Source organism: Aethalodelphis obliquidens, unplaced genomic scaffold (assembly GCF_003676395.1).
Source record: "Aethalodelphis obliquidens isolate GAN/ISIS:26980383/991018 unplaced genomic scaffold, ASM367639v1 scaffold24, whole genome shotgun sequence".
Taxonomy (NCBI): domain Eukaryota; kingdom Metazoa; phylum Chordata; class Mammalia; order Artiodactyla; family Delphinidae; genus Aethalodelphis; species Aethalodelphis obliquidens.
Genome location: NW_020837968.1, coordinates 13854217 through 13998395, shown reverse-complemented (window position 1 = coordinate 13998395; position 144179 = coordinate 13854217). Strand labels below are relative to the sequence as shown.

Below are 144179 nucleotides of genomic sequence, written 5' to 3'. Positions count from 1 at the left end.
TTGTTGTGGGAAGCAAAAATCAAATGGGCATTTAAATTAAATATGCTCTACAAATTGATATCCAAAATACCTAAGTTGATTACACTATGAAGGACAGAATGAAAAAGTATAATGCTACCACATCTATTCTGAAGAAGTTATGAACAATAAGAATGTTTAAATGGGCACAAGTCCATATTTCTAATACAGTCACACATTTCAGATGGACTTTAACAATAAAGATAAACTTTTGTGACAAGAGACCATAAAAACTTTGCGCAATAACAACCTAGTTATATGACAATATTTAGTTACATATTACTATTTTAATAGTTTGCACAGAACATTTTATCAGTTAAGAAAATATGAATATACTGTAATAGAAAATCTGAATAAACCTAATGCTATTACTCTTAGAACTAAAAAAAAGACAGATACTAGCAAAGTACATTTATACACATATATCATACCAATTATGAAATTTTCACTAAAAAAAGATTCTAAATATGAGTGTCATTTTTATTTTGCCCTTCTTTTTTTTTTTTTTGGCCGCTTCATGCGGCATGTGGGATCTTAGTTCCCTGACCAGGGACTAAACCCATGCCCCCTGCATTGGAAGCTCAGAGTCTTAACCACTGGACTGCCAGGGAAGTCCCCTCATTCTTCCTTTCTATCTTTACAATGTTATCATTAGATTGTAATTTTCGGTAAATAGTAAAATAAAAACAGTGAAGCACCTTTAAATGTGTTGGAAAGAAACAGATAAAAAAATACAAACATAAAGGAAAATCATTCAAATTTCATATTAATTTAGAAAATAAGGTAGAGACGTTAAGAATAATATTATTATTAATCAAAATAAAAGCATTGGGCTTCCCTGGTGGCGCAGTGGTTGAGAGTCCGCCTGCCGATGCAGGGGACACGGGTTCGTGCCCCGGTCCGGGAAGATCCCACATGCCGCGGAGCGGCTGGGCCCGTGAGCCACGGCCACTGAGGCTGCACGTTCGGAGCCTGTGCTCCGCAACGGGAGAGGCCACAACAGTGAGATGCCCGCATACCACAAAAAATAAATAAATAAATAAAAGCATTTATGTGTATACCACAAATTATATACACACATTTATGTGTATAATTTTAAAAGGACTTTATAAGCACTCTCTAATTGGATTCATAAAAAAAATATTTATAGCTAAATTGACAGATAAACTGTTCTGTGCCTTGGGGTTCCTTAAATCATGAGCCTAATAAGCAAGTAACACAACTAAAAGCCAGGCCTCGAAACTGTCTCTCCTAAATCACGGCTTGATTCTGCTTTTACTTCTCCATTCAGCCTTTCTAACTCATTTATGAAGACAAACACTGTATCTGTGAACTCACACTCCCCTTCTCTGGGGTTTGCTAAGCAAAGGCAAAAAGACTCTTATTATCCATGTGTAATGAAAGCGTGAACCAGAGACCAAGTCAGGGCAGCAGGGAGTCTCGGGAGATTAGTGTGCTGACAGAGCAGGCACCAAGTCCAAAGAGCAGAGGCTATCTGCAACTTATTAGATACTGACAGGAATACATCATTTTTTTTTTCTGAGCTTCGGTTTCTATGAACATTCGGAAAAGCTGGGAGAAGAAAGGCTATGTGAAAAATTTTATTCTTAAAAAAGTCCTAACATTGTAGTCAGTAACCTTAACAACTGTAGATGATACTTACATATCTGTTTCACAACGCCTGATTCAACTCTAATGAAACTAAGTTCTTTTTTATATTGCTAAATAGCAGATAAATTCAATGAAGTTTCAGAATTATATTTTAAGTATTACTTAACTATATTCAAGTATCTTAGAGAGTCTGTAACTAAAAATACCCAACAGCAAAGAAAGATTCCAATTTTGCAGCTGGCATGTTATTAAGGCAACTATAAAATCCTACCAAGTTTAGTCAACCAGCTCTAGTCTAACTAAAGTTGAAGTTTTAATTGCTACATTTTCTTATAAAGATATAGGTTGTTCACTTAGATATACAATATAATATTTCAATATGAGAAGAAATTTAATCTTGTATTATATACACCTTATTTGCAAATATACTTTTTAACTCATAAAGGTCTCTTATTTCAGTGAGGAGGAAAGTTTGGTTTTGTTTTTTTTAGTTTACCTAAATAATACTTACTAAAAATGGCATAACCATACAATGTTAACTGCACCAATGAAAATAATCCTGTAGTAGCTTTTAAAAATCTAGTTTCAAAAAGGCTGTCATAAATAAAACTACATACTACTAAAAATATGACTCATTATATTTGTGTCCCTTCTGACATATACAGATGAATTTGGACCCCCAAAAAATGTTTTTTCCAGCGTATCGAAAAGAAATATGAAACATTTTAAAGAGGGGAGAGAAGCAGCTCTGCTTCATTAATAGACCAATTCCTACTAATATTTAGAGCAAGACTTGCTTCCTTTCTTTTTATTGTGAAATATAAAAATATGATGTACTAAATATACTTTAATGGGCATTATCTTCTGTAACTTAATTCTATTTTGAGATCTTAGACAACTATACTACTTAAGTTTTTAAAAAGAGGAAAATAAAGACAACTCAGAGTATAAAAACTGAATAAAATTTATGACAAATAAGAATGCAGATTTCAAAGACAAAAACATTCTCACAATCCAAACAAATCAAAATTTAAGTGCACGGAATTGGTATCACTAAGTGAAAACTTTCTTCTGACTTGTACTCTGGTGGTCTGAATGCTCCTAAAAATATTGTGGCAGAGTTTTAAAAACAAAATTTGCAATAAAAAAACACATATAACCTCCAAACTTGAGGTAACTATAGTAGATTGCAAAATAAAGATAAATTTAACATTCAAACAAAATCTGAAAAGATAATTTCGATAAAATATACAAGTAAATGCTGCACAAGTGCTCAAAAGATACTCATTATAGCACTAGCAAAAACTTAGAAACAGCCAAATGTCAGGATGGGCTACATTTATTTGATTTTCATACACAACCATTAAGAGCTAAGCTACCATTTTTAATGGCTACCTATTCATTCTTCCAGAATTGACTTTAATTATTTCTTCTTTTTCATATAATTACGTTTCTTTATAAACAACTGTATTAGACATCCTTACAGATATATATATATATATACACACACATATATCTTTGTACAAGAGATGTTAGTCCTTTTGTTTCCTTCGGATAAATACTTAGAAGTGTAATTTTTTATTACAAAACTGAGATGGTGATTTAAAAAGTTTTAAGACAATTTTATGGGCATTTCTAGTGATATTAAATATTCTTCCAAAACACACAAGTAGTCAAAATTTGTCTTTTGAAATGTAAGAATTCCCCCCTTTGTTAATTATACCCTATACTTAACACAAACACACAGTTAACTTATAACCTAAAGATCGTATAAATTACTGTTGATAAAAGTGGGTGAAACCACTTATCACTACATAATCTCTATGCTTCCATCTTAATGCTGTATTTCATAAAGCAGTAAGTCCATCATAAAACTTTGTACTTTACGCAACGGCCTTATCTAAACACACGCATTATGTGTCCTTCTTAGGTTTCAATCCATGAAAATCCGCTAGGTAGTACCAGCCACTATAACACCAACCAATCATTCTAAACTTTGCTATCAACTGGGCTGAAGCTTATTTAACGTGTTACCAGAAATTAAACAGCATTAAGATTGCTACGTAATGAACAAACTGTTGCTGTCGTTTCATTTTCCTGTATTTCGTCTTTATAAAAGCCAAAATATTAAGGACTATAATATTCTTTTCTTCTGGAAGTTACTGGAATAAGAATGAGGTAAGAGGCTAACTCTTTCATATTTATTTACTAAGTTTAATTCTAGAACACAATGAAATGTGGGGGAGCTCTATTTTTAATTTAATTCTATACTTATGTTTTGAAGATGACAGGAAACAATTTTGAAGAAATTTTTATTTGATGAACATTATCAAACTTTTTCACCAAAAAGTCATTATTATTAACATGAGCAAAAATTTGAGGTAGCTAAAGCTAACACCCAAACTTGAAAATCCTTGCCTGCTTCTAGTGAATTTCTCACAATTTCCAGAATTTGGGGGCTAAGTTTCCTAAATGCATGTTAACTATTGCATTAATACTCTTAAATTGATTAAATGGTCTGAAATGAAAGCAATTTAACTAACAACCTCTTTTCCTTCCTAGGTGGCAAATGTTTCTACATTTTATCTTTTTTATGCTAAAAAGTATTTGTTTTATTAATTAGTAATAGATTTCCACCTAAATTATAAAGGCATTATATTACAGATTAAGAAAAATGATCAATGATGTTAAAGTCAAAAATGGAATTATTTCTTGAGAAAATACAAAGTGCAAATGAGAACATTAATTCAAATAAAAATTAAACATCAGAGTTTCAAATCTACCCATCTCTCAGCTTATTCAGAACATGAATAAATCAAGATTTTCTTCTGTGAAACTAGTATCCTTAAGAGAGAATTTATAGACTTTCATCAAGAAAAGCAGAAAGGGGCTTCCCTGGTGGCGCAGTGGTTGAGAGTCCGCCTGTCGATGCAGGGGACACAGGTTTGCGCCCCGGTCCAGGAAGATCCCACATGCCGCAGAGCGGCTGGGCCCGTGAGCCATGGCCGCTGAGCCTGCGCGTCCAGAGCCTGTGCTCCACAACGGGAGAGGCCACAACAGTGAGAGGCCAGCGTACCGCGAAAAAAAAAAAAAAGGAAACTTCTGATCTGCTTAATGGGGTCATCAACTGTAACAGCAACTCCATGTGGACTGTGCACCAATTTCCAGTGGAGATGCTGTTACTTTTGATGGCTACCAACTCACTTCAATGTAGAGGCGTATTCAAGAAAGACAAAAAAAATTATGGTCACTTGGGTCTCATTTGATTAAGGAGGAAAAAAAAGACAGCCTTTCATGCCGTCTTTAAAAACTGACAAAGAATTAACATCCATTTTTAAAAATTAACTGTTATGTCACTTAAAGGACCAAAAATGGAAGAGGATTAGAGTCATTATTCAGAAATGGTGTACAGGAAAATGACCTATGAATTGACAGACAGTATGGTTGTTTGTCTGTCATTTCTGTAGGCCAATATTCTGTATATCTCTGCGACTTCAGCATCAGAAATCAACTACACCATGCAAGCAACACAACGGCAGATGCACAGAAAAGAATCTGTTACATACCATGTAAATGTATTGACTGTAAATAAAACATAAATGATACCTAAAGAAAATCTGCTTCTGTTTCTCTGACAAAGCTCACATTTATTTCACCTAGGTCACTGACCAATTGATCTATGTACCATTTTATTGTAGTGATTAAATAATGGTCAAATAAACCAGCTTGCTCTACTTACTAATACGTACATTGGTCCACTTGAATCACTTCAAGGAAACACCCTAAAAATCCTGCTCTCTAAATATGGAAAAGAATGAGGAACAATGGCAGCGTCTTATAAAGGTTTCCTTAAAAGAAAACTCTCCAGTGTGGAATTTTAAGCGATTCTTGTGTAAACTTATCTCAACTTTAATTCTTAGTAGGGGAAATAAGATATTAGTTTTTATGTGATCAAGCTCTAAATTTTAAGAACAACATATGCAACAATATTTAGGCCAAAACAGTCTTAGCTCCAAGTTGTAATAATATTGCAATAGCCTTAAAATCACTTCCTGGTCTCTAACCTCTAGTTTCTTTTCCTAAAACATACCGTGACTCTTCATGCCTACTTAAAAGTTTAAATTCCTTAGCCTGGTATTTAAGACTCACTTCAATTTGCCCCAATCAATCTTTCTTAAGTGTTTATCTTTCTGTTCCCCTCACACAACCTGCAGCCCCATTATGGTTCCTGTAAACATGCTATGTTTTCCCCACTCTGGGTCCTCAGCTCCTAATCCCACTACCTTCCCCCATTTGCCACCTAATCCTCCAGGCCCTACTCAAATGCCATATCCTTTATAACTGAAGCAAATGAGCTGTTTTAGGGTTCAATATTTGTTCAAGGCAGAGCCTTTAGTTCTTCCCTCTGAACCATGTTGCCATAAGGTGTCAGCCATAAGGTGAAGCAGTGATACAAGGAACATTTCAAAGTGAAAAGGAACCTTCACACCAAGGATACTAAGAACTAACTAATACTGGCTAAAGGTAATTTAAAAAAAAAAAAACCAACAGTGTAGTCAACAATTTAAAAAAAACCTAAAATGCATATATTCACAAAAGTACCACCTAAAGAAATACTAATAATGTTGACAATGAAAAGCAGAACCTTTTTACAAAAATGATGATGAACCCCAAGGTAGGACATTCAACTCTGTCATCTCTCCATTACTTAAATTCTCCATTACTTGCTGGCGTCCATGCCTTCAAAACTCTCACTAAATCCTCAACTGATGAAATGTGAAAATACTTACCAAAACACAGTCAAACTCTTTGCTCATGGTCTAGAATAACTTAGTAAAATGTCCAAAACAAAATTACTCCAAAAAAAATGATAACCCAGGATGTATTCGCAAAAGAAATGATTAATATTCCCCTTTCCACATCTGTTAATAACAGCAACAATACTGAGAGCCACCTTAATTTACTAGAAGATAAACTAGCTAGATTATCACCTCATCAAGAGCAGGGACCATGTCAGTCTTGTTTACTGCCTCAAAAAAGGGTCTAGTATATGATTAGGGAAAACAATCTTCTTTTTACTGTATAAGCTTTTCTACTCTGAATTGTTCACTAGGTTCATGTATTATCTTTCCAAATTAAAAAAAAATTAAGGAAAAAAGAAATAACTAGGAATGTAATCATCACTAGAGTTAGTTATGTGCATTCAATTATATTATAGTTTCTTAAATTACCTATACAATTACCTAATGCCATTTCTACTGAGAGGGAGCGTAGACTCGGAGTGAAAGACTGACACTAATTCCTGAAGAAAAATCACATACTGGGCTCCACCACTCAACACTGCTTATCTCTGGGCTCCTGACACCTTATCCCAGCACAGGGCACAGTCAGGGATAATGAATTCTCATAGGAAAATATTCACGGTCTTTGCTTCTACGTATCAATACTGAAAAAATAATCCAGTGTTTGTTAAAATTTCATCCATTTGAAAGGATCTTTCTGAAATTTATATTTTACTCCCCTCAAAAAAGATAGCTATTTTAGAATATTTTATTTAACATATATCAAGAGTTTTCAATAGTCCACTATTTTTCCATTTTTGAAGAAAATACAACTCACTTTAAAATGTTGAAAATTTTAGAAAGAGTTCTACCTGTTGATCAAGAATTCATCTTTTGTCTTATGATGAAACACAGGAATTGGAACACCCCAAACTCTTTGCCTTGATATACACCAATATGGCCGCCTGTCCATCATTTCAACCATGGCATTCAGTGCTGATCCAGGAATAAATTTCACTTTTTTTAACAATTCCTGCAATTGATTCACAAATCAAGTTCAGTGAGAGAAAGCAGAACAAATTTTCTAGAACTGCCATTATTTATCCTAATACAGTTCTTTATTTTAGAGATTTATAGTCATTTACATGCCCCCTTCCCCCACCAAAAAGAAACTAATCTAAAAACACCATAGATTTCAGAGCAAATGAGACAATGTTAAAATAGGACCACAAATGATCTAATAAATAACATCCAGAGCAGACTTCACCTTTGGAGGATGTGACAAGAAATTTTATACTAATTTCCAAGCACCCTAGATCAAAACTGGTAATAACAGGTTTAGTAGAAGTATTATACTTTATTAAACTACAGTTAAAATCAATTCAAACTTGATTTCAATAATTCTTCTTTAAATGCTTAAGAAATAAGCTATTATCTTAGGTGGACAAACAAGGACTGCAATGTAACCTAATTTTACATAGTATGGTTTACAACATAGAAAACACTTTCTCAAAATAAGTTACTTCCTATTTACTGGCTGTCTCTCAAGAACTCTCCTTCCCTCAACCTCCCGCCTCCAAAAGTTGTAAACTACTAGCATTTGCTTTCATTCGTTAATTACCAAGAAAAGAATTGTATAGCAAAAATGTTTAAAAATATCCGTAAGTGAAAATATAACTTCATTTTAAAAAGTCTCAAAGAAAGTCTCTCTACCCATTGATAAAAGCATTTTTACATTTTTAGAGCATGTTTAAACAGTTTCCTCGCTTACCTGAACCACCAGAAATCTCCTGTCCCAAAGCCCTTTGTAGCACCACCCACTGGTAGAAAGGCAACATTCGCAATTTATTTTGATTAAAAATTGAAACGTGATACTGACTTGATATTTGATTTTGTTAAGGAATAACTATTATTTTTTTAAGGTGGTAAAAATGGCATTAAAATTATGTTTTAATTTTAAATGTCAGATATACATGATGAAATATTTATGGAAAACATAATGCCTTTTAAGTTGCTTTAAAATAATCCAATGGGTAGGAAGTGTAGATAATGGGTAGGGATGCAGATAAAAATAAAATTGGCAAAAAGGTGATTATTGTTAAAGTTGGGTGATGGAAACATGGCAGTACATTATTCTCTCTATTTCTGCGAGGAACAACTGAAAATTTTCTATAAAGAAGTTAAAAAAAAATATGGCTTCAGCGTATTGCATCAGCATCAGACTCAGATGTTCTGCAACAAAAATCCGTGCAGAGCTGAAAGTTACAAATTGTAACATTTACAGGTAAGAAAAACAGCCTTCACAGAAATGTAAAAAACAGAAGAAAACAAAGAAACGGTCCATAGCACAGTTATCCACTCTACATGAATGTAGAAAGCATAAATTGCTTGCATAGCTTTGGCATGGACCCCAAATTGCCATGTCAACAAATGAACCAACTAATATTAGCAACGTTACATGCAAGCTGTAAAGCAAAATATCTGTATACTCAGCCTGGTTACCAAATATATATTTGAGTTCTTTCATTTAATAGAATCAAGTTGTTCATGAGATATACACACACACAGATACATAAACGTATTGAATGAAAGAGCTCAAATATATATTAATATTTAAAATGCCAGTTATACAATATTTGTTAACTCAAAAGAAATAGCTTTTCAAATGAACTGCAATTTCAATTTTAAGGAAGCAAAGAGTTTTAAAAGAGTTTTGCTGAATGCCCACTATGTGCCAGACACTGTTCTGGGAACTTTTATTCACTTATCTTGTGAGGTAGGCATTATTATCACTTTTATACAGATGAGGAAACTGAGGTTCTGAGAGGTTAAACAATTTGCTGAACTGAAGTCCTAATTCTATGCTATTTTCACTACACTGGGCAGGAAATTAGAGCAACTTAAACTCTTTAAGCATGTATAATAAAGGGATGGAAACCCAAGGTCCTTCCAGATCTAAAATTCTACAAGTTTATGAAACCAAATAATAATAGCATTAATCCCTTCTACTCCCAAAACCCTACCCCAACCTCACAGGTAAACCTTTCATACTGAGGGAATGATAAACCCAGCCCTTACAGTAGGATGCCTTTTATACCTTGGCTGTAGTCTTAATATCCGTGATATTTACAAACCACTGCTTGCTGGCACGAATAACTACTGGTTTCTTAGTCCTCCAGTCATAGGGATAGCTGTGTACCAATTTTTCCTTTTTCAACAAATTCTTTGCAGCCTGAAGCATCTTTATAACTTAAAAAACAATTAATAACAATTTACATTAGACACAATTAAAAAGCACTATGAAAATCCTAATAACTCTCTAAACTCCCAGGGAGTACTAAATCTGGGCCAACAGGTGACAGTAAGAGTAGCCATCTACCAGGTAGCAAAGGCATAATCTGGGAATCTCCAGGCAATAAAAGCAGAAACTGTAAAACCTTAATCAGACTCCAAATTATGCCATTCCCATGGCTCTTCTTTTCAAAGATGACAGAATACATCTAGAATTCTACATCTCAAATTCAGAGTCACAATCTTTCATACTATGAATCTTAAAATGGTCTCCAGGTAATCCAGAAGAAACCAGGTATACTGAGTTGAATTCTGTCCCCCCAAAAGATAGGTTCAAGTCCTGGCCCCTAGTACTTGTGAATGTGACCTTATTTGGAAATAGGGTCTTTGTAGATGTAATCTGCAATTAAGATGAGGTCACACTGGATTAGAGTGGGCCCTAATTCCAATGCCTGGTGTCCTTCTAAGAAGAAAGGACACACAGAGACACACAGAGCAAAGAAGAACATGTTATAATAGAGGCAGACTGGAGTGATACAGCTATAAACCAAAGAATGCCAAGGATTACCAGGAGCCACCAGAAGCCAGGAAGAGGCAAACATGAATTTTTCCATAGAGCTTTCAGAGGGAGCAGAGCCTGGCCAACACCTTTGATTTCAGACTTCTTGCCTCCAGAACTGTGAGAGAATAAGTTTCTGTTGTTTTAAGCCACCAAATTTATGGTAATTTGTGACAGGAGCCCTAGAAAATTAATATACCAGATCTAATTAGCCTTAGTCTTAGTGTGGGCAAAGAAAGGTTTTCATAGTACCTGGTCCTTGGATCCATATTTATAGAAAGGCAGAAAGAAAACTCAAGACTGGAGGACCCCTAGAATTGTTGATACATCAACTATCCTATATGTATCAGTGATATAAGGGTTACAAACGGAGTGCGAGTGTCTGATTCACAGTCAGCATCTAGTCCCAAGGTTGATTGCATCCTTCCACAAAACTAACACTGCTGATGACTATCTTTATAGTCCTAAAATAACATCACTCTCTGTTGACTGCCTTGATTTGCTTAAACAAGTAGAGCAACTTCAAAGCAAAAGATGAAAAAGTGCCAAACTCCATTTTAAACCATGTGGCAAAATAAAATATAAATAAAATATAATTTTAGCTTTTTGTTGAAAGTACAAAATGAGAGAATTGTCAGCAAAGGTTACTTCTGGCTGCTTTTCAGAAAATACATATTTATGATACCAACATAAACAGTACTCACCCGCATCTGTTCCCTCTTCAAGAACAGCTTTGTTTTGCAGTTCAGGACCTGCAGCATCTGTGAAGACTCCATCTTCATTCACTAAACAATCCTAAAAAGAGTCATTTTGAACAATTAAAATAAAGTATCAAGACATTTCATCTTATGACAATATCTAGCAAAGCAGTATACTATATAAAACATCTCATTACAGTCTAGTCTTTCACTACACTGAAAATTTGGATACTACTTATTCAGTCAATCAGAATTTGTGAATTTACACATTTAAATCACCAAAGGCAAAATGTATTATTAAAACATACACCTAAAGTTTAATTACAAAAAGTAACAAAATATACTAAAAACCTCAATTTACAGATCTATGGCAGTGTACATACATTGTGACGACTTTGAGACTTGCCTTTAGCTAAATGGAAAAACTTGCTAAGTAACTGACGTGTGTCAAATAAATTTAGAGAAGACTGTTTAGTCTGAAAAGAATTTAAAAACCGGCTCTTTTCAACTATTTAGTAAAACCCACTTGCCATTTTTCAGGGATTGAAAGTAATTTGTCTATGTGACTTAATACTTGGAAAAAAAAATGCCCCCATTTACTATGCATTCTTCAATTCTAACTCTGTGACAATTTTGTGCTAATTCTGGGAAATCGTTCTCAATTAGTATGAGTTAATAAGGCTTTGGAGGCTTATTGCACAGAAGCATTTCACAACTTAACTACGATGACAAAAATTATTGTTTATTATCAAAAGTAAAGACATTAGTTAGGGTTTATTGCTTTAATTCTTCAAAAGCAATAATTTAAAAGGAAAAAAGAGGAGCAGTACCATGGACAAGTTGTGTTGAGAAGCTACACTGTAATCTTCCATACCATGAGCTGGGGCTGTGTGAACCAACCCTGTTCCTTTTGTCATGGTCACATGACTGGCAGGTAAAAGAGGAGACACCCTCTCAGAAATGAAAGGATGAGCACAAGTACCATTTTCCAAGTCAACACCTGTGCGGAAAGAAAGCCACAATTAAGAATTATTTTAGGGTTTCCCTGGTGGCGCAGTGGTTGAGAGTCTGCCTGCCGATGCAGAGGACACGGGTTCGTGCCCCGGGCCGGGAAGATCCCACATGCCGCAGAGCGGCTGGGCCCGTGAGCCCATGGCCACTAAGCCTGCGCGTCCGGAGCCTGTGCTCCACAGCGGGAGAGGCCACAACAGTGAGAGGCCCCCATACAGCAAAAAAAAAAAAAAAAAAAGAATTATTTTATATAGCAATTCTTCTACCTCTTTAAGATTAGCAATAGACATCAGCTGAAAAGAGCAGAATCTGGGATAAGACTGGGCTCAAATTCTGGCTTTCCCTTTTATTTGTTCTGTGACCTTCAGGAATCTATAAAATGTGAACAATTACGGTTCCTACCTCAGAGGTCTGCTGTGAACATAAACTGGGTTAATGCACGTTAAGCATTTTGGGTACTTATCACAATACTTGCCACACTGTAGATGCTTTAAAATATTAGCAATTATTATAAAAAATAGATAATCAAATGAATCCAAAATAACTTCTCTAATTTATGTGCAGTTATGTACCTTTTAGAATAGAGGACAAAAAATTCTAGATCAACAGGTCAATGACTAGTACGTTCTAATACTATCTCTGCGGGAACTCGTAGCTTTTCATGTTACCCTAAAAAGGTAAGAGATGATAAATAATACCTGACAGTTACTGGGCACCCACATGTACTAGACTCAACATAAATTCTTACCTCATCTTCATAATACTACAAAGCAGCTAACATTATCCCCAATTTACAAATCAGAAAACAAGAAAATATAGGCCACGAATGAGAAGTATATATATTCCTCTGAAACATGGTGGCTAAAAATGGCAATAATTAATTTTTCACAAAGTAATAATTTGAAACAATAATGCAGTCTAGAAAAATGACCTTTAAATTTAACCTTAATACTTTCAAAAACCCTTTGAGAAGCCACTCAACTTCTGTAACAACATCTAACATGTCAAGGAAGTCTATTAATACCTTTTGCACTTAAAAAAGAGGTGGACTGTGGTTAATAATACTGTGCTGTATATTTGAAAGTTACTAAGGGATTAGATCTTAAAAGTGCTCATCACAACAAAAAAAATTTGCAACTATGTGTGACGATGGATGTTAACTAGACTTATGGTGATCATTTCACAATATATACAAATATTGAATCATTATTTTGAATGCCTGAAACTAATATAATGTTATATATCAATTACATATCAATTTTTTTAAAAAGAAGTGAGAGAGGTGTATGGAGTAAAGAATATACTGGAGCCTCTAAGTTACCTAATGCACCAACAAGGTCCAAAGGGTATTAAATATTAAACATTCTGGAGCTTCTTTCATGCCTTTGGCATTAAAAACCTTTTGATTTTTGTTAAGTTTGTTTAAACCTCTAACTGGTTTATATCTAAAGCAGTGCATTTTGAGGCCTTCCTTACTTTGCTAGACAATCTTTCCATTTTTGAGTATCTACTCTTGTGATTTTTTTTTTCTTTTGTAAGAAACTCAAAGATATATCATCCCTAAGGATCAAAGGTAATTTTAAACTTCCCTAGATTTCCAGTTATATTTTTTTTAACATCTTTATTGGAGTATAATTGCTTTACAATGGTATGTTAGTTTCTGCTTTATAACAAAGTGAATCAGTTATACATATACATATGTTCTCATATCTCTTCCCTCTTGCGTCTCCCTCCCTCCCCCCCTCCCTACCCCACCCCTCTAGGTGGTCACAAAGCACGGAGCTGATCTCCCTGTGCTATGCGGCTGCTTCCCACTAGCTATCTATTTTCCGTTTGGTAGTGTATATATGTCCATGCCACTCTCTCACTTTGTCACAGCTTACCCTTCCCCCTCCCCATATCCTCAAGTCCATTCTCTAGTAGGTCTGTGTCTTTATTCCCGTCTTGCCCCTAGGTTCTTCAGGACCTTTTTTTTTCCCCTGAGACTCCATATATATGTGTTAGCATATGGTATTTGTTTTTCTCTTTCTGACTTGCTTCACTCTGTATGACAGACTCTAGGTCCATCCATCTCATTACAAATAGCTCAATTTCGTTTCTTTTTATGGCTGAGTAATATTCCATTGTATATAGGTGCCACATCTTCTTTATCCATTCATCTGCTGATGTACACTTAGGTTGCTTCCATGTCCTGGCTATTGTACATAGAGCTGCAATGAACATTTTGGTACATGACTCTTTTTGAATTATGGTTTTCTCAGGGTATATGCCCAGTAGTGGGATTGCTGGGTCGTATAGTAGTTCTATTTTGTAGATTTTTAAGGAACCTCCATACTGTTCTCCATAGTGGCTGTATCAATTTATATCCCCACCAACAGTGCAAGAGGGTTCCCTTTTCTCCACACCCTCTCCAACATTTATTGTTTATAGATTTTTTTTGATGATGGCCATTCTGACTGGTATGAGATGATATCTCATTGTAGTTTTGATTTGCATTTCTCTAATGATTAATGATGTTGAGCATTCTTTCATCCATAGTTGTATTTCAAAATCAGCCACTACTTCAGAAGTCCCAAATTATAGCTTACTAAGGATCCTTTTGATAGAAATGCTATCTTGGAAATAACTTTCAGAATTTATTCAACTTCCTTATTAAAATTATATACCCCAAAATAAATGTATTTATTTCCTTCCTTGCTCCCTTCATCAAATCAGATAAAAGTAATTTTCAATAATTTAATTTTGAATAAAATTTTAGAGGGAAATTTGTACATTATATGTTGTACAAAGGGCATCTGTCTAATTTTCCACTGGATATTTGCCAAAAATGTTTTTTTAATCTATTGTGCCTTTGTCAATGTTCACATTTTCTATACTCCTATCATGTTCAATGCATATTCTCCTTCAGTTTAATTAATGTAAAATATATTCTAGAAAGGTAGAGGCCATATCTGTTTTGATTCACAATAAGAAATCTTTAGCAAGGTACTAAACTAAGATCAACCCAATATTTTGATGACTTTGATGGTCAGAATACCTGTAAATCCTTACCAGAAAATGTTGAAATAACCTCAAATGTTGTTTCCAAAGTAGAAGCAACAGATGTTACTTTATCTGCAGCTAAAACGTAGAAGTCTCCAGATTTGGAACACTTCACGACAGCATACCTAAAATAAAATTTTAGGAGTAAATTACTAATAATGAAAAAAGAAAAACCACAGATAACATTTTAAATGTTTTACATTATTTTAGAAAAACTAACTTTAAGATCAAAAAAGTACTATTTTCAAGGGACTTCATTCCTTACATTTCTATTTTCTTTTCCAAAAAAGGTAGAGATAAGGTCTTAAGTAGAATCCTCTAAAGCTTAATAAAATCTATATGAACTGAAACTTATAATCTTTTTTTTTTTTTTTTTTTTTTTTTTGCGGTACGCGGGCCTCTCACTGTTGTGGCCTCTCCCGTTGCGGAGCACAGGCTCCGCACGCGCAGGCTCAGCAGCCGTGGCTCACGGGCCTAGCCGCTCCACGGCATGTGGGATCTTCCTGGACCAGGGCACGAACCCGTGTCCCCTGCAACGGCAGGCGGACTCTCAACCACTGCGCCACCAGGGAAGCCCTATAATCTTTAATCTATATGAACTAAAGCTTAATAAAATCTATATGAACTAAGTTATAATTCACTAATTTTAAAAGGATAATAAGGATTAAATAAGATCAAAATAATGCTAAAAATGGAATTGATCCTATTTGTGAATAAAACAAAAATTGCAATAATATACCTACTTTGATTCTGGCATATAACAAACAGCCTGATTGGCTGGAATTGTCCAAGGCTGGGTGGTCCAGACTAAGAAACTAACAGGAGATGAACCATCTGTGAAAATAAAATTTCAAATATGCTAGCAAATCAAATGTTATAATTCCATAACTTTAATAAACTCAAGCAACAGATAAATCTTACCTATAAGAGATGCCAACTTAGGAGAAGGTTTCAAGAGAGGAAATTTTACATATACTGAGCAACTGACATGCTCTGGATTATATTCAAGTTCTGCTTCAGCCAATGCAGTCCTAAGGTTTAAAAATATTAAACATAAATATTTGGAACCCTCACAAAATTCTCCCCTTGAATACCAAAAAGACATAAATACCTTGATGAGGGAGACCAAAACACAGGTTTATAAGATCGATAAATTAAGCCCTATAAAAGACAAAGAAAAATGAAAGCTGGAATTCTGTAACACATATTTTAACATACTCAAAGAAAAAAAAAACTTTTATTACCTTATCATACATTTCATAGAAAATTCTCAACTGTCTGGCTTCATATCTTCCATCAAATGTATAGTAGCAATTATTCCAATCTGCCATTATTCCCCAACGAATAAATGCCGATTTCTGTTTCTCAATTGCTGCCTTGGCGAATGATCTAGCTAAAAACAATAAAGAAACAAAAAGCTTTTGAAAACAAATTAATTCAAATTCTTAAACGTGGTTTAGCATGTATCTCTCTAAATGCAGGTACTGTACACAATTTAGACTATAAAAATTTTTAATAGGAAAATTATCTGAAAGTTAAAGTGTTCAGAAGATACCTACAACAAATTCTAAAATTAACTAAAATTTCAGAAGTTAAAATTTTGTTACCATCTCCTCTATTATTGAGAGATCATAAAATGGCCTTACTTTTAGAAAAAATAAACTGGAAAAGTTATTCTTCATATTTCTCAGTTTAAGAAAAGGTCAGAGAACAATTCTTATTTCATTATATATACACACACACAAAATTAACCAGTACAACCAATAATACTCTTTCATAAGGAAGTATGAAATCTTCACAATCATATCCAATTATAAAATAGTTTAGGGACTTCCCTGGTTGCACAGTGGTTAAGAATCCCTCTGCCAATGCAGAGGACACGGGTTCGAGCCCTGTTCCAGGAAGATCCCACATGCCATGGAGCAACTAAGCCTGTGCGCCACAACTACTGAGCCTGTGCTCTAGAGACCGCAAGACACAACTACTGAGCCCGAGAGCCACAACTACTGAAGCCCATGTGCCTAGAGCCCGTGCCCTGCAACAAGAGACGCTGCCACAATAAGAAACCCATGCACCACAACGAAGAGTAGCCCCCGCTCATCGCAACTAGAGAAAGCCCGCACACAGCAGTAAAGACCCAAAGCAGCCAAAAGTAAATAAATAAATAAACACTGGGGAGCCCTTAAAAAAAAAAAACAAAAACAGTTTAACATATAAGAACAGAAGGGGGACTTCCCTTGTGACATAGTGGTTAAGAATCCGTCTGCCAATGCAGGGGACATGGGTTCGATCCCTGGTCCAGGAAGACCCCACATGCTGCAAAGCAATTAAGCCCATGCGCCACAACCACTGAGCCTGCGCTCTAGAGCTCATGAGCCACAACTACTGACCCCTGTGTCACAACTACTGAAGCCTGTGCACCTAGAGCCCGTGCTCCACAACAAGAGAAGCCACCGCAATGAGAAAACCGCGCACAACGAAGAGAAGGCCTGGCTCGTCGCAACTAGTGAAAGCCTGTGTGTAGCAACGAAGACCCAATGCAGCCAAAAAAATTAATTAATTAAAAAAAAAAGAAAAAGGATAGAAGAGTCCTCCCTGACACATTCTATGGAAGGAAAGGATCAAAAAAAGAGATCTTTTAAAACAATTTTTAATTTAAAATTTATTTTTGGTTTAGCACCTAAAATAGGTCAAGTCCTAGCCAAGAAAGTAAATAAAAACATTGACCAAAATCATAATTTCAACAAAATGTGAAGACTAAAGAATTGAAAAATGTACTTGGATGTGTTTACAAATCTTTCCTTCATTTCTGAACATAAGTTCTCATAAAAGTCAGTTACACAAAATCTTAATTTTCTTTGACACAAAGTGGTTTCCAACAGATGTCATTATAAGCGAAAAACAATAGCAAAAACCAAAAAACAACAGGTGTCTTTGATAAAGCCCTGACTTTTCCAAGGAAGCAGTGTTTACAAATACCATTTTAAAACAGAAATAGAGATTATTTACCTTTCTCTCTAATTTCCATAGCTGAAAGATTCTGAGCTTTTCCACCAAGTTCTGATAATACTTTTATTTCAATGGGTAAGCCATGACAATCCCAGCCTGGCACAAAATGTATTTTGGAACCTCTCATCATATGGTATCGGTTGGCTATATCTTTCAAAATCTGCAAAGATAAAATGATAATCATCATTCACACATAAAGCATGTGGCCTACAATTTATATTCTCTTCTTAATATTTTAAAACACTAAGAAAACCTAATTTTAGTAAGATTTATATAGAATTATCTATTAAACCTACCAACTCCCTCAAGTTCTACATAAACACAAGAGTAACAAATACCTGATTTTTAAAATGCCATTAACTCCCCCAGAAGGAAGTTGAATTATAAAAGATTCTAAAGTGAAAAACATTACATCCACATTTACTAATTTGTTTGTAAAGTAGGAGTATGCAAATATGCAAACCATACTACCTTTTTAAGAAGTGATTTGAGGGCTTCCCTGGTGGCGCAGTGGTTGAGAATCCACCTGCCAATGCAGGGGACACGGGTTCGAGCCCTGGTCTGGGAAGATCCCACATGCCGCGGAGCAACTAAGCCTGTGTGCCACAACTACTGAAGCCCACGCGCCTAGAGCCCATGCTCTACTACAAGAGAAGCCACTGCAATAAAAAGCCTGCACACCGCAACGCAGAGTAGACCCCACTCACCACAACTAGAGAAAGCCCACGCGCAGCAACGAAGACCCAACGCAGCCATAAATTAATTACTTAATTAATTATTAAAAAAAAAGAAATAATTCGAACTTTCTAAATATCAGAGTACAAATTTGCTTTACTCTTTTGAAAAAAAGTATTAATGTGAATAATCCAATATTATGTATATTTAGTTAATAAATATCATAGAATCAATGCAGAATTTATAATGCACTCAGAGTATGAAATATCACGGTTAACTTTTGTTTTTTTTTTTTTGGCCACACCTCACGCAGCATGTGGAACTTCCCTGATCAGGGATCAAACCTGAACCCGCTGCAGTGGAAGCATGCACGGAATCTTAACCACTGGACCACCAGGGAAGTCCACGGTTAACTCTGTTATTACTAAAACCTTAAATAAAACAATAGACCTCTTCACTTAGTATAGTTCTAGAACTGTTTCTCAGCTCATTTTAGATAGTAGGGGGCAGCAGAGTCTTTTAAAAAATATATTACCACTAAGAAATGGGGGCGGGCTTCCCTGGTGGCGCAGTGGTTGAGAGTCCGCCTGCCGACGCAGGGGGACATGGGTTCGTGCCCCGGTCCAGGAAGATCCCATGTGCCGCGGAGTGGCTGGGCCTGTGAGCCATGGCCGCTGAGCCTGCGCGTCCAGAGCCTGTGCTCCACAACGGGAGAGGCCACAGCAGTGAGAGGCCCATATACCGCAAAAATAAATAAATAAGCAAACAAACAAACAAATAAATAAATAAAAATTAAAAATGGGGGCTCAGGGACTTCCCTGATGGTCCAGTGGTTAGGACTTCCCCATCAATTGCAGGGCGTGCAGGTTTGATCCCTGGTCTGGGAGCTAAGATCCCACATGCCTCTTGGCCAAAAAACCAAAACATAAAACAGAAGCAATATTGTAACAAATTCAATAAAGACTTTAAAATTGGTCCACATCAAAAAAAAAAAATCTTAAAAAAATAAAAAAAAAAAATGGGGGCTCAAAGACAAAGGACAGATTTGGCTCCAAGCTTAACTCCTTCTTCCCAAAACTGAATAGTGCAGTAGTCCAGAAAAATATTTCTTCCTTTCCATGTCTCTCAAAAGTAGAAAAGATAATACACATTCTTCCCACTCACCCCTTCTTCCATGTAAAAGTCTTTCAAACTTCTTACCAAAGGGCAGGGGGGCCTTGTGATCTGGGTGGTAGTCATACTGCATAAACATTCATCTACTGATATATACTTAAGATCTGTACACTTTATGTTATGTATATTACTTAAATCAATCAATATAAATAACATCCTTCCCACTTATCCCTATTCAAAGTTATTTTATTTATTTAATTATCTGTCCCTTTGTGAGAAAATATAAACTCCTGAAACCAGAGATTCCATCTGTCTTCTTCATCCACAAACTCCAAGCATTTAGAATGGTATGTGGAACTATTCTAAAGTGCTTACTGAATAAAGGAATGCATGCATATATGTTCTAGACTGTGATGTCTTATACAGTAGTCACTAGCCACCAGCAGCTAATGAGCATCAAAACTGACTAGTCTAAATTGAGATGTACTGTAAATATAAAACATATACCAGATTTCCAATACTTAATACCCCAAAAAAGAATGTGAAATATTTCCAACAAAATTTACAATGGCTATATGTTAAAATGATGGTTCAGATATGTTGAGCTAAACATAATATTAAGATTAATTTCATCTATTTCTTCTGAAATATTTTTATGTGGCTACTAAAAAATTTAACTTACCTATGTGGCTCACATTTGTAGCTTGCAACATTTCTACTTTACAGTGCTGCTATCCATCATGTTAACAGAAAGGCATCATTTAAGCTACTTTTAATTAACGAAAATTTTAATTTAATCATGAGCTAGTAATTAACAATGTCCTTAATAAGGAAAGACAGAAGCCTTTATTAGAAGCCTCTAGTAAAAGAAACAGCAGGGATGCAACAGGAATATGTTCCTAATTGCTCAGTATCAAACATTACCCTCCTCCTCTCCAAACAAGTTCCTCCATACTTTAAAAGCCAGTTGTCTCTTTTGGTCATGACAGTCCTCTCTGCCCTCATTTCTCCTTTTGTTTTTCATTTTCCTATCACAATACTCGTGTATTCCTTTGTTTAACAGACAAATATTTGAATGCCTGCAATGTGCCAAGCACTGTCCTAGGAACCTAGAGTATGGCAGTAAACTGGAGAAACAAGGTCCTTCTTCAGATGGAGGAAGACAGAAGATAAACATATTCACTCACTATGAAGTTAAAAGCATGGCAAAGGGTTTGAAAGAGGCATGTGGCTGGTGGTGGTGGCACTATTTTACAGGGACATCAGTAAGCCTGAAGAGATGACATTGAACAGAGATATGAAGGAAATGAGGAAGGCAGCCATCTGAACATCCGGGATGTATCCCAAGCAGAGAAAAACAAGCAAAACTATACATGGCACTGTCTGAGGAAGAACAAGAACTGTTCCTCCTCTAGTTCCAAAGTGCCCATGGTCTTGGACAGAGCCTCCAACTAGGCACAGAAGAGACTGTTTTGTGGGGTGCCTCAGTTTTTCAGAGAATTACTCCTCGATCCTTAAGCCATGTGGAACCTACTGCCCTCCATTCCAGCTCTAAGGGTGAACACATGATCCACTGCAGCCATCAACATATTTTATCCTCAAGTCCAAATTGATTACTTCGGGGATAGACTTGTGACCCCAAACAGGCCAAGTACTTGTGTAAGAACTGTTAGAAAAGAAAGGATGGACGAATGTAAGCCTGAAAATGTTGGGAAATGAGGGGTGGAGGTAAAGGTGAGGGTACAGACATCAAAAGGGGGAAAGGCTGCCTAAGAGTGAAAGTGAGAGAAAGCAACCCCTAATATTATCTGAGTCCCTGGGTGCAGCCATGCACGGAGCTAAGACTACCATTAAAACAGTCAATAAATTCCCTTTTTTGATTAATCCACATAGAGTTGGCTTTTCTATTCCTAGGAACCAAAAGAATCTGGAACAGTAGAGTTTTGTTTTGGACTTTTATTATAACATACAGTCTCATTGAGTGTATTAAAAACAAGAGACTAGGCTATCTTTCTCAAATTAATTTAAAGTGTCTTCACTTAACATATGCAGCAGAAAGTTCCAGAAGAAGAATGGAACAGTCAGCCTTAAATAATTTAAAATAGAAGAAATGACTTAAAAGCAACAACTTTAAAGCAAAGATAATACCTATTCAAGCTTCTGTGTGGTAAATAACAATATATTAGACTAAAGATTAGTCCAGACACCTGTTTTGTCTTATTGATCTGAACCACAACCAGATAATACTGCAGGATACTCCTAATGGATAGAGCAATTCAGTCCTCAGTCTTCCTCTAAATTTTCTTGACTATTTAAACTCATTAACTTTCCAGATTTACTTTTTATCCATTAAGAACATTTAAAAATTTTTTCTGTAAGTGACGGCCTTCCTTTGCCAGAGAGGTATCAGTGAAAACTAGCTAAAACAGAAAGTTCTAAATAAGATGCCAAATCTCACAATACAGAAAATGCCAAGGTTTCAACAAAAATTCACTCATACCCAAAACCAGGAAGATCTGAAACTGAATAAAAAAAGACAGTCACTAGATAACCAAGACTGAGACGAGAATAACCTGAAAATGACTTTAAAGTAACCATGATAAAAATGCTTAAATGACCAACTGTGAACATACTTGAAAAACATGAAAAAAGAGAAAGCCTCAGCAAAGAGTCAGTAGATATCCAAGAAAAAGTAAATGGAAAACGTTTTTTCTTATATTTGATAGCTCAATTTTACTGAGCTATCAAATGCAAATTTTAAAAGAGAAAATAAGTGAAATAAAAAGTTCTGTAGGGCTTTCCTGGTGGCGCAGGTGGTTGAGAGTCCGCCTGCCGATGCAGGGGACAAGGGTTCATGCCCCGGTCCGGGGGGATCCCACATGCCGCGAAGCGGCTGGGGCCGTGAGCCATGGCCGCTGAGCCTGCGCGTCCGGAGCCTGTGCTCCGCAACAGGAGAGGCCACAACAGTGAGAGGCCCGCGTATCGCAGAAAGAAAGAAAAAAAAAGTTCTGTAGTTGGGCTCAACTACGGAATGGAGGGGAAAAAGGGAAGAACCACTAACCTTGAAGTCAGAACAATAAACGACCCAATCTAAAAAGAAGAGAGAAAAAGGACAGAAAAAAAATATCATGCAGCTGTGGGACTATAACAAAGATTTAACTTTGGTGCCACTGCTGCCCTGAAAGGAGACTTTTTCAGAGCTGAGAAAGGTACACAAAAAAATAATGGCTGAAATCTCCCCAAACTGCCATGAGACATAAACCTATAAATTCAAGAAGCTTAACAAAATCCAGAGGAAAAATCCAAAGAAATCCATGTCAAGACACATAATCATTAAATTTTTGAAAATAAAAATGTCTTGAAAGCAGCTGGAGAAAAATGACATGTTGTTTATTAGGGGAAAAATAATTTAAAAGACAGCAAAGTTTTCATTAAAAAACATGGAGGCCAGAAAGAAGTGGAACAATATTTTTCAAGTGCTAAGAAAAAACTAACAATCCAGAATGCTATATACACTGAAAGTATACTTCAAGAATGGAAAGAAATCAAGACACTATCAGATGAAGGAAAACTAAAAGGATATGTGACCAGCAGACCTACCCTAAGGAATGGCTAAAAAAAACTGTCTAAACAGAAAAAAAAACAATAAAGCAGAGATGCTGAAACATCAAGAAGGAAGAAAAAGTATGGTAAACAAAAATATGGGTAAATATAATAAACGTTCCATTTCCTCAAGTCATCTAAATTATGTTTCACAGTTGAAAAGATAACTGTCAAACACTGTCTTATATGGACCAAAATACATGCAGAGGAAATATGTAAACCAAGCTAAAAGCAAGGGAAGGAAAAAAGATATAAAGGGACAACATGCTTCTAAATAATCCATGGATCAAAGAACTCTCAAAGGAAATTTTAAAAATACGATAAGATGGGGCTTCCCTGGTGGTGCAGTGGTTGAGGGTCTGCCTGCCGATGCAGAGGACATGGGTTCATGCCCCAGTCCGGGAAGATCCCACATGACGCGGAGCGGCTAGGCCCGTGAGCCATGGCTGCTGAGCCTGCACGTCCGGAGCCTGTGCTCCGCAACAGGAGAGGCCACAACAGTGAGAGGCCTGCGTATCGCAAAAAAAAAAAACAAAACAAAAAAAACGATGAGATGAATAAAAATGGAAATTCAACATGACAAAATTTGTGGGACACAAGCTACAGGAGTGATGACACAGAAATTTATAGCAATAAAATACATACATTAGAAAAGAATAAAAGTCTGATCAATAATATAAAGTCTTATCTCAAAAACTAGAAAAAGAAAAACAAATGAGCCCAATGCAGGCAGAAGCAAGGAAACAATAAAAAAAAAACCAGAAATTGATGAAATTAAGAACAGAAAAATAAAAGAAAATTCAATGCAACAGAATTTGACTTCAGGCATGACAGTGTAAAAAAGCTACATGGATGGGATTGCCAGGAAAACTGGTGAAAATAATTTAAAACCCTAATCATTTAAAGCTTCTGGAGGGACTTCCCTGGTGGCGCAGTGGTTAAGAATCCCCCTGCCAATGCAGGGGACACAGGTTCAAGCCCTGGTCCGGGAAGATCCCACATGTCACGGAGCAACTAAGTCCGTGCGCCACAACTACTGAGCCTGCACTGTACAGCCCGTGAGCCACAACTACTGAAGCCCACGCACCTGCAGCCCGTGCTCTGCAACAAGAAAAGCCATAGCAACGAGAAGCCCGTGCACCCCAACAAAGAGTAGCCCCCACTCGCTGCAACCAAGACCCAACACCCAGCCATAAGTAAGTAAATAAATAAATTTATATTTAAAAATAAATAAAGCTTCTGGAAATGGTCCTAAGGGCATACAGCAAAGGAAGAAATATCTAAACAAGAAAAATGCCATGAAAGTTTGGCAAGAAAAATGAGAACCAAGACCACTCCCTCCCTCCAGCCTGCCAGCTCTGTGAGGCCGACTCCACTCCAGACCGTGCAGCCAAGGACACAGGGATCCTGGGGAGAGCAGGAGGTCGGCATTTATGATCCTGTCCACCTACCTGTTGCTGAGGCTACAAGGTCGAGATTCTCTGCTTCTAAGACCCCACTCATGGAACAGAAACTTTACCGTGTGTGAGAGTCTGCTGGGAATACTGGAGCTCTAATCACCCTTGTTTGGGCTCATGAAATGGTGGTTCCACACCCGGAAAGGCAGTTCAAGAAGATCTCAGGCTACTGACCCTCCCCATGGGTGCTCAGCTCCAAAAGTCGGGGTGTCTCTCACACAGAAGTGTAGTTTCCCCCACTCCCAGTTCCAGAGCCCTGCCTGGCAGGTTCTGCCCGGGGGAAGGAGAAGCGGGCAGTAAAACAAATAGCTCTTACTCTCCTCCCAGCAACAGAGCAAGGAGAGGTTCAGGCCTAAGAGGGCTCTGAACAAGAGTAGAGGCTGTGGTGAAAGGTAATTGGGAAAAGGTTCATAGATTCAAGATGACAGAGCTAAACTCTAGGCCAGCTCATTTGCAGGAGAGAAGACGGCTGGGAGGAGTCCTCCTGAGATCAGAACAAGAATCAAAGACTGACCTCAGGAACCAATACTTCAAAGGACCCCAAATTTGATTGAATTAGTCTACAAAACAGTTTATGCCCAAGGGCACTGTTGAAAACAACAGAGCCAAGAGCTGGAAAATTTCAGAACAAAACAGATGGGTGTTGGCAGGGAAAGAGGATGGGAGCTCTGCCCAAACCACTATCCTCTGAGGGTGACTGAGCATACCCAAAGCTGCTCCTCCCTGGGAAACAACATCAGAGGCTTAACACTAGAGAAACACGGGACAGGGTGGGACCAGACCTCATGAAAATAACCCTGCCAGTCACCAAACATATAAACAAGCAAATTACAATGAAAAGCCAGGGCAGGAAGCAGGCGGTGGCAGAAAGACCAATATACAGACTTATTATATTACTAGAATGCCTAATTTCCAAGAACAAAAAAAATTACAAGACATACAAAGAAACACAAAAGTATGGCATATAAACTGAAAAAAAAAGCAGGCAACATCAACTACCTATGAGGGCAACCAAATGTCAGGTTAACAGAAAAAGAATTCAAGACTGCCATTATAAACATGTATAAAGGGGAATTCCCTGGCAGTTCAGTGGTTAGGACTCGGCACTTTCACTGCTGTGGGCCTGGCTTCGATCCCTGGTTGGGGAACTAAGATCTCACAAGCCACTTGGCATGGCCAAAAAAAAAAACAATGCGTAAAGAACTTAAAAGGAAACTAGGATTAAAGAGATAAAGGGAGGAATGATAATGATATCATATCAATAGAGAATATCAATAAAGAGACAGAAATTGCTATTTTTGTCAAAAAGACCAAAAGGGGAATTCCGGAGTTGAAAATAATAGCTGAAACAAAGAATTCCCTAGAGGGGCTCAACAGTATATATGAACTGGCAAAAGAAATAACTAGTGAATGTGAATACAGAGCAACAGAGATTACATAAAACAAAGAAAAAACAGAAAAAAGAACAGAAAAAAATGATCAGAGCCTCACAGAAATGTGGAACATGCATATTCAGTATACGAACATAATGGAAGGAATGGGAGTTTCAGAAGAAAGGAAAGGAGCTTAAAAATATACAAAAAAAAAGGGGACCTTCAAGATGGCGGAGGAGTAAGACGTGGAGATCACCTTCTTCCCCACAAATACATCACAAATACATCTACACGTGGAACAACTCCTACAGAACAGCTACTGAACGATGGCAGAAGACCTCAGACTTCCCAAAAGGCAAGAAACTCCCCTCGTACCTGGGTAGGGAAAAAGAAAAAAGAATAAACAGAGACAAAACAATAGGGACGGGACCTGCAGCTCCGGGAGGGAGCTGAGACGGACGAAAGTTTCCACACACTAGGAAGCCCCTTCACGGGCGGAGACTGGGGTGGGAGGGGGGGTGACAGGGGCGGGGAGGGGGGAAGCTTCGGAGCCGCGGAGGAGAGCGCAGCATCAGGGGCGCGGAGGACAAAGCGGAGAGATTCCCGCACAGAGGATCGGTGCAGACCAGCACTCACCAGCCCGAGAGGCTTGTCTGCTCACCCGCCGGGGCCGGCGGGGCTGGGAGCTGAGGCTCGGGCTTCTGTCGGGGCGCAGGGAGAGGACTGGGGTTGGCGGCGTGAACACAGCCTGCAGGGGGTTAGTGCACCACGGCTAGCCGGGAGGGAGTCCGATAAAAGTCTGGAGCTGCCGAAGAGACTTTTTCTTGCCTCTTTGCTTCCTGGTGCGCTAGGAGAGGGGATTAAGAGCCCTGCTTAAAGGAGCTCCAGAGACGGGCGCAAGCCGCAGCTATCAGCGCGGACCCCAGAGGCGGGCATGAGACGCTAAGGCTGCTGCCGCCGCCACCAAGAAGACTGTCTGCAAGCACAGGTCACTATCCACACCGCCCCTCCCGGGAGCCTGTGCAGCCCGCCACTGCCAGGGTCCCGTGATCCTGGGACAACTTCCCCGGGAGAACGCACAGCGCGCCTCAGGCTGGTGCAACGTCACGTTGGCCTCTGCTGCGCAGGCTCGCCCGGAATTCCATACCCCTCCCTCCCCGCGACCTGAGTGAGCCAGAGCCCCCGAATCAGCGGCTCCTTTAACCCTGTCCTGTATGAGCGAAGAACAGACGCCCTCAGGAGACCTACACGAAGAGGCGGGGCCGGTCCAAAGCTGAACCTCAGGAGCTGTGCAAACAAAGAAGAGAAAGGGAAATCTCTCCCAGCAGCCTCAGGAGCAGCGGATTAAAGCTCCACAGTCAACTTGATATACCTACCCTGCATCTCTGGAATACCTGAATAGACAACGAATCATCCCAAAATTGAGGCGGTGGACTTTGGGAGCAACTGTAGACCTGGGGTTTGCTTTCTGCATTTAATTTGTTTCTGGTTTTATGTTTATCTTAGTTTAGTATTTAGAGATTATTAACATTGGTAGATTTGTTTACTAATTTGGCTGCTCTCTTCCTTTTTACACACACACACACACACACACACACATATATACATACATATTTTTTTCCCCTTTTTCTGAGTGTGTATGTGTATGCTTCTTTGTGTGATTTGCTGTATAGCTCTGCTTTTACCATCTGTCCCAGGGTTCTACCTGTCCATCTTTTTTTGGTTTTTTTTTAGTATAGTTTTCAGCACTTCTTATCATTCGTGGACTGTTTTTTTTTGGTTTGGTTGCTCTCTTCTTTCTTACTTTCTGTTTTTTTATTATTATTACTTTCCTATATATTTTTATTTTATTTTATTTTATTTTATTTTATTTTGCGGTACGCGGGCCTCTCATTGCTGTGGCCTCTCCCGTTGCGGAGCACAGGCTCCGGACGCGCAGGCTCAGTGGCCATGGCTCACGCGCCCAGCCGTTCTGCGGCATGTGGGATCCTCCCAGACTGGGGTACGAACCCGCGTCCCCTGCATCAGCAGGCGGACTCTCAACCACTGCGCCACCAGGGAAGCCCTATTTTTATTTTTAATAATGTATTTTTTTTTACTTTTTATTTTAATAACTTTTTCTTTTCTTTCTTTCTCTCTCCCTCCTTCCCCTCTTCCCCCTCCCTCCCTCTGTCTGTCTGTCTCTCCCTCTCTCTTTCTTTCTTTACTCCCTTTTCTTCTGAGCTGTGTGGCTGACAAGGTCTTGGTGCTCCAGCCAGGTGTCAGGCCTGAGCATCTGAGGTGGGAGAGCTGAGTTCAGGACATTGGTCCACCAGAGATCTCCAAGCCCCACGTAATATCAAGCAGTGAAAGCTCTCCCAGAGACCTCCATCTCAACGCTAAGACCCAGCTCCACTCAACGACCAGCAAGCTACAGTGCTGGACACCCTATGCCAAGCAACTAGCAAGACAAAAACACAACCCCACCCATTAGCAGAGAGGCTGACTAAAATTATAATAAGGTGACAGACACCCGAAAACACACCACCGGAAGCGGTCCTGCCGACCAGAAAGACAAGATCCAGCCTCATCCACCAGAACACAGGCACTAGTCCCCTCCACCAGGAAGCCTACACAACCCACTGACCCAACCTTACCCACTGGGGGCAGACACCAAAAATAACAGGAATTATGAACCTGCAGCCTGCAAAAAGGAGACCCCAAACACAGTAAGTTAAGTAAAATGAGAAGACAAATACACAGCGGATGAAGGAGCAAGATAAAAACCCACCAGACCAAACAAATGAAGGGGAAATAGGCAGCCTACCTGAAAAAGAATTCAGAGTAATGACAGTAAAGATGATCCAAAATCCCGGAAATAGAATGGAGAAAATACAAGAAACGTTTAACAAGGACCTAGACGAACTAAAGAGCAAACAAACATTGATGAAAAACAATAAATGAAATTATAAATTCTCTAGAACGAATCAATAGCAGAATAACTCAGGCAGAAGAAAGGATAAGTGACCTGGAAGATAAAATAGTGGAAATAACGACCACAGAGCAGAATAAAGAAAAAAGAATGAAAAGAGTTGAGGACAGTCTCAGAGACCTTTGGGACAACATTAAACGCAACAGCATTCAAATTATAGGGGTCCCAGAAGAGGAAGAGAAAAAGAAAGGGACTGAGAAAATATTTGAAGAGATTATAGTTGAAAACTTCCCTAACATGGGAAAGGAAATAGTCAATCAAGTCCAGGAAGTGCAGACAGTCCCATACAGGATAAATCCAAGGAGAAACATGCCAGGACACATATTACTCAAACTATCAAAAATTAAATACAAAGAAAAAATATTAAAAGCAGCAAGGGAAAAGCAACAAATAATATACAAGGGAATCCCAATAAGGTTAACAGCTGATATTTCAGCAGAAACTCTACAAGCCAGAAGGGAGTGCCGGGACATATTTAAAGTGATGAAAGGGGAAAACCTACAAGCAAGATTACTCTACCCAGCAAGGATCTCATTCAGATTCTATGGAGAAATTAAAAGCTTTACAGACAAGCAAAAGCTAAGAGAATTCAGCACCACCTAGCTTTACAACAAATGCTAAAGGAACTTCTCTAGGCAGGAAACACAAGAGAAGGAAAAGACCTACAATAACAAACCCAAAACAATTAAGAAAATGGTAATAGGAAAATACATATCGTTAACTACCTTAAAGGTAAGTGGATTAAATGCTCCAACCAAAGACATACTCTGGCTGAATGGATACAAAAACAAGAGCTATATAATTGCTGTCTACAAGAGAGCCACTTCAAACCTAGGGACACATACAGACTGAAAGTAAGGGGATGGAAAAATATATTCTATGCAAATGGAAATCAAAAGAAAGCTGGAGTAGCAATTCTCAATTCAGACAAAACAAACTTTAAAATAAAGACTATTACAAGAGACAAAGAAGGACAATACGTAATGATCAAGGGATCAATCCAACAAGAAGATATAACAATTGTAAATATTTATTCACTTAACACAGGAGCACCTCAGTACATAAGGCAAATGCTAACAGCCACAAAAGGGGAAATTGACAGTAACACAACAATAGTAGGGAACTTTAACACCCCACTTTCACCAATGGACAGACTAACCGAAATGAAAATAAATAAACACAAGCTTTAAATGATACACTAAACAAGATGGACTTAATTGGTATTTAAAAGACATTGCATCCAAAAACAACAGAATACACTTTCTTCTCAAGTGCTCATGGAACATTCTCCAGGATAGATCATATTTTCGGTCACAAATCAAGTCTTGGTAAATTTAAGAAAACTGAAATCATATCAAGTATCTTTTCCAGCCACAACGCTATGAGACTAGATATCAATTACAGGAAAAAGTCTCTAAAAAACAACAAACACACGGAGGTTAAACAATACACTACTAAATAACCAGGAGAACACTGAAGAAATCAAAGAGAAAATCAAAATACCAAGAAACAAATGACAATGGAGACACGACGACTCAAAACCTATGGGATGGAGCAAAAGCAGTTCTAAGAGGGAAGTTTATAGCAATACAATCCTACCTCAAGAAACAAGAAAAATCTCAAATAAACCACCTAAACTTACACCTAAAGCAAGCAGAGAAAGAAGAACAAAAAAACCCCCAAAGTTAGCAGAAGGAAAGAAACCATAAAGTTCAGATCAGAAATAAATCATAAAAGAAATGAAGGAAACAATAGCAAATATAAATAAAACTAAAAGCTGATTCTTTGAGAATATAAACATAATTGATAAACTATTAGCCAGACTCACCAAGAAAAAAAGAGAGAAGGCTCAAATCAACAGAATTATAAATGAAGAAAGAGCAGTAACAACTGACACTGCAGAAATCCAAAGGATCATGAGAGATTACTACTAGCAACTATATGCCAATAAAATGGACAACCTGGAAGAAATGGACAAATTCCTACAAAAGGACAACCTTCCAAGACTAAACCAGGAAAAATAGAAAATATAAACAGATCAATCACAAGCACTGAAATTAAAACTGTGATGAAAAATCTTCCAACAAACAAAATCCCAGGACCAGGTGGCTTCACAGGTAAATTCTATCAAACATTTAGAGAAGAGCTAATACCTATCCTTCTCAAACTCTTCCAAATTATAGCAGAGGGAGGAACACTCCCAAACTCATTCTACGAGGCCACCATCACCCTGATACCAAAACCAAAGATGTCACAAAAAAAGAAAACTACAGGCCAATATCACTGATGAACGTAGATGCAAAATTCCTCAACAAAATACTAGCAAACAGAATCCAAAAACACATTAAAAGGATCATACACCATGATCAAGTGGGGTTTCTCCCAGGAATGCAAGGATTCTTCAGTATACACAAATCAATCAATGTGATAAGCCACATTAACAAATTGAAGGGGAAAAACCATATGATCATCTCAATAGATGCAGAAAAAGCTTTCGACAAACTTCAACAACCATTTATTATAAAAAACCTCCGGAAAGTAGGCATAGAGGGAACTTACCTCAACATAATAAAGGCCATATATGACAAACCCACAGCCAACATCATCCTCAGTGGTGAAAAAACGAAACCATTTCCTCTAAGATCAGGAACAAGAAAAGGTTGCCCACTCTCACCACTAGTACTCAACATAGTTTTGGAAGTTTTAGCAGAAGCAGTCAGAGAAAAAAAAGAAATAAATGGAATTCAAATCGGAAAAGAAGTAAAGCTGTCACTGTTTCCAGATGACATGATACTATACATAGAGAATCCTGAAGATGCTACAAGAAAACTACTAGAGCTAATCAATGAATTTGGTAAAGTAGCAGGATACAAAATTAATGCACAGAAATCTCTTGCATTCCTATACACTAATGATAAAAAACCTGAAAGAGAAATTAAGGAACCACTCCCATTTACCACTGCAACAAAAAGAATCAAATACCTAGGAATAAACCTACCTAAGGAGACAAAAGCCCTGTATGCAGAAAACTATAAGACACTGATGAAAGAAATTAAAGATGATATAAACAGATGGGAGAGATATACCATGTTCTTGAATTGGAAGAATGAAGACTGTGAAAATGACTGTACTACTCAAAGCAATCTACACATTCAATGCAATCCCTATCAAACTACCAATGGCATTTTTCACAGAACTAGAACAAAAAATTTCATAATTTGTATGGAAACACAAGACTCCAAACAGCCATAGCAATGTTAAGAAAGGAAAACAGAGCTGGAGGAATCAGGCTCCCTGAATTCAGACTGTACTGCAAAGCTACAGTAATCAAGACAGTATGGTACTGGCACAAAAATAGAAATATAAGGGCTTCCCTGGTGGCGCAGTGGTTGAGAGTCCGCCTGCCGATGCAGGGGACATGGGTTCGTGCCCCGGTCTGGGAAGATCCCACATGCCACGGAGCGGCTGGGCCCATGAGCCATGGCCGCTGAGGCTGCGCATCCGGAAGGGGCCACAACAGTGAGAGGCCCATGTAAAAAAAAAAAAAAAAAAAACCCATTCAGCCACTCTGTTTTTCCCAAAAAAAAAAAAAAAAAATAGAAATATAGATCAATGGAACAGGAGAGAAAGCCCAGAGATAAACCCACGCACATATGGTCACCCTACCTTTGATAAAGGAGGCAAGAGTATACAATAGAGAAAAGACAGCCTCTTCAATAAGTGGTGCTGGGAGAAGTAGACAGCTACAAGTAAAAGAATGAAATTAGAACACTCTCTGACACCATACAGAAAAAAAACTCAAAATGTATTAGAGACCTAAATGTAAGGCCAGACACTATAAAACTCTTAGAGGAAAACATAGGCATAACACTCTGTGACATAAATCACAGCAAGATCCTTTTTGACCCACCTCCTAGAGAAATGGAAATAAGAACAAAAATAAACAAATGGGACCTAATGAAACTTAAAAGCTTTTGCACAGCAAAAGAAACCATAGAAAAGATGAAAAGACAACCCTCAGAATGGGAGAAAATATTTGCAAAAGAAGCAATTGACAGAGGATTAATCTCTAAAATATGCAAGCAGCTCATGCAGCTCAATATCAGCATCAAAAAAACAAATAACCCAATCCAGAAATGGGCAGAAGACCTAACCAGACATTTCTCCAAAGAAGATATACAGATTGCCAACACACACATGAAATGATGCTCAACATCACTATTAGAGAAATGCAAATCAAAACTACCATGAGGTATCACCTCACAGCAGTCAGAATAGCCATCATCAAAAAATCCACAAACAATAAATGCTGGAGAGGGTGTGGAGAAAAGGGAACCCTCTTGCACTGTTGGTGGGGATGTAAATTGATACAGCCACTATGGAGAACAGTATGGAGGTTCCTTAGAAAACTAAAAATAGAACTGTCATATGACCCAGCAATCCCACTACTGGGCATATACCCTGAGCAAACCATAAATCAAAAAGAGTCATGTACCACAATGTTCATTGCAGCTCTATTTACAATAGCCAGGATATGGCCGCAACCTAAGTGTCCATCGACAGATGAATGGATAAAGAAGACGTGGCGCATATATACAATGGAATATTACTCAGCCATAAAAAGAAACAAAATTGAGTTATCTGTAGTGAGGTGGATGGACCTAGAGTCTGTCATACAGAGTCAAGTAAGTCAGAAAGAGAAAAATAAATACCAAATGCTAACACATATATATGGAATCTAAAGAAAAAAAAAATGGTTCTAAGAACCTAGGGGCAGGAGAGGAATAAAAATGCAGATGTAGATGTAGAGAATGGACCTGAGGACATGGGGAGGGGGAAGGGTAAGCTGGGACAAAGTGAGAGAGTGGCATGGACTTATATATACTACCAAATGTAAAACAGAGAGCTAGTGGGAAGCAGCCGCATAGCACAGGGAGATCAGCTCGGTGCTTTGTGACCACCTAGAGGGGTGTGATAGGGTGGGTAGGAGGGAGATGCAAGAGGGAAGGAGATATGGGGAGATATATATATATATATATATATATATATAGCTGTTTCACTTTGTTATAAAGCAGAAACTACCACACCATCATAAAGCAATTATACTCCAATAAAGATGTTAAAAAAATTTTTTAAATATATACAAAAAAATAATAGTTGACAATTTCTGAAATTTACTGAAAAACACTAACCTACTCAACCAGAAAGCCAAATGAAGTCCAATGAAGTCCAAATTTTCCATTAAAGTATACATAAAAATAAAGGACTGAAAAAAATAGTGAATAAATTTTGGTACATTCTCTCAGTGGAATACTACTAACCAATTAAAGACAACTAAAAAGGAATCAATTATTGACATCTATAACAGCACCTACGAGTATCAAAAAATACTACATGAGTTAAAGAAGCCAGACACAAAAGAATATATGTTATGATTCAACCCACCTGAAATTTTACAATGGGAAAAAAAATTAAAGCAATAGAAACCAAAACAGTGATGAGGGCAGGGACTCCTCATTCTATGAGGCCAACATTACCCTGATACCAAAACCACACAAGGACACTACTAAAAAAAGAAAATTACAGGCCAATATTACTTATGAACACAGAAGCAAAAATCCTCAACAAAATGTTAGCAAAGTGAATTCAATAATTCATTAAAAGGATCATACACCATGATCAAGTAGGATTTATTCCAGGGATGAAAGGATGATTCAGTTTCTGCAAATCAATCAATGTGATACATCACATTAACAGAACAAAGAATAAAAATCATATGATCATTTCACAAGGTGCAGAAAAAGTGTTTGCCAAAATCCATTTATGATAAAACTCTCAACAAACTGGGTATAGAGAGAACATAACCTGAAATAATAAAGGCCATATTTGACAAACCCACAGCTAACATCATACTCAGTGGTGAAAAGCTAAAAGCTTTTCTTCTGAGATCAGGAACAAGACAAGGGTGTCCACTCTTACCACTTTTATTTCAACATAGTATTAGAAGTCCTAGCCACAGCAATCAGACAAGAAAAAGAAATAAAAGGAATCTAAATCGGAAAGGAAGAAGTAAAACTGTCACTGTTTGCAGATGACATAATACTATATATAGAAAATCCTAAAGATGTCACAAAAAACTATTAGAATTCATCAAGTTCAGTACAGTTGCAGGATACAAAAATAATATACAGAAATCTTTTGCATTTCTTTACACAAACAACAAACTATCAGAAACAGAAATTAAGAAAACAATCTCATTTACAACTGCATTAAAAAGAATAAAATACCTAGGAATAAATCTAAGGTAAAAGATCTGTGCTCCAAAAGCTATGGCACTGATGAAAGAAACTGAAGATGACACAAACAAATGCAAACAAATGGAAAGATATATTCTGCTCATTGATTGGAAGAATATTGTTAAAATGACCATACTACCCAAGACAATCTACAGATTCAATGCAATCCCTATCAAGATACCAACAACATTTTTCACAGAACTAGAACAAATAATTCTAAAATTTATATAGAAACACAAAAGACCCTGAACAGCCAAAACAATCTTGATAAGGAAGAACAAAGCTGGAGGTATCATGCACTCTGATTTCAAACTACACTACAAAGCCACAGTCATCAAAACAGTATGATACTGGAACAAAAAACAGACACATTAATCAATGTAACAGAATAGAGAGCCCAGAAATAAACCCCACATTTATATGGCCAACGAATCTATGACAAAGGAGGCAAAAATGTACAATGGGAAAAAGACAGTCTCTTCAATAAATGATGTTGGGAAAACTGCATAGCTACATGGAAAAGAATGACACTAGACCACTTTCATATACCATGTACAGAGATAAACTCAAAATGGATTAAAGACTTGAATTTAAGACTCCTAGACAAAAACAAAGGCAGTAAGCTCTCGGACATGGGTCTTAGCAATGTTTTTTTGGATCTTTCTCCTCAGGCAAGGGCAACAAAAGCAAAAATAAATAGGACTACATCAAACTAAAAAGCTTTTTGCACAGTGAAGGGAACAATCTAGAAAACTAAAAGGCAATCTAGGGAATGGGAGAAGATTTTCAAATGAGATGTCCAATAAGGAGTTAATATACAAAATCTATAAAGAACTCACACAACTCAACAGCAAAAAAAGAAAGAAAAGAAAACACACACACACACACACACACACACACAAAACTCAACTAAAGAATAGGCAGAGGACCTGAACAGACGTTTTTCCAAAGAAGATATACAGATGGCCAACAGGCACATGAAAAGATACTCAATATCACTAATCATCAGGGAAATGCAAGTCAAAAGCACACTCAGATATCACCTCATACCTGTAAGAATGTCTATTACCAAAGAGACAACAAATAATAAGGACACAGAGAAAAGGGAACCCTTGTCTACTATTGGTAGGAATGTAAATTGATACAACGATTATGGAAGACAGTATGAAAATTCCTCAAAAATTAAAATCAGAACTATCAATACCATACTATTTAGCAATTCCACTTCCGGGTATTTATCTGAAGAAGACAAAGACACTAATTTGAAAAGATACACACATTTCCATGTTCACAGCAGCATTATTTACAATAGCAACCTAAGATATGGAAGCAACCTAAGCGTCTATCAATAGATGCATAGATAAAGGGTATGTGGCATATATATAAAATGGAATATTACTCAGCCATAAAAAAACAATAAAATCTTGCCACTTGGGACAACATGAATGGACCTAGAAATAAGTGAAATAAGTTAGACAGAGAAAGACAAATATCGTATGATTTCACTTATATGTGGAATCAAACAAAACAAAACAAACAAATATAAAAAAAAAACAGACTCATACAGAGAACAAACTGGTGGTTGCCAGAGGGAAAGGGGGTAGGGTGATGTTCAAAAAGGTGAAAGGAAAGGTGAAAGGGATTCAGAAGTCCAATTTACACTTATAAAATAAATAAGTCACAGGGATGTTATGTACAGTATAGGGAATATAGTAATATTGTAATAAATTGTATCATGACAGCAACCAGACCTACTATGGTGATCATTTTGTACTGTATAAAAATATTGAATCACTATGTTGTACACCTAAAACTAATTAATATTGTAAATCAATTATACTTCAATAAATGTATGTATATATATACACATATATACATATCTTCTATATCTTGCACTGGGAGATTAACAGATGTACACAGCTGTCATAACTCATCAAACTGAATAATTTAAGATTGGTGCATGTTACCACAGGTTATTCTGGAAAAAAATTTTTGAGAACAATGAAATTATACATTCGTCTAGTACTATGCAAAGGTGCCAGTCTATTTCAAGAGAAAGAGCTTTACATCATAATGTAAGTCAACTCACTGCTTCCTTCATCAAGAAAGTCTTGCTACAAAAATAGTCACTAAACTGTGTGCTTAGTAACCAAGTTGATTTACATTCTGGTTGAAGCTCTCTATTTCAACACAGGCAGGGCTGTAACATACAATTGGATATCAACAGCCACTCAGCTGGGCTAGCAGCCTGTGGGAGAAGGATGAAAGAAGAAATGGGGCTTAGAGCAAGCTTAAACTTGAAAATCCCTTCCATTCCTCTCAAATTCAAAGGAATTTTGTATTCCATTTCATATCATGTGTTACAGTCTGAATGTCTGTGTGTCCCCAAAACCCCTCCTTTCATATGTTAGAGCCATAACCCTCAATGTGTTGGGAAATGAAATTTTGGGGGTAATTAGGGTTAGATGATGTCATAAGAGTGGGGCTCTAATGATGGAAACAGTGCCCTTATAAGAAAAGCGTTCTTCCCCTCTCCCCTTCTTCCCTCCACCACCCCCTACGCCCATGTGAGGACACAGTGAGAAGGTAGCTTTCTGTAAGCAAGGAAGAGAGCCAAGATCAGCTGGCACCTTAATCTTGGACTTCCCAGCCTCCAGAACTGTAAGAAATAAATGTATGTTTGTTAAGCCACTCAGTCTAAGGTATTTTGTTATAGCAGCCCAAGCAGATTAATATGTATCTTAACATAAAATGGTTTTGAATAACTGGTTAAATATCTTTTTTCTCCCAAACTACAAATAAAATTGATATTATGGGAAGATATACCACACTTACCCTAGTTTTAAAAATACCACCCAAGACTGGGGTATCATAATACCTTAAATGGATCAATCACATACCTGCCTATTTTATTTTATTTTATCTTATTTTATTTTTTAATTTAATTTTTCTTTAATTTTCTTTATTTTATTCTATGCTATTCTATTTATTTATTTCTGGCCTTCTGATGCGGTTTGCAGGATCTTAGATCCCCTACTAGGGACTGAACTCAGGACCCCGGCAGTGAGAGCCCCGAGTCCCAACCACTGGACCACCAGGGAATTCCCATGCCTCTTATTTTAAATAGAAAAACAAGGTTTAATTTATAAAAGTGCTCAAACATATCCATTGTAAATAATGGATGATATCCATAATGCAAGAACAGAAGGAAAAAATTACACGCCATTTTGTCTACAAATGGGGGCATTTTGGGCTTCCCTGGTGGCGCAGTGGTTGAGAATCCACCTGCCGATGCAGGGGACACGGGTTCATGCCCCGGTCCGGGAAGATCCCACATGCCACGGATTGGCTGGGCCTGTGAGCCATGGCCGCTGAGCCTGTGCGTCTGGAGCCTGTGCTCCACAACGGGAGAGGCCACAACAGTGAGAGGCCCGTGTACCGCAAAAAAAAAAAAAAAAGGGGGGGGGGGCATTTCAAGGAGTCTTACAAGGCTCATCCAAGTACCTGAGTAAGTTGAATAAAAGGGAAAAAAAATTCTGACTGGATGCTAGAAATTAAGATTTAGATACTCTTCTAGACTCAAAAGGAACACTGATGTCAAGCAACAAAATCACTGCTTTGCAAAAGGCATGCATGTGTAATTACTGCTCTACTTGGCAAAAAAGTCTCTTGGGGTTCTGTAGGGGGTGGGAGGGAATGCCAAATGAATTTAAAAACTCAAGGAGAGTACTAATATAAAATGATTTAACCTAATGTAGGTGAGAAATAAGAATCAGTAAAGAAAGGTCAGCTGATAAATAGCCTGTAATAAAAACAACTGTTTCCTGGAAAGCACACCACTTAACTACTATTACCTCAGCATAACCATGAAGCAAGCTATAACCATTCTTACTCTTCATGGTAGAAAGCAGAGAAAGCCTACGTGACATTCAGGGAAGTCAAGTGAGTTCTCTTAGAGGAGAACCTAAATTTCTCACTCAATTCATTTACTATTTAAAATGCACCTAGCAGCCACCCCTCAAAAACAAAACAAAATGCAACCCTGAACCGTATAGGGTGATGACCTATCACTTTACGTATCCAGTATGGACCTCTCGCCTCCAACTGCCTATTTAATATCTCCACCTGCACGTCTCATCTTGTCTCAAGGGAAACATGCCCAGGTCTGAATTCCTGACTTCTTCCCCCAAACTGATCTTCCCAGTCTTCTCCATCTCAGGTAAGAGCTCTTCTGACTTTCTAAGTGCTCGGGATGCTTCTTGGAGGCATCCTTGACTCTTCTCATTTTCCCACCCCACACATCTAATCCATCAGCAAATCCTGTCAGCTCTACCTCCAAACTATACCCAGAACCTGACTATTTCTCACACCACTTTCATGGCTTCAACCCTGGTCAAAATGGCCATCATCTCTCTCCTGAATTATGCACTAGTCCCCTTCTTAGTCTCCCTATTTCCAAAGTCCCTCTACCTCTACAGTCTATTGCTCACACAGCAGCCAAGAATGACCTAATCACCTCTCAAAGGCCCCACCTCCAAATACTACCACATTAGGGATTAGGTTTCAACGTATTATTTGCAGGGGGCAGGAGCCAGGACGACACACAGACAAATATTCAGTCTATAGCAGTTGCTATATTATCTAACATATTAAATATTTTACTTATTTATCTTATTATGCCTTCCTGTTTAGAGCACAAGCTCCATAAAGCCAGGACTTATCCTTATTTTGTTCACTGCTATTCCCAGAGTCTAGACAATACCTGGCACATAATAGGCGCTCAATAATGATTTACTGAATAAAATGATACTTACTAACATAAAATAAGTTCAAAGCAAATACGAGTGATGTTATTTTTCACACAGTACTGAAACTGTTTATTGCTACTTTCTATTAAGACATTTTAGTTTAAGTATGCCAATGCAAATTTACATAACTGTCATAAAACTAGAATATACTCTTTTGCAAAGTGTATTTAAATAAAGGTGTTCCCTCAAGTCTTGTAACCTAAATTATAATTACCTTATTTAAAGCATGTCCAACATGAGGGTCACCATTTGCATAAGGAGGTCCATCGTGAAGACAAAACTCTGTCTTCACTTTTCTTTCTCTTTGCCATGAATAAAGTTCCAAAAATCCACATTTCTGTTTAAAAAGAACAATAATGTCTGAACGTCATGTAAATACATACTCCTGAATCTTACCATAAATAACAACCAACACTTGCTTATTTCCTATCCCATTCTAATGTATTCAACTCTAAAACACAAATGGTGAGGTTACTAAAATGCACATCTGAGTATTCATCTTTTAATACTTTTGAATAGCTTCTCCGTAGACTTCAGTTTAAAGTCTAAGTGCTTTATAAACGTATACAGGACCCTACAAAGGTTTAGTACCCCTAAGTTCTTGGGCAGTCTCTCAGCACTCCCCACCCTCCACTCCATGGTGAAGGACCTGAAGATCCCCCATCTCTCTCTCTCTCTCTCTCTCTCTCTCTCTCTCTCACACACACACACACACACACACACGTACTCACATCTTATTTCTGCTATCCTTTGGCCTCAACACTTGCTACTCTCTTAATTTGGAATAACACTGACTGTAATCCCACTCTCCTTCCCCCACTTGCTGTGTAACCTTGACCAAGTCATTTTGCCTTTGTAGGCCTGTTCCCTCATCTGAAAAAAATGTTAATAATATCCAACTCTCCGAGCTGGTGTGAAGATTATATGAGAAAATCTCTGCAACTGTCACAGTTCCAGAATTACAGAAGGTACTGGATAAAACACTTCAAAAAATTAGATGGCCAAAATAGGTTTGTGAGTCTAGAACTCTGAGAGCTGTCATAAGAATATTTAATCTAAGCATATTTACTTAGACAATACATCCAAAATATCAGGGATTTTAAAGACTCTATAATTACACAAACTAACAAGTGAATCTCTGCCCTTAGAAAATTCAGTCTAATACAGGAGACAGAGGCACAGTTTAGGAAGCGGACTCTGAGGAAGTAACCACAGCTACCTGACCTTTCAAACAAGCCGTAATTCCAACTAGGGACCTACTAATACCACAAGAGTGAGCTTCAACTTCTCATAATCGAATTTTTATTTATATGTGTACATGTTAATTTACTTTTTAAAAGCCACTGGAAAAGCGTTCAAATTCGACTGGTTCTGTCTAAGCTAAAACTGGGACTTCTATTCCATCCGTGCTGAGCATCGCTGGTTCCCCCTTAGCATTCCGCTCTGGAACCAGCCACCTCTATGGTACTTGCCTGGAGGTTTGTGCACTTCTGTTTTCACCCAATACAACCTGTGGGAAGCGCATGATTTCCACTGACCTGGTCGCAATACCCCCGGCCCAAAAGGGCCTGGAACCTGTGGCCGGGTCCCGCCCCACGCGGGGTGTGAGTGGCCCAGGCGTGGCTCCGGGAAGGGCCCGTGTCCCCCCGCCCGAGGCCCCCCTCCCGGCCCGCGCCGCGCACAGGCCGGCCCGTACCTGTTGGACCCCCAGCTCCGTGTCGGGCTGCTGGCGGCCCAGCAGCTTCATGGGGAAGCTGGTCTGCGGCAGCAACACCGTGTCCCGATAGCTGCCATTACTCGAATTCTGCAGCTGGTTACTGGCCCCGGTGACTGACCGCACCAAAAGCCTCCTCGTCGCCCCTCGCCAGCCAGGCCGACGAGGAAGGCGGGGCGGCACCCACAAATTCCGGGCCACGGCCAGGGCCGCTGCTCCCGGCCCGCGAGGGCGCAGCCCGCAACGCATGGCGAGCCAGGCCAACCCCAGGCTCCGGAGAGGCGCCGGGGCCTAACTTCCCGCCCGGCTCTGGGGAAGATGGAGGCCAGAGCACCTGCGCGAGCCTTAGCAGGAGTGCGCAAGCGCGGGGCGGGGAAGGGGCGGGGAGACGCAGGGGGCGGGGCCACATCCGGGTCCTCGCGGCAACCATCCCGGATCCGGGCTGATACCCAGGGGCCGAAGGAGATGAGGCAGATGCGGCCGGCTCGTATTTCAATCACAGCGGCTTGCCTTTTTAGAAAGTATATTTTCTTTAATCCAGTATAACCCAGATATTATCACTTCAACAGGTAATTAACAAAAATTACAAGTATGATATTTCACATTCTTTCTCGTCATGCTAAGTCTTCGAAATTTGCTATGTATTTTACACATACAGCACATCTCCATTTGGACTAGCAGCTTGCCAAGTGGTCAACAACTACATGGGGCTAATGGCTACCTTACGGGGAAGCACCGCTTTAGCAAGTACAGCCTACCTCCACATAACATGTTGTTGAATGCAACAGTGCTCTCTGTTTACTCCTAAAACATGCACTGAGGGTACACTGAGCTATCAGAGCATAAGGCAACTCTCTAAGACACCCGCACACTTCTCTTCCCGCCTGTTGGGCTCACAGTCGGTTGTGTTTATCCTTGAACTTATTCATGCCAGTTGTGCTCGCTGTGTAATTATACAATTTAATTATAAAAACCAATGGATGGTAAATTTTGTTATACTTATTTGTAACATAAAATAAATGGTCTGACTTAACTCAGTTATTATGAAAATCAAATGAGATTGTGTAAGTAAAAGTCTTCTCAAACTAGAACTCCATGTAATGGTAGCCATTTGTTGATACTGCTCTCTGGTGAGTTTTGTTTTTTTTTTTTTTTAATAGAAATTATTGTTTCTTTCTAATTACAAAACTTTGGGAGTTACAGAAGAGCACACAGGTGTAAATTGTTCACTAACCACCCTCTCCCCGAAACCAATTTTTTTTTTTTAATTTTGGGCCCTGCCACATGCAGGATCTTAATTCCCTGACCAGGGACCAAACCCATGCCCCCTGCATTGGAAGCACAAAATCCTAACCACTGGGCCACCAGGGAATTCCCAAAGCAATTTTTTTTTTTTTAATGAAAACTAAGCTGATGTTCTTAAGAATCTAGTAAAGGCATGTCTCTAAAAAGCAAGAACAAACTGCTGTTGAATTAGATGAAGCTAAAACAATTGTAAAGTAGTGGGGAAAACATTGTAAAAATTTTGTAAGTATTCTGCTCTTAGAGTTTTCCTAATTGTCTAACCTACAAAACCAGATGGTGCCGTATGGCTCTGCATTATCAGGAAAGATAAAGCAAAATTCCAATCTGGGGACAGAAGCTCTAAGAAGGTCTGGACACTCCTACACTGTTGATGGGAATGTAAATTGGTGCAGCCACTGTGGAAAACAATATGGAGGTTTCTCAAAAAATTAAAAACAAAACAACCATATGATCCAGCAATTCCACTGTTGGGTATGTATCCGAAAAAAACAAAAACACTAACTGGAAAAGGCACATGCACCCCAATGTTCATAGCTGCATTATTTACAAAATTGTCAAGGTATGTAAGCAACGTAACTGTCCATCAACAGATGAATAGATAAAATGTGTTATGTCTATAAACAATGGAATACTTCTCAGCCATAAAAAATAATGAAATTTTGCGTTTGCAGCAACATGAATGGACTTGGAGGCCATTATGCTAAGTGAAATAAGTCAGAGAGAGAAAGACAAATACCATTATGATATCACTTATATGTGGAATCTAAAATATACAATGAACTAGTGAATAAAACAGAAAAGAAGCAGACACAGATATAGACAGCAAACTAGTGCTTACCAGCAGAGAGAGCGGAAAGGGAAGGGGCAATATAGGAGTAGGGGGAAAAGGTTATTATGGGATTATACGAAATCGTGCAAAATTTTTGAAAATTGTGTAGCACTATAGAATTTAATGAATCTTTTACCCAATAAAAAAAATGGGGCTTCCCTGGTGGTGCAGTGGTTGAGAATTCGCCTGCCAATGCAGGGGACATGGGTTCGAGCCCTGGTCCGGGAAGATCCCACATGCCTCAAAGCAACTAAACCCATACACCACAACTACTGAGCCTGCGTGCCACAACTACTGAGCCTGCGTGTCACAACTACTGAGCCCACAAGCCACAACTACTGAAGCTCACATGCCTGGAGCCCATGCTCGGCAATGAGAGAAGCCACCACTCTCCGCAACTAGAGAAAGCCTGTGCACAGCAACGAAGACCCAATGCAGCCAAAAATAAAAATAAATAAATTTATTTTTTTAAGTGAAAATAAAATAAAGCATATGAAACTAGGAAAATAAGAAAAAAAAGGCTTGGACAGATTGTTGTGGGGTTTTTTGATTGTTTTTCTTTTTTAGCAACGAGAATGCAGTGATGGTTTATTTAATTTTAAAATGTTTAAAAATAAAGCAGTTTTATTAATATAAAGGATACCTTTAACAAAAAAAAGACTGTTCCCTTTGATAATTTTTCTTACCCTGAATTCTACTCTGATGAAACAGTGGGTTTGGCTTTCTAATTAATCAGAGAATTTCTGTCTTTAAATGGATGAGTTTAAACAATTTACATTTGTTGTTATAACTGATATGTTTGCTATTAACTCTGTCATCTTATTTTATGTTGTTATATTTTAATCACAGTGCCCTACTTTTCAATACCGAAAAAAAAGATCATTGCCTCTTCGCTCTGCTGTTCTCACCGCAAGTCGGCTCCCACATGGACACAGAAATACAGGCAGACACAAGAAGTGTGCTTCTTAAATATATGGTGAAAGCCAAAATGAATAAACAGGCAATTTTTAGTTTTGCTTGTTTGTTTTTACTTTTGGCAGTGTAATAAAAGTCGTAATTAGGTTTTTTTTTTTTTCTGTGCTTCAAAAAAACAAACAAAAATAATTAATATGGTACATCCGACCAGGAAGAGAAAAAATCTCCCAGGACTAATCAGTAGCCGAATGAAAGGGTCACAGACCCTTTCAGGAATCTGATAAATGCTTAAAAAAATAAAATAAAAAATAAACGCTAGTAACACACTTCTGCATAAAGTTTTCTTAGGGGGAACAGAGGTAGGGGCGTCGCGGACCACCTGAAGCCAGTCCACGGACTCATAGGGTTTCGAGGTTAAGTAGCCGCCTGCCGCCACGGGGCGGTATCACTAACCGGACAAATATCTTAAGAGTAAACTGTGCGCACAAAGTGGATTGGAAGACACCTGAAACCAGAATGATTACTTAATACACCTTTCGGTTTGACTTCAGGGGACTGGAGCCTATGGAAAGCTTTGAAAGCTTGGAGAAAACACGGACAAGTGGAACTTTCCGGCGGGTCTGAAATCAGACCGGGCGGTGGCAAAGTAGCTGTTCTGCGCCTGCGCCGAACTTCCCGCATGCTCAGAGGCTGAGGTAGGTTTAGTCTGCATCCACTGATGATCCATCCGCGGAGGGTAAGCGCTGTACTGGACGCTGCGGGGGACCTGTTGCTTGGTAACGCTTTTTTGGTTACCCCTGAAGTCTCTTTCGTCTGACTTGGTGCCAGTCTTGTCACTGTAAGTAATTTTCTCTCCTGCGGGGCAGCGCAAGGGCCTTAGGCAGATCTGAGTAGTTTATTGGTCTCCTAACTCCACCCCTCTGCACAGATATGAAGAGATTCAAAGGATTTATGTTAAAAAAAAAATTACGCAAATCAGAGTACTTCTCCAGATATTCCGATATCGGACCTAGATTCTTCAGTGTCAGCATTTTGATTGTTTACCTGTGCCCCGGGGTCTTTTTATGGCCATATGTTGTTGAAATAACAAGGCAGACTTAGACGGTGAGTTCTTTAGTGCATCCAAATTTAGAGGCTGTCTTACGCCTAAAATTAAATTTCGTTAAAATAGCAGACATTCTTCCTACTGCCTTTTCTGGTTGTAGACTTGCTTTATTTATTTAGATTCCCTGAAAATGTGATTGCTAGTTTAAAAGATGTGTACATTTTACTGTTAATAAGATTTTCAAAAAAGCGGTTTCACCACTTTACATCCTCGCTAATAATGCTCAGGAGGATCTTCCCTCACACTCCAGCCAACACTGGGCAAACTTTCTTATCTATGCCAGTCTTACATATGAACAATCATTTCTCATTGTTTTAGATTGCATTTCTTTCATAATTAGTGAAATTGAGCATTTCACGATTTAATGGCCTTTGCTTTTATTTTTCTAAGTATTGCCTATTGGCATCACTTGCACATTCTTCTGTTGAATCATTCATCTTTTACATATTGATATATGTAAGCCCCTTATGTAACAAAATTAGCACATTCGTCTAGTATGTGATACAAATTTTTGTTATCATTTTGTCACTCATCTGTTTGCTTTATGGTATTTTGGCTATATAAACATTTTAATTTTTATGCCTTCAGATTTATCAATATATAATGGATTCTTGGTTTTAGTCATGTTTAAAAGTGCTTTTCCAAATTTATAAAACATTTCACTCATGTTTTATCCCCATACTTTTATAGTTTCATTCTTTACTTTTAAAATCATGCATTGATCTGGAATACACATTGATATAAAGAAGGCAAAAAGATTCCAACACTTTTTTAAAAGATTAGCAATTGTCCCCACCGTTTTTTGCACAATTAACTTTCCTTCATGATTTGAATTATCACCTTTAGTGTATTTGGATCTATCTCTGGAATTTATTTGATTGCATTGATTTGTCTCTCAAATTCTGCCCAGGAGTAAACTTTTAATTACTATAGTTTTATATCATATTTTGATATATGCTCATTTCTCTTTTTTTCAGAATTTGCTCTGTTATAGTCAAGTTCCAAAACATAAATTATCTTAGTATTTTGAGTGGGAACTCACCATTTATTTATTTATTTATTTTTATTTATTTTTTTTTTATGGTTCTGGCAGCTTTATTGAGGTATAATTATCATACAATCAATGTAAATATTTAAAGTATATAATTTGATATAATTTGTTTATCCACTCACCTGTTGAGGGACATTTGGGTTGTTTTCAGATTTTGTCTGTCACAAATAAATCTGCTATAAACATTCATGAAGCAGTCTTGGGACTTCCCTGGCGGCCCAGTGGTCAAGAATCTGCGCCTCCAATGCAAAGGGCATGGGCTCGATCCCTGGCTGGGGAACCAAGATCCCACGTGCCGTGCTGTGTGGCCAAAAAATTTAAAACAAACAAACAAACAAAAAAAAAAACAACCAACCAAACAAACAAAATTCATGAAAAGTCTTTGTGAGCACTTACACTTCTTTTTCTCTTGGCAAATAGCTAGGAGTGGAATGCTGGGTCAGTCAAACTCTTTCCCAAAGTAATTGAACCCTCTTACATTCCCACCCGCAATGTGTGTTACTCTAACCAGTGTCTTGTGAATGATGAGGTCTCCCACTGGCTAGTGGGTGCATGAACTCCCAAGCCATGTGAGCTCTGAAGATCACACCTACTGTTCCTTCAGGTAGTTTCCTCACCTGCCTGCACTGATTAGCAGGTCTCCAGAGGTCTCTCTGGTACTCTGCCCTGCACACTCCTATCATGTTGGCCTCCGCAGACACCCAGCTCCATCTCCTCAACTTGGATACTACTGCACTCCCCCTGGGTTCCGATTTCATCGTTTATTTTAAGAACCTAATCCTCATATGCTCACCACCTTTATATTGAATTCAAGATACCTCTCCCAGGCTATGAGAAGAAATGGATCATTGATTCCTATTGTTTTTGTCCTTCTGAACTAGCCATGTTGACAGCTGTAGAGATTCCTTAAATGATAGGATATTAGGTTGATTGCCTTAAATGTTGTACAACCTTTTTTCATACTCCAAGCCTAAAGCCCAGAACATTATGAAGAAGAACCTGTGCTGTGATTCTGGGTCATATTGGTAATATTATATCCTCAGAGTCAAAATAATGTTGCGGAAGCTATAGGATTTTTTTTTTTTGCCATTAACGCTGCCCTAATGTCCCTGCAGGATAGCCAGCAATGAGAATAATCATTGTAATAATGGTTAGCCAGCATTATTAGTGCTTACCTTGTGCCAGAGACTGATTTAATAATTACCATGACTCTATGTTATAATACTATTGCTAGCTCCATTTTACCAATCGAGGCACAAAGAATTTAAGTGGCTTTCCCAAGGTCACACAACTAATGTGTGCCAGAGCTAGGAATTGAACACAGGAAGTAGGCTTCAGTGCCTGTGCCTTTAATCCCTGTTTTTGATGAGCTTTCAGAGAGACATGCTTACAAAAGTTAGTGTTTTACAAGCCAGAAGGTGTAAAACTAGTAGAGAAGGAAGTACAGTGGATGTAATCTGAACTGCTGGATGTAATCTGGATTTAATCTGTAAACTGGATGTAATCTGAGCTGCTATAAGGAAGTTAAGGACTTGCAGCTTCATTTTATTGACATATTTGATAAGTATCCTTTCTACATCCTCCTCTTCCACAGCACTTTTGAAAAGATGCGTTCAACAAATTTTTTAAACTGTATTTAAGTTAATGGCTAAAGAGAAAAAGACAGTCAGGGCCAGAGTCCTGCAATCTGTCAACCAGTGACCCTTTTCCAGCTTGAAAGTGAATCATGAATAAAATTATGGGGTAACATTGTTCACCTAGTTATGAGTACACCTAACAGTGGCTCAGGATGGGGGATGAGGGCAGTTGGACCACGATTCAGTCCCAACTAAGGCTCAGCCCACCCCACTGGGAATTTGGAAGCTAGGAAGGCCCAGCAGAATTGGGGTGGCAGCCCAGCTGGAGTGAGGAATGGCCTTTACACCCCCCTGTTGACCAGTTTCAGGTGAAATGACTCTTCTCAGCAGATAAATTCCTAAAGAAAGGTGGCAGCCAAAGACCATCTGTTGGCAGCCCTCTCAACAGCTGGGGAAGTAAGTCCTTCAACCCCAGAGGGAATCTGGGTGATGTATCCCAGCATCAAAGCAGTCAATAAAATTGCAGGATTTGAATCTGTATTTTCAAAAAGGAAAGTACTTGATCCTAAAGACTGTTTTTTTCATAGTTTTTATTGGGCCAGGGGCTGCTTGACACTCATTACTTTTCCAAATGCTTGGTCTTCAGTCCAGTGGTTATCCTGCTTGTTCTCTTTATTTTGCTACTGATGAGGATGGTAGCCAATAACCAGCAGATTAAATTTTATTCAATCTCTAAAGGAATATTCATTGAGTTTCAGAAACTAAATGTAATCACATGCAGTCCCTCCCCTTTTTAATTACTTCCCACATACACACACATCCCTTATGCTCTTCATACCTCTGTCAGCACTTACCAGTTTTATGTTATAGACATTAGCTTACAGTATTTTACCCTCAGCCCACCAAAATATTAGCTCCTTAAGGGCAGGTATTATACCTTATTTTTTAGCCCCTGCAGCACGTCCACAGCTTTTGTACATTACATTTGTCATACATAAAACTTATTCACATGTTTATAGTCCTGGGCCAGTTACCCCCATGCCTCAAAATGTCCCATCTGCAGAGAAAAAGAATACTATAGAATTTATTGGGAGAGCTAATGCTGAAATGGAGTCTTTTTCCAAGTCTCTCTTAGTAAATGTTTATTAGAGAATCTATACAGTTAATTGAAGCAGTCTCAAGTAAACACTCAATACCAATATGTTGAATTGAATTCAAGTAAATGAAACCAGCAGTTGGCTTTGAAAGTAACATAACATTTCTCTCGATTTTCCTTTAGGGCACGTCATGGCTTCCAGTCACACTGTGTTGATGCGGTTGGTGGCTTCAGCATATTCTATTGCTCAAAAGGCAGGAACGATAGTCAGGCGTGTTATTGCTGAAGGAGACCTGGGTATCGTGGAGAAGGTACTGAAAGTCTCGTCTCATTTCATACCAACTCTGTTTTTGTCCCTTGAGGTTTAGCTAAAAGGATATAATAATCTGGACAGACTTTAATAGTTGAAATACTCAATGGCTCCCTTATGGCGATTGCAAGACCCTTAGTTCAAATGGGCTCCATTTCTGCTCTGCAGAGGACTCTAGACTTCCTACCTCCAAAACCTTTACTTATATGACTGGGCCTTCTAACCGCTGTCTAGCTCCAGAGCACTGGAACCAAGCTTCATATCCTGAAGTAATCTACTTCATGCAAAGCCGTGCAGTCCTTGGTGAACTTGACATGTTTGGTAACATCTGGCATTTAAATAAGTATCCCCTATATTCAAAGCTTTAAAATGTTTTTTCTGCATGGAAAAGAAACCTAAAGCAAAGGTTTTCTTTCCAGTATGATAATTAAAAACTTAGGTAAATTAACAGAAAGATAGTTTATAGTGTTAGTTGATTCTTAAAAGAAATCCCACCGTGCATGTGTTCTAGTTTAAAATATAATTTCTTCCACAAGATTTTATGATTATTTCACACTACAAATTTTTTTGTTTTATTTTTGCGGTACGCGGGCCTCTCACTGTTGTGGCCTCTCCCGTTGCGGAGCACAGGCTCCGGATGCGCAGGCTCAGTGGCCATGGCTCACGGGCCCAGCCTTTCAGCGGCTTGTGGGATCTTCCCGGACCGGGACACGAACCCACATCCCCTGCATCAGCAGGCGGACTCTCAACCACTGCGCCACCAGGGAAGCCCTGTCATAATCTTTAAGGAAAATTGTATTGTAATTTTTCCCAAGTGGGAAAATTTTAGGATATGATAAACATTTTAATGATTTGAAATAGAGATGTAGTTAAGATGCTCCTTTATGATTAGTCAAGCATCTATTTAAGGCTATTTGTATAAAAAAATAAGGACCGTATATATATAAGTAAAAAACAACTTAGAAATAAGTTCCTGTGAACTAATTATAGGATATTCAACATAACTACTTTTAAAATTAAGAATAAAAATCACAAGAACTAGTGAAATAAATCTCATTTCCTTTTTTGATAGATTTATGGGCTTAATAGTATAGGAAATAGATATAGGGTATCTTGATTTTGAAATCAAAATTGATTTGAATCAACTTTTTAAAAAATTTGTTATGGTCCCTCATTTTCCATTTTCAAAAAGCATTCAAGCTATTTATAATATATAGATGATATCTCTCATCCCCCATCCTGAGCCACTGTTAGGTGTACTCATAACTAGGTGAACAATGTTACCCCATAATTTTATTCATGATTCACTTTCAAGCTGGAAAATGGTCACTGGTTGACAGATCGTAGGACTCTGCTTCTGACTGTCTTTTTCTCTTTAGCCATTAACTTAAATACAGTTTAAAAAATTTGTTGAATGCATCTTTTCAAAAGTGCTGTGGAAGAGGAGGATGTAGAAAGGATACTTATCAAATATGTCAATAAAATGAAGCTGGAAGGGCTAGTTGTTGTATTGGATTGCAGAATAAGTATTCAAAATAGTTGCAAACTCTGAGAAAGGTGGACCAAATTCAACAAGATATTACAATAGGAATAAAGTCCTATATTAATGTTCAAGTAATAAGGGGGGAGTCTGATTCAAATTTGTGTGAAAAAGAGGTTTTAGTTGATCACATACATGCTCAATGACAAGCCAACAATGTAAAACAGCTACTTTCAGAAGGCTACTAATCTTACTGTCTTTCCTTTTTTATTGTTTTCTCTATTATGAAACATAGGAAGTGGAGAAAAACAGCAAAAAGTACAAAATCATCTATTAGGCCACCACCGCCAATATTTTGGATCATATCTTTGCATATTTTTCTCTTAGCATCATTTATTTTGTTTAAATTGATTTTCTCTTGTGATTATATTAGATGGACCACTTTGTAGCCGATAGCTAAAGAGTAATAGAAATATAGTGTTCAAGTTAGAAAGAAAGATAATAACCTCACTGTCCTCTCTACTGGTCAGACACTTCTAGTACTTTATATCCACTTGTTGACACCTCATTTTAAAAGAGACAGGGCAAAAACAGATTTGTCACACAAAGTATCTAGAATGGTGAGATCTGGCACTATGTCAGTAGAAAGAGCAGGGAATATCTTATCCTAGAGAAGAGTTGGGAGAGCTTTCCTCATAGAGTTGAATGGCTATCAATGTGTCTTTTTTCCTCTGGAGCAGTGGTCTCTAAACTTGATTGATAGGTAAGTAATCTTCAATTTCAACAATTATTTTAAGTAGTTTCATTCCACAGATATTTACAGAGCACCTACTGTGTGCCAGGTACAGTTCTTTAGAAAATAAAACAAAGGTCTCTGCCTTTGTGGCACTACATTCTAGCAAAATTGTTCTTTACGTTGAGATAACCAGCAAACTTCGCTGTGGCAGAAAAGAGTTTGATTTTCATAGTCATTCCTTATCTCACTACGAAGTATTGCGAAAGATCTGCTATTTAGGATAAAATAATGTGTAAATCCACCTAAACAGGCATGTATAAATTGCAACATGTCCTAATTCTCTGAAAGCAAGCTAACCAAGGAAGTGGTCACTGTCTTTCACAAGTGTGACTATATGAGTTATGGATTGAGTTGAGTGCCATAGGTGAGTTATGTAGTAAATACTACTGCCATTCACTTTTATTTTTTTATAGTTTAGAAATAAAAATTTTGAAATAAGAAATAACGAATCATTCTGAGGACCTCTTGAATTATTAAAATTAGGATTGAGTGGAGTTTATAGAAAGATCCATATAAGAAATACCTTTTAAATAACTAAAGAGTTATTTATTATTATTAACTGCCTTGAAAATTGTGAATTTCTTGTCTGTCAACCTGCTTAAGCAAAAGATTAACGTAGAGATCTTATAAAAGGAATTTGTGAACTGGGGGAGAAAATATTCTAAGTAATTTAAAAGCTCCTTTCCAAACTTTAGCCACTATAAATCCCATGAGAAAAACCCAGCCAAGAAACTGACTCATATGATGTTAGTTTAAGCTTGATCAATCTTAAAACAGACAGTGTAATTTAAATGGATATAGATAATCACGCATGAGGCATCAAAGAACAACTTATTTCATACTTAGTTCTGCTAAAATGTGCGTTCTTTGTTGCAGACCTGTGCAACAGACCTGCAGACCAAGGCGGACCGATTAGTTCAAATGAGCATATGCTCTTCTTTGGCACGGAAATTCCCCAAACTAACAATTATAGGGGAAGAGGTAAGACTATCATATATTTTTTTAAATCCCTGTTTACTGTATGGATTTGTAATTGCCCCTTTAGTGATTTATACACTACTTTTATGATTTCAAGCATTATATTTTTGTGTTTTAACACAAAAATAACTATCATTTTTCTTGGACTTTCAGAAAATATCTGCTTTTAATATTTTGGTTTATTTCTAGGCCACATATGTCAGTTCTTGACCATAGATGATATGGTTACTGTTGTGACATTCAACATACAAAGTATAAGATGGGTGGAGTTCTAGAACTTTGGAATAAAATGGGTTTTATGGTTCCTGTTTTTTTTTTTAATTAAGGCTTATTTGCATACTTATTCAAAGACTAACACTGTGAAGGTGAAGGAATTGACATCTCATGTATTTGAGAGTTAGACATAGCTGATAGCAGAGTCACTTGTGTAAATAGGTGTATACTACTTAAAAATTCTTTTCTTTTTAATCCTTGTTCAGGATAATGAAGTTGGGATCCTTTGTAATCAACTTTGATGAGCCATATGTGGTTGTTTTTGCAATTTTATTCAGTGTGCTTTAAAAGCTCTAAATAGAAATGGTAAACAGGAAGGACTAGTGAAACCTGTGATACTGCATTTCTTCTTGTTGCTGAGACAGACGGTATTCTGTAAACAGGAAACCGCTTTGGTCATCATCTGTGTTCTCTGCTTTAGGATCTGCCTCCTGAAGACGTGGATCAAGAGTTGATTGAAGATGGTCAGTGGGAGGAGATACTGAAGCAACCATGCCCATCACAGTACAGTGCTATCAAAGAGGAAGACGTATGATCCATGTTATTACTTAACTTTCTATTTATCTTCAGTTTTTGTCGTAGTAAAGGAAATAAAATTTGCCATCATGATGAAAACTTGGTAGTTATAAAACAAGGGAAACCAGGAACTTGAAATCTTTCAGAGCCAACATATAAGTGCCTGGCAACCATATGGGATGTCTGACCTATTCACTTCGAGTTCATTTTCTCATTCTATTGATTTCCTCTTCACTCTAAAACTGTTATTAAAAATACTTTTGGGGGAATTCCCTGGCAGTCCAGTGGTTAGGACTGGGTGCTTTCACTGCTGGGACCTAGGTTCAGTCCCTGGTCAGGGAACTAAGATCCCTGAAGCCGCGTGGCATGGCCAAAAAACAAAATACTTTTAGGGAGAAAATCTAATTTGTTATTTAGTAAATTTGGTAGTAAAACATTTCATTGGTAGTTGGAGCTGGAAGGAGATGAAGTGGATTGCTACCTTATATTTTTGGAAGGCCATAAAAATTACCCCCCTTGCTTTTGATTGTTGCTTAAATTAAATCTATGACTTCAGATAACTATCACACTTCTTTAATTTTTGAGTTTTAATTTATGTAACACTCATTCGTTGAGCACTTACTATGAGTAAGGCACTTTGTTCTGTGATATGCAGTATAGAAAAAAAGATGTGGTGTCTCCCGTCAGAAATATGCCCTCACAAATTTACATCAAGCATCTAGTGGTTAATGGCTGCGTATCCTGAATCATATTAAAAGTCCTAAGAAGAGGGGACTTCTTTTTTTTGCTACTGCCAGTTTTATAAACCATTCATTTTTCTTGGCCGCATATACGTGTGTCCTTACGATAATCAGACTGTCATTATTTATCTTAAATCAACATTTATATATAAAAATGAGTAGCATCCACACAAAACATTTTTGGTGCCACTTTAAAGTTTTCCTTATATCACCATCTAGAGCCCAGGATGTTCATGGCCACATGTTTAGTGTTCAGGTAACAATAAACTTTTACCAGTTAACCATTTTATATCAAAATTTTTTTTATTGAAGTATAGTTGATTTACAATGTTGTGTTAATATTTTACTTAATATTTTACTTTTTTACTATTATTTTTTAATTATTTTAATTATTTTAAATTATTATTTAATTATTTTTAAATTATTTTTATTTTTAATTATTTTAAATTATTTTTATTCTAATTATTATTTTTAATTTTTAATTATTTTAATTATTATTTTAATTATTTTTTAATTATTACAAAATTATTACAAAAAATTATTACAAAATTATTACAAAAAATTATTACAATGATGACATTGGCTTAAGCCACCCATAATATAATTTCAAAAATTAAAAAAAAAGATAGTTTTAGTTTATCCATTTAAATCAATTTTTTAAATTTTATATGCTCAATTTGGACATTTCCTCTTTTTTAGCTTGTGGTCTGGGTTGATCCTCTGGATGGTACCAAGGAATATACTGAAGGTTGGTATCTCTTTTATATTTGTATTTGACAGCAGTAGGACTAATATATGATGTTTAGTTGTAAACATTTAATCTCCTTCAAATACCACCCCCCCCATACTCCACCAGTCCCACAATCCTAATGTCCCCTAGATGAAAATAACTAACATTAAACCAATGTAACCGAAGGGACTATACTGAACCCCCAGCTTTATTGGGTAGAAAAATGATGAAAAGTGTCACTGTATCGCCTTGCTCTGCCACCATCCCATGCCCATCCCTCGCTCGCTTCCTCTGCGAACTGCTGTCTCACTTCACAGCCTCACCTCTAAAGATGGGTTTTGAAACACAGTGCAATATTTCTCCTTCCTGAAATTATCTAAGATGAGCAAAATTAGAAGGCAGCAAATTAAAATAAAGTTGGCAACGCTGAAGTGAGAAGTGCCAGGCTCAGAGCCAGAGTGGTAGGTTTTAGGAGCGTAGCATAAGCTTAGATTCTTATTTTTGAGGGGAAGATCAACGTAGCTTTTCTTATATTGGTTCTCAGCTGAAAAAAGAAAACTGTCTCGTAATTCCTAGAAAAAACTCTCTCTGCCCTTGGATGAGACATATCTACGAGGAGTGAATCCTGTAGTACGTGTGAAAATGTCTCTGTAATCCATTGAGAAATAGGGGCGCTCTAGGCAGCTTCAGTGCGTGTAAGAACACCTAAACAGCTCATTCAGCTCTCAACCCCGACCTCCAGAGGTTTTGATTCACTAGCTCTGCAAAGGAGCCTGAGAATCTGTACTGAAAAAATTGAGCCGGTTAATTCTAATGCTGCTTGTTAGTCCATTGGCCCCACTGTGAGAAATCTTAATTTAGGGGCTTGAAATGCAAATCTAGAGAGTAATCCTGCAATCGAGAGTGATCTAGCAGGCAGAGGTGAGTCGGATGGTGGTAGAGGGGGGCACAGAGGAATCTGATGATGATGGCTGCAGAGTTATGGCTGATTTACTTGATTGGTTTACAGATGATTACTAATGGGACCATGAGACGATGTGTATCAATTCAATTAAGTGGCTGTAGTCCCTACTTCTGTCCCTGGCCATCTCTCATAATTTGTGTATTTTGCCAGAGTAGGTTTAATCATGGATGAATCATTGCAAATTCCTTACCTTTATTGCAAAAATAACTTGGAGCCATTGATGTGCTGATGATGAGTCATAACCTGAGAAGGTTATGTAATTGATACAAATTTCTTCTTTTTAGGTCTTCTTGACAATGTAACAGTTCTTATTGGAATTGCTTATGAAGGAAAAGCCATAGCAGGAGTTATTAACCAGCCATATTACAACTACCAGGTATTACTATAAATGATACCAAAATATTTTATTAGATAAATAATTATGGTATTATATGATTCTTAATGTTATCTGATCCAATGATTTCTAGCTTGGTTGCACATGCAATCATCTGGGGGAGCTTTCCAAAGTAAGGATTCCCAGGTTATACCCCAGATGTATGGAATCAGGTCCTCTGGGGGGTGTTGATACCAGGAATGTGTATGTATGTATGTGACTGTACACAGACACACTGTATGATTTGCACATATTTGTTATGTATGCCTTATGATTCAAATCATAAGCAAAAATGTGGGAATTACTGATATGGCTCTTGGTTAGCTTGGTCATTGAGACACCTGATTTACAGGTGGTGCTTGAAGCACGTTGAAGAAATGAACCATTTCAACCAAGAAAAGAGGCTAGCCATGTGGTTTTGCAGGTAATACTACATAGTGCCTAAATTATAGTCAGCATTAACTAAACATGTTCTTGTACTCTTTTCTCTCATTTTGTCTCTCTAATCTGCTTTGACTTTCTACTATACTCCCAAGAAATTGTCTTCCTTAGAAGTAAGAGGCTAATGTAATTCCAAATCAGGAATATACTGTTAGATCACATTAAATGTTAAAGGAAATTGTTGCAATAAAATACTTAAGGTATTTACGTTAGTGTGACCTTGATAGAACTTTGGAGAAACAAAATAACCAGAGTGGGGACTGTTACTTCTGAATCTCTAATTTGAGTTGAGAGCAGGATTAATCTCTAGTTCTAGGATAAGTTTGTTGTTTTTCATATCATTTATGTGATTATAACTTTTTATTTATAATCGTGTGCATCTTACGATTATTCAGCAAAACTATTTATGCATTCATTACTGGGAAAGTCTCACATTGAACTGCTTAAGAGTCCATTCATTCTTTTAATACGACTAATGTTTATACAGTATGATACGCAGACACAAGTTTGCCGTTATCATGTAAACTTTAAAGCAAGTGAAATAGGGGCATTTAATTCATAGATAATATTGCAGTGTGTGGCACCTTCTATCAAAAAAGGATCTAAGCGCTTAGGAATTGTTGACAATTTCCATCACTTCTTTCTGAGATTAGAAAAATTGTATTCATTTTCCACAGAACAATGAAAATCAAAAGTTAAGGGAACCCAGGAGTGAAGCAAAGGTGAGAAAAATAGCTAGGCTTTTGGCTGCACTGGTAGGCAGAAAAGAGGTAGGCAACTTGTGGTACCCCAGTAGTCACTGTCTGTCCCACGTACCAGCTCATTTTCTCCTGCTCTGTTTCTCTCCTTTGTTACCTGTCCCTTCACCACATTCCCTTCTGTACACTTTCTTTCCCTCCTCTCTTCCTTCTCTCTTGCTTATGCCTTAAAATTTGTTGCAACCAGGAGAAAAGTTGCTTAGCTTTGTTGGTAGTTTTCAAGGCTGAATGTCCAATTTAAAGTCATTATCATCATAGCTAACATTTATCAAGAGCTTACTGTGTACTGACAGACTCGAGGGATTCACATGCATTATCTCATTCTGATACTCACCAAAGTCCTTTAAGGAAGCCTTTATCCCTGTTTTAAAGAAGAGGGAACTGAGACAAGTAACTTGCCCTAGTTGGTCAATGGCAGGTCTGGTATCTAAACTGCAGTCCAAGCTCTTAGCCACTGCTCTACATTGCTCTCTTGAGCCAGGTAGAAGACTTTTTATAGTTCAGATTTTATTACTGCTTCTAATAGATCCTGAAGCTGGGAAGCACTCAAAGGAAAGAGCATGGAATAGTGCAAAGAAACCCAGTCTGTCTGTATATCGGAGGTAGCTCCTTAACCATTAGGAATCTTACTGAACTCATCAATAAGGTGAAAATGTTAGCCTTTTTTACCCCCAGACAGTTGGTGTGGGAACTCTGAAGGAGAGAGTCAGCAAGAGAGGCTGAGAGATCAGGAGCACAGAGGAAGGCTAGTTGGCTGCCTCATGGGATTGCATTTACCTCATCAGGGCGCCAGATTCCACAGTCCCATCCTCTTTGCTGACATATTCATTCACAGAGGTCATATGAGTTTTTAGGGACCAGAGTCCTCATGTCCTCTATTTAGTATGCTTTCCTTTCTTTTTCAGAATAACTGGAGAGCTGAATTAATAAATAGGTTTCTTGGGCACATGAAATTAGTCTCAGCAATTGAGCTGAAGCATAACGAGCACACAGAGCCTCTCTGTACTTTTCCGATTCCAGCCTCTCCCATAGTGTAAACTCAAGAGGGAAGAGGGGAAGCACTTGAACATATACTGAGCCCCCAGTGCTTGTTTTTGGCTCCTCTGTTGCCCCATTTGCTGGGAGTGCCGTCCGCACAAAGCCTTCAGCTCTCAGCCTCTTTGGGGATCGCCTCACCTGTGAAGAACCGCCTTGCCAGTGACACGCCCATTCCCAAGGTAGTCCATTTCTAGTGACTGATGATTGGAGGGGTGTAAAGGCCTGGCATCTCATCCCAGTTTGGGATGTGTTCTCCCCAGTTTGGTACAACTCTGAAGAGCCATTCTGGCTCCAGAGCTCCCCATGGGGTTGGCTGAAGCTGTGGTCGTGTCTGCATCACAGCTCGGTTTCTCCCTCTGCCCACTCCCCTCCCTTCCACAGGTGTTGATCTCCGCTTCCCACGGAATCCAACCCTGCAGCCCAAGCATATTTCACTATAACAGCACCCAGAGTGCTGCTGTAGGGTAAATAAGATGATGTGTGTGAAAGCATTTTGAGAAGTAAACCGAGGTAGTCTACTAGTTTAGTGACGACAAACATTGGCTTTTTAAAAAAATTCTATTTATTTATTTTTGGCCATGTCCTGTGGCATATGGGATCTCAGTTCCCCAACCAGGGATCGAACCCACGCCCCCTGCAGTAAAAGTGCAGAGTCTCAACCACTGGACCACCAGGGAGGTCCTGAAAAATACTGGCTTTGAACACAGATGAGCCTGAGTTTGATTATGATCTTCTTAGAGTCCTTGGTCAGGTTACGGAATGATTCCAAAACTCATTTTTCTCATCTGTAAAATAAGGATGATAATACTATTTCATGGGATTGTTCTGGGGATTAAATGAGATAATATATGTAAAGCACTTAGTATGGTGCGTGGTACATGTTTAGTATTAAGTAAAAATATATGTCTGTATGTCTACTCTATTGATATAGTGGTATTTTGACGACTTTGTGTTAACCTTTTATGCATCAGGTTTACTTTCCATGAAATACCGGTTATGTTTTTCTATATGAAGTGTGTAGTTATAACAATGTGGCTGAAAGTTCTTTGAGTGCTGCAAAGGAAAATACAGATTCTGGGATTGCACTGTCATTGTCATTTTACCACCCCAATTGTCAGTAAAATCTTTTAACCCTGACCCCATTATACATGGCCACTCTTCAATATCGGCATATGCACTCGCTTTGTCTCTATAGCAGCATTATTATATTATCACCATTACCTATTCCCATAGTAATGTGATCCTTATTGTTCCTTGGACAATGAAAAGTAATCAATACACGGTGTTTCATTTCCTGGGGACTTTATGTACCTTTTGCAAACAGCTATTTTCAAATACAGTAATGAGATTGTTGGATAATTCTGAAAGGAACAGGAATCAGTATGTGATGTTGCCTTTCCTGAAGACTCCAGGGAATAACCAGAAGTTCCTTTCCGTACCTTTGGAACCCAATTATTATTATTTTTTTTGGCCGTGCTGTGTGGCTTGTGGGATCTCAGTTCCACGACCAGGGATAGAACCCAGGCCACGGCAGTGAAAGCCCAGAATCCTAACCACTAAGCCACCCGGGAACTCCCTGAAACCCAATTATTAACCAAAACAACAATGAGAACGATCAGTGGATGGTCTCAGGAAAATTTCTTTGTCGATGATACTGCTTTTGTACTTTATAACATTATCATGTTTTTATTTTTAGAAAATCATGTTGCTAATATAACTAAATGTTCTATTTATGGCGAACCTTTCTCTCCAAATGATGACAAGCTTTGCCATTGTCTCACCCATTTACATAGGCAGGACAAGATGCTGTGTTGGGGAGAACAATCTGGGGAGTTTTAGGTTTAGGTGCCTTCGGGTTTCAGCTGAAAGAAGTGCCTGCCGGGAAACACATTATCACAACTACCCGGTCCCATAACAGCCAGTTGGTTACGGACTGCGTTGCAGCTATGAACCCTGATGATGTGCTGCGGGTGGGAGGAGCAGGAAATAAGGTACCAAAATCCATCCATCATCTACCCTGAAATGCAATTGAATTATTAAAAGAAATACTGCACTGTTACAAAATGTGAAATAAGAGTTTGGGAGAACAGATTAAAGATTGTAATTTGCCATTAAAGACACATTTCAGCAACATTTGAATTTTTTTTTTTTTTTTTTGGCCATACCACGCGGCATGTGGGATCTTAGTTCCCCAACCAGGGATCAAACCTGTGCCCCCTGCAGTGGAAGCGTGGAGTCCTAACCACTGGACCACCAGGGAATTCCCTGAATTTTTTTTAAATGTTGTGGTTCAAGTCTTTTTTATCTAGGAGAATTCAGTGATAAGCCATTTGGATGAGACCCCGGGCCTCTTGCCAGTCCTCATTTTCTCAAGGATCCTCTTGGATTACTTCCCAGACCTTTCTTCTACAGACTCCAGGATGGGCCTGCCTGCCCCTTTCTGGATACTTACCCCATTCATTCACCTAGGCTCCCATCCTCCTGAGAACATTGTGAATTGGAACACAATTTGGTCTCCATCCCTGATCTCTTCTCATCTGATTGCCCCTTGGTTGTCATGATGACATCCATCAGGTATCTCAAATTCGGCATCCCCAGTTGGAACACATCCTCTTTCTACCTGCCCCCAGATGTGTTCCTCTCCCTACTTCCTATCTGCTTAATGGCACCGCCATTTTTCTAACTGCTCTAGCCAGACATCTGAAAGCCATCCTAGCCTCCTTCCTGCCTCACATCCTATCAATCTGATCCTACCTATAGATCTTCTTAATTCTTCCCTAATGTCTCATCCATCTCAACCGCCAGTGCCTTAGGTGAAACCTGTCATCATCCCTCAACCAGCCTTTACAGCAGCTTCCAAAGTGATCTCCCTCTAAAAGCATTTACTTATAAGAGGATGAAAAATGGAAGTTTAAAAATAGCAGTATTTTAAAAAATGTAAAACATTTCAAAGTAAAAATATATTCCTGATAGTCACTGGAATATGATTTCTCTTTGCCCCTACTTTTGTAACTACAAAATGCCATTACCTCTTTTATTCCCAAGGAGGTACCATTCCCCGTAGGAGCAAAGTCCCCACCCTACACAGCTCCCACCTTTTCTCCTTGCAAAGACCTTGTTGGGCAGTTCTTAACTTTTCTGCATCAAGGACCTCTTTGAGAATCGGACGAAAGCCACAGTCCCTCTTCCCTCAAAAAATATACCTGGCATAGTTCTTGGCACATAATAAGACTTGACACAGATTTTTTAAAAGAAAAAGAAAGTGTTAATTGTTTGAATGTGTCATTGAATACAGTAATCCTAAAAAGAATAGCTGGTTACTTTATCCTAAAAAGAATAGCTGGTTACTTTATGTTCACTGAGGCTCTCCTTATTCTCCCAGGCTGGCCTCTTCATCTCAATATTTGAAGTCTGAATTTTACAGCACTAATTACTTTACAGTATAACCAAAAAATAAGTCAAGCAACTAATGAAAGGCTGATAGCAAGTTACTACTGAGAGTCACGCGGTTTCTGTCGGTGACCTCAGATTTTTTTTTTTTTTGGCTACACCACGCGGCATGCGGGATCTTAGTTCCCTGACCAGTGATCAGACCCGTGTCCCCTGCAGTAGAAGCATGGAGTCTTAACCATTGGACCACCAGGGAAGTCCCTCAGTGACTTCAGTTTTGTATGAATATTACAGGCATTAGTAAGATGACTGTTTGATTTGATTTGATATATTTTCATTTATTTATTTATTTATTGGCACACTGTGCAGCTTGCGGGATCTCGGTTCCCCAACCAGGGATCAAACCCGCATCCCCTATAGTGGAAGCACGGAGTCTTAACCACTGGACCGCCAGGGAAGTCCAAGATGACTCTTTTAAAATTCATACTTTGGTAGCAGAAATAGCAACAGATATGATACCAAAACAAAGACTTACGAAACTGCTTTTAGACTAGTCAGCATCACATATCTGTTAGGATTTATTACAACCTATACACTATTGTACTGGTCAATATTTCTGTATCCTTTACATAATAATGGTCAAATTTTTACAAGATTAAAAAGCTTTATTTTTTCTACAACAAATATATATTGCTTTTACTGTAAGAAGAAAAGACAGCATAAAAAAGAAAACCTTATTTTAACTAACTTAGAATATAGAGACCGTTCAGATATCCTCCTTGTAGCTTATTTGACTTCTTTTTTCCCATCAGATACTACATTATTACGCATGTATTCTATATGTTTCTTCATAATACTCATTTACACCTGCTAAAGGCTTTAACCCAAGTCTGACAGAGGAATTGAAATATACTGACAGAAACAAGCAGTTTCTCTTTATTTGTACCTCAGTTATTTCATGGTTGAGGGATAATTATTCTCTTAACCTTACAGATTATCCAGCTGATTGAAGGCAAAGCCTCTGCTTATGTATTTGCAAGTCCTGGATGTAAGAAGTGGGACACCTGTGCTCCAGAAGTCATTTTACATGCTGTGGGAGGTTAGTCCATTTTATTTGGGGGAATTACAGTTTTTATACAGTTTTCGTACTATGCTAGGACATATTTCAGTAATGTTACTTTACCTAGACTCTTAGGATATAAAAGATAGAAGGAAAGTTAGAGGTTATCCAATCTAAGCCTCGCATTTCATAGGTGAGAAAGTAGATTTTCAGTGAATTCATTTTCCTTTAGTTACAGTTTCTATTTTGGACCTTGATCTACACACAGTTCATTTAATTAAACCCTTATTAATTTATGGCTTTAATGCTTTTAGGGGTTTTTCTTCTTGAAAAGTAAAATATTCATCATCATCCTCATTAGTTTCTTTTGAACCAATATTGTATTGGTAAATGTCTCTGTGCTAGCGCTTAAAGGTCATAGAGTTGGAATTTTTTTAATCTACCTGCAAAAATACTACAGATATATACACAGCAAGATGATTTTTCTAATTCAAATAGACATCAGATCACATCTACTCTTTCTTTTTTTTTTTTTTTTTTTGCGGTATGCGGGCCTCTCACTGTTGTGGCCTCTCCCGTTGCGGAGCGCAGGCTCCGGACACGCAGGCTCAACAGCCCTGGCTCACGGGCCTAGCCACTCCGCAGCATGTGGGATCTTCCCGGACCGGGGCACGAACCCGTGTCCCCTGCATCGGCAGGCGGACTCTCAACCACTGCGCCACCAGGGAAGCCCCCACATTTACTCTTAAACACTTGACTTTTATTTTATCATTTCTCCTGGTACATTATTGTGTCGATATCTCAGCATATTACATGACAAGGAAGTTAAATTCATCACGATCCATTCTCATTAGAATGTTAAATGAGACTGTAATATAACACAGTTATGTTTCATGAACATACTTCACTTAAACTCTTACCAAATAAAATGTTACTAATAAATGGTAGAATGAAGAAAACACTTTTGAAACCGGGAATCGTGGGTGATGGAGTATAACCAATAGGAAACGTAATCACTCCAGGAAAAGAGAAATTAATTGATATTGAGAAGTATAAATTGAAAATACTAAGTGAAATTATTTTAATCAGGCAGAAAAAATAATGATTTAGCCTTTAGTTAGTCAAGTTCCTCTGTAGTCTTAAATTGTAAGTGAATTAATACTTAACCTTTGTGGTCATGCATTATCTTCCTTATTTTATCCAGAATTCAATGGATATTATTATATAGGGAAGCAAGAAGCTGTTAGAAATAACTAGAAACATAATGATCCGATCAGCCATTGACATTGTATTGATGTTTTTTCCATAGGCAAGTTAACCGATATCCATGGAAATGCCCTTCAGTATAACAAGGAAGTGAAGCACATGAACTCAGCTGGCGTCCTGGCCACACTGAGGAATTATGACTACTATGCAAGTCGAGTTCCCGAATCTGTTAAAAATGTACTTGTTCCTTGAAGGGAAATCTTGTCGACTCAGCCAGGAGAAGGACTTGCTCCTCAAAAACTAATTGGATGGAATTTGAGCTCTACCTTTACTTCATTCATTGTTGATCACTGATTTACATTTGGTTACTTAGGAGTAGAAAATTGAATTTTTAAACGTCTTGATTAATGAATCAACCAGACCAATTTTGACATGTGGAAAACTTGTAAAGTCAGTATATTTCACATTTCATTTTTCCTCCTTTTATTTGGAGCAGTGAAAGTAAAGCTTAGTTCCAACTGGCCATCCTGGTGCACTGTTGAATCAGCATTCCTGTTTTGTAAACCAGATTTCTTTAGGGCACAGAACCACAAGTTATTACCTAAATCTCATTCTTGTCTTTCACAGTAATGTAAAACGTTTTCCTACCCCCATTCTGAATACATTAAAATATCATTCTATATGTTGATGAAACAGATTTTGAAGAAACATTTCTTTATAATAAATTATTTAATTCTAGCTCTCTCTGTTATTCACCAGCTTTTTTTGTTTTTAAGTAGTTGGAAACTATGTATTCTCTGCTGTGGGTATTACTTTATCCTTATGGCATCATTATGCAGTTTAACCGTGGAAAGTTAGGTAATTGCTCCTATTCCTTCCAAAGGAAGATTATAATGTATGCTATCAAAATTATTCTGACATTCTGCCTAGGTTTTTATTGTTTAGGACTCTGTCCTGTGCTTTTAAATAAATTTCTCTCATTGTATTAAGCAAGTGGTTTAAATTAATAATTCCCAAACCCACTGCATGTCAGAATCACCCGGGAAGCTTTTCAGAAAATACGAATTCACAGGCTCCAGCCAAGCGGTTTTGTCTTAAAATTCCGTGTATTTTAAGACAGCTACTCCAGGGATTCGGTAGTCATTTAAGTGTAACACTCACTAGAGACGGTGTCGGAGTACTGTTTTCACAAGGCACCTACAGGAAGAGGTCTTTGTGGCTTTGACACCATTGGCCCCTCTCCCTCTTGCAACTCTCTTCTCACTGTCCTGTTTTTCTTCTTCCCCCTAATAGCCACTCCTACTCAGTCTCCTTTCTTGGTTTCTCTTTGTCTCCCTTTCCTTGAATGTCAGTGTTCACCATGATTCTGTCCTAAGTTCTCTCTAGATGATCTAATCCACAAATATGGCTTCACTTAAGGGCCTTTTACCCAGAATTCCAAAATCTGTATCTAGCTTAGAACTCTCAAACTCTAGATTTCTATACCCAAAAGCCTACTTTGATGTCTCACAGGTATCTCTGAATTATGTCTAAAAAACTCTTCATTCTTGCCTACCCCTCCCTAAATTATTTTACAAATCCCCAAGGTGATCCTGATAATTGGCCATGTTTGGAAAGTACTTCCTTCTAAGAAAAGAGTTCTCTGTCTATATGAAAACAGTGGACTAGACCTAATTTTTTAAAAAATCTAAGTACAATGTGAGAATAACTTTGAAGTTATTTTCTATAGGCTCTTATATAAAAACTTTATCCAAGTGACATATTTGGAAGTCTGCATTCTCTCTCCACTCCCATTTCTTCTACATTAATTTACACACTCACACCCCTTTATTTCTTCCTTGAATCACTGCAGTGTCTTCCTGTCTAATCTTCCTTCCTGCACTGTTACTCCTCTCCAATCCATCTCTCATTGGCTCCAGGTTTTTTAAAAAGCCAAATCTAGTAATGCCACTCACTTCCTCAAAAATCTTTTATGGCTTCCTATTGCCTTTAAGATAAAATGCAAGTTCATTACAATGACATGTGAACCTCTTGATGTTATAGCTTCTTCCTTCTCCAGGATCACCTCTGTTCACTAACCTGTACTCCAGCCATGCTCAACCATTTAAAGTTCCCCCAAAATACCATGTTTTCTCTCACCTTGGCCTCCATTTATTCCATCATTCATTTACTCAACAAATATTTATTGAGCACCTGCTGTATATTAGGCATGGCTCTAGGTACTGAACATTCAACAGTGGACATAAGTCTGTTCCATTGTTGAGCTCATGTTCTTGTGAAGCAATACAGATAATAAGTAAATGAAATTATTTTAGATTGTGGAAAACGCTGTAGAAGAAATCAAGCAGGAAGATGAGCTGGGAAGCGGTGGAGGCAGGGAGGGGTGGGGGGGGAAGAAGATATCCGGTAGATAAAGTGGGGATGTCTTCCCTGAAGAGGTGATGTCTGAGCTGAAAACTGGCTGGAAAGAGGTCAGCCATATCGAGAGCTGGGATTATTAGTAGGAATAATAAGCACGTTGTCTCTGAGAAGAGAAAGGAAAATAACAAACACAGAGGAAGCCAGAGTAGGCGGAAGTAAGGTGAACAAAGAGAGGAGTGTTATAAAGTGAGGTCGGGGAGGCAGGCAGGTGCCACATCATCAAAACCATTTTTTTTTTTTTAATTTTAAGGGTTGAGGGAAAATGAGAGTGCCTATTGAAAGGTACAGAGCTTTTTTGGGGGAGGTGATGAAATGTTCTAAAATTGATTGTGGGCTTAGTTGCTCTGCAGCACGTGGGATATTCCTGGGCCAGAGCTCTAACCCGTGTCCCTTGCATTGGCAGGAGGATTCTTAACCACTGTGCCACCAGGGAAGTCCTCAAAGTCAATTTTGTATCACTCCCCACTGCCCCAGCAATCAATGGCTTTCTGTCCTTCTCCCTGTACCAATTATGATAGAGTAGGAAGGACCCATAGTATGTGCCAGGCATTGTGGGGAATCCAAGGATGTCTGTAAGATAAGGTTTCAGCAAACAAGAATGTGGAGAGCTAGCAGAGTGTGCAGAAGGGAAATCAATTTCAACAAAGAGGTGGAAAGGTGCCGTATACGTAGGATCACCTGGAGGACTTGATAAAATGAGATTATGGATCCCAGCCCTACAGATTCTAATAGGAAGGTAGGGGTAAGGGGACTGGTCCTGTTCTGATGCAGGTACCTTACCTACTCTGGAGGATGGCCATACATAAGACGGAGCCACCTCTGATAGTGGGTTAGGACAGGCACGGATAATGCCTCTATAGCTGTATTAAGCACTCAAGGTTCATATTTAATTTAAGCAACACTCACTTCCTAGCGATAATAGAGATGTCTTTGGGAAATTGAGGTATTTCTGTAATCAGTCCTTGGTCCCTTAAGCTCTAATACCGGCCCCTGGAGTATGCTTGCAGAACACTCGCCGGCACACACGTCACAAGGTTTAAGAGGAGGACAGACAACCCTCTAAAAGGCACGCTTGCACAGCCCAGGCAAACAAAGCCAAGACAAACTGGGGCAATGGCTTTTAGCACTGCCTTTTATAAATAAACCCTTTATTATTCAAGTAGGAAAATCACTTTTGAAAATACATTCTTCTTTTGAAAGAACTGAGGAAACATGAGAAAAACCTCCCCCATCCCCAGTGTAAACATGGCTGTTGGTCTACATGCTTCCAGGACTTTTTTTGTGTTTACATACAGTGCCCCCCAACAGTATGATCTCTGGTGGCCTCGGCCTGCAGTGGCTTGAAGCAGGGTTTCGGTTTCCAGCCAGAGATTGAGGTTGGGTCACAGAACGCCAAATCCTAGCAATTAGACCGGTGGTCAGTGACAAAACCCTGGCCGTTCGGCTTTGCGGAAAAGAATTCCCACAAAGACAGAAAGTAGTGAAACAAGTAAAGTATTTATTAGGAGGAAAAGAGTACAGTACATGTGGATAGACACACGGGAGGACTCTGAGAGAGTCGTGCCCTTGGCGTAGTTTAAATCACTAATGAGGAGCATTTCTTCCGGGTTCCCTTTGGCCAATAATTTTGATTCTCCTGGTTCTGAGTCCATGTTTGGTTTATCTCACGTTCCTCCCATGTGCACACGCATCTCTCAGCCAAGATGGATTCCAGCGAAGAGGCCTATGGGCAGCTTGGCATCACTCCCCTTTTGACCTCCAAGGAGCTCTCTAGTCGGGAAGGTCTCCTCGACTTCGAGAAAGAGAAATAGGTGGTCTCTTATCTTTTACCTGCGCAGGGCCCAGCCTCCTCTCTTGACTGCCCTGCTATTGGTATTTCGGGGTTTCTGTCCACAGGGAACGAACTCCAATTAATCACCCTGGGGGCGGGGCGCCCATCTATCTCCTGCCTCAAGTATACCACCCGTTTGTGCGTTTTGTTTTGGGCTTCCGGTGAACGCCCATCACACTGCAGAAACCGTCTTACCACTTACTTTTCTCGCTTTACGAACTGTCGAAAAATGTCGTGAGTTTCAGCGTCTCTCCCGCTTCAGCGGCTTGAAACTACACGTTGGCCCTCGTGACCCTAGATGCCCGGGGCACGGTCGAAGGTCCCCGGAGCAGCTGCCAGACGGCTGCGGCGGGCGGTGATGACGCACTGTGCTGTGCGCCAAGACGCTGGCTGCGGCGCGGGGGAGGGGCGAAGGCTTCCGCAGCGTCAGGCGTGCGCACACGTTGCACCTTCTCGCCTTGGGCGAGTCGGGGGTGTTTTCGGGTGGCAGGGCAGGCGCACTGATAGACCGGCGGAGCAGAGCAGATGGCGACGCTCTGTCTGACTGTGAATTCGGGAGACCCTCCGCTGGGTAAGGGCCCGGGGCCGCCAACCTGTGTGGGTTGCATCAGCCCGGGAGGGTGCGGGGAGGGGAAAGTCGCCGCGCCCAGTCTTGGCGCAGTGACGGTCACGGTCTGGGAGGTTAGGCCTGCCTCTCACCCCCGAAGTGTACACGGGGTAGGCTCCGCGCCCCTCGCCCTATGTCCCTGGCAGGTGGATTTGCTCCTGAAGACGTTTTTCTGGGGCGGGGAGGTAGGCGCTGTGTGAGCCGGGGCAGGGCCACCCGAGGCTCAGCTTCGGACCTTCTCTCCCGGAGGGATGACTCCCAGCTTACTCTCCTCTCCCTTTTAGAAATGATGTCTACTGGAGACCGAGCACCGGACGTAGAAATAACATTTTTAAAACTTGAAATCCCATTACTTCGCTCCCCCTCTTTTGGCGTTTTCCCCTAAATCCACTTATCTTTACCTCCCTTCCTTCGTCCTCAGAAAAGATCTTCAACCCCCTTGACTTAACTTTTCTTTACGTTTCATTGGGTTCAAAGGGAACGAGGAAGATGGTCGTAGAAGCATTTAAAATTTTAACCGAGGTTGCATTTATATTAATTAAAGGTTGAAGGGTGATTGCTGGAACACCCAAGTACACTGCGGACTGATGGGGTTGGTTTACTACACATCCGATGGAGGTAGTAAACGTCAGAGAAAAGGTCGGACTTGTCATCTTCCTGATACATCTTAAATTCGATTTGGAATTGCATTTTCAACGTGGCCAAGGTTACTATGGATAGATAGCTTAGACTTTCTGCTGTTTTTTTCCATTGCTTTCAGAAATTACACAAAATAATCAGTTTATTGAGCTCATATTTGCTAGTGCATTTCTTAACATATGCATGCAAGTACGTTTCAAATGTTTGAGAGGCCTAGACTTTTAGATACAGTTGCCCACATAGGGCTGATGATTACTCAGTACATTCTCATGACAGGGTGTTTAGTGTCTGTTGGAACAAAAAACACAATTTAATAGCCATTTAAAATACTTTAAAAAATGATCTTTTAGCATATTGGTTCAAGTAATTATGGGCTAACCTCACACAAATCACTGAACTCTGAAAGAACTGGGTTTGATTCTGCAGTTGGAAAGCACTAAACAGTGTGACCTCATGGTTAAGGGCAACGACACTTGCTTCTTGGAGACCAGGTCCATCCTGACTGCCACTCACTAGTTGTGGAACCTTGGCAATTCCTTTTTTGGCATCTCCCACTGTTTCCTTGTTTGAGAAACATGGAATAATATCTCCCACATACAGTTGCTTGCCAGAATCAAATGAGACTGCAGGTCAAGTTCCTGACACACTGTAGATACTCAATAAATAGCTGTCGTTTTTACTGATGTAATTTAGAAAATCACCCTGAATATGATAGATCTGTTTCCTTAGTGAATACTGAGAATCACATCTGCCAGTATACTGGAAGTGGGTCTTAAAGACATTTGTTGTCATTATGAACTATAGTCTAATTATAGAATATATGTTTCTATTTGCTTCTCTCCCTCCTTTTTTTTGTTTTTGATTTAATTGTTCCCAATTGTTTAATTCAAATACATTCTGTTTTTAAATAATCAATATAATTAGATGAAACATTCAGAAAAACAGATTGCATTGTGAGAATTTCCCTTATTTTACATGCATGCACCATTTTTTTTAATGTTAAAATAAGTTCACACTTAAAAAGGTGTAAGAATAGAACAAAGAACATTTTTTCTCCAGTGCCTTTGGAGAGCATACTGCAGGTAATGATGCTTAAACACCCCAGAATACTCCAGTATACATCTCTCTTAAGTAAGAAAACTATATGACTTCACAGGACCATTAAAATCAGGAAATACACATTGATACAATTCATCCATCTTCGTAGTGCAAGGATCAAAATCTAGGATCATACCTTGCACCTACTCATCACGTCTCCCCAGTTTCTTTCAATCTGGGATGGTTTTTTTAGTCTTTCATAGGTTTAACCTCTCTGGAGATTACAGGCCGCTTACTTAAAGAATGTCCCCTGATCAGGTGTTTCATGGTCCCTCATGACTAGATTCAGGCTACAGATCTTTGGCAGAAATAGCATAGAAACAATTCGTTGTTCTTCATTGCAGCCCAATAATTGGTACCTGAATTTTTCCCATTACTGATGATCTAATCTTGAGTACTTAAGATGGTGTCTGACAGCTTTCCCCACTGCAGAGTTTTCCGTTTTGCAGTTAACAGGCATTTTGTGTGGAGATGCTCTGGTACCATGTAAACATTTCACTCCCCCATCAAACCTTTACCCACTGGATTCAGCATCCGTTGGTGCTTCCTGCCCAACTTGATTATGATTAAGATGATGCCGGATGGTGACCTTCCATTCTGCCGTTCTTTCCACATGTATTAGTTGGCATTTTTTTGTGAGAAGATCTTTTTCTCGTTTTAAAAAAATTCATAGCAAAATATACTTAATAGGTTATACTCCGAATTATTTTTCATTTTCTGTTTTTAAAGTTAAAAATTTTTATTTTTAAAATTAGTTTTATTGAGTTACAAGTTGCATATAATAAAGTTTGCCAGTTTTAAGTTGTAAATTGATTGACAGATGTGTACAGTGTGTAACCACCAAAATAATGAAATAAAATACTTCCCTCACTTCAGAAAGTTCCCTCATGCCCCTTTGCAGGCAGTCCCCTTCCCCCATCTCTGGCCCTTGATAGTCACTGATCTGCTTTCTGTCACTATTTTTTTCTGCTTTTCCTAGAACTTCATATACATTGAGTCATATGAAACTATTCTTTTGTACATAGGATAGTTCTTTGAGATTCATCTATCTTGTTGCCTGTAATAGGAATTCAGTTTCAAAATTTGCTGTATAAGATTCTTTGGTGTCGGTATTCTAAAACTTAGATTATTTACTTTAGTGGTTAAATTGGCTCTATTTGCCAGTGGGAGCCCCTCCAGGCTGACCTCTGTGTCCTTTTGGCATATCTCTTATCATTCTTTGAGTACTTCTTGCTTTCTAGCACAGTGAAATTTTCCAGGTTTATCTTGTACCTTCCCTACCACAGCCCTGTCTCCAGTGGAGCGTGGTATTTAGAAACCAGTATCTGGTTACCAGTTGTCCATCTTAGATAAATTAAGGACGACGGATTAATGAATATTTAGTAAACTTTATGATGTGTTGAGAGGCACGTATCACTGTTTTAGAATATGAGTTCTGGACTGCCGTAGACCTGCGTTCAAATCCTGACTGCCACATATTAATCAAGGACTTTGGGCTAGTTATTTAACCCCTCCAAGCCTCAGTTTTCTCTTCTATAAAACAGAGATAAAGGTGCCTACCTCTTAAGGTTACTACAGAGATTAAAAATGATAATGCATGTAAGGCATTTAGCACAGTCCCCACCACATAGTAATCACTCTAATACTATCAACAATAGCTTTTATACAAGGAACTATTCTAATTTCTTCTTTTCTCCCGAGAGAGGGAAAGATTAATTTCAGTGTCCCTAACTGGACACTGAGTATATTCAAAAGCAGTTGGATTATGCCAGGGAATGGTTTCTGGTTTGTTACTTCTCCAAGACCAGAAGGCCATACTTTGCGTCTACAGACTCTAGGGAAAAATGTTTACTCCTTGCAGGTCTTAATACTGGTTTGTTGACTCATTCTCATTGCTTTATGATTCAGGTTTTAAATACCACATTGTTTATAAAGAGAAATCTTTTCATCTCATTTTTAGGAGCTTTGTTGGCAGTAGAACATGTGAAAGACAACGTCAGCATTTCTGTTGAAGAAGGGAAAGAGAATATTCTTCATGTATCTGAGTAAGTGCTTTTATATCTGGTTTTCAGTACTGAACAGCATTTTAAAAATATTTAGGATTAAATGTTATGCTTGTTTCACTTGCTAACTGGTAAACGGTCCCTAAAAAGAAATACACTTTCTTCCTCATTCTAAAAGAACTATATCCAGAGACATATCTGTCAGCACACTATCTGATCATATATCTAATCTGTCAGAAAGAAACTAGAGATGTACAGAAGGATTTATATATATGGGTTTTTAATTCTGTTGTAATGTATTCTGGTGGAAAATTGGAAGTTTTTAAAATCAGTAATAATAGGAAATAAATTTCGTAAGTCCACAGCATAGAATATTAGGCATCTGTGAAAAAAAGGCTTATGAAGAATTTTTAATGGTGGATATGTTCATAATCTAATGTTAGTAAAAAAGCAAGACATAAATGTAAAATTACATCTACAAAAAAAAATGAGAAGTATACAGCACTTTTAATATTATTTCTTTCTGAGTTTTGGAATTGTGGGGTTGTTTTTTTCTTTTTGCTTCTCTGTGTTTTCAAAATTTTCTGTAATGAGCATATACTGTATGTTCTTGATTAAGAAGGATTATTTGCATCCCAGGATATAGGGAAGATTGCGTGCCCTCGGACTTATCTCTTTCTTTTGGAGCCCACTGAAAAGAATTTAAAAGAACTGGGAAGGGAAACATTCTCTTGTTTAACGAAACTAAGGAATAAACACAACATGGTTTCAGGTCCTTTTAAGAATATTTTGCCAGATGGTGGGATTTGGACCACATTGAAAGAGGGTTTCAAGGGTATTCTCAAGCAGGATGCGGAATTCTGAAATGGTTTAAATGGTCTATAATAAACTGACAGAAGGACTTGTATTGGGGAAGGGCAACGTATGCAACGTATACAACGTATGTATGATTGCTCTTCATGTACAATTTTTACTTTTCCGTGGAATTATTGTTGTTTGCTTTGTTCTCTTCTGAAGCCTTTCTGATTCCTATCTTTTCTGCGTGACTTCAGGAAGTTTGCGGACTTCTTCCCTTAGGATTCAGTATTTAGAAATTTCACAATAATATGCTTTAGTCTGGATCTATTTTTCATCTGTTCTTCTGGGTGCTTGATTGCTCCCTTTAATGTGGAAACTTAGAAATCCTCTTTTGGGGAATTAGAAAATATTTTCTGTGATAACTTTCCATTTTCTGTTCTTTATGTGGGTGCTGGGATTTGTCCTCTTATTTTCTTAAAGTGTCACCTTCACTTTCCTTTTTTTTTTCATTTTTCCTCACTTTCTGGAGAGTTCTTCAACTTTTTTTATTCTGTTTTTCTATTGAGTTTTTGTTTTTGCTGTTACATTTTTTGTATCTGAGCTTTCTGTTATTTATTATCTAGATATAGTATCCTGTTATTATTTTACGATTGCACTGTGTTTTGTTTTGTTTTTTCTTTTTTGCGGTACGTGGGCCTCTCAGTGTTGTGGCCTCTCCCGTTGCGGAGCACAGGCTCCGGACGTGCAGGCTCAGCGGCCATGGCTCACGGGCCCAGCCGCTCCGCGGCATGTGGGATCTTCCCGGACAGGGGCACGAACCCGTGTCCCCTGCATCGGCAGGCGGACTCTCAACCACTCCGCCACTAGGGAAGCCCTGCACTGTATTTTTTCATTGCTCAGAGTAAATTTATTCACTTACTTTTAAAGTTTTCTATTCCTTGATTTGTTCAGTTTACATCTGTGTGTTTGTTTTGGTTGCTACCTTTTAAGTTAAAGGCTTTCTTCAGATATTTGGTAACTTCTTATGGTTTTCTTAGATGTTGACTGGGAGAGTAAAGCTATTTACAAGTTCTGAACTCCAAGGTGAGCCTGTCAGTGCTGAGCTTTACTCTGGGGCGATCTGACTGAGCTGCTCATTTGAAGGAACTTCTGGTGTTAGCATCCTTGGTTCTTTTCTTCCTGGGTGGATCAGATTATCTATCCAGAGATGACTTTCAGTCTCCTGTTCGGAAGGTGAAGGAGAGCTGGTGCCAGAATATTTTGGGAGCTGAGGGTGGGAAGAAAGCTGAGGATCTCAGCATCCAGTATACGTGTATTCTTTTATTCTCTTTGTTACGTCTATAGCCCAACTTGCACCTGTGCCAGATTTCCCCCATTTGAGAGACCCTCTGTTTTAGTCTTTAGAGAATAAGGCTCCGGTTTTTGCCAGGATTGGGTAAGGGGAGTAGCCAAGCTCTGCAGCATAGGGTTTGGAGCTATCTGTGTTTCTGACTGATTTTTAAGTAGACTTTCAACCAAGCCTCCTTATTTTAGTCCCAATTCACTCTCACTTCCAAGGATACCTGGTTTCATTGATTCGTAAGTCTTTAGAGGATTCTAAAATTTAAATTGGGTTGGTTTTCAGCTTTGTCCACTGTCCAGTTAAGATTCAGTTCTTTCAGGCCTATTAACTCCATCTGCTTTCTAGCTTCTGAAATTTTACTGCTATTGTCTCTTCTCCTTAGTCTCTTTCCTTATAGGATCAGTTTTGATGAGGTTTGATCTGCCATGTTTACCAGCTTCTTTACGATGGTATATCCTTGGCTTCATTGCCTTGATTTATTTTAAATCACTTTATTCTCGATATCCCAATTTTCCTATTTTCACCACTGAATAGACATGTAGAAACCAATAGTTTTAGAAAGATAAAACATCATGTAGGTAGTCTACTCTGAAGTGAATTATTGGATTTAGCTGAACATCTCAAAACAAATTAGAATTTGATAGAACAGAGTAAAGAACAAATTAGATCTATTTTTTTTACTATACTAGAAAATACATGGCATATATTTGTATCTTTTATAAGATTTCTATTTTTACATTTTTCATAAGTCTCATGACTTACTGATTTGCTAGAGCCACAGTAATATTTTATCTCATACTTATATATTCTAGAAATGTGGTATTCACGGATATAAATTCCATACTTCGCTACTTGGCTAGAATTGCAACTACAGCTGGGCTGTATGGCTCTAACCTGTTGGAACATACTGAGGTAAGGAATGAACGTTTCCTTGGGTGTGTTTTATTTTGTTTTGATTTAGGCTTTGGCTCTTTTGCGAACTTCATTTTATTGTTGGCTTATGGACTATTACTCTGTTTAAGGATATTAACAGAGTGTTAATCAGAGACCAAGTTAAGGAATTCTCATCTGTTTTTATTTTCAGAAAAAAAGTCTTAGCTCCTAAGTTTGCACTTTCAAACCCATACCAGCTGTTGGGTCATTTAGTGCTGTCTTCCTCTTCCTGGATTCCTAGAATTTCATAGCTGGATGTGACTGCAAAGGTCATCTTATGCTCTTATGCAGCTTTCTTACCTGGCAGATGAGGCAGCAGTTCTTGAAAAGTTACAAGGGCCCAGGGTCACACACATTTTCCTTTTTAAGTATATACCTTATTAGCTATAGCAGTAGTAGATTAACTTTCAATACGGCACGGTAGATGCCTTTTTTTTCCCTGTTTGTATTCAGCTCTAACTTTCCTAAATCTTACAAAATTCAGAATACAAAGAATAGTTTCCAAGTATTTACTTTTAAATTCCGCAAGTGGATGAATCTGTTTGGCTGGGTGCTGTCTGTTGCATTCGGTCAGGCTCGTTACTCCTTCCTGCTTCCAGTTCTCATATTTTCCTTTTTCTTCCCTGAAGTGCCTCTTCACGCCCCTGCAAAAAAAAAAAAAAGAAGAAAACAGAGAAAAATAACCATATGTGTTTAAGTGCCAGTTTAGATCCCAGGCAGTTACAGTTAAATCCACGTAGTGGTAAATTCTGTAATTGAGATGAGACAGGCATGGTTCTAACTGAGGTTGTTTGTTTGCTTGGTTGTTTAACTCTAAACCCTGGGATGCATTTCTTTTCACAGATTGATCACTGGTTGGAGTTTAGTGCTACAAAATTGTCTTCATGTGATTTGTTTACTTCTGCAATCAACGAACTCAGTCATTGCCTATCTCTGAGAACATACTTAGTTGGAAACTCCTTGAGCTTAGCAGATTTATGTGTTTGGGCCACCCTGAAAGGTATCAGTAATTCTTCTTGAAGAATTTCTATTTTAATTATTTAATATTTTGCTGGATAAGAAGTACATATATTTCTACGTATATGAGCATCTATCTACCTCATGGCAGTCACTTAGGACTTTCTCACAAAGGAACGACCTCCCTGGCTATTTTATTCCTCTGTGGTTACAGGAATTCCCCATCCTCTGCTGTCCCTGGAGGTTGGCCCCATCTTGCCACTGCAGCTCCTCTCTTGCCTTTGGAGCTGGCCTTGTTCCTCATCCCATTTATGTCAGCACCTTTCCTGTCTCAGCCATTACTTAACTCCAGTTACTGTTGTTTCTGATTGTTCAGTATGTGTGTGGGGGGCGGGGTGAGCTGGAGTTGTTTCTCTGCGAGGTCACTTTTTCCATCTTCTATGAGTAGTCAGAATATGGGATTGATGAGAGACACAAAGGGGGCTTGAATTTTGTTAGTTTATTTAAAAAACAAAACCCTGCAGCAAATATGCCAAAATGTTTTATCATTCTTTAAATCTGGGTTATGTGAGCGTTTTTAAAATTTCTTTAATATACTCTGTACCTTTTTTTTGGGCCACGCCCCGCGGCTTGCAGGATCTTAGTTCCCTGACCAGGGATACTGAACCTGCGCCCTCGGCCGTGAAAACATGGAGTCCTAAGCACTGGGCCACCAGAGAACTCCCTCTCTGTACTTTTTTTTGTGGCTTAACCTTTTCTCCAAATTAAATTAAATTGTTATAATAATAACCAATGTAAAATGAAGGACTTTCCTAGCTAGAACTTTTCATCTGTAGGTTTATGACATTTTGGTCTTTTGATTTTTGAGTTAATGTTCATAAAAGGAAGATAATATCTTATGGAGGTAGCTTTGTGATGCTAAAGAATTACGTAAACTTTCCTTCAGTACCATTTTTGATATTACAACTGAAGAAAAGAGCTACTTCTTGATCTTGATTTTTATTTTGTTCTCTAGTGGATCCACTTAAAGCTTTTCCTCAATTATGAAATGTAGCATTGGCCTTGTAGTGGGTGTGTGGCAGCGGTGAGGGCAGGATTTAGGATTCACTCTAGTGAACTGAAATGAAAAAATACTTTAAATTAATTTTTGTGAATTCTTAAAATATGTTGAAGTATTAGAAATCACTTCCATGTGTACCCAGATTTTTAAAATTGCATTATAGAAGCACAGCTTTAAGCCATCTCATTTACTTAAATTAACCACGACTGGAACTTTGCTTTTGAATTTGCAGATATGTTGAATGGTTTTAAAATTATGTTTGCTAATAGGAAATGCTGCATGGCAGGAACAGTTGGAACAGAACAAAGCTCCAGTTCATGTAAAACGCTGGTTTGGTTTTCTTGAAGCCCAGCAGGCCTTCCAGTCAGTAGGTACCAAGTGGAATGTTTCAACAAGCAAAGCTAAAGTGGTAAGCCTTTAAAATTTTTTTTAATGCTCACATCTTGTCTGCCTGAGATCTTAGATCTGAAAAGAAAATTATGTTCATAGTTTGGTTGTTTTTTTTTTTTTCCCTGATCAATTAAAAAGGATCTTCTTGGAAGAATTTGTCATTGTTGAGTCTTGGCTTGCCTTTAACTGCTTGCCTACGTTAAGCCTTAATCTTCATAATTATATTTCTAGATGATTATGATCATCTAGTGTGCGTCCCTTAGGAAATCCAAAGTCCAAGTAACTAAAATTATTTTATAACTATACCATCTTTTCTTCCTCCCAGATTTTCTATTCTCTGGGTTTTGAACCATTGTGACCTTTGAGTCCTGGGGTTCTGTAGAGCCTTTTTGTTGATTCTGTAGGAAGATGTGACACTGAATACCGTAGAAAAAGGCCTTCCCCCCAGTTAGCGTCGCTCTACTTTGATCTGTTTACATATTACAGAGAATATGTTTACATATTTACATATTACAAATTTTACTCCGATGCAGTACAATTTGAAAACTGTTGTCTGCTTGGGTAAAGACACCACAGTCACCTCAGTTGTTCTGAGAAAGTATTCACCACTTTCACCTCTAACTGGTCAACAAGTTCCATTATTATTTCTTGTATCTATAGATTTGTTTTCTCTCTCCACTGCTGTTGATTTTTATTGAGACCTCATTACCCCCAGTTTGTTTTAAGACCATAATCTCATCACTGAACTTCCTTTTTTTTTTGGTCTCTTCTTTTTTCTCGTTGAGACTTTGCACTGTACTGGGTATAGTTTTAGAAAATACAGATAAGTAATTCCATACCCCTGAGGATTCCCCATTGCCAGAAACATAAAAGTCAACCTTATAAAGGCCTTCATGTTTTGGACTTAATCGACTGTCAGCGTCTTGCCTACCCACTCAACATGCATTCCTAACATTGCACTGCTTTTCCCTGACTTTGAGTCTTACCTGTGCTGTTATTCCTTTTCTTAGAATGACTGCCCTGGTATACTCTCCATCTGATACATTTGCATTTATTTTTCAAGGTGCAGCTTGGTTCTTGCCTCCTTTTAAGCATTTTCCTGATGATCCTAAATGCTGTTGGTTAACTTCAGCTGATTTTGAATCTTCAAGTGCAGGGACAGTATTCTAGCCAGTTTTTTCTCATAACCATGCTTGGTGCATAGTGGGTACTGAGTAAGTATTTGTTGAATGAATTTATTTTTTAAGCATTTAACCATGTAACTATTTTTGTTGTTGTTGTTGTTCTGCTTTTCAGGTACCTGAGAAAAAGCAAGATGTTGGGAAATTTGTTGAGCTTCCAGGTGCTGAGATGGGAAAGGTTACTGTCAGATTTCCTCCAGAGGCTAGTGGGTAAGAAAATATAACTTATAATTGGATACATTTAGTGGAAAAGTTTTAAGACAGTTATCAAATACTTTAAAAATCAATAGGTTGATATACAGAAGGAAATAAGTAAGATTTTAATTGTGGGAGTTAAAATTCTAAACATCTTAATAGTTTTAAAATTATTGATAGTTAATTTATAAAAAGCTTGTAGTTTTTGCTTATTAAAGCAATAGGAAAAATAACATTTTAATTTTATTCCAGGCAGAATTTTAATTGTAAATAGAAAAACATCCATTAATAGAAAGGCTTAAGTTTTATTTACATTTTGAGATTTTGGGGGTATCTTTTAATAAGGGTTTGTATTTGTACCCTGAGCAATCCTTTCAGTTAGCAGAAGAAGTTATGGTAGACGTATTTTAAGTTATTTTTTTTCCCAGATAAAGTAAGTGGAGTCCTGAAAAGCCCATTCCTATTCATTTGTTTCCACTATTAGTAGGTTTCAAAACCCTTTTCACTCTTGGCAGCCATAGAAAATAATAATATATGACTAGCTTGTTAGGGAAAAGGACTGCTCTGGCTGGAGCCACCGGCATGGGTCTGCCTGGGTCCTTGCCCAGCATTCCCCAAGGCTGAGGGCAGTCTCTGCCTTTGCACATGTCAGTCTCTGTGACTCATGCTGGACGAACTTTGTAAAAGAACCCTTCCAGTGATGCTAATATAATAAAATGCCTTTTGTTAAAGCAGTTAGCCTCAGGAACTTAGCCATTGGGAAAGTATTGTGTCATATTTTACACATGAGATGTTTTTTTTCCCCCAAATTTTGTTTAATTTCAGATTTTGTATTCTATAGCCAAATTCTTACCCATCTGTGATAAATGGAGTATGTAGACAGTAGGAAGTGGCAGATAAGGAAACAATTTTATTTTAGCCGTTCTTAATATAGTTCTTCACAAGCTATTTTATAAGTGCCATTAACAGCAAGCCAGTTTTAGAATTCCACATTTTCTCTCTGCTTTTCTAAGTTTGCCGATTTAGGTGGTGAAATAAAGGACAGGTAGAAGGAGATGAAGGGGAAATAACGGTTCTGGGAAATACACAGACTGAATCATTAAATGATTGATTGATAGCTAAGTGGAGTCAGTCATAAATAATACTTATTTTACATAGTTTAATTCCCTCAGATATCCTGGGTCCCTACCACCCAATATTCTGCTCTTGTGTTCTTGGTGTGAGAGGTCATGGTTGTTCTGTTGGGTAGTGACTTTAATGGTTTGATAAAAGCTAGTTTTTTAGCCATGGCTGTTTATAGCTATGCCATTTGAACATTTGTCCCTTTTGAATCTTTTTATATTTTCTGTCACTCTCACTTCTTGGAATAGTGAGCTCCTCATATTTATTATTTACTGTATAAAATATGTTTATTTGTTGTGAGTTATGTCATTTCAGTCCAACAGTTGAATACAGCTTTGGAATTTGGAATATAAGTCAGTGTTCAGGTTTAAAAACAAACATAATTTTGATCATATCTCCTTATACTGCAAAACAAGTCTTCTATAATTGGTTTTTTAATCATTTTTTTTTCCTGTGTCTTTCATGAAGGCCAGAAGGCTTGAATTTTGCCTTTTATTCGTATTCATAGCTAACACATAGATAGCACCTGTTATGTGCAGGTACTTACCAAGCACTTTACGTGTAGTAACTTGTTTAATCCTGTCAGCCCTGTGAAGAAGGCACTGTTATTATCTCGTTTTCCAAATGGTTTCAGAAACTGATTCATACAACGTTTTAGCAACTTGCCAAATCCAAACCTACGCTGTCTGGCTCTAGAATCCATATGACTGAAAATTATGTGCCTATGTCTGTTTTGTGTGGGAAAAGCCCAATATAGCATCAGTACTAACTAATGCAGCATGGAACATATTTTTCTTTAGCTCTCCTGATGTAGTTGTCTCTTGAGCCAGTTATTTTACTTATCTTGTGAATATTTTATAGTCCTGTTAGCTTTTCTGAGGGTTAGAACTGTTAGAATTGCACACATTATTTTAGATTCAGAGATAGTATCTTTAAGTGTAATAGTTTGATTTCATCACACCTCTTAAGGGTAATTCCTATATGTAAAGCACATTAACTGTCAATTAGTAGGTAGTCAGTGATTATTAGTCTTCTTTTTTCTCTTCTTAACATGTTATTGGGTGTAACACTTTCAGTGAAAAGCGCACAAAGTATTTCTGTTTCGTTTTCAGAACTCACAGTCCTTTGTTTTACTTTTAATAAACCTTAAATTTTAGAGTAGTTTTAGATTTATAGGAATATTGCAGGAAAAAAAAGAAACCCCAAAAGTTACCTTGTACCTGTACCCAGTTTTCCCTAATGTTAACTAACATCTTACATTACTATGGTACCTTTGTCACAATTAATGAACCAATATTGATATACCTAAACTCCATACTTTTTTGGATTTCATTAGTTCTTCCCTAATGTCCTTTTTCTTTTCCAGGATCTCATCTGGGATGCTACTTATGGTGCTTTATTTTATGCAGAAAGTTTTGAATAACCCTAAATGCATTGCATTGTACTTGTCTGCATTAACCTATGCATATAAACTCTTTAAAATTGAATCATTGACCTAGAATGCTGTGTGACTATCTAAAGAAATAGACTGATTTTAGAAATGATATAAAGCCATATCATTGTACTTTTCCCTCCCGGAGCTCTTGATATCAACTGAGATCAGAGGTGTGCATGAAACCAGGTGACTGTAGAGCAGTGCAACTGTGGCTGCTGTTATTGATGAAAAGTGTATTTTCAACAATAGTGGTTCAGGATATTGCTTTTTACCCACTTCATTGATAGAGCAGGATGTTGATATGTAATAATATTAACAGTGCCTCTGATTTATTTTATTCTATGTAATGGTCAGCTGCCCATAGAACAGAATAGTGTTTTCATAGGTTGTGATCTGTGGAATATTGGTACTGGATGAGACCTTCAAGATCATTTAGTTAAAATCTTTTCATTTTGGCTTCTGAGAAAACTAAAGCCTAGAGAAGTAAAGTGCTTTCTTGTGGCTTTCTAATTCTCATGTGCTCTTTTATTTGTCGCAGTCACAGTGGCATCCTCAGAGGTGCTTCTGTCTTGTTTGCAATGGATGGGCTGCCAGTTCTCAGTAGCATCTGGTCTTAGTAAAGATCCGCTATTGTGTAGCATTGCAAACAGTTTTGGAAGCAGTTTTCCTCTAACTAAATTACCTTTCATTCCTCAGTTAAAAAAAAAAAAAAAAAAAAAAGGAAAATAGAGATTAGCCTTAAGGTTGTAATGTTTGTAAATAACTTATTCCTTTGTGAGAGTTTACATATGAAATTGTTTCTTATGATTATTTTATAAATGTTGTAGTCTTTTTTTCTTCCTCAGGGGCAGATTTTCTATTACAGTACTTCTTGTTAGCAAATAAAATAAGACTTGGAATACCAACTAGAAGGATTTCTGTTTAGTTCTCATCTCCTCGAAAAGGTTAAGTTTAAGTATTTAGTTAAAACATGTTAATGAGTTTCTTTGTAAAATGTTTTTGTTTTAGTTACTTACACATTGGGCATGCGAAAGCTGCTCTTCTGAACCAGCACTACCAGGTTAACTTTAAAGGGAAACTGATCATGAGATTTGATGACACAAATCCTGAAAAAGAAAAGGAAGATTTTGAGAAGGTAATTAAAGGTGTAGTGATGACCCTTTGTCAGTAAAGTTGATTAAAATTAGAGGGTGACCTGGTACCTTCATGGTATGAAAATTTAAGTTTGTTCTCATAGCTGCTTCTTTTGCTCATCTATATATTCTTTGCCTGAGACCTAAGCCAAGAATTGTTGAGCTCCCATACCAAAAAACGTCAATTTATTTTTTTCCTCCTCAAGCTGTTGTAGAATTTACTTAAGTGTTACATTTTCCTGCAAGTATCACTTTCTTAAATGAATTGGTCACTAGAGGCAGGTTTCCTTTTTGTCATATAATTTTATGAATGAAACGAACACTAAGTAGGTATTGGAAAATGTGAAGGTTTCCTAGCCTCTTATATCATCTGTTTAGAAGCACTGTAATATATTCAAAGAGAGGGCAAATAATTGTCAGCATGACCAATAATAATCAGCTTTTCCAGAATAAATGGAAAGCACCATGAGATCAGCTTTCTCAGCTGAAAATTTGGAGGCTAGTATAATGAATATCTCTCTCTTTTGTTTGTTTGTTTTTTTTTTTCTTTTCTGATCTAATATCATACAGCTTCCACAGCCATTTCCAGGCTCTGTAAGACTGATGGTGTATTATTACATTTGCCCAAATGCAGTGTCAAGGATTGAAAATACACAAGAAAATGCGAAAGATAAACTGATGGTTATTTTGGATTCTTACTGCAGGTTATCTTGGAAGATGTTGCAATGTTGCATATCAAACCAGATCAATTTACTTACACCTCGGATCATTTTGAAACTATAATGAAATATGCAGAGAAGCTAATTCGTGAAGGGAAGGCTTATGTGGATGATACTCCTGCTGAGCAGATGAAAGCAGAACGTGAGCAGAGGATAGAATCCAAACATAGAAAAAACTGTAAGGCACATCTAGTGTTTTATATTTTAATCGATATTCTTCTTGTATTCTGCTTCTTCAGTAGAAAATGATTTCTGTGTAAGATGATGGTTTGAAACATGTTTGGAAATACGTTTCATATGTTAATTCATCTCTTAGAAATCTTTTCTCTTTCTCTATCATCTTTACGTTGTTATTACTTTGTTAGCATGTGTGTGCCCTCAGCATCTCACTTGTTACCTGTAGTCTTTTGCACTGCATTCATTCCATGTAATTCCTTCTGCAGCTTTTTGTAGTTCTCTCAATTTAAATACTTAGCCTTTCTAATTAGAATGTTTGATGATAATGTTAGCCATACCCACATCTTCCTGTCAGCGTGTGAGTAAATGTGAATATAATATGTAAGCTTGATGCTACCCTATGTCTGAAATATCACTTAACAAAAAAGTATATCTTTGTTATTACTTGTTCTGAGCTTCTGAATCTGGCTGTTTTTATTCTGTAATTATGTTCCAGAACTTCCACACTACTATACTTAAATGTTTTTTTTTTAAGTTTTTTTAATCTTATTATCCAGCCTTTTTTTAGTATACATATATATTTTTTAAATTAATTAACTTATTTTTGGCTGTGTTGGGTCTTCATTGCTGCACACGGGATTTCTCTAGTTGTGGCGAGTGGGGGCTACTCTTCGTTGTGGTTCACGTGCTTCTCATTGTGGTGGTTTCTCTTGTTGCGGAGCACGGGCTCTAGGCACACGGCTTCAGTAGTTGTGGCTCGTGAGCTCTAGAGTGCAGGCTCAGTAGCTGTGTCACATAGGCTGAGTTGCTCCGTGGCATGTGGGATCTTCCTGGACCAGGGATCGAACCCGTGTCTCCTGCACTGGCAGGCAGATTCCTAACCACTGCTCCACCAGGGAAGCCCTATACTTAAATCTTGAGTGTCACATTTGGGAAGTGTAGTAAATTCAAAGTGTTATGGAAGTCTGTCTTCTTTTTTGGTTTTTTTACCCCCTTTTAAATGTTTCTCTACATTTTCAGAGATAGTTAACAATTGGACTTTTAGACCTAACCTGATTCTTTGAGAACAGGTAAAGTGTCCATTGTATCTTCAGTAGATTCCACAGAGAATCATTGTTTAACAGTTCTTTCTTACTCCTATGGAGCAGGTACCTACCTGAGATAGGTAGGACCGTAGTCAGTGGGGATATAGAGTTTTTTCCCTGGGATAAACTTGTATCACTGTTTCTATCATCTCTCATTTTTGGGGATCCAAAAGTATCCTGCTTTCTGCTGGAATGACTGAAGGTGCTTTTGGGGAGCCGAGGGGCTCAGGCTCTCAGCCAGAGATGTGTTCTTTAGATGGGCATGTGCTGCAGTATCAATGCCTGGGCCGGGTCAAACCGGTCTGTCCCATGGGTGTGAGGTGGCAAAGGAACAGAACGCTTCTGCTTCCAACACCCAGTGTTAAATTGGAGGGGGCGACTGACCGGCCAGTTGTGCCATGATGGGAACATGGAAAACACTGGCTGAGAGAAGCCTTCAGGCCTTAGACATCATCTCTTACCCTTCATCAGTGCTACATCAGTGGAATGTATTGACTTCTAAAACATAGAGAGAGTACGTTTCCTAAGTGTTTTGTGGAATTTCTTCATTAAAAAAAACAATGCATTTACTCTTGGTATCAGATATTGGAACTATTACGTTACTTTTAAACTAGTGGAATGTGCTTGTAAAATCAGAATGTGAAAATTTCTGTCAAATTATAAGGCTGTTAAAATAATTTGAATTCAGCCAGATTAGTAATACATTAGATAAAATATAGTATAACTATCATTTTATAGCTGTTGAGAAGAATCTACAAATGTGGGAAGAAATGAAAAAAGGAAGCCAGTTTGGTCAGTCCTGCTGTTTGCGAGCAAAAATTGACATGAGTAGTAACAATGGGTGCATGAGGGACCCAACGCTTTATCGCTGCAAAATTCAGCCACACCCAAGAACTGGAAATAAATACAAGTAGGTGTATTTCATTCATTATGCTCGGTAGCTTACTATGCTTTTGCTTGATGCTTCTGTGAACATGGAGTAGGGAGTAGCTGCAGAATAGTCAAGAGATCTGGATCTTTGTTCATTCGTGGCCTTCGGTAAAGCATGTAGCCTCTTATTACTTACCTATCAATTAATGTTATACTAGGTTATGTCTAAGATCATTTCCATCTATAAAAGTCCTTGAGTCTGCCTAAAGTTGCATTTTATGTATTGATCAGGTATGCTGTGGTGTGTTTCTTTAGATGAAGATACTTCTTTTCCTATTATAAACTTTGATTCTGCTAGACATAAGTTTATTCATAAACATGATAGAAGATTTAAAGAAATATGAACAAGAAAGTATCGTGTTTTTTCTAATCTTGGTTAGTTTTCTGTGTGGTTTTCAGGTTAATAGATGTTTTGTTTTTAAATCTCCCCCACCTGGCCATTAATTTATAAAGTAACCACAGAATATATTTTCTTATACTTCGAAGAAGCCTACTACATACAAATGCTGAATTGTAACTTCTGAAGAGATTGGTGAATGTAAATGATTTCCTGAGTAGCTAATATAACTTTCTTTACACTTGTGGGTACAGGTATGTGTATCTGTATCTGGACAAACACTTCATGTGTGTATATATATGTCCTTCATTTTTAACAGGGCAATTGCTCCTTGTTTACTGAACAGATACTTTGAATACATTTGAAAAGTAAATTTGGATACACATTTTCAGTATCAGATAATTGCAAAGCATAGTGCAGTAGCATCTTAATGAAGTTGTATCAAAAATTAGAAGGCATAATGCAGTAATATATGTGTTGTGTACATTATTTTAGGCAGAAATTGTTTTTAAGACTATTCCATCTTAAATGGAATTTTAATCAACCTAATTTTCTTTTTTACTTGACAGAGAAGGAAACATTCTATTCTTGAATGCATTTACTTATGAAAGTATTAAACCTAGCGATTTACTTGAGTGTGGGATTATTTAAGATATTGAAAAGCTAAATTCCCTTGAAATTATTATTACTTCTTACCATGGTATACATTGGCCATTACAGGAATATGATTATAGAATTCACTGCACCAGTATCCAATTGTCTGTTAAGTTGCATATTAGCTTTTGTGTTTGAGTATTCAGTGGGTAACTGATGCATTGTCCTCAAAGTCTGATTAAAAAAAATGTTTTGATGTACTTTGAGTATTATGAGTCATAGCACCTGTTGGTTTTTAAGGCATTCTTACCTTGTAAAGAATTATGTTTTAAATTAGTACTGCTGCTTATAATGCCTAATCTGAGGTGAAAAGTGTAAAATCCTTCATTGATTTTCAACATATTCACTTTTTTTCCTAGTGTTTATCCGACATATGATTTTGCCTGCCCCATAGTTGACAGCATTGAAGGTGTTACACATGCCCTGAGAACAACAGAATACCATGACAGAGATGAACAGTTTTACTGGATTATTGAAGCTTTAGGCCTAAGAAAACCGTACATTTGGGAATATAGTCGGCTAAATCTCAACAACACAGTGCTATCCAAAAGAAAGCTCACATGGTTTGTCAATGAAGGACTAGTAGACGGATGGTATGTTTGCTCTTACCTAGAATTTTGAGAGGAAGTCAGGACATGGTATATCACTAATTTTTAAACTGCTTTGAGGGGTGGGGAGGATGAAAGGGAGGGGTTGAAATGGATAGGGCTATAGGGTTTCTGGTCCTTGTCTTTATTTTATCCAGGTTCTCAGGTACTGCTCTCTTTTGCTTTAATGCAGCAAACATGGAGTGCCCATGTTTGGGCACAAAGATGGAGTCTATGTTTGGGACTAGAAAAAGTTTGAAAATCTCTGTAGCACATTAATAACCTATAGTTTGAAAATCTCTGTAGCACGTTAATAACCTATATGGGATTTCCATGAGAACAATGAGTATAAAAATTAAAGTCATCTTAGAGGCATGTATCCATGTAAATGAAACCTGTTCAGTTGGGTTACCATACTTATAAGCCTAAGAATGTTTTTTTTTACATGAATTAACAAGAATGTATTAGTTTTTATTAGTATCATGTAATAGTGACACATATTAAGTATATATTGAATAATATGTGATTTTAGACTGTTTTACTGTGGAGCTGAATTTGATAAAGGGGAAGTTTACCTTGGGCCGCATACAAAGGGTGTTATTGCAAACTTACTGAAGTTTGCAGATCTCTGCAGAATATTAATAACCAACATGTATATTTTTTACAACCCAAAAGGCTTTATAAAGTGTATTTGTACATAAATGAGAGGCTAACCATCTCTTATCTGTGTCTCATGGTCATATGTAGAATAGGGATCTTGTATGTTTGTTAAATAAAAAGCAAAAAGCAAATAAAAATGTTGTAATGCCTATGTTTTCTGTATTTGAAAATGTCACCTTTGTGTCTTTTTTCAAATGTACTTTTACTGTTTCCAGGAGTGCATTTATTTTACTGAGTAATTTTTGACTAGTAAGCAGCTTTCTTCTTCCATGAACTTGGGCTCAGTGGTATTATGATCTGCCTAATTATTATAACCAGCTCTTAGTCCAAATATTTAACAAACGGAATATAATGTTATGCAATAAGGTATATTGTACTCTCTGCACCTACACGTTAAAAATGTCTCCCTGGTTCTTAAAACTTGCCGTATTTCCCAGGGATGACCCACGATTTCCTACGGTTCGCGGTGTGCTGAGAAGAGGGATGACAGTTGAAGGACTGAAACAGTTTATTGCTGCTCAGGTGAGTTATAGTTTCTTTTCCAGCTCCTCTGTTTGGATTTTTAAGTATCAAATAATATCCTTTTAGTCTTTATTACTCCTGTTGTTCTTTCTGTTCTTTGCTTGTTGCTTATAATGCAAGGGCAGAATGTTTTTGGAAAAAAACACTGTTATGATAGTGGAAAATTGAGAATGTCCTAAACTATGCTAGGGTTGGACAAAGACAGCTGTGGTGTTTTCACCCAGTGAAATCTATGACTGTTGACTCTAACTGTTCAGGGTAACGAGATTAGTGTGTACAGACTAAGTTTTATATTCCAGTGGAAGTAAACTTGTAAGTATTGACTGGGTTTATTTTCTGGCATGCTTGACTTAAAGAAAATATTCTGGTTAATACTTCTTGCCCTTTAAGCTGTTCTATTATTGTTTTTCTAGGGTTCTTCACGTTCCGTTGTGAACATGGAATGGGACAAAATTTGGGCATTTAACAAAAAGGTACATGTTTTGACTCCTGGTCCTCTCTTTTTGATGCCTAACTCCTAAGTAATTGATTACATGTAGAATTCATTAGTGTGCTCGTGGCAGGGAAAATTTTGTGAAGAATATTACAGTTTTGCAGAGTTTTCAGGAAAATGGAATGTTTTACTTTTTTAAACATATAAAGTGCATTAAGCCTACAAACTATACCAAACAAGAACAATGATTAAAACAAACTTGGAGTTATGGGGAATGGTAACAGTTTTTTCCTTAAATCTTTTTTGAACACTTTGCATTTCATTTTTCTGCTTTCAAGCTGCGAGCTCTCTGTAAGAAGGTATTACTTAATGCTTTTATTTGCCTTACTTAGCACATAGCTTTTAGCATCTTACATGTTATAACCTGAGATGTTATACAGCTTTGAAGCACAATCACATTTCTATGAGACTTGCTTATACAGACCCACTGAAATGCATTATTCCTAGTTTAAAAAAACATGTCCTCTAGTTTTCTTAGTGGCAAAGGGAAGATTTGGCTAACTCCATTCTACTGTTCCCTTGTTTACTGAGAGGACATAGAGTTTTAAAGTTACAGATTTCATTGAATTGTATTGAAGGTTCGTTAATTATAATCCCTGTGTCTTATTGAATCTAGCTTAAAAAAAAAAAAAGCTGTGTCTTAAATAAAAGTCGAATGAGGAATACTGCATATTGACATTGTTAATTGGAAGCAGATGCTTAGACACTATAATAAGGCAAATCACTGAAGTGCCATGTTTTAAACTATGGTTTCTGTGATTGTGTTCTGTAAATTCTTTTTCTTTGTATTGCTGCTTGATTGTGCTGATGCCTTGCCTCAAAAAATAGTTGCTTGTCTCGCATGTGTCTTGAATTTATTTTGTCTTTTGTGTTTAGTCAGTTTTTGGATACATAATGGAATTATTAATTGGTTCGCTCTGTTGCTGCAGTTACTAATAAATACATTCAAAACTTACAGGCAGAGTTAACATTGGAATACTTTTCATTAATAATCCGTGTACATTTAGTTCAAATATAAGAAATACATTTCACTACAGGCCGATAATTCTATAGGGTCTGTTAAATGAACAGCATATTCCCCTGTCTTCTTTCCTTCCATTTTCTCTCGCTAGATAAATCACTTTCAGCTCTTCTAGATAATTTTTTTGGTATTTATTGCCCATATCTCTAAATGAGATGTGTGTTTTGCTGCTTCTTGATGTTTTGTTTGTTTGTTTGCTTTAGGCATCATCAGTTTACTTTTCACAATGGAAGATGAGAATTTAGGTCTCCTATTTTTTCTCATAACTCGTTGGCTTTCTTGTGGCTAATTGTTTTGTTTCCCTCGTTTGTTTAATTTTCTAATTCCATCTCAGACTCTGCGCAAGTTATCTAAATTTCCTGCCAAAATGTTCACATGCCTCAGGTATTTCAGTTTCACGTTAGAGACGTCTCTGCCGGGGCCTTCGTGCTGCTCACATCTGAACTAGATGAGAGGCCGGTTAACTTCTGAAGCCCAGCTGTGCTCCCAGGTCAATCTTCCTCATCATCCTGGGAATTCCCTTTGCTTTTCTTCTGTGATGGATCATCTGGTTCTTGGATCTTCCTTCTCTTTTTATTGCCTTTTTGCTTTGCTGTACTATATCCTCTGGTAGCTCCCTGAGAAGGGGAGCATGGGATGAAGATTTTTGAGACTTTTATATGAACAGCTTCTTCACTTTGAAATTTCACAGTGATGTGCCTTGGGGTGGGTCTGTTTTCATTCATATCCATTGGAAGAACATGTGGCTTCCAGACTGGAAACTCATTCCGTCAGTTCTGGGAAATGTTCCTAAGTTCCTTCTGTTTCTTTGTTTTTTTCTCAACTACGTTGTCTTTCTCCTCTGTGGAACGTTTCTTGAGCACATGTTGGATTTCCTGGACTATTGCTTTAATTTTGTTTTCTCTGTTATTTTCCATCTCATCTTTTGGCTCTACTTTCTGGTAGATGTACTCAGCCCTATCTTCTCAACTTCTGTTGAGTTTTTCATTCATGCTGTCGTATTTCCAAGATTTCTCGTTTGTGCTTTGAATTTTCAGAATAACTTCCTGTTCCTATTTCATGGTTATAATATAATCAATGGTATTTTTTCTTACGTCTTTCCTCCAGGTTGTTTATTTTGTTTTTTCTTTGATATTAAAGGCATTTCTCAGACATCTGGTGAGCCTTGGTTATCTGCTCACCTTTAACACAGGGGACTGAGAGAGGGATTGGAAGCCCTGAGAAAAAGATTGGGCTTGTCAGCTGTGCCTCACTGTAAGATGGTCTGGCTGGCCGGTTAATTGAAAAGCCTCGGCGTCAGTAACCTTACATCTCATCTCTTGGACTAGGCAGTTTTTCCAGAGGAGATTCTTTCAGTCAAGTTGCCAGAAGTGTGAAGGTCTGACTGCCAGGGTTTTGGAACTGACTGGGGAAAACTCTGGGGACTTGACATTTAATATCATACATTTTCTTAATACCCTTGTCTCAGAGCAGAACCCTCAGCTTCAGAAGAAGAGTCTCTGGACCTTTTGGAGTAATTTAAAACCACTGATCCAGAGATTTTGAGAATTGTACAATTTTAGAACTGAAAAAGACTTAAATCTTTTAATCCAAGATTTCCCAAACTTGTCTGATCCTAACCATCCTATGGAATGCTTGTTTAAAAATAGATTTCCAGGGCTTCCCTGGTGGCGCAGTGGTTGGGAGTCCGCCTGCCGATGCAGGGGACACAGGTTCGTGCCCCGGTCCAGGAAGATCCCACATGCCGTGGAGCGGCTGGGCCCGTGAGCCATGGCCGCTGAGCCTGCGCGTCCGGAGCCTGTGCTCCGCAACAGGAGAGGCCACAGCAGTGAGAGGCCCATGTACCGCAAAAAAAAAAAAAAAAAGATTTCCAGACTTTACTTCAGACGATTAGAATCGTTGTCATTCAGGGTTAAGTGGCATGAAACTCTGTGCCAGCCAGTGCCCTAAGGGATCATTGTAATTAGTCAAGTGTGAGAAACAGTCTTCTGCTCTCTTTGTCAGTTGAGGAAACTGAGCTGCAGTGAACTGAAGTAAGTTTCTCGGGTTGGATCGTCTAGTTTTAGCTTCTTTAAAAGAAGAAATTGTATCTTACTGGCTTAAATACTAAACTGAGTAGTCACAAATTAAATCTGTGATCATTCCAACCCAGTAGAAGCTGAAAGAAGGAACCCTTAACCAGTAAGAATGACTTTTAAACCTCAGGGAAGGAAAGAATGAAACAGTAAGTTTAGAGGGAGGCTGGCGCTGACTTAGTACTGGCATGAAATATAAGCAGGGAAGGAGTAGCAATCAAGGGGAAGTTAGATGGCTTTTCAGACTTTTCTGACTGACCCTCTGAGCATGGTTTCTTCTCTAAGTTCACTCAGAATTTCTGAGAAATACTCTCAAAGCAAACAACAACAACAAAATACCAGCCAAACAATAGCAACAAAGACCCAATATAAACCAAAAGGCACAGCCAAGTTTAATTAGCCATACCACTATTTCCTGCATCCTTCTAATGGGAAGAAAATGACTTTCATTACTTTACTTAGCTATTTGACTCCGCACTTGCTTCTGTCTACATTTTTCTTCCAAATGCTTTATTTAGTATCTAAATACTGCTGTTGTGATTGCTCATCATGGATAATTTTAAAGTGAATAGTGAAATGAGAAAGATACATCGGATCCAGAAGGGGGTGCTGCTTCTGTTTTGGAGGTAGAGTAGGTTAGAATGTAATGAGTACTACCATTCATTCAGTTAACCTGTAAATATGTGTTGACTACCTGCATGTGCCAGGCCCTTGGGAACACAGTGGTCCCTATATACGTGTGTATATACATATAGCATGCAGACCAGTAGAAATACTTGTTTACTTTTACTCTATAGAATTGCCTTATTATAGTGACCTAATGCTGTTCTGCTTTTGATGGTGGTGTGTTGCCTAACACTGCTTATAGAAAATGATACTAAAACACATATTTCTATATTCCTTCAAAGCAGTCTTCTCCAACAATACAAAATGGAGTATCACATTTACCTGTAGGATTGTTACATAACCCCACAGGATAATTTTCCTTTCTAATATCATAGTTAAAAATTACTTTCGGAATATTTCTAATATGCTTTAACTATTGGTTTCTTTTCACTTGTCAGTAGTTACTCTTGGAAGGGAACTCTAAATCCTTCATGCAGTCTTTGTTTATGATTGTTTTTCTTTTTTCTACTTGACAGCTAAATGTTAAAGAGTTAGCTGGTAAACCAAGAAATTAGTAAATGCAGTAACAAAGAATGCCAGTTGTTATTCCTGTGCTATTGCTTATTTTATTGATGAAGTTCTAAAAAATCTCTGAATGTTCTAACACAAGGACGCCTTTGTTGCAGGTTATTGACCCGGTGGCTCCACGATACGTCGCGTTACTGAAGAAAGAGGTGATCCCGGTGGACATCCCTGAGGCCCAGGAGGAGATGAAAGAAGTAGCCAGACACCCGAAGGTCACTCTCCGGTTTCACCAATGTTGTTCTCTCTGTTAAAGGAGCAGGATAATCAAAGGGAAAAATGTACTTTGGTGGCAATAGCATGATTGGGGACCATTTTTTTTTTTTTTTTTTTTTTTTTTTTGCGGTACGCAGGCCTCTCACTGTTGTGGCCTCTCCCATTGCTTAGCGCAGGCTCAGCGGCCATGGCTCACGGGCCCAGCCGCTCCGCGGCATGTGGGATCTTCCCGGACTGGGGCACAAACCCGTGTCCCCTGCATCGACAGGTGGACTCTCAACCACTGCGCCACCAGGGAAGCCCTGGGGACCATTTTTGATCCAGCATTATGTGTCAGGATTTCATACTAATTAAAAAAAATTTTTTTTTCAATTTTTTATACAGTTTTTAAAGGTTACTTTCTGTTTACAGTTATTACAAAATATTGGCTGTATTCTCCGTGTTGTACATCCTTGAGCTTATCTTATACCCATTTGTTGTACTTACCACCCCCCACCCCTATATTGTCCTGTCCCCCACCTCTCCCCAGCTGGTAACCACTAGTTTGTTCTCTGTATCTGTGTGTCTGCTTCTTTTTGTTATATTCACTAGTTTGTTGTATTTTTTAGATTCCACATGTAAGTCATATCATATAGTATTTGTCTTTCTCTGTCTGACTTACTTCACTTAGCATAATGCCTCCCAAGTCCATCCATGTTGCTGCAAATCTCATTCTTTTTTATGGCTGAGTATTCCAGTGTGTGTGTGTGTTTGTGTTTGTGTGTGTGTGTGTGTGTGTGTGTGTACACACCACGTCTTTGTCCATTTATCTGTTGGTGGACACTTCGGTTGCTTCCGTATCTTGGCAATTGTAAGCAATGCTGCTGTGCACATTGGGGCGCATGTATCTTTTCGAATTAGTGTTTTTGTTTTTCTCGGATATATACCCAGGAGTGGAATTGCTGAGTCTTACGGTACTTTTATGTTTAGTTTTTGGAGAAACCTCCATGCCGTTTTCCACAGTGGCTGCACCAATTTACATTCCCACCAACAGTGCACAAGGGTTCTCTTCTCTCCACATCCTCGCCAGCATTTGTTATTTGTGTTCTTTTTGATGATAGCCGTTCTGACGGGTGCAAGGTTACAATATCTCATTGTGGTTTTGGTTTGCATTTCTCTGATGATTATCGATGTTAAATGCCTGTTGGCCATCTGCATTTCCTCTGGCACAACGTCTGTTCACTTCTTCTGTCCATTTTTAAATTGAATTGTTTGTTTTTTTGATGTTGAATTGTATGAGCTGTTTAAGAATTTGATACTAATGGAAGTAAATGTTTTTGTGGATTTCTCACTGAAGAAATTTATTCTAGCGGTATTACTATCCACAGCACGTCCCACAGAACTGTTACACTCGGTGCCTATTTTTTATTTTGTGGAGATAGCATATTAGCGTATAATAAGAATTTATTTCTTCCTGGAGGTATTATATAATCCATGCTCTTATCTCTGTGTGAAAGCTGAGGTGCATTCTCTATTAGCTGGGTTATTCGCTGTTGCCTTTAAGCCAAAACATTTGACCTAATAGTATTGAATCACAGCTTGAGTCCAGAGTCTATCATGCTGCCATTGGCTCTGTTTTAGAAAATATCAGTGAAGTGACAATGATATCTGTCTATCTGAATTCGGAATATAGATCTTAAATACAGGTAGCAGGGAGTTCTTAGTTAAGCCATGTTTGTTGTCTCACACGGTTATAACTGCTAGGTTGATAGTCTTGAAGAAAAAATAGATCCTTTTGTTCCAGCTTTGTGAGTTGTCTGTAAATATCTTTATTATCCAATGAAGCTTACGTCCATAGACTAACTCACTTATATACTAATAGACTAATATATTCATAACCTTACTCATAGCTATGTTATGTTCATAGACTTACTCAGGTGTAAGGTGATATGTTTCATGAACAGCTATAAATGTTTTAAGTGGTAGCCTATGATTGCCTTTCTCTGTATGACATTAGCTTCTTTTTAATTTGGAAGACTTATTTTAAGGGTACCCCTAATAAGACTTGGGGGGAGAGAGAGAGAGAGAGAGAGAGAGAGAGAGAGAGAGAGAGAGAGAGTGTGTGTGTGTGTGTGTGTGTGTGTGTGTGTGTGTGAGTGTGAGATTGATTTGGCTTTACCGTTGCCTTTATCTTGCATCTGATGGGTTCAACCAGGTGAATGGTGTTTTCTGATGTATCATATCGCCCAGTACAGTCAGCTTAAATGTGAAGCTTAATGTTTTAAAATTTGAACGGTGAGAATAAAACTTTTAAGGGTGCTTATTTGTAATAATAAAGAATAAGTAATAGTTAAATAACTAATTGATTAGGAAACACTTTAAATGATGACTGGATTGCTCAGTTTGCTCTGTGGAATTTTCATTATCCTTTCCCTCACAAAGTGTTCTACATTTAGCCTGTCAGTATTCTGTTCTGAGCCCAGCATTGTATAAGTTGTTGCAACATACTGACTTTTTTCAAGTGCATTGGTGCATTCAATGAACAATTATTGAACGCGTGTTATTTAACATTTATTCAAAGGATCTTCTTATACTTTTTTTTCTTTTGATTTTGGTCAAACAGAAATCTGAAATTTAACAAATATAGCATTCTTTTTATTTTCCGGATCTCTTTTTCTTCTTCATATAGTATATACTGAAAAGGCAGAAAATTCATCTTTCTGTACATGTATGCTACTGTCTTTAAAATTTGTCTCCTAAAATGTGAAAGATCTACCATTTCCTGCTAAGATGACGTCTGTTCCTATAGTGATGTTCCACAGCCACTGATGAGGAATGACTTTATTTTCTCCTTTGCTGCAAAAGCAGTGAGATTTTTGAGGCTAGCAAAGCAGATTCTGGTTGGAGGGACACTGTGAGACAAATACTGTCTTAGCTCTAAAAACAAAGAATGATTGTTTTAGGCTGGAAGTAATCTCAGGGGCAGACCACCCTCATCTGACTCCAGTACATTATTGGTCAGGTGTCTGACCCAGGGTCACAGAGCTGGGAATCAGACTAATACAGATGACTTCTGTTTTTGTTAAGGAATAAAATGAATGAATGTATAAATTTCATACTGGGTTCAATAGTTGTTGTTTCAACCAACATTCTCTCTTTTTTTTTTTTATCAGAATCCTGATGTTGGCTTGAAACCCGTCTGGTATAGTCCTAAAGTTTTCATTGAAGGTGCTGACGCAGAGACGTTGTCAGAGGGTGAGACGGTTACATTTATAAATTGGGGCAACATCAACATTACTAAAATACACAGGTAAGAACTTTTTGTTTGTTTTCAAATAAATATGGAAGGAAAGTCTTTTATGTTTATTCATTTATTAAAAATTACCTAATTCAGACCCATTGATGGTGCTGGCTGGTACATCTACCCAGGCATAGATGCTGCAAATTCTGGACACATTAAGGTTTTTTTCCATATATGTTTCATTACATTAATAGGGTATTAGGATATTGCTTGTTATGTTGAAAACGACAGCATGTAGATATAAAAAATAATTCTAATGCTTTAGGCCCCCCTTTTATCATCTAATTCTCAGAATGCGATTGCATGGTGGAGAGATCCTTTGGACAGAAATTGTATGTATAACATTCTGTATATCCTAAAGTCTACTTTATTTTTAAATTTTTTTTATTAATTAATTTTTATTGGAGTACAGTTGCTTTACAATGTTGTGTTAGCTTCTGCTGCACAGCAAAATGAATCAGCTGTACATATACATATATCCCCTCCCTTTTGGCTTTCCCTCCCATTTAGGACACCACAGGGCATTAAGTAGAGTTCCCTATGCTATACAGTATGTTCCCATCAGTTGTCTATTTTATACCTAGTATCAGTAGTGTATGTGTGTCAGTCCCAGTCTCCTAATTCCTCCCGCCCCACCCCTTTCCCCCTTGGTATCCATACTTTTGTTCTCTACGTCTGTGTCTCTGTTTCTGCTTTGCGAATATGGTCCTCTATACCATTTTTCTAGATTCCACATGTATGGGTTAATATACAATATTTGTTTTTCTCTTTCTGACTTACTTCACTCTATATGACAGTCTCTAGGTCCATCCACGTCTCTACAAATGACCCACTTTGGTTCCTTTTTATGGCTAATATTCCATTGTATATATGTACCACATCTTTTTTATCCATTACTCTGTTGATGGACACTAAAATCTACTTTAAATTTAATCGTTTTGTGCTGAATATGAACTTTCCAGTTATTATAGTGTGCTACACTTACCAGTTCTTAAGATTACACAAATGGGACATAGTATGCTAAGATTAATTTAGTAAACTCTGAAATATCAGTTGTCGTGTCATTACATATGATGTCAAGTAATTGATAAATGTTTTGAAAATACAGTATTTTAGATTTTTTAATGTTTACTCCAGGTGACTTTAAAATTCATAAACACGTTCATGTTCTTCATCAGATGTATGGGGGATCTGTCCACATATTAGTATCTTGATACCAGGGACTCTACTTCATTCATCTCTTAACCAGTTAATGTCTGGCATCTACTAGAAACTCAAATGTTTTATTTGAAATTTTTCCAAAGAAAGTTCCCTATCCATTTATTACAGGTACAGAACAAAATAGTGCATTTGTGGCAGTTAAAGTTTGTTTTCTGAAAACACTTTCCTATCTTATTTTTAGAAATGCAGAAGGAAAAATTGTATCTCTTGATGCAAAATTGAATTTGGAGAACAAAGACTATAAGAAAACCACTAAGATCACATGGCTTGCCGAGACCGAACGTGCTCTTCCTGTCCCAGCAATCTGTGTCACTTACGAGCACTTGATCACAAAGCCCGTACTGGGAAAAGACGAGGACTTTAAGCAGTATGTCAACAAGAACAGTAAGGTAGCCTCCTGAAAGAACCCCTATTTCATCTTGCTCTGTTGTATCAGTATAACCTTTTCTTTAGAATTTTTAAAATTAGTTTTAAGTATTTGTTTCCTCAGATAAAATGGAAAAGATTTCTAGAATTTTGTTAAAAATGACATAAAAGAATAATGTTCCCATTTTATAAATTCTAGAAACCGAGGCACAGTGAGGTTCAGTAAGTTGCTTGAGGACAGGCAATAAGGCGTAGAGCTGGGGTTCAAACCCAGGCCTCCTGGCTCTAGAACCCTTGTGCTTTAGTGCTGCGCCAGCGTGCCTTTCAGCTAGGTCTGTGTGCTTCTTGTATTGTATTTCATATTTATAGTGGGAAATTTCTTTATATCTGCAGGGACACCAGTCAAGTTAGTTAAAAGGTTCATGAAGCCCATCAGTATATAAATGTTAACTTTTAGAAATATAATGAATAATTGTTATTTATTTTAATATTTCACTGTTTTACTGCATGTGCTTAAGTAGTAAAGTTTTTAACATATCCTGTTGCAGCTACTGGAAAAGCTGCTTGCATTTTAGGGTTGTTTTTAGTGCTCTGATGTTCAAGAAAGTGTATTTTGGTCTTATACCATCTTTACAGCATGAAGAATTAATGCTGGGGGATCCCTGCCTTAAGGATTTGAAAAAAGGAGACATTATACAACTCCAGAGAAGAGGCTTCTTCATATGTGATCAACCTTATGAACCCATTAGGTAAATCAGTGTAACTGAACATTTAAATGAAAATGCTTAAAATTCTTATAGTGAATAATATTTTAAAGATTGAACTTCCACTAAAATACTGTACCTGACAATTCTCTGTTCGGTTTCATTTGTTCTTCTGTATTTACTATTTCAGACATCGTTGTAACAAATTTTAACTTTGAAACAGCATAATAACAAATTTTATTTCTAGAACTAAACCATTCATCTTCACATGGTCGAAGTAAAAAGAAAAAACTTTCAGTGTTATCTTTGGATAAACATTATAGCTATTACCTTTTCTTTTTTCTTCTAAATTTATTTTTTATTGAAGTATAGTTGATTTACAGTGTTGTATTAATTACCGCTGTACAGCAGGGTGACTCAGTTGCACATGTATATATACCTTTTCATATTCTTTTCCATTATGGTTTATCACAGGCAGCTTTTCTTTATAGTGTACTTTAATTAGATATATTGTAGAATACAAATAGTACAGCAGGTACAGTTAGAGGATTATAACAAATGTTTGTGTTTTTTTTAAACCATGAAGTAATAGAATTACTAGGAGAACTTTCAGTCTCTGAATTTTTGTTCGCGTTTCTTTTTTTTGTCTTTGCTGTTTTTTATTGCATCTCTTTAACTTTGTGATCAGACCTCACTCCTGAGCTCCAGACTTGTGAATCTAATTAAATGCCTTTTAGACATCTCTGAATAGATAACTTTCAAGTACCTCAAACTTCAAAATTCAAGATCCTAGTTACCGTCTCTCCTCAGTTCTTCTCCTTTATCCCCCATTCTAATCAGTAAACCTTGTTGTTTGTACTGCTTGCCTAGTTCATCTCTGTGCTTCTACTGCTCTGCCTTTGTTTCAGGCCCTTAACATTTCTTCCTTGATTGCCAAAACAGTTTCTAAAGTAGTCTCTTCCTTCCAGTTTTGCACTTTTCTGATCCACTTTTCATATGGCCCCCAGTCTAAAACTTTCAGAGTAACAATTTTATCACATTATCCTCCCCTGCTTAATAATTCTTGTTAGCTTCAGAGGAAAATCTAAACTTCTTAGTTTGGCGTGCAAGAGTTTCCATGTAATGGCCTCTTGACCCACCTGAGCCATCTGTGTTGTAGCTGACCTCTTGCTCCCTTCTGTTCAAGATACTGCACTGCTTGGGGCTTTCCAAAGTCATCAGCTACCTTTGAACTTCTTGCTTTTTCCTGGAATGGCCGTGCTTCTTTTTCTTCATCTGGGTAACCTTTCAAATGTTACTTCTTCCAGAGCTTTCTTATATTCCTCTAATCTGGATAGGCACCCAACCTATGTGTCCCCATTGCAGCGAGCACTTTCCTCTTTAGAATATTTATCACATGCTGTTGTATCTATCTTTCTGTCTGTCTGTCTATCTACCTATCTTGTTTCCACCACTGGAAATTCATTAAGGGCAGATACTTTTTTCATGTTCATCTTAGTATCACGTTGCCGTTAGTCAAATAAGACCATGTGTGTAAACAGCATGCACAGTGCCCAGTACTTATTAAAGCCCTTGTTAAATATTTAGTGATGGTGGTGGTGGTGGTGGTGGTGGTGGTGGTGGTGATGGTACCAACTAGAGTCATGCCCAGAAGAGAGTAGGCTCTCAGTTTATTCTGAAAGATGGTTGAACGTTTCGACAAATGGTGCTGTATCAGCAACCACGTGCAAGAGTGAACGAACCCCTACCTCATACCATGTATAAAAATTAACTCAAATATGGATCAAAGACCTAAATGTAAGAGCTAAACTATAAAACTCTTAAAGGAAAACATAAGTTTAAGTCTTTGTAATCTTAGCAGTGCTTTCTTAAATATAACACCTAAAGCATAAGCAACCAACGAAAATATACATAAATTGGACTATATCAAAAATTTTTGTGCTTCCGAGGACACCATCAGGAAAGTGAAGACAGTCCACAGAATGAGAGAAGAATATTTGCACATGTATCTGATAAAGGACTTGTATGCAGAATAAATAAAGAATGCTTACAACTTGATAATAAAAAGACAGTTAAAAACGGACAAAGACATTCTCCAAAGCAGATATACAAGTGGTCAATAAGCACATGAATAGATGCTCAATATTATTAGTTATTAGGAAAATGCAAATCAAGACCACAGTGAGATATCATTCCATATCCCCTTGGATGGCTGTAATCAAGAAGGCAGGCAGTAACAAGTGTTGAGGATGTGGAGAAATTGGAACCCTCATACATTGCTAGTAGGATTGTAAAATGATGTAGTTACTTTGGAAAACAAAGTGGCAGTTCCTCAAAAAGTTAAATATGGTGTTATCATTTGACCTAGCATTTCCACTTTTATATATATACCCAAGGAAAGTAATAACATATGTTCACACAAAAATTTGAACATGAATGCTCATAGCAGCATCATTCGTAATAGACAAAAGGTACAAACAACCCAAATGTCCAACAGCTGATGAATGGATAAACAAAATGTGGTGTACCCATACAAGGGAATATCGTTCAGCCATTAAAAAAAGTGAAGCGCTGATTCATGCTATAACATGCATGAACCTTGTAAGCATTATGCTAAGTGAAGTAAGCTAGTCACAACAGATCACGTACTGTACGATTTCATTTATATGAAATGTCCAGAATAGACAAATTCATACAAACAAAGTTAGATGAGTAGTTGCTAGGGACCAGAGGCATGGGAGACTGGCAAGTGGTAGATAAAGGGTACAAAGATTCTTTTTAGGGTGATGAGAATGTTTTAAAATTAGATAGTGGTGATGGTTGCACAATTTTATGTAACCAGGGAATAGTGTACTTTCAAAGGGTGGATATTTTGGTATGTGAATTATATTTCAATAAGGCCATATTCAGAAATACTGAAGAGATGTATAGGATTCTGTTGTTACTAAAGTCTCTCACTTATTTTTACTCTGTGGCCTTTGCCACAAAATTCAAAAAAATATTTTGCTTATGAGTAGTCTCAAGGGCAGTGGATTTTGCTAATAACTGTACCCTTTAAAATTGAGAAATTCTTACAAAATAAATGTTTTACAGAAATTCTTCTGCTCATAAGCAGATTAGGTATGGTATGTAGATGCATTTCTTTTAAGTCAAGAGTGAGACCATGAACATCCACTAATGCCATTTCTGGTGGCCAGAGTAGATGTAACTTTGTCCTGGACTTAGCATTTTCATATCCATGAAAGTTTATGGTTAGCACTGTCAATTTTTATATATTGTTTTTAAACTACTCTGAAGAGACTGATTTGAATAAGAGAATGGACTATTTACTTATACCTTGAAAAGTATTAACAGTGCCATTGAATTAATCTAGGAATTCAATTTTAATTGCTGTTCAGATAATTTTGTTCAAACTTTTTTGTCCCTTCATTTTCTTTTTAGTCCATATAGTTGCATAGAAGCTCCATGCATTCTGATATACATTCCTGATGGGCATACGAAGGAAATGCCAACATCTGGGTCAAAGGAAAAGACCAAAGTAGAAACGACAAAGAATGAGGTAAATAATTTACTTTTATGGATGTGTCTCTCATCAATGATCTTTCTGTCCTAGGGTTTAGAATCTGTTTGTTTACAAAGATTGTCTTCCTCACTGTTGAGATCGAAGAAGACAATAACTCTAACTTTTGCAATTTTTGTTGTTGTTGTTCTTTCTTGTAAGATTTTAAAATACCCTGCAAAACAAGATTTTCAAAAGTTAATTTTTTTTATGTGAAAGAGTAAGAAAGACTAGATTAAAAGAATCTTTTAGAAAAGCCTTTTTTTAATTCTAATAGAGCTGTAGTAGATCCTTGCTCAAGAAAACAAGTCATTACGACAGTGTTAGGACAGTGACCTGGTTTTCTGGCTCCCTGTCTGCACTTTATCAAACTCCAGTGCATCTTGGAGAAGAGCTCCGAGCAGTCATTGAGGGTTAGAAAAGAGAAAAAGGGCAAATAAGAAACTTGGCCTCTGTTTTTTTTTTCATCTCGGTGGTAATGCTTAATCTCTGTCTTTAAGAATGAGTTAGGGGCTTCCCTGGTGGTGCAGTGGTTGAGAGTCCGCCTGCCGATGCAGGGGACATGGGTTCATGCCCCAGTCTGGGAGGATCCCACATGCCGCAGAGCGGCTGGGCCCGTGAGCCATGGCCACTGAGCCTGCGCGTCCGGAGCCTGTGCTCCGCAATGGGAGAGGCCACAGAGGTGAGGACCCTGCGTACCGCAAAAAAAATAGAAAAAAAAAAAAAGGATGAGTTAGGAATCTTCCTGGCAATCCAGGTCTGGAGGCCATTCCAGATAGAGACACAGCTTCTGTCCTCATTTTACAGGATGTGGATTTGAGAGGCCGTGACATGTCTAGAGAATTAGGGGGGTTATTGTGCAGGCCAGAGGTCCTGAAACTTCCTTATTTCATAGCACCCTTAGTTTCCCAGTAATTTTTTTCATGACACCTCTAGGCTGAATGAAATTCCTAACTGTTCTCTTTATTAAGTAGTTAAGTTGAAGCAACTAGATAAATATTTATATCCCAGTAACTTAGTAGCCATTTGAAAAAAATAATATACATAAATTGAAGGAAAAGGAACTTAAATTTCATTTATAAAAGATTTTGTTCTTAAATGTTAAATATTTAAATTACATTCTTATTTTTATTTCATTCTTAAAATGACGTATTAATTGAAAGAAAAAAATAATACTTTTATTTCTCTCTTGAACCTTGGACTCAGATTGGACACTACCATGCTTATTTTCTGTTTCCACAGTGATTTTCCTGTGGTATTTGATTTTTAACACAACAGCTGTGAAAAATCCAGCTTTGCAAAGATATGGCATCATTGAAAGGAATGTAGCACACACTAATGTTGAAACCGAGCCACCTTGAACTTGTATTATGCAGTGTTTGACAGATGTTGGATATGTTACTGTTTACCTTAGATATTTAAAACATCCCGTGGTGTCCCTAGGAATTTCCAGTGGCTCCCTGGAACACCTTGCTGCATAGTTTGGGGTCCATAGGTGTTGGCAGTTGGGTAGTCATTGAAGATTTGGTAGCAGTGAAGAAGATAGTTTGGAGGGTGGATTGGACGTAGGATTAGAAGGTGTGATAAGTGGTCAGGAAGCCAGAGCATGAGGGCATGGAGGAAATAAAGTAGGACATGAATTCAGGAAGTAAAACAGGAAGACAGTAACTTCTGGTTTTGTTTTGGTTGACTAGGTAAGTGAGTGGTAAATAACCTGAGCTAGGGAAGACAGAAGCACAGTTTATTAGGAGATACAAGTTTGGAACTATTAAGAGCGGGAATGTCATGACTTGAGCTTTTAATTTACACAAATTAAAAGCTGTGTAGTCTTAGCCAAAAGAAAATTAAAGGAAGAGAAGTGAGAATTTAAGTAGGGCAGTATCCTTGTGCTATTTATATACCAGCAGTTCTCAAACTTTTTGGTTTCACACTTAGAAATGATTGAGGACCTTCGTTTACGTGGATTATATTTATCAGTGTTTGCCATAAAAATTAAAATTGAGAAGTTTTAGAAGAATTTATTAATGCATTTAAAAAATAGCAATAATAAACCCAACCGTATGTTTATATAAATAACATTTTTTTGTGAAAAATAACTGTTTTCTAAAAGAAAACTTTCAGTTAGGAGAGTGGTATGGTTTTGCATTTTTGCAAATCTTTTTAATTTGCCTTAGCCTCCATAAAACTGCACTGTGTACTTATGAGAGAGTGAGAGCAAAAACTACAAATTACATCTTATTATTATCATGAAAATAGCTGTAACCTTGCAGACCTCCTTTGAAAAGGTCTCAGAAACCCTCTGGCGTTTGTAGGCCACACCTTGAGAACTGCTAGTATATATACTAGAATAGCATGAGATGGGAAATTTGGCTACTGTTCCCTCATTGGTCCCAATTTACACCTCTGCCTCTCATCTTTTACATTTTCTGTAAAGTTATTAGTATTATGCTATGAGTTAATGTATGTGTTCTTTATTTTCGGTCTTCATTGCTGCACATGGGATTTCTCTAGTTGTGGCGAGCAGGGGCTACTCTTCGTTGTGGTGTGCGGGCTTCTCATTGTGGTGGCTTCTCTTGTTGCGGAGCACGGGCTCTAGGCATGCGAGCTTCAGTAGTTGTGGCATGCGGACTCAGTAGTTGTGGCTCGCAGCCCCTAGAGCGCAGGCTCAGTAGTTGCGGCCCACAGGCTTTAGTTGCTCTGCATGTGGGATCTTCCTGCACAAGGGCTTGAACCCGTGTCCTCTGCATTGGCAGGCAGATTCTTAACCACTGTGCCACCAGGGAAGCCCCAGTGCATGTGTTCTGAAAAACTTTATGTTCTATAAGGTGACATACTAATCAGGAAAAATAGGATTGGGGCAAACCACTGAAAACTACATCTTTTATGGTTTCATTCATATTGTGGCTGGGTAGCAGTCATTGAAGGCTCAACAAGGCCGGACATCCCAAATGGCTCACCCACATGGGTGGCAGTTGATGCTGGCTGTTGGCTAGGAGCTCAGTGGAGGTGTTGACAGAGAGCTGCAGCATGAGTGTCAGGGTAGTGAGACTTTGTATATGACAGATCAGGGCTCCAAAAGTGAGCGTCCAGTAGACTGGTTCGAAGCATCACTGTATGGTTTATGATTTAACCTTGGAAACCGCACATAGAGTCCCTTCTGCCATGTTGTATTGGTTGAACAGTCATAACCTTGCCCAGATTCAAGGGAGAGGATGTAGAGGCTTCTTGGTGGGAGGAGTATCAAAAAGGTTTTGGAAAAGCTTTGAAACCTGCGCAGATCCTAATAGAAGTTAAAATACAGTTGACGGGCATTTGTACCCAACATTGCAGTCAGCCATCATTGCAGCCTTAAACCTTAGGGGTATTGCTCTCTCTTTTGATATATAGATCTTTGAGGGTATTTGCCTCCAGTAGATACCAGTGTTATCAAAATTAAAGTCTGGGGCTTCCCTGGTGGCGCAGTGGTTAACAATCTACCCGTCAATGCAAGGGACATGGGTTCAAGCCCTGGCCGGGGAAGATCTCACATGCCCTGGAGCAACTAATCCCGTGCACCACAAGTACTGAGCCTGAGCTCTAGAGCCTGCAAGCCATAACTACTGAGCGCATGTGCCACAACTGCTGCAGCCTGTGTGCCTAGAGTCCGTGCTCCGCAACTAGAGAAGTCACGACAGTGAGAAGCCCGCGCACCTCAACAAAGAGTAGCCCCGGCTCACTACAACCAGAGAAAGCCCACGCACAGTAACTAAGACCCAACACAGCCAAAAATAAATAAGTAAATAAATTAATTAATTAAAAAAAATTAAAGTCTGATCCAGGGAGTACCCTGCTTCAACACTTTTTTTTTTTTTTTTGAGCAGAAGAGGATATATATTTTTGAAGCTTCTTCATCCATGCTTACACCTTCATTAGATGGTTTAATGTTATGGAAAATAGTTTTTTTAAAGTACCACCTGCCCTAAAGGAATGCACTTATACAGACTTTCTCATTCTTCTGTAAGATTGTCATGTATTTCTAAAGCTTTCTCTTTAATTGTGAGTAAGCTTTTTCCTTTATGCTCCTTTGACATAAAACATTAACACACTGGGAGAAATCACGTACAAGGTGATGTGATTTTTCAGTATTATATTGATATTGTTCCCCTGTTTACCAACCATGAATGAGTCAGTTCATCTTACCAAAAATAAGTGTAGCAGAACAGACTGTATATAGTTTTGATACAATGGTTTCCTTTATTGTAGTCTTCCCTTATTATATAATATTATGCACTTATATGTGAATGTTTATGATTGTACATATATATACCTCACCAAGAAAATACTATAAATTATGAGTGATTTAAGGAATTTGGGGGGACTAATTTTTTAGTGTATGTGGTTTTTGACTTACATGGTGGTTTTAGAACCTAATCTCCATGTAAAATGCAACTTTGATACAGCTTGAGGTGCCTCTTAGCTATCCAGGTAAAGATGTCTAGAGGACCATTCAGAATACTGGGTCTGGTATCAGGACAGAGTTCTGGAGTAGAGGCAAACATTTTGGAGTTTAATACGTATGGCTCAATGAATATGTATGAGATTATTCTGAAAAATTAAGTAGAAGACCATTAAAGAAAAAAGTCACAGGGAAGGTATGGTGTAGCAGGGTTTTAAAGTTGGAAGGGTTTCAGTAGGAGGAAAACATTCTAAGTGAAAGAAGAGCATGTCATTGAGAATAAATATAGTATAGTTATTCACTATCCAGAAATCAGTTTAGGCAACATATCTCTGGATTTGTTGCACATGCTTATATACAACCATATGCCTATAAATATATAATCTTACACAAATGGAATTGTTTCACAGCATTACTATAAAATTGTTCCACAGTATTTCATGGAGCTCTTGCCTTGTCAACAATCTAGATATATCTCATCTTTTAAAAAACTAGTAATAATACCTAACTCATTGATATTTACATTTTCTCAGCCTTTGTAACTAAGAGCTTTACATAGATTTATTACCTTTTATTTCCCATCAACCTGATGGGTTCAATACAATTATTATCCCTCTCTTATGGTTAAAAAGCAGAACTGGCTTAAGTAACTAATTCAGGGTTGCACAGCTAGTGTGTGGTAGAGCAGTGATTTGTTCTCAGATCTGGTGGGTGTGTCATAATTTCTTTAAATAGTCCTCTAATGGTAATGATTTAGGTTCAGTTTTTTGCTGTAATAAAAATGCTCCAGTGAATATCTGTGTACCTCTACCTTTGTTTACTTCTGTTATTTCTCATTAGGATAAATTTTTAGGAATGAGATTATTCATTTAAACTTTTTAAGGAGTAAAATTTTAAAATTTTGTTTTTAACTTAAAAACATTAGAAAACAGTTTGATATAATTTTGTGGAAAGATTTTTAACATGAATTAATTTTACTTTTGGTTTTCTGCCTCTGTAGGCAGCTACTCCTCTTAAGACAATGTCAGCTCCTTCTTTGAATAATACTTGTGCTACGTCTGAGGATTCCTTGGTCCTTTACAACAGAGTGGCTGTTCAAGGGGATGTGGTTCGTGAATTAAAAGCCAAGAAAGCAGCAAAGGAAGATACAGATGCAGCCGTAAAACAGCTTTTGGCTTTGAAGGCTGAATATAAGGAGAAAACTGGCCAGGAATATAAACTTGGAAATCCTCCTGCTGCGACAGTACAGAATGTTTCTTCTACATCATCATCAGATATTCTGGAAAGTAAATCTCTGTATGATGAAGTTGCTGCCCAAGGGGAGGCGGTTCGTAAACTGAAAGCTGAAAAAGCCCCTAAGGTCAGTATCCTGGAATGAGTTTAGACACATTGTAAGTAAGCTTATGAGGTCAAACGACCTAGACTAGTCTCATCTTATGAGATATGTTGTCTATAGACTGTCCGATTGAGTATTTTGACATAACAGTCAACATTTATTGATACGTGCTATCTGCCAAGCTCTGGAAATATTAGTGTGAGGCAGCTTACCATCTAGTGGGGGCGTGGGGCTGAGTAAGAGCCATGCACAGACTGTAATCCTGTGGGATATGTATAAATGGCTCTCAGAAGTGTCTGTGTCTGTAAGTGGCAGGCCAGGGGGAACAGTTATAAAGGATATTTAAAGTAGTCCTGAAGTAGAAGAAGCCCTTTAAGGTGAATGACTTTCAGAGGAGGTACTCTTAAGTGTAGATCTGTGGTTCTCAAGCTTTATTGTGCATCAGAATTACCGGAGAGCTGGCTAAAACACAGGCTGCTGGGCCCTACCTCTTGAGTGTCTGCTTCAGTAAGTCCAGAGCATGCAGAGAGTGTGCATTTGTAAAGAGTTGTTCAGGCGGTGCTGATGCCGCCAGCCTGGGACTGGGTGTAGAAGATGCACCAGCAAAAGGTCAAGGGATATTCAGGGAATAATGAGTTGTCAAGAGGTTTCTGACCAGTGACTATTTCAGATTTTTTGTAGGGGAGCCCTCAAGTGATACCACATTTTGACTGAAGTATAAATTTCATTCTCGTTTTAACGATATCTTTAGGCAAAACATTTGGCCAAGTGGATGGTAGCACTGAGTGTGGAACAGAATTGCTTGTTCTAAATAAGAGGCAAAAGGAATGGCATCTGGGATAGAGAAGAATCAAGTTTAATAATCAAGACATGTGGTTCTACTCAAATAGTAGCATAGTTCTAAAACATGATCAAACTAGTAGTGCTGTAACTGGATAAGCTACCAAAAACTGTAGAATCTGGACTGTGGCATGAACACAGAGAGGTGTGATGAACCACTGGGCTTGACCTATGTGACTGGAGGAGATCTGTTCTAAAATGTTCCTGGGGATCTGTGGTCTGGTCAACATCCTGGGCTTTGGTTGGAGAGTGATTAAGTAACTTGAGGTTGTAAATTCCTCACCTCATTAACAAGTTTTTCTGCATCTGACCCTGTCCCCTAAGATACTTTCATTCATGGACATTTGACCTCTGCTGAGGAGAGCAAACGCTTTGGGGAGATCTTGGGTTTTGCTCCAGAAGTTATTATTTTTCTGTCTCTTCATTGTGAAGTGTGAGAAATCTCTTCTCTTTTCTCTTTAACGAGCCTGTTGAAGTCCTGCATAGCTGTGATGCTCTAAAACAGCTTTGCTTCAAGGAATAAAGGCTGGCAGGTGTATGGGTTCGGCATATAAACCCTCGCTATTTCCTATCCTGTGGTGAGGTTAGGAGCATTTTGTACTCTCTGTATATGTCATACACTAACTATGGACCCTTTTCTAGATATAATTTGAGGGGAAGGGCTTTGCTCTTTAAATTCCTTCATTCTGAGTAGAGTATGTGATATTCTGTGCTGATTCTTGGTCAGCTACTTATGTGTGGGGTAGTAACAACGGCAACCATTATACTCAGAGCAACAGCCAACTCTTATTTCCCATCCTGTTGGGTTAATGGATTACATTCATAAAATAGCACTGCTGAAGTTATGAAAATCAGCCTGTGGGTAAAAAACTCTAAATTTCTATGTAAATTGGGCAGGTACTTTCACTAGGTGCTTTTTGATAATGATAAATGTGGGACTGAAATGAATCTGACTCAGTGTAGTTTAACCTACATTTATTGAAAGCCTACAATGTACCATATTTGTGTTTCAAAATATTACTTATATATATATATATTTTTTCTTTCTCTAAATGCCAACAGTAGTAAATTGCTCTTTTTTCCTAGAGAACCAACACAGTTACTCTGAATGGAAGTGTTATGTAGACTATATCTGGCACTGTTCACTATACATTACTATTTTTGCATTTAATCCTCACAACACCACATACAATAATATTCGAATAATACTCCTTTTTTTATTTGGTTTTAGTAGCCAATGAGAAACTACTATCTGAAGTGAATATGAATGTAAAAGTAACTTCCTGAAGTTTGCAAAGCGTGGATTCCAATTTTGACTCAGTCCCAAGTTATTTCCAGTTAGAGACATTCCAAGCACCAGAGAGTCATGGTTTTACTAGTTTGTTATTTATTAAGCAAGTCTGTGCTTGTTTTAACATTAATAATTTCTCTAAGCCGCTTTATCATTCCATTTCCTACGTCATGTTACTACCACTAAAGTAAGGAAAGTGGTCGGCTGAGGTTTTATAGTTACAGGTTTCAACGAGACTTTTCTTCCTCTATTCGTTCCCCCCCACCCCCTTTTCTTTTTCAGGATCAGATCGGTGATTCCGTGCACGCACTTTTAAGCATGAAGGCAGAATATAAGCATAATGTGGGCAAAGAATAAAAACCTTCACGTTCACCCTCAGTGCCCCTTCAAGTCCACCTTCTGCTCCCCTTTCCTTTTCCTCCTGCCCAGTAGATTGTTGCATTAAAGTGGGGATCAAGCAAAGTGTGAGGTGGAAATCCAAGAACACACCAACTATTTAATAACTCTTACCGCTGAGTTACTTTAATAGTTAAGGCCACTTTTCACATTTTAAGTATTAACTTTGAAAGTTTTAAAGTTACAGTTCTAAAAAATAAAGTTTTGATTTTGAACAGATTCCTCTGATTTGAAATTTGAGTGTTGTTTTTTTTTTTTTTTTGAGTGAAGTGTTTTGAACATGAATTTATAGTATTTCTTGAAATGGGAGTCAGAAAATGGTAAATCAAAGGTTTTATGGAATACTATGACACTTCAGACTCCAGGACAGGGCTTGGCAAACTGTGGCCTGCACCTGTGTTCCGTAAGTAAAATGTTACTGGAACACAACCACACTTACTAGTTTACATATTGTCCATGGCCGTTTTAGCCCTGTAATTCCAGAGCTGAGTAGTTGCAACAGACTTGCAAAGCCTAATATATTTACTGTCTGGCCTGGGCCCTTTATTATTGAAAAGTCTTTCCCTTAGTGGAAAGACTTTTCAGAACCTTTATAGTTAAAGATTTTAAAAATTGAAGTAATGAATGGCAGCAAAATCAGATGATGACTACGTTGAATCAAAATAATAATGCACAATTGTTTCGTCTTGTCAAACCTCGTCTGTGTCGAGGGGGTGCTGGTCACCTTTTACTTCTGCGCCTGCAGCATTTTAATTCACAGCACCTTGCATTTCATGCCCCCAGGAATTCATCTTAAATGTTTCACCAACCTTTGCTCTTTGTATTTTACACCAATGTTTTTGGTTTTAAAACCCAAATCACAGGTTATCAAGAAAGGAAACACATTGTTATATCCCTTTGTCCATTAAACAGGCTGTTCTGGAAAACCACTACTCCTCACACCCACCGCAAATAGCCTTAAGAATTCTCAGGCCAAAAAATAAATGTCGTAGGCGGAGAAAATGAGAAGAAACAAACCCGTCTTTCCCTTGATGGTTTTGAGCTTCTTGTTTGGAATTTGTGTTAGTGGGTTTCTGCTATATTTGTATGTGGTACTTAATGCAAACTTAAATTTGCTCTAAGCAAGTACAAATCCAACCATCTTGTGAAACAAGACATTTCACAAGACTTACTTCAGCTGAAGGATCTTCTAGGAAAATCAGAGGAGTTTGTATTGATTTATTTGTGTCAGAAAAGTAGCAGATACATTGTGATGTAGGTAAGTGAACCAGGTGAGAAATGGCAAAACAGGTGTTCTAATCCAGGTTGACTGAGGAGTCTGGGCCCTTTCCTGTGCTGTATTGGTTCCTGGGATCCAGGTTCACTAAACCGGCTGTTTCTTACAGGCTTAAGCTAAACATAGATTTCTGATCCATCGATTTAGAGAAAAAATGCGTTTCTTTGAAAACCTTCAAACTTTAAGTTTGCTAAATCTCCGAGCAGACTTTTTTTTTTTTTTTTTTGCGGTTTGGGGCCTCTCACTGCTGTGGCCTCTCCCGCTGCGGAGCACAGGCTCCGGACGCGCAGGCTCAGCGGCCATGGCTCACGGGCCCAGCCGCTCCGCGGCACGTGGGATCCTCCCGGACCGGGGCACGAACCCGTGTCCCCTGCATCGGCAGGCGGACTCCCAACCACTGCGCCACCAGGGAAGCCCCCAAGCAGACTTTTTAATATGATACAAGCTTCACACTCCCTCTCCCACATTTGAAAGACTCCCTCTTCTGATTACCATTCACCACCAACCTCCGCCCCCGCCCCCCTCCCACCCCCAGCGAAGTGAGAATCTTTGCTCTGGGGAGTCGTCATTACTGTGTGGAGGTGTAATTCCCTCAGCTGTGTTAGTGAGGAGCAAAGGTGGGTGACTGTGAATAGAGTTGGGAAAAAAATACAGTTTGAAAGAAGTATTTTTTAAAGCTTTTTTCACTGATCGTTGAGGTGCTGAGGCCATTTTGAAAGGTTCTGTTCTTACTATTTTGAATTGGTTAAGTTCTAGGTTTTTCTTTTTATTAAAGTTGCCACCTTTCCCCGTGGGGAAGTGTTTCCATCTAGTGGCTGCCGCAAAAACAGTTTGTGTACTTTTCATGCATTCCAACCAGGTGTGTTCTCGTCCATTTTCTACATTTTCAGTCATGTTTTAAATCATTCTTTCAACGTCATTTTTACTTCCTCAAATTCCCATCTTAAACCTTTACTGAAGTCTTTTTGTAGGCTGTTTCCATTCTCATTCATCCGCATCAACAATTATTTATTGAAAACTTTTTTCTTGTCTGTGTTGGCACGTTAGGTGAGTTTAAAACAGCCTTTGTCCATTAAAGACTTAAGATCTATTAACAAGTGTTTTTTAACATTCTGCTGTTGTGTAATCTTGTACTACTGAGTAGTACTATCCAATTTCTCTTTGTAAATGTCTTTTGATCCAGAAAACTAGAATATTAAAAGAAATTATTTTTTTCTCATTCTATGAGACGTATTCAAGTGAGAATCAAAGACCTCTTTTGAAAAAGCAGTGTTCATGGCATGTTAGTTAGTAGGATTAAAATGAACGTTGAAATTTAGATCATTGTCTCATACCTTCTGTAATGCGGTGCATACTATTGTGTTCAAGATGAAAGACTCTAGAATAAACCGTAGATTAAAATTCTCACTCTACCACTTACTGTATAACTTTGGATAAGGTACTTAATCTTTCTAAGCTTTTCTTCTTTCTTCTATAAAATGGATCAGGGTTGTTTTGAGAATTGAATAAGATGGTCCATGTAAAGCACTTAGCATAGTATCTGGCACAGAGTAAATAGGCCATAAAATGATAGTAATTATGTTTTATATTGATAATTCTTTCAAGAATCTTTAGGTACCTTCTAAATCATCAGATAAGACTGCATAGCAAGTAGTATGATTTCACTGTTTCGAAAAATAGCCTGAATAATTTAACTAATAATAATTTAGTTGGAGAGGATATAGATATATATAATTTTACTCCACTTTTAGAATATTTCATTCAGTAATGAAGTGGTTTGTCCATATTTTCTCCTTTATAATATTTCAATTTGTAATCTTGCCACACAAGGGTTTTTCCTTTGTGAAATGTGTGCCATCTGACTTCAAACTCTAGTCAATACCTGCTTATAGTATAAAATGGAACTTCTTTCAAATAGGCCTCTTTTTGTAGAAATGGTTACAGGAAAGTCCCTTAACTATTGGATGCCATTTTCTTTCTTTTAGCTGATGGAAGTTTCTTGATTCTTGTGTGTCTGATTGACTATGTTCTTTTTCTTAGGATTTTGTTGTGGAAACATTCAGTTCTAAAGACAGAATATAAACAAGAGACAGGTCAGGAGTACAAATCAGACAACCTACTCATTTCTCTTTGCAATTTCTCCTCTTACCTTTACTTCCTCTGTGATGCCTAGTGTGGTAGACGCTAACAGGCAGCAAAGCTGTATCATAAAGCGTTAGACAAGGAAATGTCAGTTGCTATTTTGTACATGCAAATTCTTTGAAGGTATAACAGTTCTTCCTGTGTTCCTTTGACCCCCATTTTAGTATTCTTTCTGCTTGTGTTGGGTTCCTCTTAGCTCTTTGGAGCACTGTTAGAACGTAGCCATAAAACTTGGATAAGGTAATTGGGAGGCATTTTTTCTCTGTTTTGATTGATGCCTTGACTTTCCAGTGGTGTAGTATATAGTGTAGTTTGTGGTTAGATGGTATCACCATTCAGGTAAGGTGTCCAGCGTGGGCCCTTTGCCTGTCCTTCTCTGCTGAAGTCTCAAGTGTCTCAATTGGGCTGAGTATTTCATTCTTTTTCATCATAATTCTGTTGAAGTATCAGAGGCTGGTATATATAGGTGAATGTCTAATTAAAACCTCAACATACCTTCTCATTTCACTGTAAATTTTTAAGAGTGATGTAGCTATTCTTTAGTTGAGTCCATACTGTGGGGTTTTTTTTTTTCCCAGTGCTGTATTTAGTGTCTGTTTAATAGGCTGAAGAAAATAAGGATTCATACAGGCAAATTCTGATTTTGTAAATTCTGGCTCCACTGTTTACCGTCCCAGGGCTTGGAAACGGACAGTTTGCTGGGGTGTTCTATAATTTGTCTGTTTACATATGTAAAGTGTAAAGTCATTTACACTCTATGTATGTGCATTTATGTTTACTTTTATGATTTGTATATAGATTTATGATCTTTATATTTTGAACTTTTCTTTAGCTTTCATTTGCTATTTTAGGATGATGATTTAGCTCCTTTGTGCTTGGGTTTCTCCATGATGATTATTTACAGGGATATTTTGGTGGTAGTTAATGATTTTTAATAATCATTGGAATTTTCAGAAATTTCAGAAAGCGTTAAATACTTTTTTTATTTTTCTCTTTTATCTCAGGCTAAAGTAAATGAAGCTGTAGAATGTTTACTGTCCCTGAAAGCTCAGTATAAAGAAAAAACTGGGAAGGAGTACGTTCCTGGTCAGCCCCCATCATCACAAAGTTCAGATTCAAGTCCATCCAGAAGCTCTGAGCCTCGTGGTCCAGAAACACCAGAAGCCAAATCACTTTTTGACAAAGTAGCTACTCAAGGAGAAGTAGTTCGAAAACTTAAAGCTGAAAAAGCTTCTAAGGTTAGTGTGGTATTAACGTTTGTGTGTTTTTGTTTCTTACACGACAGGCCGTTTTCTTTGCCTGGAACCCTTTGTGCCCCGTCAGATCTGGCTCTTCTACGCATGATGTCGGTTCTCAACTCTTTCATCTTGCCTTTTAGAGAAGCGTTTGTTGATCCTAACCCCCATCCCCCATCCCCCATCCCCCATCCCCCATCCCAGCTAGAGTGGCCTGGTCATTCTCATGTGACACTGCCTTTCTCTGACATAACACTTGAATCGTTTAACAGCTAGTTTGTTAAGTTGTCTGTTTCTCTCTCGTCTGTAAGATCCTTGAGAATAGGGACCTAGACCATATCAGTGCCTGGCATATTGTAGGCCCTCGATGCGTACTCTTTGTTTGACTCATTCTTCTAAAGCTCTGTCAGTCTCAAATGGCAAGTTTTATCTTGCGCTCTAGTACGGTGTGCGCTAGTTGTGTTATCTTTATAGGAGGAGGATTTGTTGGTACCGATTCAGGTGAGTGGAAAACAGTAAGTCGTTATAGGTTTTGAAGTTTAACCAATAATATAGAAACTTGATTACTGTCATTTTTTATAACTGTGCGATGTTCAACTTATATAATTTAATGACTCAAATTACAGTAGAATACATATTATATCCTCGTGCTTTCTAATAGGACTTTCTGAGATGATGGAAATGTTCTCTAACAGTTCTGTCCAGTACAGTAGTTACTAGCCGCAAGGGCTGTTGAGCCCTTGAAATGCGGCTCCGTGACTGAGGAACTGAATTTTAAGTTTTATTTAATTTAAATTTAATCGGCCACATGTGGCCAGTGGCTCTTCTTTAAACAGTGCAGTTATAGTACAGTTTTTAGTCAGCATTTTCCAGTCGTTTCTCACGCTCTTTTATTCATTTTCAGGAGTGTGTATTTAACATTCTCCACCCCTACCCCATACCCTCTGCCTCTGTGTTTTCAAATCTGCTTATAAAGCGTTGGACATTGGTGCTTAGACAGTGATTTGAATTAAATGCTCTCTTCTCTGTTTCCTCTTTTATTAAAGGATCAAGTAGATACAGCTGTACAAGAACTCCTTCAGCTGAAGGCACAGTACAAGTCTCTGACGGGAGTAGATTATAAGCCTGTCTCTGCCAATGGGGCTGAGGAAAAAGATAAGAAAAAGAAAGAAAAAGAAAATAAATCTGAAAAGCAGAATAAAACTCAGAAACAAAACGATGGCCAAAAGAAAGACTCTTCTAAAAACCAAGGAAGTGGGCTGTCATCAAGTGGACCAGGGGAAGGACAAGGGCCTAAGAAGCAGACCAGGTAATAAAACGTGGAAACTTCATTGGAAGTGAAGCAAAGTTTTGGATGAAGTGAACTTTTAATTATTTTTTTAAAAAAACAAATTTTGGGTAGTTTGACTATCACATTAAATTGGAGAATGCTAAAGGTATAATGTCAGCAGATAGTTTTTGTTCATTTTCTGTTTATTTAAATAGGTAACACATTCGTTTGCTTGGTTCAAGAATCTTAGAATATAAAGAGTTCAGTGCAGTCTCACTCCTATGCTTCCTTCCCATCTTCCCAGTTCCTCCTACCACCATAATGAATTGGTAACCACTGTTACTAGTTTCTTCCCTATGCACTGAGAGATTTTCATTTGCTTACACAAGTAAAAACAAATATATGTGTGTGTGTGTGTGTGTATATATATATATATATTTTTTTTCTCTTCTTTCTCCCTTGTAACACAATTGTTAGCTTAGCTGTACACGTTGTTTTGCACTTTAGCAGATTTTTCAAATGAAAATCTTTTGTGGGGACTAAACGAGAACTTTGTTCTCAATAGGCTTTTAAAATTGGTTAAATATAAAACAAAGCTGGTTTAAAGACAGCACTGTGGAATAGGTGGTGTTTCAATATCTTCTAATCCATATGAACAATATGATTCCCCCATTATCCACATCCCAAAATTAGAGTGAACTTTATGTGAGGTTCCCTCTAAGCTGAACCTAAGTTAGGCTGTTGTTAGCAGCTACTATTTAGAGATACTTTGGTGTTAGATTTGTTTAGCTGAATTTCAAATTCTGCCTCTCATCACTCACAGTATACACACAGTGTCTCCTCAAACAAGAGAATACAACAGTTATTTTCTTGCCCATTGACTGGGTGATCAGCATTATAGAATAGTAGAAGTGAGAATAGAACTTCTCATTTTTTACCTTCTGACTGCTTGTGAAACGGCCAGATTTCACGTAGGCATTTTGTTGAGATGTATCAAAGTGAAACAACAGAGAATTCAAACATAAATACATTAAGATTTTAAGCCAATAAAGCCTTGTTCGTAAACTCTAAAAAGATGTACCTTTTATAAAACATAACTAATGGGTAGATTTTTCTATGTGGATCATAAGACCACAGTTTCCTGAATAATGGTTGGTGTTTCATTAAAAAGATTATTGTCTAGAATAGTTTTTTTTTATTTCTTAGAGTTTATTGCACAATCACCATCATTAATGACTTCAAACTTTTTTTTTAACATCTTTATTGGGGTATAATTGCTTTACAGTGGTGTGTTAGTTTCTGCTTTATAACAAAGTGAATCAGTTATACATATACATATGTTCCCATATCTCTAGAATAGTTTTTTATTGCAGATCTAATTTATTTTGGAAGCATCTGTCTCTGCAACTTTTATTTACTGTGGTTAAAGGAAAAACTTATAGAAAAAAACTTACATGTAAGGATATATATATATATATATATACACACACTTATGTATTGACACATGTATACACATAGCCATTGTCTTTACTACTTTTTACATATTACTTTCAATGAGACACTGATCTTACTAACTATATTTTTATCTGGATTGAAACTGGCAAAAGATTCTTTTTATTTTTTAGTGAGAACACTATGTGAATAGGCTCTGTCTTTGCTACAAATACATTTCCTTACAAAGAACTTTGTAAAAGGAATGTCTGCATTAAAGTCATAGCTTTTGTTACGCTTATTAGTTTTCCTAGCTTTTGGTGGTTAGCATCACACGATCTTTTAAGAGATGATTGAACTGTTTTCTAGGTTAAAAACATCATGGGAATGAATATAGAAGAGATATAAATATAGAAATAACTCAGACTGAAGGAAAACCAAGCTCTTTTGAGGTTTAGAGGTTTATTTCCATTCAGCCACAAAGCAATTGCTGGATGAAGAGATTTGTATTTTTTATATCTGCAGGTTGGGTCTTGAGGCAAAAAAAGAAGAAAATCTTGCAGATTGGTATTCTCAAGTGAGTATGGGTTCTGTTGATTTTTTATGTTTTAAATTTCTCAAAGGCTACTTTATATTTAGATTCTAAAATCCAGACACAAAGTAATGATGCATATTGCCTTTAAAATACATAGCATAGTCATGTAACATGTCAGTTTTCAAAGCAATGTCACAGAAAGTATTGAATTGAGAAGTAGCCCTATGAGATAGTCATTATTTGATTTTTTATTTTGTTTTGTTTTGTTTTTTTGGTGAGGTAAAGGGATTAGTCCTAAGTCACAAAATAGTAAAACAGCAGAAGCAAGGTTAGAATTCAAGTTGTCTTAAGAATTTAGAGCCCTGGTGTTTCTCAGTCTAGAATGATCCATTTTACACGCACATTAAGAGGATGCACCAACAGGGGAAGCCTCCAGACTTGAAGCTTGGCTATCATACTCTTGGCACTTATACTATAATTTTGGTTCAATTTAGGCTTCATAGACTATATTTTTCTTTTAAAAAGGTCATCACAAAGTCAGAAATGATTGAATACTATGATGTAAGTGGCTGCTATATCCTTCGTCCCTGGGCATATTCCATTTGGGAATCCATCAAGGACTTTTTTGATGCTGAGATCAAGAAACTTGGTGTTGAAAACTGCTATTTCCCCATGTTTGTGTCTCAAGGTGCATTAGAGAAAGAGAAGACTCATGTTGCTGACTTTGCCCCTGAGGTAAGTTAGCCTGCTTTATTGATTTTTTGCAGTTTTCTGTCATGAACTCAGAAGTATATTTTCAGTTCATACTTAAATAGTAATTTAAAAGGCAAGTTACTGCAGCCAACTTAGAGAAATGTAAAGCCATTTAAAAAAAATTAGATTTCTTTCATCAGGGCAAGTCATGATTCTTTTTATTACATTCACTAATTAACTGGCTTTTACTTTTCAGTAAACATTATAAAGACTGTAAGTATCTACCTTTTCTCACAGTGAACAGAAGCAGTTACTTTAACTTGCCTTAATTGATATAGCAAAACTTGAAATAGAGTTTTGACTATAACTGTGCTCTTCCTCTAAAGTGCTGTTTAAAAAATGTATGAAAAATGATTTCATCTTACTAGGTTGCTTGGGTGACAAGATCTGGCAAAACAGAGTTGGCAGAACCAATTGCTGTTCGTCCTACCAGTGAAACAGGTGAGGATGGGCCTTGGAACACAGGAGAAAAGCTCATTGAACATTAGAGACAGCTTCTAGAGTTGAGTCTCACCTTTTATTTTGTGATATTTATAATGCTTATTGATGATATCAAGTTTAATGAATGTTGATGAAGATAAATGCAGACTTAAGTGGCATAGAATTTTATTCTCTGTACAGTATTCATTGTGGAGCTGTTTATCATTAGGATAAAGATTTTTTTTAAAGCACTTTTAAATCATTTTTAATTTCATGCTCTAATTTTTCAGAGCTTTCCAAGAAGTTTTATTCTTAGAATAGTTTTTATTCTTGGAATTGATTATAAAATTGCAAACACTAATGTTTACTGCCTTATTTTCTTCAAATTAGTCATTTTAATATTACATTTGCATTTATATAGGGTTTTTATAGGTTACTAAGTGATTTCATTTACACGTTGTATTATTCTAACAGTAGTGTAGTTAGGAAAGTAGGGACAGCTATTGTTATTTCCATTTTGCAGGTTAAAAAAAAGATCTCTGAAGGGTTAAATGATTTTCCTAAAATTGCACATAATAAATGGGAGTACCACTTGGAAATTTTGAGTCTTTGGGCTTGTCACTGTCTCCAAAGGGATTATCTATCTTTAGAGTTAAGGATTGTTTGCTTTTTATTTGATACTTTTAGCGATACTCTTGTATAATAGTATATAATGATGTATTATTAAAATTATGATACCAGCTTTTTTTTACATACCAAATTGGCAAAGTTATATTTTGTTTTACTAATTATAGATAATCCTGAATGGGCTATGATAAGAAAGGCACCTTCACTTAAATTAGCAGTTGATGGCAAGAGGTTTCAGACCCTGGGTAGATGCATCAGATAGATCTAACCTAAATTCTATTTCTAATGGGTAACTGTGCTGGATTCAGCAAGTGATTTAACTTCTCTAAGCTCAGCTTCCACGTTGTCAGTATTGAGATTGTGATATCCATTTCATGGGTTGAATGTGAGGATTGAACAGGATAATGAAAGGAAAGAACTTAACATAGAACACAGTATATACTATAAGATGTTCACTTAGTGTTTTTAGAAGTAAAACAGCCGAAAAGCTATAAAATTAAATGTAAATCTCATTGTGAAGAAAATAAAATACGGTCAGTTTTAGGTGGACTTATTCCCTTGACTAATTCGTTTGATGGAATACAATACCGTTCACTTACCTGCACAAGCACAGCATTTTAATTCCTATTAATTATGTTTCCTGTTTAACACTAACCAGCCTTCAAAGGGGAATAAAACCTTTAGTGACTAACTGCCTGTATTTTCCTGTGTCTTTTCAGTAATGTATCCTGCATACGCGAAATGGGTGCAGTCCCACAGAGACCTGCCCATCAGGCTCAATCAGTGGTGCAATGTGGTGGTAGGTGCACACCCCTTCTTACATTCTTTCATTATTCTTCTTATTCATTTAAACACACACACACACACACACACACACACACACACAAACACACACATTTTTTTTTCTTGTTTTTATATTCAAAGGATTGGGAGTATGGAAGCATTTTTGAAGTATTTTGGATTACAATTATGATTTCTGATTACTTACCGTATAAAGTTGTTACCAAAAATTGAAAAGCTCTCTCTAAAGATTAAATTGTGTTCTTGCCTCTTCCAGCGTTGGGAGTTCAAGCATCCTCAGCCTTTCCTGCGTACTCGTGAATTCCTTTGGCAGGAGGGGCACAGTGCATTTGCTACATTTGAAGAGGCAGCAGAAGAGGTATAACACTTGTCTTCCATATTAATTATGTTCTAATTCTTTGTCCAGGCTGTGCTTTTTTCCCCCCTGCAGCTGTAAGTAATGCAGTGCTATCTATTTACATAGTAATCATTCAGTAAATAACTGTAAGTTGAAATTTGGTCTGATCTCAAAATGACATTAAAAGATAATTTCCTGGTATAAATTATTTTGTTCCTTAAAATTTATGTATCTGTTAAAAAACAAGTTAATTCAAATGTACGTGGACTTAAGAAACTGCTTACTGAAATTTTATTAGAAAATGTGCCGTTTTAAATTTTCAGATGAAAATAGTTTTGGACTTCAATGTGTAGAAGAAATTATAATCCCATGGGTGAAATTAATGCTTCTTCAGGAGATTTTTACCCTGGTTACTGTGTATCTTTCATAAACATTTATTTTCTTTTATATTCTAAAGTTATTTATATTTTAAAAAATTATTCCACTGTTTTGTGTACTGCTTTGTTGAATATTTTAATAAATTCACACTGGCTGCTTTGACCTTTCCATAAAAAAAGATTTTTATTGTTTGAAGTGCTTTTCCCACCACAATTAGTTTTCTTTTATTTTCTTTTTTAATACATTTATTTTATTTTTGGCTGCATTGGGTCTTTGTTGTTGCTGTGTGGGCTTTCTCTAGTTGCGGCGAGCAGGGGCTACTCTTCATTGCAGTGCGCAGGCTTCTCATTGCAGTGGCTTCTCTTATTGCAGAGCATGAGCTCTAGGTGTGTGCTTCAGTAGTTGCGACATGTGGGCTCAGTAGTTGTGGCTTGCAGGCTCTAGAGCGCAGGCTCAGTAGCTGTGGCGCATGGGCTTAGTTGCTCTCTCGCACGTGGGATCTTCCCGGACCAGGGCTCGAACCAGTGTCCCCTGCACTGGCAGGTGGAGTCTCAACCACTGCGCCACCAGGGAAGCCCCACAATTAGTTTTAAATAGTACAGTTTTTATAGATCTATCATCAATAAATATACCATAAATTTGAACACTTTTCATTTAAAACGTTACAGGTTTTGCAGATACTTGACTTATACGCTAAGGTATATGAAGAACTCCTGGCAATTCCTGTTGTAAAGGGAAGAAAGACTGAAAAGGAGAAATTTGCAGGAGGAGACTACACAACTACGGTAGAAGCATTTATATCTGCCAGTGGAAGAGCTATCCAGGTATCAAACTGCTGCATAGGATTCCTAGGTGACTGTAAGCATAGCCCGTGGGCAGATCTGACAAGTTTCTTCTGTCGTCAGAGAAGTAGACTCTTAAAAATCAGTATATCCCATGTTTTCTAAGGCCATATTATAATTTCAGGCCAATCTGTCCCATTCCCTGTAAATCTCCAAGGTCAGTTAAATCAAGGCTTATATCCTGAATCACCAAAGCATGGATTTTTTAAAAACCTTTGTAATTAAAGTAACTCCTCTAAGAGGGGCTGCTCATAGCTGTATGCTACTATATATTTTTTGACTAATCTTAGTCTCTTTGTTGTATCAGTTACGCTTTAAAAACTTATTTAATATAAAAAATCAGGGAAGGTAAAGTAGGTCTAGTGCCATTTTAAGGTGTGTAATCTTACAGTAATTATTTTCAAAGGCATTAATAGGTTATCAAAATTAAAAGATGTGTACCTCTATTTTAGGGAGCAACATCACATCATTTAGGGCAGAACTTTTCTAAAATGTTTGAAATCATTTTTGAAGATCCGAAGACACCAGGAGAGAAGCAATTTGCCTATCAAAACTCCTGGGGCCTGACAACTCGAACTATTGGTGTTATGACCATGGTTCATGGGGACAACATGGGCTTAGTATTACCACCCCGTGTAGCCTGTGTTCAGGTAAGGAAAATATTTCTGTTTATCATTTCTTTTATAAAATACAAGCCATATTTAGTGAAGAAAATTTTAAAGTGTGATTTTTTTTTCTGAGTGTCATTCAGGTAGATTTAGCTGATACAGAAACAACGTAGAATACGGTCTAGACCTTGGTATTGTGTAACTATGTATATTATTTGTGTTACTGTTTTTTAATTTTTTTACCTACTTTACAAAAGTTTTAGAAATTATTTTTTGAATAATGGTTTATAATAGGTTAAATGAAAAACAAATGTATTTCGCATGGACAAACAATATGCAGCTATTTAATAGTTGCTAGATAGTCTGCGTAGATTAGAAACCATCCAAGTTGATTTGTGTGAAGGCTTATAGTCACTAGGAGGTTTTGACTCCTAGATACTGTGTGGTGATGTGACTTCATTACTTCCATATACTGCTCCTTTGTATAAATTTGTGATACTGTGCTGGATTCTAGGTGGTGGTTATTCCTTGTGGCATTACAAATGCACTTTCTGAAGAAGACAGAGATGCTCTGATTGCAAAATGCAATGATTATCGAAGGCGGTTACTCAGTGTTAATATTCGAGTTAGAGCTGATTTGCGAGATAACTATTCACCAGGTTGGAAGTTCAATCACTGGGAGCTCAAGGTAAATTCTTCAGTTGCATATTTTACTCCCATGCTCCCAATTTGGATTTTTGTTACGTTAGAATTAAAGTGATCGTGAAGACCTTGTTTATGGTTAATAAACCTCATATGGTTGTTACTAAAATGTTTATATCAAGAATTCATAAAATAAATACATTATTTAAACAGTAAGACTATCAGAATAGTGGTGCATGGGCATCAGCTAGCTGTCATTGTTACAGCTAATCAGAGATTAATTTCATACTTGGTTTTTCACACCACATTGTTTCACAGCGGTTTGTTAATTTTTATTTTGTATATTCAAGACTAGTCTAAATTCTGGTTTAATGTTTTTGATATAACTTTTATTTGCTGCACATTGTCATTAATAGATGATCTGTGTTCTTTATTCCATTTTTCAAACTTCTGGGATTTAACTTTTTTTCTTATGATGAGACAGGGGATCTTGTTAGAACTAGCAATTAGGAGTCAAGAATTTATAAACTCATATTACAGGCAGTGGGTAAGAAGGTGTAGTGACATTGCAGCTTCAATCTTTCAAATATGGAAGCTCAGTAATACTGGGATTATTCAGTGTACATGTCGAGTTCCCAAAGTTGCTAATCTTTATCCCCTTATTTTTTTAAATGGCCCCTAAGATAAATCTCTGTGCTGAAGAATAGTAGTTATATTGATATTGCTTTCCTTTTTGTAATATATTTTTTCCTTTAACAAAGGAAAAAATATATATTACTCTCCTACCTTTAATGAAGACTTTAAAGGTGAATATTTTCTCTGTAATTTCCCTTTAATTGCAGTCTTTTTTACTTACTGTGAAATAGTGGTTGTGTGATTGCAGTAATACCTTGTCTAAAGCCATTTGTACTTGCCTGAGGTACCAAAAAGAAACCTGTTCCTTGCTACTAGCTGGACTGAAAGGGAAGAACAAAAGTCATCCACACTTACTTCTGTGTCTCTCCTCTTTCCCTTCCTCTTTCATCTCCTTCTCCTCGGACTGACTTGACTTTGTCTCTGTCCCTCTTCTTTGCAGTACCCTGGTGAACCTGTACTATGTGGGGGAGGCACCTTAGTGTGACTTGGCTCCACTGCAGCTTCCTTGTCTACAGTAGTTAGGAAAGAAACCAGAGTCCCTAAGTCCTAAACTTGATGCCGAAAATTAAAGAACACTGAGAAAGAGAGTTCATTAGCTAGTGAAAAGCACTGCTAGTGCATTTAAGGCCAGGAATTTCCAAGGAAAGAAAACAGTTTGGGAGATCTAGATTCATATTTATTCGATAGTGATTCACTTTGTAAAGTGTGTGCACATGTGTGTGTGTGTGAGATGTATGTATTGTGAGGCTCACCCAGATTAATAAATGAGGTGTATGGTTTGGTTGCCAGACCTAGGACCCAGCGACTGACTCCCATAACTCTTCATTAGAAAATAGGGGAAAATGGGAAATAGAAAGGGGAAAATAATATGAGTGAATTAACTACTTTTTTTTTACTGTATTGGATGATTAAGATAATTTTGTATTGCTGTTGAAAAACAAACAAAAAACAGGAGTCCCTTATAAGTAAATTCATAACTAGTTACTTAAACTACCAATAAAATAACATGCCTCTTGTATGACTTGACCTCAGATGATCTTTCCACTTTTGTTACCAGTTATCCCCTTTCATAGATCTTTTCCCTCTTCTCAGTCTGTTTTTCCACCTCTGTGTCTTTGCTTGTGCTGTTTCTTCCACTTGGGTTATAAAATTTGTTATCATGAAACAAACACAAATTTACAATAAAGGAAGTACAGTACAAAAATTTTTTTCCGGCCTGAACCATTTGAAAACAAGATGCTACCTTGATGCCCCATCACTCTACAAACATGTTCTCCTTTATAATCACAATAAAGCCTATAAAATCAGGATGTTAACATTGAGACTTATTGCCATCTAATTCTAGGACCCATTCAGGTTTTGTGAGTTGTCCAACTAGTGTCCTTCATAGCAGAAGGATCTAGTTCAGAATTATGTGTTGCGTATAGTTATCATGTGCCTTTAGTCTCTTTTAGTCTGGAATAGTTCCTCAGTTTTTCTTTAGTTATCATGGTCTTGACATTCCTCACTAGCTTTTTGCTTAATTAAAATTTTTTATGGACCCATGGTTTCTGAGATTATTCAGTGGGTTATAATCTGTTACTATTATTATTTATTTTGATGCTCAAATTTGTCTTCGATGCGACCAGTAGGATCCCTTAAAGCTAACTTTTGTGTTCTTTAGTATGTCCTTGCTTTTTGGCAGAAGATCTTGTAGGGTTTATCTTGTTCTCTATCTCTCCCCCAACTCTGCAATTAGCCATGTATCTAAGAAGCCCTGGTTCTTTTTAGGAAAGAATGGTATTTAGTGTGGGTGTGCCCATCACTTTTGAGCTCTCACTGCTTCCAAGCCTTCTCAGTAGATGGAGGTATGGAATGCGTGTGCGTGTGTACATACACACACACACACACACACATACGTACGTACATACTCACATGTATTTACATCTATTTTTCTGTATCCATCTATGTAATTTGATAACCGTGAGTTCACACTGATACCTTCAATTCCAGTCAAAACCCACATGACCCAATCTAGTTTTCTCCCATTCCATATTTTAACTCTCTTCTCTGACAGTGAAAAACCTAGCTCCAGTTGTCCTTAGTATGTTTATTTGATTGGTCCCCCTGTGTTCATCCACTCTCTCATTGCTGTTGCCACCCACTCCCCTGCATGAATGCCCTCCTCATCCCTCATGGGCTCTGACACCCCGTGCCAGGCTCTTCTCCTGTGAAGATGCCTTTTCACCCAGCTGCAGCTTTGAAACCTTGCTCTGAGCTGTCCCAGCTCTCCCCTTTTCCAATACAGGATGTAGTTCTACTGCATTTTATTGTCATGTCTTTTTAGTGTCCTTTAATCAGAAGTAGTTCCTCAGCCTTTCTTTGTCATTCATGGCATTGACATTTTTGTAAATATAGGTCAGTTATTTTATAGAATGTTCTTCAATTCTGATGAATTGACTCGTTAATTTTTGCCTTCTCCAGTAACTTTTCTTCTCTCTTCCAACTGAGGATAGTTTCTCACTTTTGATTTTCTGTACTGATTTTTATTATTTGTATGCATGCCTTATTTACCATGCAAAACATGAAGCTTCTTGAGGACAGGATCTCTTTCTTATTCATCTTTTAAATCTCATTGCACTTAACACTGTTTCTTACACATGCATGCATTGCATGAATAAAGAAAACAATAAAATAATGTAATAGTATACAGTATTTTGTTCCCGATAGTTTATAAAATCAGTCTTCTCTAGGGGTGATTTTTTCTAGAGTAGCATTTAAATTTTTTCCTTTGACGTTGATTTGGGGGACCACCGATCAGCTAAACCGTATATAGAGTTTTCTAATTTAAATTCAGAAACCCCGAATTAGTTTTAGAGGGTGGCACAGTGGTTGAGAGTCCGCCTGCCGATGCAGGGGTCGCGGGTTCGTGCCCTGGTCCGGGAAGATCCCGCATGCCGCGGAGCGGCTGGGCCCGTGAGCCATGGCCGCTGAGCCTGCACATCCGGAGCCTGTGCTCCGCAACGGGAGAGGCCACAATGGTGAGAGGCCCGCGTACCGCAAAAAAAAAAAAAAAAAAAAAAAAATCGTTAAAAACCTACTGTTTGTCAGGTAAGGTTCCATGCAGGCCCTAAAAGTGAGGTCTCGCTAAGCCTTAATCCCCTCACAGAACAGACTCCTTATGTGCATTAACAAGGATTGAACATTCCCAAGGCTTAAACTTGCGTACGGTCCTTAAGCTCCTCTGTAAAAACCGTAGACTACTGGGGAATGGTTCTCAAAGTGCAGTCCCAGGACCAGCAGTCTCAGCATCACCTGAGGACTTGTTAGAAATATAAATTCTCAGGCCCCTTCGCTGGACCTACTGTGATCAGAAACTCGGGCGGTGGAGCCCAGCAGTCTGTGCTTGGACAAGCCCTTCAGTGATTCTGATACTCAGGTTAGAGCAGCCAGAGCTAGGGCTTCCCAACCGAAGCACACCACGTGCCATGAATGAGTCAAGGATGTACCAAGGTGGCTTGGGGTGGCTTCAGCCTCAAGCCTCCCGTATTTACCCCCATGTGCCGTACAAGTGTAATTTTCTATGTGTGCGTTATGGGAGAGAAGTTAGGAACACTGAGCTAGACAGCTGCAGCCACCCTCATGGTTCCCCGTTAAACTCTTAGCTCAGAACCACTCGGGCAGTACCTTCTTTCCTTAGGTTTATGCCTTCTCATTGGAAGAGGTTTCTGTGATATCTCAGGAATGTTACCTACTTTTTAAAGTGGTTTGTTTCTGTCTTTGTTTTTTGGATTTTTATGACTTCTAGTAGGTAAAGCCATGGAATAAGTCTATATATTCAATTGGAGACATGCATGTATTATGTTTAACTGCCTTTTTCCTAGGGAGTTCCGATTAGGCTTGAAGTTGGGCCACGTGATATGAAGAGCTGTCAGTTTGTTGCTGTCAGACGAGACACTGGAGAAAAGCTGACAGTTGCTGAAAATGAGGCTGAGACGAAACTTCACGCTATTTTGGAAGACATCCATGTTAACCTGTTCACCCGGTCAGTTCCTTAGAGTTGCTTGTGTCTCTCACCTTCACATTGTGCTCAGCCTTTGAGATGTATGCCAAGGAATCCTTGGTTGCCCCCATGGAAAGTACTCTCCCTCTGAACTCTCATGGTTCTTAATTGGCCTTCCTTTTTGTGTTTTTTAACTTGTATTATGAGTGTTTTTCTATATGCTTTCTGCTCCCTACTAAGTTTGCAGTGATGGACTGTCTGCCCCATGGAGTAATTTGGGTTAATTTTAGATCCAGGCTTTCATGATATATAAAATTTGAGGGACAAAGGCATTGATTCTCACCTGTTGGATACACATTAGCAGCACCTGGGAAGCTTTTCAAAATACTTGTGCCTGGGACTCTCCCCAAGGGATGTTAATGTAACTGGTCTAGAGTGGGCCTGGCACCTAGAGTATTAAACGCTTCCTAGGTGATTATGATGTGTTACCAAGGCTAAGAACCTCCTGATTGGGATTGGGGGTGAAAGGTGAGGGGAGGCCTCGGGGCTGCCCTGACCTCTGGAGAGGGGACTTTTAGAATCACAGATCTCAAGGCAGAGGCGCTACAAGATTGGTGGGTGGCATATGTGTGGCACCCTGTTTTCCTTCCTGCCCACCTGAAGCAGAGAGGAAGGCCCATGGCCACTGGGGATAGAGGCTCAGTTTCTAGGGGGAGAGTAGTGCCTGTATCTTACTGTTTATCTTCTAATACCTTGTGCCTGATTCATATTCATGTTCAGTAAATCTTGCATTTAAGGAGTGAACCAGTTTTAGCCTTGGCTTTGGTGCTTATTTATGTGATTTGAGGCAAGTGATTTTGCTTCTCTTGGCTTGCTTGTCCGAAAATGCGAATGAATGTATCTTTTGAAGGGTTACTTCACGGGTTTATTTGGCCTACAAATTCATAATTCACGTGAAGTTCATCTGAACGCAGAGCAGGTGATACTGTCAGAGACGAAAGATTAGAAAGCTGCCTGTCCTTGTTGCTGCCATTCGAACAGTGCTCTCAGTGCAGAGGTTCTTTTCCAGAGATTCTCCTCAGGATCACCTGGGAGCTTTGGGAATAGAAACTTACCTGAGCCTCGTACCTGGAGATTCTGACTCATTAGTTTTAAGATACCTTCAGGTCGGGCTTCCCTGGTGGCGCAGTGGTTAAGAATCCACCTGCCAATGCAGGGGGCACAGGTTCGAGCCCTGGTCCGGGAAGATCCCACATGCCGTGGAGAAACTAAGCTCCATGCGCCACAACTACTGAGCCTGCGCTCTAGAGCCCGTGAGCCACAACTACTGAAGCCCACGCACCTAGAGCCTGTGCTCCACAACAAGAGAAGCCACTGCAATGAGAAGTCCGTGTACCAGAATGAAGAGTAACCCCAGCTTGCTGCAACTAGGGAAAGCCTGCGCGCAACAATGAAGACACAATGCAGCCAAAAATAAATAAATAAATAAATTTATTTTTTAAAAAAGATACTTTCAGGTTATCTGTAATGTTGAAATGCTCTCTCTGTGATACACATGTACACCCTTGGTTGGAAAACCACTGCTTTAGTGACTAAAAAGCAGGGTTTTTTGTTGACATTTTTATTCAGTAAATTTATTAATGTAAGTTGCTAAAAGGTGCATTTTTTTCTCTCCTTGAGGCTTCAGCCTGGGAAGTGGCGAGTTCCTTCCTGTGCATCTCACTGGCTATAACTTAGTCACTTGGGCCCACCTCACTGCAAAAAAGTTGGAAGAAAAGGAAACAGATTTTGTGGACAGCTAGCAAGTTGCTGCCAGGGTCCATACAAGTCTAGCCCTGAGGTTCAGAAAAGAAAAATATGCCTTCTCTTCCTTGGTCACCACCTCATGTAATGTGTGACTCTGAGTGTGGAAGAGAATAATATTTATTCCCATTTCTGAAACCTGAGGTTCTTACAAAAGACTTACATAGTATGTGAAAATACCTCGAATAATGTATATTTACGTGTTTTTCCTTTCTTAAACATTTTCATGCCTTTGTATTTGATTCTAACAACAATTTGATATGGTAGTTAGATTTGAATATTTTTCCAATTTTGTAGAAGGGAAAACTAAGACCAGAGAGGTTTAAATAATAACCCAGACTCTTGTAGGTAATACGTGGTAATGCCAGGAATTAGAATGTTGATCAGTAGAGATGTAATGGCGATTACAAAAGTAATTGTTACCTGTGCATGCTTGGCAACTTCTCCATTCATTTAGTGTTCACGATTATGCAGTGATGAGCTAACTGAGATTTACTGAATGTCACTGCTAGAGACAGAGTTGAGGTTCATATTGAATTCTTCTCTCTTCCAGGTTGTTATTCTTTCATTAAATTATGCTATTAAAAAAAAAACTTTGTCATATTAGTAAGAAAAAAAATTTATTCTTTTCTAATTGTTTGATAGGGCTTCTGAAGACCTTAAGACTCATATGGTTGTGGCTAACACAATGGAGGACTTTCAGAAGGAACTTGATTCTGGGAAGGTAAGAGACTTCTGCAAAGTTTTGAATATAAACATATTTCAGTAAATGGTGTTTTAAGACTCACTGAATTTATGCATGATGTTAATCCCTTTTTCAAAGCCTGTCACACAAAAGGATTATATATTACTCAGCATTACATACTCTTGTTTTCCACTGTCTTTCCTGCAGCATTACAACATATCGTTTTCGGATAACACTGTAAACTGATTATGTAAAAGTTTTTTCTCATGCTCATTATACTGGCTGAACAAAATTCATTCTGTATGACCCCTAATATTTTTATTATTGAAAAATTTTGTTTTCTCAGTTTGATATAAGTTCCTAAAGTAAGCATTGTTCTAGTTTTAGAAGTGTAATGTGCAGATTCCTAAAATAAGGAAGGCCCGTTTTATTCTCTGAGCATATATACTTACCCAGATCTTAACTGATTGAACTTTCTGAATAATAAGTGAAACATATTACTTATTTCTAAGTCTGTTTCTGAGCATGAGTGTGTACTTCTGGATTCCTTAAAACCACACAGGTTTCCCTAATGGCTCTTTAAGATTTTATCAGCTTTGTGTGTTGTGTATATGCAGATGTTGCCAGCCGAAACTTAATTTTCATAAAGAAGAGGTCTTGATTTGCAAAGTTATTAATTCCTGGAATGAATCACTTATGAACTTTGGTGCACGTGTTTGATTATACAGCCAGTCCTGTGTCCCCAGGTTATAAATGAGAAAACCATGGACCAGAGTGTAAATAAATTACCCCAAGCCATACAGAAGCAGACCTGGTATTAGAATTTAGATTTCTCTTCTGATTCAGCTTAACACATTACCGACTGGGGAATTTTTGCAGAAACTAATGCCTGTGGCTGTAATATGTCTCTGGTCAAAAATGTGTTAATGTACGTTCCTCTGTATCTTTTTTTTTTTTTTTTAATTCATGCTGAGAATGTAAGACAAAATTTTGCTTGGCTATGTTCATTCCCTCCGAATATGTCTCTTATTGCATGAGCTGAGAAAATGTTAATCTCTCTGGCTCTCAGTTTACTAATCTGTGAAATGAGTACAAAATCCCCTTCAGATCATAACTCTTCAGTATTTAGCCTTCTGTTATTCTTGGTTTGTAATCTTCCACCTTTCTGGTGTCTGTAATTTGCTATGTGACTTCAAACTGTATACTTCTAATCTCTATTTCTTCTAGCCCTCTGCCTGGAGAATGGATAGCCATCTGATTCCGTGTATATTTTTTCTTTCACTCTAATTTATTTTTTATAATTTTTTGTTCCATTAATTATTGACTTTTAAAATTTCCTTTATTATAGAAACACGGTAGTCACTTTTGCAGTACAGTCTTAAAGACATTGCATAAGAGTTAATAAATCGATAGAGTGTCAGTTAATCCATTGCTGTCAAAGAAATGAATCTCAGCACATATTAGTGGAATCATATCTTTTATTCTAATATTAGATAAGCTACAGGAGAGATTTCAACATCTCTCCTGAACCAGAATATAGTATTTTAGTTGTGTGTCCAAAGATCGTGTAGAGGCCAAGCAGATTTTGTTTCTTGTATTCAGTAGTCAGTTTCATCCCTCATCTCACCTCACGGTTGGTCAGCTTAGGTATGTTGACTGACCATCAAGCAAGCTTTGAGGCTGTTGTTTATAAAGGTGGATTTACTGGGAGGGGAGAAGGAGGAAGGGATCTTCAGAACTTGAATATAGGTGAGAGTTTGATTTTCTACTCTTCCCTGTTGGTATAAATGAAAAAAAACATTTTTTTTTATGTCTGATTTATAGGACTTGATTTTAGCAGATTTTTCCAAGGGGATATGATCTTAATTGAATGAAAAATAAATGTCATTTATATGTAACATACTTATTACTGTTGACATTCATTATTAATCTATTGATCAATGATTATTGAATATTTCTCGTCATTACCATTTTCTGTTGCAGAGTTCAAGATATTATATATTATAAAAGATTGTGTCTTTTTAAAACATAGATGTAGAAATAATAAAAGATAAGAAGGTGAAAACCTTTCCATGGCTGAATAAATAGCCTAAAAATGCATGTTCTCCTTTCATATTAATGAATTATGTGCGTAGTAAAAAGAAATTTCAGGTCATATCATCTAAACTTCACTTTGAAGCTAATAACAGTTTTCATTGAATTTGTTCACATGCTGCACCATTTTAATTTTAAAAATTATTACTTTAGAAATACTTTCTCAAGGCTTAGTGATTTTTTTTTTGCTTGGAGAAAAGAAAATAAGACTACTTACTGTAAACTTTGTGGAAGTTATAAAAAAATACCTTTAAGTGTTGTGAGTTAACAAAAGTAAAATTTCTGAGAAGCCAAATTTATTATTCAAAAACATTCTTTGTAATTGTCTTAATATTTTTATCATTACATAATTAGAGACTGATTAAAGTTTTCCCCCTATTCTGTCTTTTGGAATGAATTGTAATTCTTCTAGGAATGTACAGTTTTTTCATGCTTTTTGTTTGCATAAGTGCTAATGATTTACCAAGTTTCAATACAGATAAATAACTTTGTGTTATTTCAGCTCTTATGTCTCTAGGTTTGTTTTTGCTTCAGTTTTCATTGAACAATTTCTATTTTTAAATTTTGTATTATTTATATATCCAATAATTATTAATTTTATATTATTTGCATATTTAATTAAAGTGTATATTTAAAATAATTATATAATTGTTAATATATAATTTAAGTATATATTTTAAAACCTATACTAAAATTTTTCAAAATACTTGTTATTACCATCCTTTCCACCTTCCCTTCACCCGTTCGTCCCACCCACCATACCTAGAAATTGACCACCTCTTTATTGTCTTAATGCACATCATCAAAATAACAGTTTATCAACTTTGGGAATTAGGCTAACACATTTTGCTTAATCAACACAAGAGATGTAGAAAACTAACCCTTCCTTGCCCTGCAATAACGTTCTCCTTTTGAACTACTCTTTTTTTTGTAATGTCCTCATCTCTATTTACTTTTACTTTACTTCTTAGAGAAGCCTTTTGAAAAATGTTTAACTAAATCCCAAGTGCAAGGAAGGGTTTCCAGAAGGGACTCAATTTGAGCATGGAAGGTGTGGCTGGGACTAGTTGATGGGAAGTTGGCAAAGAAGCTGGATGACCTTCTAGTTGCTTTTAAACTAGCATTTCTAACGTTTGGGAATTATCCATGTCTTTGATCTCTCTGCTACTAACAGGAATTTTTTATAGGACTAATGCATAATTATTATTGCAGACAAGCCTCATTTTGAAGTAGACATGCGATGAAAAATTTAAGATTCACAGCTGTGAGGAATCTTAATTCTTGTTTAGTCCAGTATCCACATTTTACAAAAGAAAGCTCAGGGCTAGAGATTTTCATATAGGCAGTGAATTTCAAAATTAGGATAAAATCCCAGGTCTCTTGATTCTGCCTATTCTTTTTTTTTTTTTTTTTAACATTTATTTATTTATTTGGTTGTGCTGGGTCTTCATTGTGGCAGCTGGGCTCATTAGTTGCAGTTCTCCAGAGCCTCAGTTGCGGCACAGAGGTTCCTTAGTTGTGGCATGTGAACTCTTAGTTGAGGCATGCACGTGGGATCTAGTTCCCTGACCAGGGATCGAACCCGCCCGGGCCCCCTGCATTGGGAGCGCAGAGTCTTAACCGCTGCACCACCAGGGAAGTCCCACTGCCTATTATTCTAAATGGTCTATGAAAGAAAATTTGAGAGGTTTTTGTTTCTGATACAAAATGATTTTTGACTTTTGTTTTTTTTTTGACTTTTGTTTTTTTTGTGGTACGCGGGCCTCTCACTGTTGTGGCCTCTCCCATTGCGGAGCACAGGCTCCGGACACGCAGGCTCAGCAGCCATGGCTCACGGGCCCAGCTGCTCTGCGGCATGTGGGATCTTCCCGGACCAGGGCACGAACTCGTGTCCCCTGCATCGTCAGGTGGACTCTCAACCATTGTGCCACCAGGGAAGCCCTTTTTTTGACTTTAAAATACCCTTGGACTTGAAAAATGATTCACTTACCTGTAACATGTTAAAAGCAGCACGGTTTTTTTTAATAAGTATGTGTAAAGTGAGGTTTACTTGATTGTTAATTGTTATTTTTTACGATACGCGGGCCTCTCACTGTTGTGGCCCTCTCCCGTTGCGGAGCACAGGCTCTGGATGCGCAGACTCAGCGGCCATGGCTCACGGGCCCAGCCGCTCCGCGGCATGTGGGATCCTCCCAGACCGGGGCACGAACCCGTGTTCCCTGCATCGGCAGGCGGACTCTCAACCACTGCGCCACCAGGGAAGCCCCTGTTAATTGTTATTTTAACAACAACTTAAAAATCAGTTTACTATTTGTCCTTTCTCCTCTATCCTCCTCGTAACCACGTGGCCAGGTAGAGCAGGCAGCAGTGCAAATTTGAAATGAAAAAGATTCAGAATTCACCCTTTGTTCCTTCTCTTCAGCGTTATGTTGCAGCCAGTTTATTTGGACATTTAAGTATATTGCAACGATTCTTTGTTACATACGGATGTTATATGATGTGTGGGTTTGGGATAGTGAAAGACATTCTTTGTTATCTTGAGTACCTCTGAGCAGAGTTGCTAGCAGGTTTGCAAAAGTACAATGGCCTGAAAAAGACTGGGAGACCTATCCTTTTTGCTTACAGGTTTAATAGAGAACTCAAATGTTCCTTTTACAGAATGTAAATACTGAACGTTTTTCCTTATTAGATTGCTCAGATTCCATTCTGTGGGGAAATTGACTGTGAAGATTGGATCAAAAAGACCACTGCCAGGTAAGATAATTTCATGTAACAGATAAAACCCGTGAGGTATTGCAGTGAATGGGAATATATGTATATATATAACTGATTCATTTTGTTGTGAAGCTGAAACTAACATACCATTGTAAAGCAATTATACTCCAATAAAGATGTTAAAAAAAAATTAAAAAAAAAAAAAAAAGAATAGAAATGTATGGCATAAAAGAACGGAATTCTTATTTGTTTTTAATTTCAGGGATCAAGATCTTGAACCTGGTGCCCCGTCGATGGGAGCTAAAAGCCTTTGCATCCCCTTCAGACCACTCTGTGAGCTGCAGCCTGGAGCCCAGTGCGTCTGCGGCAAGAACCCTGCCAAGTACTACACCTTGTTTGGTCGTAGTTACTAAGGGATAAGACAGAACCCCATCTCCAACCCTCCTCACTTTTTAAAAAATTGATACTATTATCTCCCCAGATATAGACAGTTTTATGATTTTTTTTTTAAATAAAGGATCTAAAAGGAGGTCACATGAGAAAAATATCTATTCTTATGCCTAAATAGTGGAAAAGAGACTTTTCTGTAAACAACCCCAGTAATAAATATCATGAACCAATACTGTTCCATGTATTCATTTGTTTCCGAAATACCTGAATTCTATGCTACAGGGAAATTCCTGTGAAGAGGTGAAGATGACTGCTCTGATCTCAGTATCCCTCATGTTTCAGACCTTGAACCACCAGTTTCCTGTTTCTTCTCTGTTGGAGTACTTCTTTTCCGTAACTCGTACTGAATTTAAAGTTGCCCTAAATCTTTCGGATTAAAAAGCAAAACACAACCACGAATGTAACAAAAGCAATTTCTGTTGAGCTTCTCTCTCCCTCTTGTGTCTCGTAGTTACTCTGGGGTCTTCAGAAACCCAGTCACGCTTTCTGAGAGAGTGGTCAGCCCTCCTCACCTCTCTGCTTCCTGTTCTGCGTCCTTCCTCACGCTGCTTCTGCCTCCACCGCACCACTGTTCTCACGGAGCTCATGCTGCCACTGCTGCCCAAAGCTAACTTCTTAGTTCCTCGTCTTGCCATAGCTCTGTGCTTCAGTTCTGCTGCTGTAACACGTTTCCCCTGTTTACTAAAATTACTCCCGAGACTTGCCCTCCCACCTGTCTGCCTCTTTTTCTCAGTCAGGTGTCTTCCACTGGCTTCCCTTCCTTGGCCTGCTTCTTAGAGCTCAGTGTCCATACTTGGCCCTCTTCTTCTGCTCCCTAATCAGCCTCATCTCACCCCATGGTTTCAAACTGCATTAATAGGATGATGACTCCAACATTTTTATCTCCCAGTCTGACCTCTAGACCTCTGTTCCAACTGCATACTGGATTTCCTTGAGTGTTCGTCAACATTTCAGGGCAGCCTGTCTCAACACCTCATTTCACTCTCGACTCGCAGACCTGTTCCTCCTGCAGTGCTTCCTGCCTGAAATATCAGTGTTACCAAAATGGACCCAGTAACCTAAACCAGAACCGCAGTCCTCCTAGGCAGCCCCTCCAGCAGCCCTACTCAGTTGGCTGTAAAACATAACGGCTATTACCTCTGATGTCTCTTGGGTCCACCCTTTCACAGATCTGGATTGCCTTCTTGCCTGTTTCCTCTTATGCTGATTACTATACTGGCCTCCAGTGTCATCTCCAGGCCAGATTCCACATTTCCACAGGCTTTTTTTTTTTTTCTGGTGTACAGTTTATTAAGATGTTTTTCTTCCCCTTAAAATCCCTTCGTGACTCACCATCAATCACTAACAGGATAAAATGTAAACCCTTTAGCCTATTCTGGTTCAGCCTGCCTTTCCAGTCTCCTTTTCAACCAATCCAGCAGAGTCCTTTGCAACCTAACCATTTGGGGTTTCCTAAAAACAACGTGCTATTTCTCACCTCTGGCCCTTTGCCTGAAATGCCTTTTATCCCTCATTTCTAGTCTACTTGGTATAGCTCCTTATTTCAGTGCCCTGCTCCAATATGCTTTCCCACTTGGTAGTGATAAATATACCAATAAAGGGCAAGGCTTCAAAAAGAGGACTTGAAATTCGAGCTGTATTTTGAAGGGTGAGTAGAATTTTAATAAATAGAAGAGGAAGAACATTCCAGGCAGAAGGAACAACATATGCAAAGCCTTTCAAAGTATCTGCTGTGTATGAGAACACAGCAGAACTGTCCTTCAGTTGATGAGAAATTGTCAAATGAAAGATTAAGTACAGCATGATTTCAAGATCAGTGTTTTGAGCATGTATATTCATATGCCTAGCTTAAATATCTGGGCCACACTTTTGTCCTCAGAATCAGTATTTCTTATTGATCTATGGCAGTTCAGGAAGCTTTATCTTGTTTTTCTGCCCTTAGTAGCTGTGTAACCTCCCTATTCAGTTGTAAAATGAAGATGAAGTCAAATATCTATTTCATAGTTACTCTACCTTATAAAGTACTCAGAACAATACCTAGCACGTTATAATAGCTAATGTTAGTTATGGCAGTGATGCAGGGTCACCTGGAAGTTGCTCCTTGTTTATAGCTCTAGTTAACCGTTACTACCTTAGTGCCTGGGGTGGGGGGTGGGGGTTGGTTTTTGTTTTTCTGCAAACTAACAAATGCTTTAAAGGATAAGGGTTTTTTTTAGCCAGTCCCTGACAAAAGCCTGAAAAGTAGATCAAGACTCATAACCACATTTTGTTCTGTAGCCCCTGGCCATTATGGAGGTGGCCATCTCTGACGCAAAGATAAATCCCCAGGCTATTTTTTGAAGCTTCAGATAAGTAGAGCTGATCACAGAAAAGCTTGACCTTTGCTCCTTTAAGGGAATCCACTATTTAAAGGAACTCTACAGTAAGTGGTTATGCTAAGGAAGGAGTCCTTCACCCCAAATCTACATGTGATAAATTGTCTATTTTCTTAAATTGAGGTTCAGCTAAAATATCAGAACTCTTTGAGACACCTTAAGTGTGGTGGTGCTTTTCAAGAGGGTGTATAAACCTGACTCCAAACAATATCCTTTAAGAAATAATCACCATTTTTACTTGCAGACCACAACCACTAACTAGATACCAGACTGACAGCCACAAAATTAATTGTGTGCCTAGCGTTTGTGGTTTGCAAAAAGAAAACAGACAAGTCAAGGTGTATTTACTACTGGCTCTGCTCACGGGGATTTCTGGTATAGATCACATGTTAGCAATCTCTAGTTTATCCATGACAGTGTGTTTAAAATAGTTCCCTGGTGGTGCAGTGGTTAAGAATCCGCCTGCCAATGCCGGGGACACGGGTTTGATCCCTGGTCCGGGAAGATTCCACATGCTGCGGAGCTACGGAGCCCACACGCTGCAACTACTGAAGCCCTCTGGCTCTAGGGCCCATGTGCCGCAACTACTGAGCCCACGAGCCACAACTACTGAGCCCACGTGCTGCAATTACTGAAGCCCGCGTGCCTAGAGCCCGTGCCCCACAACAAGAGAAGCCACCGCAATGAGTAGCCCGTGCACCGCAACAAAGAGTAGCTCCCGCTCCCCACGACTAGAGAAAGCCCGCGCACAGCAACGAAGACCCAACACAGACCAAAAAAAAAAAAAGTTCCTAATTATGCCAGTAAGTCACATGAAGCCTTTATGAGAATTGGACACTAACAGCAACTCATTTGGCTGCTACTGGAGAGGCTTTGAGTCTTCAGATCAACAGCAGTGGAACCCTCCGTAAGACAAGCAGAAACAAGACATTTGACTAGAAAGTGTGGATATATCACCCTACTTATATTTGATTTTAGTTATAAATATTGATATTAGTCATTTATCATATAACTATGGTGTTCAGTGGCTGTCTGGATCATCAAAAGTTTGGGGAGGCAACTACCCCTACCCTGTTATTTGCAAACATATCTTTGGCCCTTTGTCATTTTTACTACGTCTAGAAAATGCTAGCCATTTATTTCTTTAATAAATTGAGTGCTCACTCTGTACAACGTGCCAGAGCAGACAGTAGTGAGTTAAACCAAACATGCTTTTTCCCTTTCTTGGCTTTATCTCCTCAAAGTTGTTCTATTTTAGATGGAAAATCAGGCAATCAAGTGGACAGGGAGATGGAGCAATGGTAGGAGGCCGTTGCCTAGTGACACTGACACGTCATGAGATGATCCTTGCCAATAGTAGCACACTGAGAACTACCCTACACTTGAGATATTAACAGCCGGAAAATTAAACTACCCTATTCTGCCACACCATCAGACTTACAACAAATACAAACACATTTCTATGGCTCAGTAGGTTAAACCAGTTAAATCTAGTTAAACCAGTAGCTTTGTTCAACTTTACTGGAAGATTTAAGAGCTTGGAACATCAATAGTACTGAAATGATATAAACAGATCCTATTAAATAAGTCTCATGTAATAGGGGTATTTCAAATATATTTTAAGTATGTCACCAAAACCACATTTTGTGATTGAGAAATACCTGCTGAATGAGTGAGGAGCTTGGGGTTTAACAGGCTGGTGGCAATGTTCACATCAGGGTTACTTTATATGTGCTAAATAGGTAATCGGATATTTCCCTCATTCATTCATTTTCTCCACTCTCCTGGACAATTATTTCATAACTTCTTTCTCCTGGGATTTTCCATACTTGCCCCTTCTGACTTTTGGTTGATCATCTTGATTTCTATTTCACTAAGAGAAAATATCAACAGAACCCCCAGAACCCTCCACCACATCTACCCCCCTCATATGTCCATATATCCTCCTTCTCTGCTGTTTCAGACAAACCGTCTTCTTTTTTTAAAATTTATTTTATTGAAGTATATGATTTACAATGTTGTGTTAATTTCTGCTGTACAGCAAAGTGACTCAGTTATACTCTTACTCTTTTCCATAATGGTTTATCCCAGGATATTGAATATCGTTCACTGTGCTGTACAGTAGGACCTTGTTGTTTATCCATCCTATATATAATAGTTTGCTAATCCCAAACTCCCAATACTTCCCTTCCCCCTCCCCCTTGGCAACCACAAGTCTGTTCTCTATGTCTGTGAGTCTGTTTCATAGATATGTTCATTTGTGTCTTATTTTAGATTCCACATATAAGTGATATCATATGGTATTTATCTTTCTCTTTCTGACTTAGTATGGTAATCTCTAGGTCCATCCATGTTGCTGCAAATGGCATTATTTCATTCTTTTTTAAGGTTGAGTAATATTCCATTGTATATATGTACCACATCTTCTTTATCCATTCATCTGTTGATGGACATGTAGGTTGTTTCCATGTCTTGGCTATTGTGAATAGTGCTGCTATGAACATAGAGGTACAAGAATCTTTTTGAATTATGTTTTTGTCCCTCTGTAAGCCCAGGAGTGAGATTGCTGGATCATATGGTAGTTCTATTTTTAGTTTTTTAAGGACCCTCCCCTCCACACTGTTCCCCATAGGGCTGCACCAACTTACAATCCCACCAACAGTGTAGGAGCGTTCCCTTTTCTCCACACCCACTCGAGCATTCGTTATTTGTAGATTTTTTAATGATGGCCATTCTGACCGGTGTGAGGTGATATCACATTGTAGGGTTTTGTTTGTTTGTTTCTTGTGGTACGCGGGCCTCTCACTGTTGTGGCCTCTCCCGTTGCGGAGCACAGGCTCCGGACGCGCAGGCTCAGCGGCCATGGCTCACGGGCCCAGCCGCTCCGTGGCATGCGGGATCTTCCTGGACCGGGGCACGAACCCGTGTCCCCTGCATCAGCAGGCGGACTCTCAACCACTGCGCCACCAGGGAAGCCCCTCACATTGTAGTTTTGATTTGCATTTCTCTAATGATTAATGATGTTGAGCATTCTTTCATGTGTTTGTTGGCAATGTGTATATCTTCTTTGGAGAAATGTCTATTTAGATCTTCTGCCCATTTTTGGATTGGGTTGTTTGTTTTTTTGATATTGAGCTGCCTGAGCTGCTTGTAAATTTTGGAGATTAATCCTTCCTCCTCCTCTTTGAAACACATTCTTTCTTGGCCTTCAGAATACTGTACTCTCCTATTTTCCCTTTCATCCCTCTGGTCCTTCCCTCTTATCTATTTGTATCTTCTTTTTCTATTTTCTCTCATTTCTTTGGTTATCTCAGGCAGTCTTATGGCTTTTAAATCTGTATATTGTCAACTCTCAAGATCATGTATTCCCAGCCTATCTATCTCCTCTGAACTCCAGACTCCCTTGTTTAACTCCCTACTTAGCGCTTCAACTTGGATGTCTAATAGATACACCAAACAACGTCATTTTCACCTCTTGCTCCAACTCTGTTCCTACAGCTGTCACCTTTGTTTTACCTTCATCTCAGTTGCAATGGCATTCTTCTAGGCCAAAACCCTTAGTGTCACCTTGACTGTTCTCTTCGTCTCATACCTCACATCCAATTGCTCAGCCAATGCTGTTGACTCTAACTTCAAATACATCCTGGGTATATTCAGGGCCCTGGGATTGCTTTAATGCTCTGCTGTTGCTGTGTTGAAACTTTGAATAAGGAAAAAAATTTAATTTTGATAAAATAACATGAAGTTTATCATCTTAATCATTTTTAAGCATACACTTCAGTGTTGAGTATGTTTACACTGTTGGGCAACCCATCACCAGATCTTTTTCATCTTGTAAAATAAACTCAAAACCCTTTAAGGAACAACTCCCTCACGCCCTTCTCCACTCAGCCCCTGGCTACCATCATTCTACTTTCTGTTTCTATGAATCTGACTATGTTAAA

General features: G+C 38.0%; 3 protein-coding genes and 2 long non-coding RNA genes across 8 annotated transcripts in view; 3 read left to right on the top strand and 2 right to left on the bottom strand.

The window, feature by feature from the left end:
• IARS2 (isoleucyl-tRNA synthetase 2, mitochondrial) overlaps positions 1-42335 on the bottom strand; it is a 65015-nt gene extending 22680 nt beyond the window's left edge. The window contains exons 1-12 of one of the 2 annotated variants that reach the window (XM_027122224.1): positions 42013-42335; positions 40531-40653; positions 18021-18180; positions 16256-16404; positions 16123-16172; positions 15933-16042; positions 15755-15845; positions 15021-15136; positions 11789-11958; positions 10965-11055; positions 9508-9659; positions 7283-7443 (exon numbers count right to left, since the gene is read on the bottom strand). In XM_027122224.1, coding sequence (XP_026978025.1) covers positions 7283-7443; positions 9508-9659; positions 10965-11055; positions 11789-11958; positions 15021-15136; positions 15755-15845; positions 15933-16042; positions 16123-16172; positions 16256-16404; positions 18021-18180; positions 40531-40653; positions 42013-42279 — 1640 coding nt within the window. In that variant the 5' untranslated portion in view covers positions 42280-42335. Of the gene's footprint in view, positions 1-7282; positions 7444-9507; positions 9660-10964; positions 11056-11788; positions 11959-15020; positions 15137-15754; positions 15846-15932; positions 16043-16122; positions 16173-16255; positions 16405-18020; positions 18181-26461; positions 26512-40530; positions 40654-42012 lie in introns of those variants that run through there. The other variant, XM_027122226.1, reaches the window with a different exon arrangement.
• A 143-nt stretch (positions 42336-42478) lies between these two features.
• LOC113628525 (uncharacterized) lies at positions 42479-45180 on the top strand. Its single transcript, XR_003436133.1, has 2 exons — positions 42479-42599; positions 45014-45180. It is a non-coding gene; the product is annotated as an uncharacterized LOC113628525 (long non-coding RNA).
• A 466-nt stretch (positions 45181-45646) lies between these two features.
• BPNT1 (3'(2'), 5'-bisphosphate nucleotidase 1) lies at positions 45647-65950 on the top strand. Its single transcript, XM_027122220.1, has 9 exons — positions 45647-45917; positions 50092-50219; positions 53371-53475; positions 54167-54274; positions 55701-55749; positions 56980-57071; positions 61099-61296; positions 63689-63794; positions 65065-65950. The coding sequence occupies exons 2-9, from the start codon at positions 50100-50102 to the stop codon at positions 65211-65213; spliced, it is 927 nt and encodes a 308-aa protein (XP_026978021.1). The 5' UTR covers positions 45647-45917; positions 50092-50099; the 3' UTR covers positions 65214-65950.
• A 2910-nt stretch (positions 65951-68860) lies between these two features.
• LOC113628523 (uncharacterized) lies at positions 68861-69567 on the bottom strand. Its single transcript, XR_003436132.1, has 2 exons — positions 69416-69567; positions 68861-69174 (listed from the first exon to the last, which is right to left on the bottom strand). It is a non-coding gene; the product is annotated as an uncharacterized LOC113628523 (long non-coding RNA).
• A 63-nt stretch (positions 69568-69630) lies between these two features.
• On the top strand, positions 69631-138030 carry EPRS1 (glutamyl-prolyl-tRNA synthetase 1). 3 transcript variants are annotated; one of them, XM_027122218.1, is made up of 32 exons: positions 69631-69784; positions 73518-73602; positions 76513-76612; positions 77477-77633; positions 78920-79059; positions 80337-80431; positions 83982-84108; positions 84811-85003; positions 86826-86997; positions 88368-88601; positions 89693-89777; positions 90191-90250; positions 94659-94769; positions 97923-98059; positions 99453-99660; positions 100274-100386; positions 103783-103900; positions 109336-109695; positions 116621-116854; positions 117898-118160; positions 120078-120129; positions 120613-120822; positions 121209-121281; positions 122607-122686; positions 122945-123046; positions 124072-124227; positions 124698-124895; positions 125368-125541; positions 129995-130155; positions 132562-132640; positions 137385-137449; positions 137673-138030. In XM_027122218.1, exons 1-32 carry the CDS (start codon positions 69739-69741, stop codon positions 137821-137823), a joined length of 4539 nt encoding a protein of 1512 aa, XP_026978019.1. In that variant the 5' UTR covers positions 69631-69738; the 3' UTR covers positions 137824-138030. The 3 variants fall into 3 exon arrangements, with proteins under 3 accessions (XP_026978019.1, XP_026978018.1, XP_026978020.1); XM_027122217.1 differs by lacking the exon at positions 69631-69784 and adding an exon at positions 70418-70526; XM_027122219.1 differs by lacking the exons at positions 69631-69784; positions 132562-132640; positions 137385-137449; positions 137673-138030 and adding exons at positions 70418-70526; positions 131794-131878.
• The last annotated feature ends 6149 nt before the right edge of the window (positions 138031-144179 follow it).

Coding starts and splice junctions, on each gene's coding strand:
- BPNT1 (XM_027122220.1), top strand. CDS start 50,100: ATGGCTTCCAGTCACACTGTGTTGATGCGGTTGGTGGCTTCAGCATAT. Junction 50,220..53,370: donor ACCTGGGTATCGTGGAGAAG/GTACTGAAAGTC, acceptor TCTTTGTTGCAG/ACCTGTGCAACAGACCTGCA. Junction 57,072..61,098: donor AGCCATATTACAACTACCAG/GTATTACTATAA, acceptor CCATTTACATAG/GCAGGACAAGATGCTGTGTT.
- EPRS1 (XM_027122217.1), top strand. CDS start 70,433: ATGGAGGTAGTAAACGTCAGAGAAAAGGTCGGACTTGTCATCTTCCTG. Junction 70,527..73,517: donor GCATTTTCAACGTGGCCAAG/GTTACTATGGAT, acceptor TCTCATTTTTAG/GAGCTTTGTTGGCAGTAGAA. Junction 98,060..99,452: donor AACATTACTAAAATACACAG/GTAAGAACTTTT, acceptor TCTTATTTTTAG/AAATGCAGAAGGAAAAATTG.